The following is a 144179-nucleotide window of genomic DNA, read 5'->3' on the forward strand; positions in this document are numbered from 1 at the left end:
TTTTGCTTGGATTATATATTTCTGCTATTCTATGACTAAATACATTGTTTGAATAATCAATAAATAAATCCACTTAATTCTTCGTGGAATCCTACATGCACATATATCTTGGTCTTGTTCCATGAAACTAACCAATAATAATATTTTCTGCTCTATATAGGCCTGTCAGCTCATTGAACATGTATGGAAGAAGAAACCATCTGCGATATTAAACATCTGTGATGCACAACATATCCTTGATGCTTTAACACTTGTCTTCATAACTATAATCTTGCCCACATTTATTGTCACTGTGCTTTTTTTTTCCAGGAAGAAAAGACAAAATTATAATTATATAGGAATAATTGTGTGACTAAAAGTGCTGAGCATTGAAGCAGGCCTTGCTGTGATGCTAGGCAGACATGGGTTTTAACTGTCTAGGAAGAAGATTACGCAAGAGTTCTATTTGAATTAAAGAATTTCATATTCTTAATGTTATCCTCACTAACTGACCTTTCTCCAGAAGGCTCATCAATTAAGTCTTTTGTATAGCCAGGTACATAGAGCTGTTTCCATGACAACAGACTATAGATAGGAAGCTTTTAAAAAGTTCAGGGAACCTGGACAGATCTTAATGATAATGTATGGAAATTTTGAAGTAGCTTTCTTTTAATTGTGTAAACTTACTTATATGCTAATTGTAAAACTGGTTTTCCTAGAGCTGCCAATTTTAAGGATAATGCATTTGTTTTTGAGATCTCCAAGTGTCTCTATTATGAGATATCAAGAGGAGTTTAGTAATCCCTTCCTGGTTTGTTTCAGGAGCTGGATATAGGAAGGGACAGCTTATTAAGTAACCCTTGTATATCCTCAACTGCCTGTGGAACACGCAGAATCGGTGAGGACAGTGGGCACACGTTTCATCCTCATTCCCTTCTGAAGTGACAATATGAATTCAATGTTATGGAAAAGAAAGAATTAATCTATTTCTAGACTTCTGACCTATGCTACTCCATAGGGGATGGTAAAAAATGGTTGGAGGCTTATCAGAGTTGGGGTTGCATGCTGTAGGGAAAAGGTTCTATTCTAGAAATCCCTTTATCTTCAAAGAAACTCAAGTGGAAGCACATAATGATGGAACATTCTACACCCAAGTAATGCAGCTTGGTTAAAAGAACCTATTTCCTGTAGACAAAGCCATGGCTTTTGTATCAAAATGATCTTGTTACTATTTGAGAGGATCAGCCATCGATCCCGACACCTTTTGTACTTGTCCTCAACCTAGTTCCTAGTTTTCAAAGTCACCAAGTAGATATTTTAGTGTCAGCAACTTCCAGGCACATGTTTCTGTTTCTTGAGCAGCCTGTTTGCGCTTCTCATTGGTACCCTGACTGCGTGTGATGCGTACAAGTCTGAGTCACATGGTTTAATACCAAAGCGGACACTATATACCCGTGGCATGTCTTAGGACCATTGTGAGTCTCACTAATGTGTCTTTCCACTCTTAACATTCCATTAAGAAACCAAAACATTATGAGTCAAATAAAAATAGATACTCACAAGAAAAAAAATAAAAGCCCAACTCAGCACAAAGATGAAAACAACTGAACAGTATATGATGATACGAACTCAAAATCTCGTGCCATTGCTTTCGATGTGCATGTGGACTTGGTGGGAGAGGTATTAGTATTGTGCTTTAAGAAAATCTTCTTGTTCAAAGTCATGGCAAGGATTGAGTCCCAGTCACTTGTTCCAGCATTCCATGGAAATGATACCAATTCAGAACCAACCAACTCAAATTCTCAGATTGCTTTAATATATGACACACATTCATGGTCATTGTCCTTGCAGTGGTTTCCACTAACAAAAGCTTCACTTAATGTTATTAAACAGAGAATGAACTCCTTTATTCACGAGGGATCCAAACTTTATGTGGCCTTGAGTTTCTTCAACATTAAGTAGGTATTAGCCTCTGAGTTAGTAAGGTATAGGTTGGACCTCCTAAGATAACATATAGGCATAATCTTCATCATTGTGATGCCTTTTCCTTTGACTGTTTTTTCTCTCATCAGATCAGAGAGTCTTATGCAGATGACTGTAGGTTGCTGACATAGTCATCTGGCTATGTTTGTCTTGGAAAGGAACCTAGAGCTACCTACTGTAAGGACTTCATGATCGCTCATGATTTTGCACCAGGAAACTTAGGAAGCAATAAGCCATGCAGATATTTAAAGATTTAGAAACATTGTTTTGATTCTCATGGGAACTATTTACCTTCTAACAGAAGGTATTTAGATACCTGAGGTGGAAGACATTTGGACAATGACTAACAATGCTTAAAGGTATAGCTGTTCTCTATATCTGCCTCCATCACCTGGAGCACTGGTTATAACTCATCAAGAACCTATCACCTGTCTTATTTGAGGATTTTCAAGCCCAATAAAAGTCATAACCCAGAAAAAAAATGGCATGGATTATCTCAGTATTTGGGCTAAAATAAATCATCTGAATAAAAGCCTGGATACTTCTAAGAGACACAGGCATCTTTATAATATTTAACCTAGCCAAATGTAGAATAGCCTACCTGATAAACCAAACTTCTCCTGAATCATGAAAATACTTGAAAGTTATTTTACAAAGAGCAAAACTTTACACCTACTATGGACTGAATTTTGTGTCTCAGAAAGTGACCTTATTGACAGCAGGGTGTTAATGACCAAGTTAAAAGGAGGTCATTGGGGTGATCCCTAAGCCAATATGACCTATATCCTGAGGAAAGAGACAAGTTTATTACAAAGCACATGTATAGATGGAAGTTATGAAGTGAAACAGGGAAAAGTTATCCATCTATAAGCTGCTGACAGGAGCCTACAACAGTTTATAGCCTTGGTCTCAATGCTGCCAGCATCTGGAAATCAGACTTCACGCAATAAATACCTGTGGTTTAAGGACTGCCATCTGTAGCACTTTGCTACAGTAGCCCTAGACAGCTTTTCAGTGCCCAGTTCAACCGGTGAAGACTGGAGCCATCCATTCTAACCAAGGCCTGCGTTTTCTTTGTCAAGACTCTCTGTTGGCATTAGGCTGAGGCTAGGAACACAATGGATGAAAGATCCCAATGTGTCAAACCAAAACCAACTCTTAGTAAGGTGGAACAGAAACACGGACACACTGAAGTCTGGTTACTGTCATGATTTATTAATATTCAGATTGAAAAAGGAGCCTCGGAGCCACACGTTTACGCTAATTGGCACATCTGCTTTATTTATTTATTTATTATTTATTTATTTGTTATTTATTTTTAAAACAAACTGGGTTTTGGAGGTTTTTTTTTCCTTTTTGTTCATTCCATCACATTGAAAATGAGGAAACAAAAATGGTTTTTGAATTCACTCAATATTTTGGACTCCTCAGATGAACGGAACATTGCACACACACACACACTTGGAACAGAGAGAAATAGAGAGGAAAGTGGGACTCCCACAGGGCCACACGCACCAGATCAAAAACTGGGATACAGTGCAAGAATTTCCCAAAATGATTGAATCATCATTACCAAAAACTCGCCATAACAACACCAAGAAACAAAAATGTTTAAGCCACACTGTTTGACTTGGGATCTTTCCTGCTTATTTTTTTTTTAAATGTTTGCCACACAGAGAGAAAGAGGGCTAGTGGGTGGGAGAGGACAGACTCACAGATGTGAGCGGGACAGGAAGGGACACTTCAGAGTGGAGCTGAGGGAGGGTAGGAGAGAGAGGGTCTGGGAGGTGGGGAAACGTGGAAAGCCATTTCGTAAAGCTCAGGCGTGTTCTTGGTCAGCCTCACATTCTCCTTCTTTCCCCTCCTCCTGCCGGGCACTTTCCTTAGGTTTGGTTTCATCTACAGCTTCTGAGAAAGAAAATAAGGGAGGGGAAGGAGAGTTAGTCTTTTGCTGTATCTGTTTGTTCAGTGGTATAATATTACAGGAGCATTAAGATAAAAAGAGATCACTATTAATATGCCAGTAAGACAATTTTCCATTTGGAAGGCTTCACCTCTAGGAAGCCATGTGGGGCCCACATGGAAGAATACAGGAACAAAGATATATGATGGACATTAGGGGCAAGCTGTCCATTCAGCAACACATCACCTTTCAACCTCACAGTCAAGGGATCCACACACAGAACCACCTATGTGTCACCAGGGAATCACCAACAATCTTTGTTTCCTGTTGTGTGACTATCAGGATAGTGCATGCAGATCACTGAACATTCATTCCAATGCCTTACCTTTGAGTTCCAGTAATATAAAGTTTAGAAGGTGAAATACCTTTATTTCTACCTCCTACCAGAGCTGAAGATGGCCACTTAATATTAAGCTTAATTAGGAAGAGAGAGAGAGAACTCCCTGAGGAGGGTACAGTTTGTTTCTCATCCCTTTTGCCCTTCTATTGTCAATGCCTGAGGCATCATGCAGTGCCTGGGAGGATAGCAGCTATACTGTGACCGTAATCTAGAAACGGGGGAGACGGCTCAGTCAACAAAGTGCTCGCCTTGCAAGCATAAAGACCCAAGTTTGATCCCCAGTAAACATGTCAAGCATGATGGTTTTATTACAGTGCTGGGAAGGCAGAGACCAGAAGATCCCTAAGGCTTGCTGGCAAGCCAGATGAGCCTCGTTAGTGAGTTCCAAGCCAATGAAAGGGCCTGTGTCAAAGCACATAGATGACTATTCCTGAGGATAACACCCAACGTTGTTCACTGGCCTCCACGTATACCTTCACACACGTGTGCACCCTCCTGACACACACACACACACACACACACACACACACACACACACATTAACAATTACAAAGTTTGGGCTGGAGAGATGGCTTAGCGGTTAAGTGCTTGCCTGTGAAGCCTAAGGACCCCAGTTCGAGGCTTGGTTCCCCAGGTCCCATGTTAGCCAGATGCACAAGGGGGCACACACATCTGGAGTTCGTTTGCAGAGGCTGGAAGCCCTGGCGTGCCCATTCTCTCTCTCCCCCTCTATCTGTCTTTCTCTCTGTGTCTGTCGCTCTCAAATAAATAAATAAAATTTTTTAAAAAATTACAAAATTTGTTCAGTCAATATGCTGGAACAGAAATCAAATTCATCATAACATGGGTACAGCACTCTAGGACATGTTTCCCTCTCTCACTCTGTGGGGTAATAATCACTTTACAGCTCTGCAGTGGTTCTCAGCTTCGTGCAAGAACATTGCTGCTGAATAATCTGACTTATCCAGCAAGTATTACTTTGCTTAGCAAGAACGTTGAGTCTTTCTGAAGGCTGACTTGTTTCATTTGAAGCTTCCCCAGTCAATATTTTACTAATAGGCCAGCCTGTCTACAGAGAATTCAATAGTCCCAAAATCATCTATCACCAATCCCTACCCCTAGCCAAGACCACCCTTTGGCTCAATGATCTGCTGGGAGGACTTTGGCTCAATGATCTGCAGGAAGTAGTTGTGTTAATGGCCGTCTATTATTACAGTGGGAATACAAAAAGCAAAATCAGCAAGGGGAGGAGATGCATGGGACAAAAATTAGAGGAAAACATATAGAAGCATCCATGGATGTTCTACCTGCAGAGTTACAAACAAGTGCTTAATTCCTCCAGCAATGAACAGTGAGAACACACATATGATACCATCTCATGGGAAGCTCCCTTGAGCCTACAAATCCAGAGTTTGCATTGGGGGCTGACTGTGTAGATGTCCTCTGCACAGCATCAAGAACAAAAAAACACATATTCATCATAATCTACATTATTTGCACAAGGACTTAGGGTTAGTGTTACCACCAATCAAATACGCAAGTGTGAGAACCATCAAGTTCCAAATTCAGGCATGGGTTAACTTTATAGGCAGAACTTCCTAAGGATAACAGTAGCAGGCATGCTACATTAACATTTATTGTTGGCATATTCTTTGTTGTGAAAATATTTGTGCCTTTTTAAAATGAATCTTGGTGGGAGGGAATATGATGGAGAATGGAATTTCAAAGGGGAAAGTGGAGGGAGGGAGGGAGGGCATTACCATGGGATATTTTTTATAATCATGGAAAATGTTAATAAAAAAGTAAGATAAATTAAAAAATGAATCTTGCCTTTTCTTCTCCTACTAACTGATAGTTTTTATTATAAAGATAATCTGGAGGCAAAGAAATCTTATTAAGATAGCAGATTTGTATTTGGGAAGTAATAAGAAGGCTTTGAACATGCTTGTACAAAACTGAGTCAAGGGGATTAAACTAACAATGCTTAATAAGATGGGTTTGGTTTGGGGGAGATACTAAGATTGGAGAAATGGCCCACTTAAGAAGCCTTTAGTAGCATGTGTCGGGCTGAGGAGATGGCTTAGTGGATAAGAGTACCTTGTCACAAAAGCATGAGAGCCTAAGAGGGCCTGAGACTATCTTAGTTCTAGCTCCCAGTACTCACATAAAAAGCTAGGCATGACTACTTACCCATAGAATCCTAGTCCTATGGGAGAGGAGACATGGAAATTTCTGGAGCTCATGAGAATGGCAGCTCCTTGGTGGTTAGAGCTTATAGTCTAGAAAGCACTATGTGAGCTGCTGGGGGATAGAGGTCACCAACGGCATGAACAAACAGTGGATCCTGCAAGCTACAAAATCAACCTACCAGGAAATGTGTACACACCGGTGCAATAGTGGCACACAGGCTATGGGAGCAATTAACTTCTCTCAGACTGAATGTGAGACCCACTCATATCCAGCAGGAGGGAATTCATACATGGTACTAAGTGGGAACCAAGTCAAAAGACTATGGCTTAAAAGGTCATCGATGATAGAGAGAAGCTTCTACTGTACTTTGCCTAAAAATAGAGATTGTGCCCATCAAAAAGTCTAAATGTCTATGCTTATCCCCTCCAATCCATGCTGCCTTCACTCTTGGTTAGAGAATCTGCTTTTTGCTGATGGCAACGAGTACCAGAGAAACTTAAAACCATCAGTATAACAGGAAAAGTTGTCTGCTTAGCAAGAGATGAGTCATCTCACACATTGGTCAGGGCCCAGGAAACGTTATGAAGGTAGTGGTGGATTAAATAGCAATGCTGTGCTCTTAATACTAGCCTGAGAACCTTCTCCAGAGAGAGGGTGGTAGACATGGAGGAGACTCAAGCCTCATCAAAGCAGAAAATCAAAGGCTGCTGAGAACTCAATACACACAAATCTATGTGCCTTTCAAATGACTTAATACATACATACATACAGACAGACAGACAGACAGACAGACACATATATCTCCAAATAATACCACCACGCTCAAATACACTTTTAAAATTTTTTCTTTATATACCTAATCACATTCCTTTAGATACTGTCAGTAGTTAAAAAAAACTTTATTTTTTTTTGAAAATGTTGAGGTTTCTATAATTAACCAGGCTTGTCTGGCAAATAAGATAAGTAACTATTATAGTTGATTTCAGTTTACAATTACTCATCAATACCTAATATTTTAGTTTTCCTCCTTTTTTTTAGGGTTCATGACTCAATGGACACTGCCACAAAAATGCAGCTGTTGTAGTAATACACCCTGCTGCCTCTCATAAAGACTTGTTAAGGGTGGGCGGGAGAGATGGCTCAGGGGTTGAAAGAGCTGTTAAGTGTGCAGCTTTCCAAATGGCAATTATTCAATTGTTGTTTCAGAAATATTTTTATTAATTAATTTATGAGAGAGAAAGAAAGAGGCAGAGAGAAAGAGAGAGAGAGAGAGAGAGAGAGGAAGGGAGAATGGGTACACCAGAGCCTCTAGCTAGTGCAAACAAACACCAGACATATGTGCCACCTTGTTCATCTGGCTTATGTGGGTACTGGGGAATTGAACCTAGTTCCTTATGCTTTGCAGGCAAGTGTCTTAACTTCTACACCATCTCTCTAGCCCCACACGTTAACTTTTGAAAAACATTGTGCCAGTGCAAGTTCTTAGATGAAACGAGCTCAGTTCTGATTACTGTAAGTTCTATGCATGAATATTTGACAAGGAGGAGAATTCTGGTATGCTAATGCATCACTTAAGTTTTCTCCAGAAGAAGGCTTGTAGAATTATTTCAGTGAAGTCCTTTGGTAGCATTCTGGAATTCTTGCAGAGATTTCTTGTAGCGTCCATGCCCCATCCAGACCTTTGTATACCACAAGTCTGCTAAAGGCAGTTTAATATCCTTGTAAGTTCCAAGAAATATCATTTCTAGTGCCCTTTTCAAACTAAAAAGAAGAAAATACTAATTTAAGCTTCCAAAAAGCACATAGAAGGGTCAACTGTAGAAGCAGAAGGCTGCAAGTTTTTCCCACTAAAATAAAAACTCTGAAACTATTATTCATGCATCGAGAAAAATTATGAAACTCAAGACAAAGTGGAGAGTAGGCTGGGTATGATGAGAAGAACTTTATGCTTGTGGAATATAAGGAAAAAACACTCAAAGTGAATCAATAGGAGAACAAAAGTTCAGATGATTCTGAGAGGCAGCTTCACATTTTGTATGTTGTTGGAATGGGATTAAATCCTCCCAATTCCACTTCTTTCTCCTGTCACCCTTTGTCTGGACCTAGGAAAAGGTAAAAATTGGCATAAATCTGTTCATTACGACATAACATCATTGTTTCCTGTTTCCCTATTAAGAAAGCTTTAAGAGTTGTACATTCTTTCCCTTAAATACTCCAGATTCTTTTACATGGATTCACTATCTCTTCCTTTACTATTTCAGTTAGTTGCTACGCACACAACGTGGCAAGCATTCTTCTAGGTACAGAGGTAGTGCATAGTGAAAAACTGAAAATGGTAAACATACTATTCTAACTGAAATCTTATATAACATATCTTTAACAGTAAAATTCATAGCCACAGAGTACTCTCAGTGAAGGGGACTTTTAAGATCATCTAGACACTTACACAAACTCCTTAGGGATAGCAATACCTATTTTTATTAAGCCCTGGATCCCTAAGGTCTAGCCCAGACTTAATACAGGGAAATCCCTTAATGGATATTTGCTGAATGAAAAAATAAAATAAAACAGGTATCTTCATTTAATAGATGAGGCAATTGAACTATGTAAGAGATGTTCCCTTAAATCATATCTTTTGCTGATGGCCAAGCCAAGATTGAAACTCAGGTCATCTACTTATCCTGGTCGTTGCAGTAGAGCAGGGGAATAGACCAGCACTTAGAGCTCAAGAACATGTCTGTTTGACCTTTCAGCCCTAGACCAAATATAAAAATCATAGAATTACAACCAGTGATGTTCAATTTGATAATTACAAAAGGAAATGTCAAGCATTTAGCTGAAACAATTCAGATTAACACTTATAATTAATTGTACATACATTTTATTTTGCATGATACATGAGTGACTTTTCTATTTGACATGATGAGTACTGAGCAAAGGGGTTGTCTTTTCTTTAACAGGATGAAGGGCTGACTAGGTCATAGAAATACAATGGATCAGATCAGTGGGTTCAGTAAAGTTGTTATAGGCTACTTGAGAAATTATGGAAAAAATAGAAGGAAGAAAGAATATAAAGTAGCAATATTTCACAGTTACAAAATGAGTTCAGCTAAAACTACATCATTTTTTATAAAGACCCTACATGAAAACAAATGAAATAGTCAGGTGTGGGTTTATGCGTACTCTAGCTAGACCCACTTTGATGAGACACATGAGTTTGTGAAAGATTTTAACCTCAGACAAGGATGCATGTGTTCAAAACAGAACCCTGGTTATTTAGAAAAAGATCCATATTGCTAACTTACTTCTTCTCCATTCATGGTCACCCTAAACAAGATACTGGAGATAATAAGTCATGATGGCTATGTAGGTATAAACCTACTTTTTCTAACTGCTTTTATTCAGCAGCCTGGATTTCTGGAAGTAACTGAAAATTATGATATTCCTGGTCCTTTGTATAACACATTAAAAGTTAATATTTCTAAGCTCTTAATAAGTGTCCACAACAGGTCTATATGGACTTGTATCACTTCATTTCATCCTCACTGATGCCTTTATCACATCATTTTACAGCTCTGGAAGCTGTGGTGAAGGCTGGTCAATTATTTACCTGAAATCTGACACACTGATAGTAAGTAGTAACAAATTCCAGCCTAGGGAAGAGCCCATTCAAGTAACTTCTAGTTGCCTGATCTCATCTGAGCACAGGCAGGATGGATGGATTCAGTAAGAATCAGGATAAGAATTCACAGATAGGCAGTCATGGAGATTAAGAAACTAAAGGTTGATCTTGTTAAACCAGCTCAAAATGGTGGAAAGAAACATGATTAGTCATTCATAATCTGAAATCTGGTCTTGGCACATTCTACTACTAATTACATAATTTGTAAGTACTAGAGATGGGTTAGTATGTAATCTTCAGTATTTTATGAGAGGGAAAACAACACTCTGATCATCATGGTGTGTGTCAGACAGATGAATGGCTGAGAACAGCTGGTCACTCTAATAAGCACAGTCCAATTAGGGTAAATAACCACGTATTCCTCATCAAATATCAGCCTCCCTCTGTGACAGTTGTCACTCAGAAGGCTGAAGAAGCCACAGGACTGAAGTGAGATATTCAATGCCAAGTGGCATTAAACAAGGGCACAAAGGAACCAGGCCTGGAGCCGGCAAGTGAGCCTGATGTAGAGACGCTGACACAAGGCAGAAGTCCCACGTGGTGAAATGGTTTTACTTTGTGAGCTCTTAGCAGTGCTTTTACTTATATCAAGCGTGAAGGCCCAATATCACAACACTGCCATCTTGACTAAAGCATTATAGGAGAGAAAAGGTTGAATAAATCACTATGCTAGGGCCCAAATAAATTATGCTTCCCAGATCCATATGTTGAATTCTTAACTCCAAAGTGTTGGTATAAAAAGGTGGGATGCTGATTAGACTGTACGAGTGGAGCACCCATGATTAAAATTAGTGTTCTCTAAGGGCTAGGGATATGGCTTAGCAGTTAAGACACTTGCCTGCAAAGCCAGAGGACCCAGGTTTGGTTCCCTAGGAATCACGTAAAGCCAGATGTATGTTTGTGGAGGCTGGAGGCCCTGGTGTACCAATTCTCTCTCTCTCTCTCCCTCCCTCCCTCTTTCTATGTCTCTCTATTTCAAATGAATAAAAATAAAATATTTATAAAAGTATTAATGTTCTCCAAAATAGTTCCTTCCACCCTGTGCAAATGCTATCAGAAGGGCTCATCTTTGAGACATCAAGTTCTCACGTGAAAAACTGAATCAGTTGTTAGCCTGAGTTTGGATTTATCAGCTACTAGAACTCTGAGAAGTAATTCTCAATTATTTAACAGTTACTCGCTTTATAGTATCTTGTTTTATTAACCAGGCTCAAACACACATATGACATATACATATGTACATGTGTATACATGTATATATGAGTGTGCACGTGTGTGGGAGGGATGTGGGTGTGTGTATAATGTGGCCAGTGAACTTAATCTTCACTAGGATGAAATCAACTCAGCATACAAACTCTTATGAATGTACAACACACAAAATATGTCTTTTAGTGGTTTGCACTAAGAGGAAGAAATATTTATTTGGGCGTATGAAATTGTAAAAAAGCTACATATGAAACATGGTAATGTTTTCAGGAGTCAACAACTTTATTCATAGGAGAAGCTTAAACTAGGAGCTCAAAACATTGTTTTGTCGATTTTCTCCTTACATCATAATTTAAACATTAACACGGTTTTGTTTTCAAAGGTATATTGGAGCAATGTGAACAGATGATTTCAGTATTTGACAAACTGTGACCTGCTTTTACTATGACATTTTAGCCCTGGCTTTTCTAAGCGGGTTCACTGAGAGCTTCCATGAATTTTATCATTTATATGTTAATTTTAAAAGAGAAAGTCAATACCATAGACAATAAAGTCATATATTCTGTAATGCTTCAAAGCTGAAGGGTGTTTCAGAATGGGAGGGAATGTGTTCGTTTATTCATTCATTCGTCCAGTGAGCCACATACTCTCCAATGAACAGCAAACAGAGTGGTAAAACACAAAGCGAAAACACCTGCACGCTCGGACCTCATGTGCTGGTACTGGTCACTAGGATGATGTGCCGTGCGATAAAGACTAGTAATATGAACAGCAGCTAGGTGAGAAGAGTTCAGCCTAACAGAGCACAACGTCTCTTGTGTCACTTTTGAATTTGTGAAACTGAGTACCTTTTTAGTTTTTTAGTTGAGAACTTAATATATGAACACACAGTAATTTGACTGCGGAGTATTCTTAATATATCTCATATATTTCAACAAGTGGGAAACCCCTTAGCAGTAGTTTTCACATTCTGGACCCGCGACGACTATACTGTACCATTCCTCGTTTTATTTTATCTATTTTATTTCCATTATTTTCCGTGCTTGGGATAGAACCCAGAGCCCTGCGCAGGCTAGGCACGTTCAGCAAGTGCTCTAGCCTAGTACCGTTCTTAGCAAACGATCAAGAGAGCAAATAAAGATGCAAGCTGTTCCTCTAACCTCGTGAAAGAGTGTGATGGTCGTCTTAAAGGGCAAAGGGGATTTGGATGGGCAATTTCACAGCAGTCCTTGCGCCTGGCTGTCTGATCCTTGCGGTAAGAGATTCTGGGGGCAGCCGTTCTCCGCGCTCTCCATTCACTGCCTCTTGTGCCGCTGAGCAGACAGGGGAGCATATGCAGCCCCGGCTGCTTGAGGTTCAGCCAGACTGCCTGGTTGCAATGCTGCTGGAGGGATGGCGGGGTTCCCAGCTGCCATCGCCCACACCGAGCTCTAATGGCCCCGTTCCTTGGCTCCCATCCAGGCCCCTCCACAGCCCTACATTACTGAAATTAGGTTGAGTGGATTTCCGAGTAGAACATTACCTCTTGGGACCTGCCCAGATCTCCCCAGCCTTGTCAACATTGATTAAATAGAAGCTGCTATCATCCTGGGGCCATGCCCACAATTACTCCACCAGTCACCACTGGGCTGAGGCACACTTCCTTCCCCTTCTTATTATCCTCCTTCTTGAATAGTAAGCGTCGTCACTTTGCAAGCTCAAAGGAAAGCCATAAAGGGCGATAAAATAGTCACTAGCTCACACATGGTCCTTTTGTTCCTTGCATGCTCTTTCCCCTAAGCTGGGTGTCACATGCCAATCTGGAGCTTACAGGGTGGCTTTGCCCATCGCTGGGTTCCACATTTTACTCTTGTCATCACAATGTCTCATATTTTAAGTTATATTCAAAACATGGAGGTGGTTTATGTAAGTTTTGATGTCAGGATACTGGTTCAATTAACCCTCATCCCCTTGCCTTCTTGGCCTCTGTAAGAAAGAATAATCTTTTGTTTTCAACACTAAGTGTTAAAGAATAGCACATGAGAATTTAATCAAGAAGAAAAGTGTGAGGGAGGTGTAGTAGGGTCCGATCCAGTTTCCCAGTCTAGATATGACATGCACAGCAATGCCTGCTCTATCTCATTGTGGGCTATGTGGAAGCTGTGGAAAGGAAATATTTTATAAAATTTAAAAAGTACAATGTAGCATGTTGAATATTTAGTCCAACCTAGGGACTTGGGATTTGACTTTGGTTCAAGTTATGAGTTTGAGACATTCACGTTCTTATTTCAACTGGGGGAAAAAGAGGAATTTTCCAAAGAAAACATTAAAAACAAAAAAATCTTCTTTCTTGGATAAAATAGCTGAGACCCCTTGAAATACTCCTATAAAGTATCTGACTGGAAATAAAGATATGACTGCACTTATGAATCAGAGCTTCTAAGGAAAGAAATATGACTGACTATTAATTAAGAAAAGCTACTGTGATCGAAGCTAGGACAAAATCCAGGGCTTCTAGTCAATAAAAGGGAGTATTTTCATTTGAAAGCAAAAAATACCCAGAGATTAAAAATATCAAAATAAAAACCAAAGAAAGCATATGTTGACTTGCCTTGGAAACTTCTTAAACTATCTAAACAGCGTGTCTACAAAACCATCATTAATGTTCTGTCTTCTTCTCCCATTACAGATAATAGACAGGCATGCAGAAAGATCAGCAAGGGCGTGCATTTCTGGAATCATTTCTGCAATACGGTGAAGTACATTATATAAATTACATGATTCCCTCTCTCTCTCTCTCTCTCTCTCTCTCTCTCTCTCTCTCTCTCTCTCTCTCTCTGTGTGTGTGTGTGTGTGTGTGTGTGTGTGTGTGTGTGTGTGTGTGTGTTGCTGAGGGATCAAACCTAGGGCACTGAACTCCATTTTCTGTTAACTTAATTTTTTAAAATCATGATCATGATGAAAAAGCCAACTTCTAAAAGTTAAAATGCAAACCAAAAACCTGGAAATATTTTTACAGCAGCATAACAACCAAGAAGACTTTTTCCTTCATCTGTCCTCCCCGCTACATTACCCAGGGAGCTGGCAGGTGGAGCTGGTTCTGTGGGACATTAATTCTGTTAGCATGTGAGAGGAAGCAACTATGTGAGTCAGCAGCAAGATTAGCAATTATGGCTCCTGTGACGGGAATTTTGAGAAATGAATGTTAGGGGTTGAAAAGTAACATTTTGATATTGTCATTCATAGTGGTGATCAAATAGAGCTCATCTTAAAAATTTTTGGCTTTCTCTTTTCCATAAACTTATCTATATTTTTAAAATTTAAAATCCTAGTTGGCTGGGAAGGAGTGCAGGATTAACCTTCATCATTTGTGGTTCTACAGGATCTGTTTTCTCAGCAGGTGCAAATTGTCATAAGCTTGCTATAAGTTGATTTCAATGTTAACCTACATAGCATTTTGCTTTCCAACAATCTTAAAATTTATTTTTTTCAATAGTAGGAGATGGCTGAAGAGATTGCTCAGTGGTTAAAAGGGTGTGCTTGCAAAGCCTGAGGAACCAGGTCTAATTGCCCAGTACCCATGTAAGGCCAAATGCACAAAGTGGTTCATGTGTCTCTCTGGAGTTCATTTCTAGCAGCAGGAGGCCCTGGCACATCCGTTCCCTCTCACTCTCTCAAATGAATGAATGAATAAATAAATAAATAATACAATCATTTAACATACCAGAAGAACTTAGAACACATGCATACACACACACACGTACAGGATTATGGAATATTTTGTAGATTTACTTAAGAGCTTTGAGATATGGTAGGATCACAGAATTCTAGAGCAGGAAATGAAGTAGGCGCTCTCTTCCCTGTCTCCACATCCACTAAGGAAGCAGAAGCTGTGAGAGCTTGTGTAATTTGGTTGTGCTCACAGGACTGAAAAGGGGAGTGTTGTTCCCAGGACTCCTGATGCCCACCGACCCGCCCTTTCCTCCACCTTACTACGCGGCCACTCTAGGAGCCAGGTGCGGTTGGCATTGGTAAAAAAACTGAAGGGAGCTTCATCTTCATGCCCTGACAAGCTGGACTGACTGGGAAAGTGGAGCTTTACAATTTGGCTTCATTATCTTAATGAACATTAAAATAAAAAATAAAAAGTCAGAAAGCAAACTGTGATGTGAAGTCTGGAATGAGCAGAACCATTACACTGAAACTCAACTTCCAGATTTGGCAGTTTTTGTTGTTGTTGTTTTGTTTTTTGGTTTTTTGGTTTTTGAGGTAGGGTCTCGCTCTAGTCCAGGCTGATCAGGAATTCACTATGTAGCCTCAGGGTGACCTCTTGATTTATTTGTCAGAAAAAAAAAAAAAATTGTTGTTTTCTTTCTAAATACTTCACCAAGTAGACTTCAGCAAGTTTAGATCAATAAACCTATGTCAAGTATTATTAAATATTATCTCTAAATAGAATTGGAACTGAGGATACATTTGAGTCAGTTCAACCCTCTCGATTTTCACAGAAAGCATTAGGTCTAGCCAATCATAAACACAGTAACAAAGACTAGATGGATAACATTTTTTCTAGTTTGGTTAGAATTTGAACCACTTAGCAACTAAACTTCCAGAGGACTTGTATTTTACATAGTAAAAATAAGATCTATTCATTCTTTTCATAGTATAGTAAATTGGCATTTTAAGTCATGGCTACCAAATGAGTAGCTAATATATCTTTGGGTACCATAATGAATTCACATGGGTGCCCAATAATATATACACATATTTTCCCAAGTAATATTTAAAAATTTTAAGGTAACAACATTGAATACTACACGATCTACATTATTAAGTTCCTTGGGACTTATTACCTAATAAAGAGTACTGTTGATTATTTCTTTTAACTTAAGGTTGTGATAAAAAAAAAATTGCTTAGCCATAAACTAAGAAAATCTGGGAACTTCTATTCAAAAGTAATATATAATTCAATTGCTGATAGGTACAAGTTTATACAGACACATTAAATACAGTAAAATTGAGATTCTGCTTGGGATTTTAGTTCATTAAGAAAAATATTTGCAGTATATCTGGATATCCAGCAACATCTTTTTCATATTAACAATATAAAATGTAAATTTCTGAGAGCCAGGTATGGTGGCACATGACTTTAATCCCAGCACTTGGGAGGCAGAGTAGGAGGATTGCTGTGAGTTCTAGACTACCCCAAGACTACATAGTGACTTCCAGGTCAGCTTGAGCTAGAGAAAGACCCTACCTCATAAAAACAACAAAAAAAAATAGTAAATTTATGAATGCTATTCACTTGAAACATGAAAAAATTGCTTTTCAATTGGGTTCATTACTATGTATTTTTTGACAAAGAATTAGGGTGAAGTAGTCAAATTATGTAGGAAGTTTATGTTGCTCATTTAGAACATGATCATTTACCAATATTTAATTCTAGTTCAATGTCAACTTCAAATACTTAAATATGTTGAACATTCAGAAAACAAATTTATAGCAAACACTCTAGCCAACCATAACTGACAGAAAGATCTTAAATATATCTTTCTTCCAGTCTTACAAATTCACTTGTCTAAGAGACCAGGTAGAAAACAATGTAAAAATCTGGCCATGGGTAAAATTAATGGTGGGGTCTATGAAGAACTTGACACCCATCTCCCTAATTGCTGGAGGCTTGACTGCCAGCAACCCATACCTGCTCCTTGAGCAAGAGATGCAGATTGGGAGTCACCTCAATCTTATATCACACAGGGTAACATGTCCCCTTACTTTTGGACAAACACACTGTGTTCTGTTATGTGCTTTGGGGCTCTCAAAATAAGACCCATACTTCTGATGCTCAGCACTGCCTGACTTCTTCCTCAGAGACCTTCTTCTTTCCCTACTCCCTTGAAGAGAGTTACCCTGATACTAGAGAACTAGACCAAAGATATCATTTCCATCAAAAATAAAGGACTACAGTGGGAAGGTAGAGCAGCCAGCTACTTTAGTCACAGTAAATCTTAGTGAATCTTCAAAGTTGAGTCATTTGTATTGATGCTTACCACTCCTCATGACCTGGTTCAGATGATGTTTCCAGACTTCCAAACTGGCCCTGGGCAGAATTAATCTTTCTTTACATACAGAAACTCTCTCTTGAGTTATACGCTAGTTTGTGGTCTTCTTAGTCATCAGTTGACCATGAACTGATGAATTATAAGAAAAGGGTATATTTGCTAGGATTTCTGCTCTATAAAGGCACACTTTTTTTTTTTTACTTGATTCGCTGATGAATCCCAAGCATCTAAAAAATATGCCTGAAGACAAAAATGCCAATGTATCTGCATTACCTCCAACACCTACCATGTTGCTTATCCTAAGATGACATTTACTATTTATACCCATAAAATAAAGAAAATAATAAAAATGTGGAAAGCTCAAGAATGTTTTTGACATGTAAATGCTAAGAAGTTTGTTTACTTCCCCTGCTTTTCCATTTTCTTTCAGAAATAAAATAGAAAGAATAAATTCATAATGAACAAAATCATGAAGGGAAAACCTAAAACACTGCTACATCATGGCCCACATAGCTGCCTAATAAATAAATGACTTGTTTCTCCCTGTGCCCCACTCCCACTAGTTTGTGCTCATCCAACCTTAGCCCACAGAAACTTCCTTCAAATGTTTGAGCAAAAGGAGAGGAAAGTCCATGATATAGGAAGCTTCTGTTTGCAGAGTGAAGAAAACTGCATAAAGTCCTTTGAAAAAGGCTTTGAACTTAGGGGCCAAAGTCCAGAAATTATTTCAAAGGCAAAAGTGGATTGGTAGCCAAACTTAAAGGACAGTTAAAAAAAAAAAAAAAGTAGAATGCTGGTAGAACAAGAGTCAAGGTCCTGAATGGTGTATTGTACAAAAGGTAAGAATGTCTCTATTGTCACCTACACTTGGAGACAGAACAATCTCTATTTTACACCCAAATAACAGCAGCCAGTTGATTCAAATGAAATAACCTCATCCTTGGGCTCAGCTCCAGTTTGTAGGAAACAGCATGGTCACCATACTGAATGAGCAGGAGCCAAACCACCACCTACCCACAGCAGAGTAGTAAATTTGCATCTCACAGCCAATAGGCAAGTTGCACAGAGAATGACTGACAGTCTCCAGGCTTAAGATACCATAGCCAATTTTAAGAAAAATTCCTTTATTTGATCATAATTATAGAGCTCTATACTTTAAAAAAAGGAAGTAAGACTGCTTGCTAATCTTGCAAACAACTAATTTCTTAAGCTTAAAAAAATCCTGCACAATGAGATTTTCTAGTTTTCTTTTGAGGGAGAGTCTTTTCACTTCTAGGAAGTCATCAGAGGACAAGCATAGGCTAAGGAAGGGCTTCCAGAGGAAGACTACTCTAACAGGTTAATTCCTTCTACTGGGGCACAATACTGCCTCATTTCAGGACCTTCTCAAACAAAGAATCCCAAGAGAGTTTGAAGAATAGACAACCAGGCCAGAGTAGGAAGTGGCGTCCTCTCAGAAGATCATCAGGTGGAATAAAATTACTCTTCCTTATGAACTTTTCTCAAACATGACTGAATTAGTGCTTCACTCCCTGCACCTCAGCACCCAGCATACTTTCTTTAATTCTTTCTGATGCATAAAATTTTACAAAAGACAATTAGACCTCATATATTTGATATTATTAAGTTTCATACATAGGAGAAGAGGAAGAATTCAATAGGCGAGCAGGTTTGTTGATCAATTTCATTGTTCTACTCTCTTGGCTTTTCTTTCTCATAATGATATGTTAAAATATACTTAAGTCAACCCAGACCTTATTTAGTGACCAATTACAACTGTGTTAGTGTAGTAATGTATGTCTATTAGACTTTTAGAAAATGAATAGGCTATCTTCCAAGTTATCCCAATTTCTATTAAAAATTAATCATCTGTATTATTCTAATATACCTTGAGTTGATGTACTTCATTACAAAGCTGAGAGCTCTTAAATTTATCTTTATTCTTTTTTCCATTTTTTAAAAGATATTTCATTTATTTATTTATTTGACAGAGAAAGAGGGAGAGAGAGAGGGGAAGTAAACCAGGGCCTCCAGCCACTACAAATGACCTCCAGACACATGTTCCCCCTTGTACATCTGGCTAATGTGGGTCCTAGAAACAAACCTGGGTCCTTTGGCTTTGTAGGCAAATGCCTTAACTGCTAAGCCATCCCTCCGGGCCTATCTTTAACCTTTATTATTATTATTATTATTATTATTATTATTATTATTATTATTGCTTTTTAAATTTATTTTTCTTTGTGTATGTTCCGGTGTGTGCATACTCAGACTCAGAGGTCTGTGGACAACATCAGGTGTCAGTTCTGGTCTTCCCCTTATTTAACCAGGGTCACTTGTCTGCTGCATCCTATGCCACTCTAGCTTGCTGGCAAGATTCTGGAGAGCCTCCTGTTTCCATATTCATTTCACTGCAGGAGGGATTGGTGTGTCCTAGTGCATCTGGTCTTATGTGGGTTCTGGGGCTCTGAATTCAGGTTATCATAGTTACATGGCACATGCTTTCACCCACTGAGCCCACTGCTTATTTTGTAATGTGTGTGTGTGTGTGTGTGTGTGTGTGTGTGTGTGTTTGTGTTATATTAGCATGCATGTAGTGGAGCAGAAAACAAGCTTGTGTGTTGTTCCTCAAGAATGATATCCACCTGTCTCAAGATAGCCTGGGGCTCACCAATTAGCATGGTGAGAATGGCTGGGTAGTGAGCCCCAGGGATCTTCTTATCCCCACCTCCACAGGACTAAGATTACAGGCACCTATCACTTGTCATTTTTGCATGGGTTTGGGGGATCAAATTCAGGTATTCTTGCTTGTGAGGAAGTGCTTTGCCAGCAGAGCTATTTTTCCAACCCCCTGACAACCGACTTTAAAAGCAAAAACAACTCTGGGTTTGCTAAATTCTCATGTCCAATATTGGATTTGAATATCTGACTCCAAGGCAAAAGTTTAGAAACTAAAACTAAACATAACTTTAACTTTCTAAAAAATGATACCAATTGCAGCTAGGGCTGCCTAAAAATATTTCCTGCTCTTGAATATCTATTATCTGGGCAAGCTTTAATCTTTCAAGTGACAGTAGTGCATTCCTGAGTTACATTGCGTTTTGCTGTGGCTCGTCACGACCATGGTGTGTTTGGGTAGAACTAGAGATTAGGCAATTATTTATCTTTGCTGTTTAATTTGTTCTTAGGGCTGTGTCTACTCAGCACAAAGAAAACCAGAGAGTTGGCAGTTGTCTTGCTAATTTTATTAATGCAAATGGCTAAGCTACATAATTCAGGACAAAAAAAAAAAGGTCCTAAATCTATACAGACTGTCACAGGTTTGGCTTGGAATTGTCCATGAAATTATATGTGTAATTAATGGAAGCTGGAGGGACCCTTTCAGATGATCTGATGTCAGTCCTCATTCCCTATGAGAATGGCTAAAGACAGAGTTCCTATGACTCACCCAACGTCACAAAGCAAGTAAGAATTTAATATTCCTTTCAGAAGATCATAGTGCCTTTCACTATCCGCAGGGATGAGTGCATTCTAACCTTGATTTCAATTGTGCTTATCCCTATTAGTTTTAAATATACTGCACCACTATCCCCCCATTTTCCCCTTGCACCCTCCCTTCACTCCTACTCTCCTTTGTGGAATACAAGGCAATTCAATATGATTTTGCTTTAAGAGCCATCAAAAGTAATATGCAAGCTTACAGAAACAGTACAGAAGATGAACAGAGTTCAACATTATATTCAGAGTGTGGGAGGTGAGGTAGAAATTCTACACAGAAAGGGGAAAATATAGGGACCTCTAATGAGGTTATGCAGCAAAAGCTTTCAGTTAATTAGGTTGAATGGTAACCTTTGATTATGGCAGGTTTTATTAATGAAATAATGAGTCGCTGAACAAAGTCCAGAAGTAGGTAAAATTACCACAAATGCTGTCATATGTATGGATCCATAAAAGATCATTTTGTTTCCTGAAAAATAGGAATTAAGAGTGACTGTCATTCCCTGATCAACTACTGTCCTCCCATGTCACAGCTAGGAGAAGGTTAAATAAAAACAACCATGAGGATTTAACTCATTTTTTTAAAATTTTTTATTTATTTATTTGAGAGCGACAGACACAGAGAGAAAGACAGATAGAGGGAGAGGGAGAGAATGGGTGCGCCAGGGCTTCCAGCCTCTACAAACGAACTCCAGACGTGTGCGCCCCCTTGTGCATCTGGCTAACGTGGGACCTGGGGAACCGAGCCTCAAACCGGGGTCCTTAGGCTTCAAAGGCAAGCGCTTAACTGCTAAGCCATCTCTCCAGCCCTTAACTCATTTTTAAGTTAACTTCCAAACATTATTGTAACAAGTGAGCCCTATGGAAGGTGCTTGTATTATAGGCTAGCACATGGGAAAGTACATGTAATCCCTACCTCTTACTGGGACAATTCATTTTTACTCATGTGTGCATGGGCTTCCTGGGGCCTGTCAAATTATGGTGCCAGCTTTGAGTTAACAAGAAGTGCTGTAGGAATCAAATGCACTGCCTGGAACTCAACCATAAAATAATATTAGTATTTATACCACTTTTCCCCTTTAGTCAAGATCTCTAAGGTTTTGGATAAATGCAATGACCAAGAACATTGCAGCTTTGCCTACTTGTGGACATTGGGACAATAATCGCTGGGAGAGTAAGGTGTCCTGGTTAATCTGCATCTTATCTCGGGTAGCATCACAGAATCATTGTTTAAGTACCATTTGAAAAGTCATCCCTAAACCTGGGCATGGTGACTACATTTGTAGTCACCACACTTGGGAGGCTGATGTGGGATTACCATGAGCCCAAGTATACCCTGGGTACCTCCCACTATCTCCCTTCTTTCAAATTCTAATTTATTTGAAAGCAATCAGAATATATGCAGAAATCTTAGAGTTAATGGAAGCCTTGGGGACTTTCCTGAAATCCCATCCTAGTGCAGGAGCCCTCGTCAATGCCTCTAACACATGAGTAGCCTGTGCTTCAGGGGCCATTCCAGACCTCCAAATTATCCCCGATATCCAGCAGAAACCTAAGCCTTATGCATGCCCACCTTCTAAAATAACAAGAAACAAATCAATAGGTACTCTCACAAACAAGACAGCTTTTGTATATTCTCTTTCCTCATAATGTTTACAAACTTCCTTTTCCTCTTCAGTCAACAAGCTTTATGTAAGAAAAGAACAAACCTTACCTTCCTTATTTCTCTATCAATGCTCTCATTTTATTCATCAAAACCAATATATATATATATGTATATATTCCCAACATTCCTTCTTTAGCATTATTACCATCATTCTAGATCTTTCTTTGGCAGCTCCATATTCCAGAAAAGAGGAGGTTAAGAAATTCACCCATTCTTTTGCTCCCAGATCCCCTCCCTCTATCCTTTTGTGCTTCAGGCTGTGGCTTGCCACAAAGAGCTTTTCATATAATTTGCTTTCAGTTCTTTCTCAAGGGCTCTCCTAAGACTCAGGGGTGAAACCTTGTTTGCTGTAACAAAGCCAAGCCTTGACCTTTTCCTTTTGTCTGAACTGCTGACAAAACCAGACAGAGCCTCCAAATTCCCATTCTTTTTCTCTAGCATGTTTAGCTGAGATTAGAATTGTTTGCCCTTTGAAATGAGCTAAAGACATGGAAAAAAAATTCTGTTCAATTAATTGGACTTCCCTTGATTTCAAAACAGCCTCAGCTCTAAGTCACCCCACCAAATAACTTGTGACATCCTCTCTATAAAATTTGTGCAGAAAAAAAAACCCTACTCTGCCAAGATACTATAATGTTGGGGGATGGGGACTTGGAGTTCCTATTGCAATCGCTGATATTTCTTATACTTGTTGGCACAAGAATGGTTTGTAACTTGTTATAGTATTCCTTTCTTTAGTAATAACTGTTATGGGTTTATTTCTGCACCTTCTCAGATTTCTTTTGCCATTCTGGAGACAGTTTTCCTTTCCTTGTTCCCTAACATGACTAATCCCCAAGACTCAATCCAATATTTTCTTTGTAAGACTATTTAAAAAAAAAAAAAAACCATTCTCTCTAATGACCTCAATTGTAAATCATTAATTTTTTAAAATTCTTAAATACCCCTATATACATATTAGCTTATCACAAAGCATTAATGCCTTCTTAAATTATATCCACCACATTCCAAATTCCACTGCCAAACATCTCATATCCCTCTATCTCTCTATCTCTCTCTCTCTCTATCTATCTATCCACACACACACGTCTCCTTAAACCCACTACTTACAGCAGTTTTCTATTTTAGACTATACTGAATATCACCTGACCACTGTCACTATAAATATGACCAGTTTGGCCTTACTATGTTCCCAGTGACTGTGGTTTAAAATGTAATGTCCTTTCTGGTACATACCTATGTCTAGCCACTCTTTAAGGGATAATCTCTCTAACTGAGGCCATAAAATGGAAAGAAGAAAGCATAAGAACTGCTTTGGTAGTTGGTGCAGAAATATGGCAAATTTGAATAGAATAGAGATTAGTCACATAATTATTGCTTGGGCATAGATCCAGAAGTAGGAGGTGTGGCCTTGCTGGAGGAGTGTTGTTGGGGGCAGACTTAGGAGATGTTACAGCCAGCTCCCTCTTGCCCGAGTTCAGCTCACTCTCTTGCTGCAGTTTTCCACCTGCCGTGGCAGTGGTGACGTCCAGCCTCTGCTCATGCCATGTGCCTTTTTGTGATGTGGACAATATTCACACTTGGTCTCTGTTCAGAGATGAGGTGTTTGTATTGTTCTGTCAGGAGATGTCATGATGGTGCTAATCTCTGCTTACCTAATAAAGCTGTTGATATCCACAAGAGAGCTCTAAAGAAAACTTTGAAGCACAGCCCAGATCCTGGTTGTTAGGGACTGTTTTTTTCTTGCTCATGAGCAATAGGAAAGATTTTAAACTTAACTCTCATAGATCTGAAGTGTCACTTAAAGCCCTTTATGAGACCAAAGATATGCAAGTCCCCTGAGAAACACAGGAAGAGAAATTTATATTGATTGCCTGGAGACAGTTAGAAAAAAAAATAAAGAATTCTATCTTGTCCTAGTGCCATCAGCTGGAGCCTTATCCTGGAAATGCTTTTACTGGCTCCTAAAGATGTTTATGACTCCCAGTGGACTAGTGGCACTGTTTTCTACTTTAAAATATTTTAATTAAATAAAATCCCTCGTAAGAAAGAAAGAACAAGCCAGATCAGTCTGTCACCTCAGTTATCTTCTTATCTACTGCACTGATATGACAAGATAGTAAGTTTGGATTTCTCTCTCTCTCTCTCTCTCTCTCTCTCTCTCTCTCTCTCTCTCTCTCCTCCCCCATCTTCCTTCAATGGTCTGTCAAGAGGAAACTCCATCCAGTGTTGGTGTTAATGCCTGCTGTAAACAAAAAGGAAATGGGAGGAAAGAGGAGGATGGAAGAGAAGGGTGGGTGTGTTAGAATCTAGATTTGCAGCTCAATTGCAAGGCATCTCTCAGGGTGTCTAGACACCAGATGCCTGGTTACCATGGGAACCCACTAACTTTGGCTGATGGGCCCAGTAGTAACAACTCTCAGGAGATCTGGGTAGGAGTAGAGCGGTGGTGGGGAGGGGGGAGGGGAAGAGGTTAGGATAGATGGCACAGAGGACGTTAGAATAATTCAGGAAACAATATGAGCAAGCAAAGAAGATCTCTTTGTCAGAGAGTGGCATTAACCCGGGTACTGTGTCTCTCAAGCACATTAGGTTACACATGGTGACAAGGTACCAATCTGCCAGACCCAGCAGGTGTCAGGACACAGGTTGCTGAAGAGGAATAGCTGAGCTGCAATGATTACATTCCCATCAACCTCCTGCCGGTGCCCAGATACTTCCTCAGCAAGCCAAAGCTTTCCACAAAAAACAGAGAGGGTGGAGAATCACCAACCCACGTCTTGGGAGCAAGAAATTCTAGTAGCCCGGAACAGCCATCACACTTGCAAGCACACAGCAACCATAACCCCTTCCTTCTTTTTCCGCTCCTCCCATTTTGCCATGTCCTGCGTAAGGGTTGGGAAAGACGTTCCAATGAAGGAGGACGGCAAAGCTGATTGCATCAGTAGGAAACGATGGCTGGGTTGAGACTAACTGGAACTAACAGCTGTGTTTTGTTATCCGATTGGTGCACAGACTCCCGCGGTCAGAAGTTGACCACCTGTAGATTCTGAAGCGTCACGGTACTTGTGGTCCTTCTGATCTGTCCTGAGCACACCTTTGACTCGGACAGGGATTTTTCAGGTAGCACCGAAACCCTCACCGTTTGCTTCTCTCATCACACAACTCTCTTCCTATTCTAGCCACTAACTACGGTGCCTCCACTCCACTTCTTAAGTACCACCACACGTAAACGTGCCCCTACGTGACCTAGTCCTTTCTCACCGAATTTCCTGCACAGCCTTGCAGACACGAGTCACTGTTTGTCTCCGAGCATTTTGTCTTTATCCGGGCAACTTTAATGATCACAGTCAGACTCCAAGAGAAGACCCAGTAAGATGGAGGGGAGTTCCTGGCTCCCCAGACTGTTTGCCGATTGGGCCAAGCTAACAGATGGCATGAAACCCATTCTTATGTTTTGAATTGGAAACATCCCTCGATTTTTGTCCACCAGATCGTGGCGCTGCTTAGGAAGTGGGGCCCAACTGGACGAAGTAGATCACTGAGAACAGGGTTGTGAAGGCCCCAGCCCTGTCCCTGCTTCCTGACCCACTCTCTCTCTGCTTCCTGGCTCATGTAAGATCAACAGCCTAGGCCTGCATTTATGAACTGAGCTATCCTGCCATACCTTCCTAGCCATTGTGGGCTGGAGACTTCAGAAACTGTGAAACAAAACAAATCTTTTCTTCCTTGAGTTGTTTCTGTCTGGTATTGTGGTTACAGTGGTGGGAAAATAACTAATCCACTGACCATCACAAACGCAGTTCCCTGAGTAAGTAGGTATGTTCATTCTTCCATATTTATACTTGTGCTTGCATGTTGATTTTAGCACAGTATAGTATATCACAGACTCTAACAACTTTGAAGAAATGCTCCCTTATAAAAAAAAATGTGCAAATCACACTGAGCTATAATTAGCATGTAAGCAAAATCAACATACTAAAAAAAGGACTACTGTTGGGTAAATGCTGAGTTAACCATAATTTACGATACATGGAAATTTTTAATCCATAGAGACTCCATAGACATGAAAGCTTGTATGCCTTTGATTTGATGACTCAACACGAGAGAAAGATAGCTCATGCCTAAGCAAATTCAAGATTTTGCCATCAATTTTCAGCCAGGACAGAATCCCCAGTGGTTTGGGATTTGGCTAAAATGGTTCTCTGTATATTATTTCTTTTTCTTGTGGTGTGACTAAATACCTCACAAGAAATAACCAGAGGGAGAAAGTGCTTACAGTTTGAGGAGAAACAGGCCATCAGGTCGCAGAAGGCATGATGGAAGTAGTGTGAGGCAGCTGGTCACATTATGCAAAGCAGCAGATAAGAAACAGGGACGGTCTATGAAAACTCAGGTCCCATTCCTAGTGACCCACTTCCTCCAGCAAGGCTCCAGCTCCTAACCCGTTCCAAAACAGTCCCAGCAGCTTGGGAAAAACTGTGTAAACACATGAGCCCGTGGTGGTGGTGGGGGGGGGGGACCTACTACATTCAAACCACAACATTTGGATTGGGTAAAATACTTCTTTGTCTTCAGAGATCCTTTGCATAGGAAGAGGGAGCAATTTCCTCCCCATGGCTAATCTTCCACATAGGGAGTGACTGTGGAGCAGGGAAGCTAGGTCCTTGAGGACTAGGGACCCTCATGCTATGGGCTGTCAGCATTCCCCAGTCATTGGGAGAGGACACAATCGTATTTGAGAAAGATATGAGTCACCAGAGAGGGGGAGCATCTGTTTGGGTGGAAAGGAGTTACTACTGAGCAGTCGATACGTTGTGAATCCGAACCATTCCTCGTGTTTTGAGTGTTTGTTCCCCAGGCACTGGCAAGATCTTGAAAGGAGATTGAATCTCCAGGAAGTGGGGCCTGGCTAGAGGAAGTAGATTGCTGAGGGCAGGCAGGACTTGGGAGGTAATAAAGAGTGAACCAACTGAGTGTGAGGATGACTCACTTGGCTAGTGTCTGAGCACAACCAACGTAGCTGTCTGTCATATCCGTATGCAGGGAAATTGACTCCCAGCCTAAAGCCAATGGTTACTGTAAGTTCACGACCTCAAGATACAGCAGTGTACAAAAACTAACAAGATGGAGAAGCTGGGCGTGGTGGCGCACGCCTTTAATCCCAGCACTCAGGAGGCAGAGGAAGGAGAACTGCCATGAGTTCGAGGCCACCCTGAGACTTCATAGTGAATTCCAGGTCAGCCTGAGCTAGAGTGAGACCCTACACTGAACCCCCCCAAAAAAAAGTACTAACAAAATGGAAAACACATTATCTTCACGAAATGTATAATATATTGCAAATAAATAATTTAAATGCATAGTATCTTAGTGAAAGAAGTTGGGGAGGGGAACAGCGATTGCCAGGATGAGGGTAGGGAAAGTTTCCTTGAGAAACTTTTTGGCAGAGTGCTGGAAGAGTGGCCGAGTACAGGAGAGAGGCTCTGAGGGGAGGGAACACCACGTGCACGTACCCTAGAATGGCCCAGACTCTGCTGGCAAGGAAGTCGGGATGGCTGCATTGAACTGGACGAGAAAGGTCCCAGTGCATGAGCTAAGAGTGTTGAGCTGGGGTGTGTGTGTGTGGGGGGGGTGTTGAGCATAGAGATTTGAGGACTGAGCCTTTATCGAAGTGAGATAGGTGCCGTGGGGACTGTCATGCGCCAAGACCACAGACGGATTCTGAAGGAGGAGAAGGGAATTTTTTCAAATAGATTTAATATTTGTCAAAGAATTTACAGAGTGAACCTAAGACATGGGGCTGACACATCAGGAAAAAGTGACCTTGCCCTTTTCCTGAGACGAGGAAGACTGGGGGGAACAGTGTGTACAGGGAGAAGTGTGACCCCTTAAATGTATACTTGGAGATGTCTGTTAAATATACAACCGGAAGTGGATAGTAAATAGCTGTCTGGAGTTGGAGGAAAGAGAGAGGCTACAGATGGGACAGTGGGGGTGATCACATTGTAGACAACCCATGATCTGGGATGATCTGACAGTTAATTATGATTGTCAACTGCATGGAATTTGAAATTCTCATATAAGAGAATAGTAAGCTATATATCTGGGTGTATCTGTGAATGCCTTTCCAGAGACAATTAGATAATGGAGGCTCTGATGTCATGAATGGATTTATCCATGGAGAGACTCGAAAACCTGAGCGCCACTTTGGGAGGCGGTGGAGCTGTAGAAGACGGGGCCTTGTTGGAGAAAGCGTGTCAATGGGCAATGTCCTTGGCGGCTATATCTCGTGTTGATCCTTCCTTGCTGAGCTTTCTGCTTCTCGTCCACCAGAAAGACGCTCCTTCATCACATGTCCCATTGCCCAAATGTCGTATTCGAGCACACGCAGCCACCCAACTACAGAGGTTGGCACCTCTGAAACCATAAGCCAAATCAAATGTTCTTTCCTTTAGGACTTTGTTTTTGTGTGTAAGTGTGCGAAAGTAACTAATTCACAACTGAGGCAGAGAGAAGAAATCAGAGAACTGAGCTTTGGAGTGGCCCAAGATTTGGGAAGCAGGGAGATAAGAAGGAAAGGCAAGGGAAATGAGATGAGCCAGTGGACTAGAGGGGGAAGAACAAGGGGAGCTCACGCTTCAGAAGAGAAAAAAACTATTTTAAAGAGTAGGAAGTGGTCGATGGTCAAATGTTGGGTAAAGAAAAGGAGACCCAGGCTAGGGAAGATAGCTCCAACAGCACAATATCTCCCTGACAAGCAGACGGAGGGCAAGCTTCTGGGCGGGCTCACCAGAAGCCAGGTACAAAACAGGTGGGCATGGGGGTGGGCGCTTATTAATCCTGGCACTGGGCGATGTGGAGACGGGTGGATTTTGGGACTCAGCGGCCGGCTAGGTTAGCATTCTTGATGAGTTCTAGACTAACGAGAGACCCAGGGTCCAAAACAATGATGGCAACTGAGGAATGACAGCTGAAGTTGTCCTCTGGGCTCTACATAAACATGCATCCACGTGTGTAGGTGTACCTACCTAGGTACCCTCCAACACACACACAGCCACACACACACACACACACACATATACACATGAAATAAAATTTATATATATATATATATATGTATATATATATATATATATATATACACACAAATACACACACATACATACATATCCCTAGAATTAACCACTGGAGTATACCAATATGAAAGCCATTTGGGACGTGCTAGAGTTGTTTGAGTTGAAGGTGTGAGAACAGATGTGGTTGTGATGAGCTCAAATCAGAACACGAAAAACAAACCGGAGACCAAATTCAGAGACTCACTCACACTTGAGAACACACACTCTAGAGTTACTTGGCGCACAGGTGAGTTTGGAATCAGCCACTTCCCAAATGTGACACCCAAGATTCTCCACATCCTTCTGTGCAGCTTAACTTAATCTGTTTGTAACACAGAGATACAGTCCCTAGCTCGCAGTGCTGCTGGAAGGCATGACTCCCATGGAATAGCCAATGATAGTCTAGGTAGTAAGCTTAGACGGTCCTCCTTGTCACTTATCCTAGTCCTTGAAAAGAGGAAGTCCTGGGCTGGAGAGATGGCTTAGCGGTTAAGCGCTTGCCTGTGAAGCCTAAGGACCCCGGTTCGAGGCTCGGTTCCCCAGGTCCCACGTTAGCCAGATGCACAAGGGGGCGCACGCATCTGGAGTTCGTTTGCAGAGGCTGGAAGCCCTGGCGCGCCCATTCTCTCTCTCTCCCTCTATCTGTCTTTCTCTCTGTGTCTGTCGCTCTCAAATAAATAAATAAATAAATTTAAAAAAAATTAAAAAAAAATAGTTAAAAAAAAAAAAGAAAAGAGGAAGTCCTTGTGAATCTGTTATCAGTTCGAGACACCAGAACCGTAAATATCGCCATCCGAGCAACCCTGATGGAAGTCCCGTCATGCTGGGCTGCCCTCATGGCATTCTGTGACAGATCTGGACTTTGTCACCTCAAGGGAATGTCCTATTTCATTTGCTCCTATAATAGAATGCTCAAGATGTGTTTTGTTTGTTTGTTTTTTTAAAGTACCGTCTAGTGTCTCAGAGTATTTAATGAACCTGAGGTTTTCCCTCAAATTTTTTTTATTTCAGAAAGATCCCAAAAGATGCCTTGCCTGATTCTGAGGCAATAGTAGTTTATATAAAGACTATCCAAAATGCTAAGGCAGACACTTCTGTTCGATGAAAGCAGTTCATCTGGCATTCTGTCAAGCAGAAGTCTTTATCAACCTACACGTCTGCATTCCAATAAGAATTGACATCTGTATAATGTCCTGGAGCATTTATGACTGCGATTACTCTCTTAATGTTGGGCCTGTTTGATTACATTCCAAACCTCCCCCAGTTGGAAATCCAAATAGGTGGCATACATAGTAGATATTACATAAACATTAGGCTACCAGGATGTTCTATTTCTTCAATCACATTGGGTAACACAGATTCACTGGATGTTGCTTTTCTGTTCTGAGGGCATCTGTGCTAATGTTTTAGGAAAACAAATTTAACACCATGAGAAATATACAGCCAGGCAGGATGGAGAGCCTGACGTTTTCATACTCACTACCCACGAGTCCCAGATAAGTCCAGTAAGTTCTCTTGCTCCCATTCCCCTGCTTATGCAATAGAGACAGTGCTGCCATTTACTAACAGGCTCAAGGCAAGACCTCAACAGGAACGGCCATGCACAGTCCTTAGCAGGGTCTGGAGCACACAAACACTGTGTATTTCCATCATCAGTGTTATCATTGCTCCAGCCATGACTATATGTAAGCGCCTAGTCGTTGAAAACCAGGCCAAAGACTTGAGTCACTCAAAGCTTATCAAATATGCATTGGGTTGGGTTCACATTTTAATTAAGGCATAAGTTCATGCTAGAAATCTGGAGTCAGTATTGTTTTTGGTGAGGGAGCCTCAGTTAGTTACAGAAGCTCAATAAACATGCGGAGTAGGTACTATGTTCATGTGGATTTCTTCTGGACAGTGGCTTTGAGATGGAGCAGGAAAAAGCAATCTCTCCCTGTACATCTGAGCTTTCCCCGGGGGGGGGGGGGGGGCGTTCAGGAGAAGATTTCAGGCCACTGGAGTGACCACACCTCCCCCAAAGTGACAGAGACAAATGGCTACTCAGTTGCCACCCAGCTCCTCTTCCCACAGCCTCTACCTTCCTGCCAGCCCACCCGGCACGTGCCAACAATGAGCAGCCTGCCTCGCTGGGATTCTCGGCTCCATTAATAAGCCCTGGAAGGCTGATAATTGGGGATGTGCGGAGCCTGCGGTCTTTCCATCAGCCCCGTTGTCGTGGAAACCAGAGGCTGACCTTCATGTCGACATTATTGAACCTTTCCAAAACTAAAATAAAAGTGGAGAGATGGATCATTCCAGTCTATCCTCTGTGCTGGCTCAGCTAGCTTCGTTCAGGTTATTTTTTGAAGTTTGTCACCTGCTTGCACACTTGAGAATTCACAACTCTTCTCTTAGTTTCTTTTTCCCTACGCCCTCCACACCCGTCTTTTAATTTCAACTGAATGTTTTTTTTTATTTTTCACTTCTAGCAGAAAAAATCAGCTGAGCGGGGAACTAAAAGAACACCAGAGCAGACACTCTAAATCTAATTTAACATCGTGGCAGTAATTCTGATTATTTGCGCCAAGAAAATCAGCCATGAATATCAATGTGCTTTCCTCACCATTAAAAAAATAATAATGATTGCGTAGAATTTTTTTAAAAAAGGATCACAGCCCTCCCCGCTTACCCACACACATATCTTGGTGGCAAGATGGTTGCCACACACGACGAGTCACACACTGTTCAGTAAAAGGGGTGTCCAACGATTAAACAGTCAGCATAAAGGGTGGTGGCATTTTCTAAACTACTTAAAATTAGCTGACAACCTCTTTGCAGCATAAATCCAATTATTCCTTTTAGTTAATGAATTCGGGCATAATGCCAGAGCATACCTGACTGGGAGACTTGTCAATAGCAGTAAATGAATTCTGCCTGGAGGCTGCCCGCATCATCCACTCAAGGCCCTACATTGAAAAGGTCCAGGCAAATATTATAGTTTCTTGGTGAACTACCGAATCCTGCCAGCAGAGGGCACCAGCGTAATACTGTTCCCCAGCTGTGAAGCTTGCAGACCAGCTGGGAGCTGCTCTCCAGGAAGTGAGCGACTCAAGGCAAAGGATGTAGCTATGGGATGGGACTTCACTGCGTCTCAGTCTTAATTTTAAGTCACTTAAAGGGACTGAGTCTTGCTTTTAAGCTGTTCTAAAATTAGTTGTATACTCAGTCCTTTGAAAATTGGTCCGAAACTTATTCTAGATACGCTGTTTATGACACTTAACTGGAATAAACTAAAACTATTCAACCTTAACCTGTGGCCAGTAGTGTGCGTGTGTCCCAGAATAGCTGAGAATTCAGGGCGACACATTTAGATTATGACAGCATCGTGTCTCATTGTCAAAAGGTTGATCTGCTAGACCTGGAGAGCAAAAATAGCCTAGCAAAAATTTCCACCACTCTTGTTTTGATATCTCCACTCACTGCAGAGCTGTAAACACTGAAAGGTCGCATGCACACTCCGCCTTCCCTCACGGGTACCGGCTTCCCTGAGGACGTCCATCTCTTTCCTTCCCACCCCACTCACCACCTCGGTTTCTGAATTCATTTTAAGCTAGTGCACTGCACTGACTGGCTGGGATTCGGTTGTTTTTTTTTCTTTTCTTTTTCTCTTAGAGGTCTTTTTTTTTTTTTTATTTTTCCTCCAACCAGATTGTAACTTCCATTGACAGCAGACATTCACCTCTATATATCTGCGTCCTTCATAATGGGCATTGTACACACTAGGAAATGGAAATTATCTGAGTGACCTTGGGACATTTTCACTTGTCCCCTCTCTTCTAACCCTAAGCCTCTGAAAGACGACATGGCTTGCATCCGAGAATGTGTGTCAACTTCTGTTATCACGCACACACGCACAACCTGTCCTGGGTATTGTTCAAGGACAGTGGATTGAACATTTTTGAGAACTGGTCCCAGCTGACAATCTGATGAAAGACAAGTCACTCTCCCAAGACCATCACCCATGTGCACACAGGGGATAACATGCTGCAAATCATTTCAGGAGAATAAAGGGCTCTCCCGAAACCCTCCAATTCCCTGGTCGAGGTGATTTCTAACTTTCCCTTTACATGTAAGATTGAAATCCAAGATGCAACTGTTTATACTGCTCTCCCTAGAAAGAGTATATTAGCCATTTCCCTTAAGGATTCTCCATCTTTCTATCGAATCCCTAGATTTCAGTTTCTGAGGGACCAATTACATCAAGCCTAAATTAATCCTAACATCACTACCTGGTGGCCTTGGCTGGCGTCCAAGTTCAATCATTACTGATAATGTAAGGACTTGGTAATGTTACTGAGCTACAAAGTAGGCCAAATAGAAGAGTCTCGGACTCCCAGAAGAGACTGCAAATCATTATGTGCTTCTCCCACTGACTGTAAATCGAGTCATATTTGAACATTAATTTCCTTTATAAAAATCAGAGGATTGGTACCATTGAAGAAAAAAAAGTTTCCCAATAGCTTCAACTGAAAAGAACAGGAAAAAAAAAAAAAATGACTTTCTGTAGGCGCTTACTATGTGTTTAATAAAATGTCCTTGCAAGCACCTTACATGTAGTCTATTCACTTTCACGTCAACAACCACAAGATTGAGCAAGGAGAATACTATGTGACTTCACAATGATGAAACTGCTGTTGACATGACACAGAGTTGGTTGGGGACCACGTCTCTGCTTCAAATACACACAGGTCCAACTCCAAGACCTGTGGCACAGCCTAACGAGAGATGTGGAACCACTGATCACTTTATGTAGCAGATGGAAGAGGTCAGATGGGCCTGGGGAGATAGCTTGGTGGACAAAGTGCTTGCCATGCAAACATGAGAACCTCGGGTCGGACCTCCAGAACCTACACAAAGCCGCGCTCAGCAGTACGGAACCTGGAATCCCAGTCCAGCTGCAGCAAGGCCGGGGGTGGAGACAGGAGTATTCCCCGGAAGCTTGCAGGCGGGCTAAGCCAAGAGAACACAGCAGCAACCAGGGAGACACCCCGCATCAAGCCAAGTGGAAGGCGAGGCCTGAAACCCAAGGTCATCCAGTGACCTCCACAGGCACACCATGGCATGCGTGGACACACACAAAAGAAAAAAAAGAAAAAAAAGATGACAATATTTGCTTTTATCTTCTCCAGCTGGAAGATTTGCTCAGTGGACCACCTGCCCAATATGGGAAGTGAGAAATAATTATCAGAAGAGAAGGGGAAGAGCGCTTACTCAGCATGCAGTTCTCTAAGTATACTGCCTTACTAAGTGCTCACAGGAAGTTCATGGTGGGGGAGGAGACGTGTACTTCCATTTTATAGATGAAAAGACTGGGGTTCGAACCAATCATTAAAGCTATGCAGTGAGAAGGTTGACATAGGTCCCAAAACTGTTCAATTCCTAGATTGCTCCTCCATGAGGTATTCTAGGCAAAATCTGTCTCTAAAACTTGGAATCTGGGCTGGAGAGATGGGTTAGCGGTTAAAGCACTTGCCTGTGAACCCTAAGGACCCATGTTCTACTCTCCAGGTCCCCCATAAGCCAGACACGCAAGGTGACACAAGCACAAGGAGGCGCACGTGTCTGGAGTTTGATTGCAGTGGCTGGAGGCCCTGGTGTGTCAATTCTCTCTCTCCCTCCCTCTTTCTCTCTCTCTCTAAAAAAAATAAAAATGAAAAAGCCAGGCATGGTGGGGCATGCCTTTAATCTCTGCACTTGGGAGGCAGAGGTAGGAGGATTACTGTGAGTTCAAGGCTACCCTGAGACTACATAGTGAATTCTGGGTCAACCAGAACTAGAGTGAAACCGTACCTCAAAAAACAAAACAACAACAACAAAAAAAAAAAAACACCCACCAACTTGGAATCTGCAGTGTCTTAGTATGGAAGTGTCCCTCATTAAAACTTGAGACATAAAAGAGCTCACTTCTCTCTCCCTGCCTGGGAGCAGCAGAGTGACAGAGCTCTTAGTTGGAGGTGAGGCAGGTTGAGCCGACCTACTCCAGAAGATCTCAGACAATCCTGGTTAGGAGTCAGGTGAGGATCTCCCCTTGGGAAGACCTGCCAGTCTGACCTGCTCAAAGAAAATCCACTTGCCAAGGAGCCCTTTAAGGCCTGCTGTTTGTGAAACCAGACACAGAAAGTGCTAGACAGGGAAGGTATCTTGAAACCAGCTCCTCTTACCAGCAAGCTACTCTGTCCACGGCGGGGCATCTCCAGGAGAACCCACGACTACACCCTGGCACCTGGCTCATGCATTTTTCTGCTTCCCTGGTCTCCTGTTTCTTCCATACCACATGATTTCTTCTCTGTTGTTCCTGCTTTCTGTTTTCTACCTCTTTTCTTTCTCTCCTTCATCCTTTCTTACCATTACTGCTTCCTTTTCTTATACTCTTTCTTTTATTTCTCTTTTCTCTTCTCTTCCTCTCTCTCTCTTTCTTTCGCGCATGTTGTGCTTCATTATTCTCTTATCCTGTTTCCCATTTGCTCTGTATTAAGTAGAGCCACCCTCATGTGATTTATTCTGGGGATCCACACTTTCTTCTACATTCTGGTCAGTTTTCCTCAGATTCAAATTCCTTCCTCCACGCTCAAAGTGTTTGGTGCCTGGGAGCTATTCAAAAATAGGTCAATGAAAGGGAGTTGCTGATTTGTAAAATTTTAAGGAGATGATGGGCTTCAAGCAATAGAGATGGACACTTGCCTGAAAAATTCTTAGCTTTATTTATTTATTTATTTATTTATTTATTTATTTATTTATTTTGGTGGAAGAGGCCTTTCAAATTTAAAAAAAAAATGAAATAGTCCTTTTGCTTTCAAGCTATTTATGAAGAGAACAGGTAAGAGTCATGTTATTAGTCAACCAGCAGAGATGTCTGCTGGGAGCCTTCTATTTGTTGTGATATTGAGTATTGTGCTGACAGATGCCAGTCACCACCTTCAAGGCCTGAAAGATCTAGTAACAGAGAGAGAAAGCAAATATATCACAGGGAGAGAATCGTAGTCTGTTTCAGGCACTATTACCACACCAGAGACATGGTGATCAGGTCAACTCTTAGAACTGACAAGGCTGGTGGGGCTGGTGGTGTTCTGACCTGGTCAGGGAAGACTTCTCGGAGCAAGCGACATTCAAGGAGACACCTAAGTGTCCAAAGGCAACGAGGCTTAAGAGAGAAGGAAGTGTAAAGATCCTAGAATAGAAACAAGCTTAATTCAGTAGAGATATCAAGAAAGCCTGGTGAGGCTGGGGAAATGGCTCAATGGGTATGTGCACCTGGTGCACAAGCATGCAGACCTGAACTTGACCCTTAGCACCCACGTGAGAAGCTGGCCATGGCCATCTACACCTACAACCCCAGTGCTGAAGGGCTGTGGAGACAGGAGGATCACTGGGATTGACGCCATGGTCACCCGGTACCAAAACAAAAGTGCACTCCATGTTCAGGAACCTGTCTCTGGGAAATAAGGCCTAAGAGTGACATGGGAGGACACCCAGAATCCTGCTCATGCGTGTCTTCAGGGCACACATATCTGTACACACAGATTCATACAGCACACACACACACACATACACACACACACACACACAGCAAAAAGGAAGGAGTATAAAATATTATGGCTAGACGAGAAGGAAGAAAGTAGGTAGAGGGACGTAGAAGCAGAGAGACAAAGAGAAGTCAGATCACAGAGGTAAAAGCTAACAATTACGAATTCACTGAGGGGCTGGAGAGATGGCTTAGCAGGTAAGGTGTTTGACTGTAAAGCCAAAGGACCCAGGTTTGATTCCCTTGGACCCACGTAAGCCAGATGCACAGGTGGCACACACATCTGGAATTCTTTTACAGTGCCTGAAGGCCCTGGCGTGTCCATTCTCTCTCTTTCTTTATCGCACAAAAATAAATAATTTTTTTTAAAAAAAGTATTCACTGAGGTTGCCCAAGCAAGCCTATCAAAACCATATCAAAGAAGGTTTTCCATAGCATAGGGATAGACACTCACAGGAGAGAGACTTGTAGCTTTGGATGAGTGGTCCTCAGAACTGTCTATTAGAAATTATAAGTAGCTTGCCCTCAAACCCTATGCCTATAATTAACAGGAGCTTCTCCTTGTCTCAAGCTGGGCTGTGTCACGTTGTGATGTGAACCACTGGAGTAACATTTAGGACACCAATCCCTGGAGTAAAATGGAAAGTGGTGCCACAGCCCATGAACATTTCCCTTGGGTACCTTCATTTAGAGACAAACAGCCACTGTCCCCTGGGGCTGAAAGACAAAGGTAATGACTTTTTTTTTTTTTTTTTTAAGTTTTGAGACATTTAAGTTTTGAGCTTTATGTTTCTAGAAATTCTATTTTTGTGAATTTTTAAAATTACATAGAATTCCTTAAATAGTGTCTTTAAAAAAAAGAAAGAATGCTTTGTGTATGCAATTATGTTGCAATGTAGAATAAAACTAAAACATAGTATTATACCATTAGTCTGTTTGCTTTTCTTAAACCCCAGAAGCTGGGGATAGAGTAATTTTACATAACTTTGATTACTAACCCTGAGTGAGTCAACTAAATTTCAGTTGCTTGGGATTTTTCAGTGTAAGCAGATTCTTGGAATCTAAGCCATTTCTATAATGCATGTAAATAGATTATCTTTCTGGAAAACAAACAATCCAACCTAAGTAAACAGTGGATGACTATAAGAAAAAGGAAGATTCTAAATTTTTGGTTTGAGTTCAATCATTCTAAGATTCAAAGTCTTTTGAAAATGGCCTTGGGTTAAGAATAGTTGCTACTGGTTAAAATTTTAATGTTTTAACGGGATCCAGAAATCATTTAATGTGGGCACAAGATGGTGAAGACTCTGACTTCTGCCTTTACAAAACTAGCTTGAGGTGTTACTCCACATAAGTCTAGGATTCCAGCAATGCAATTCAAAATGCACTGGTTTACAACTCTAACAAAAAATTTTAGAAAGTAAATTGTCCTTTGCCATATTATTTGTAACATATCATTTAGAGAATAAATTTGGCAGGACTTTAATACCATTGGAACTAAAATAGAACATCATCTTACTACCTAATCCATTATTTAGGGGGTAACTGAAAACAATCCTATCTGGAACCAAACAATAGGATGTTAAGGGTCGAAAAGATGGCTTAGTGATTAAGGCACTTGATTGCAAAGCCAAAGGATCCAGGTTTGACTCCTCAGGACTCACATAAGCCAGAGGCACAAGGTGGTGCATACATCTAGAGTTTGTTTATATTAGCTAGAGGTTCTGGTGCTCCCATTCTCTCTCTCTCTCTCTCTCCTTCTTTCTCTCTCTCAAATAAATTAATATTTTCTAAATAAGGTGTTAAGGCTGGGCGTGGTGGTGTATGCCTTTAATCCCGACACTCAGAAGGCAGAGGTAGGATCGCCGAGAGTTCAAGGCCACCCTGAGACTACATAGTGAATTCCAGGTCAGCCTGAGCCAGAGTGAGACCCTACCTCAAATTAAAATAAAAAAAAATGGGGTGTTAATATGATTGATTTTCTGTCATCCTGGAGATCATGGATCAGCACAACTATACTTATCCATACTGACTGGAAGGATCCATTGACGTGACCATTTTTCTGGACACATGTGAGCAGAGAGCAGCAGAGAATTTTCTCACATTTTTTTTTTCCTAAATGTACTTCAGAGCTCAGAAAAGAGTCACTGAGAATGGAGGGACAGAGCATCAACAAAGAGGATCCAGAGAGCTCCAAGTCCCCTACTGTCTTCAGCCACAGGAACTCTGCTTGGTGCCCAGGCTAGCAATTTGAAAACGGTCTGCCTTCAGTAAATCCTCACTAATCTTGTTCTGTCCTCTGTGAGTACATTATTTCACAGTGTTCTTTCCAGCACTAAAATTAGTATGAGGAAAGGCGTGACTCTTCCTTGCTATTAGAGGTGAGGAAAGCCAGCAATGGTTGCAGTCAATCTGAAGCCTGAATTCATCTCTGAAAAATAAGAAACCTCTCAGTTCATTCAATAGATGTGACCCGGAGAACCCTTCAGAGAACAATGTACCATCTACTCAATTAAGGGCCAGTGTAGTGCTCAAGAGAAGTGCCTGATGAAACATTATTTGTGACATGGTAGTTGCCATTTTTTAATTTAATTTTTTAATTTTTTAACTTTTTAATCATTTTAAAATAATATGATAAAAGGTAACTTAAACTGTTTAAATATATTTACTTGAACATATACTGGAGCTCACTAACATTTGCTACTCAGAGAAAGTTGAGCACTCTTCTAGGTGCTTTTCATTGTAGCCTGAAATCAGCCAGGATGGGGGAATTTATACCACTGAAATGGACAAACTACAAATTAGGGCAGCCTTTGGAGTTGAGTTTGTGTTTTAGAGAGCCAGTTTACCATTATGTCAGTGTAGATATGGGATAAAAATCACCATGAATGGTATCCCAGTGAATAATTTATGTTGTGATTGGATTTCTTTTCTTTCTTTCTTTCTTTTTTTGTGTTTTCTTTTATACATTGTAGCATATATTCATGTGTGGACATCATGCACTTTGGAGCAACTGGTCAACCTCACCTAGAATGACTTTACAGAAGATCACAAGGTTCTGCTTCACATTTTACCTCCTATACTTTCCTTTTACCAAAGGGGAAAAAAATTAACAGAGTGAAAGAACTTAAACCTTCCAAAGTGGCAATGTTCTCCTATAAACCTTCTGTAGTTAAACCATCGATATTAAAAGAGAAGGAAGGGAAACAGAAACCTCCCACGGTGCTTTTCCTTATAAAAGGATATAACTGGGCTCAGTAGGAAAAAGAATTTGCTTATAACACATTCTAGTCCAGGTTCAACTCCCCAGTACTCAAAGCCAGATGCACAATTGAGTGGCACATGCGTCTGGAGTTTGTTTACATGGCAAGAGGCCCTGGTGGGCATATTCTCTCTCTCCCCTTCTCTCTTTCTGTCTGCTTGCAAATAAATAATAAAACTATTTTTAAAATAGTAAAACAATGAAGTCATACCAGTGGGGAGAATGGTGCAAGCATACTGCTAAACTCTGGGCTTTCTTAACCCTCTAAGTTAGAAGAGAGTTTTAGGAAACGAGACTATGTTTTTGCCAAATGTGTCAGAGTTATTTCAAGTTGTGGTTTATGTGTGGAGAGGAATCTGCTTGATCTTCCCCTCTTCCATGATCTTCAGCCTGAATGGTTCACGGGCTGTCCACAGCAACGTTTGTGATGCTGTGGGAAAGGAGAGCAGGCAGCAGGAGTGGGAAAAACCTTGTCTCCTGGTCTGTCCTAACCCTGTTGTTTGAGGAAGCATGAATAATTCCTCCTAAACTGGGGCAGCAGCCGGTTTCCTGGACTCTTCCACACCTTGCAGAGATTGCTCAGATGTGTCAGAGGAGGGAACAGAGCCAAGGAACCTGGCAGACCCTTCCTTCCTTGGGTGTCCTGTCACACACTGGTTAAGAGTCACCCACAGGTGACTCATGGAGCTGGAATAAAATTAATCACCTGCTTGAGAAAGGAGCAGCCCTACTTTTCCTCCAGTTCTCAATATGCTTCTAAATGTAATGCAAAATGCTCCCCATGGTCTTGGAAGCTCTAAATGGTTTGAATCATGGCAACCACGGAGAAAACTTCTGGCCGCGAGGAGCAAGGCTACCACCCAGGGAGCCTCTGCGCTCACCTTCCAAATTGACGGAAAGGTTGATGGGACCACAGATATTTTGTCTAAGCAAGACCCAGCCTCCCTTTGGTACTTAAAATGTAGGAACATGTAAGAATGTGGCACTGCCAAGCTCTTTTAGGAATGAATTTTTGTGATTCTCTGTCCAACACATTTGTTTTATGAAAGGAAAACCTAGAAAAGCAGAGGTAACAATCGTGTCTTCTAGGCCAGGTTAGGCTGTCCCCCACTGCGTATTGTGGTAAAATTATCTTTTATTTATTTATTTATTTGTTTGTTTGTTTGTTTGTTTGTTTATTTATTTTCAAGGTAGGGTCTCACTCTAGCCCAGGCTGACGTGGAATGCACTGCGTAGACCCAGGCTGGCCTCAAACTCAAAGCAATGAGTTCACCTACTATTTCAGCCTCCAGAGTGCTGTGTTAAAGGTGTGTGCCTTCATTCATTAAATCCTTATCAACTGCCTCCTCTCTCCAAACCCTTTCATAGATGCGAGAGATTGGGCATCAGCACCATGAGCCATGCAGCTGTTTTCTCACTGAGGGCCACTTCTACTTAGCCACTGCTGAATGACAACTTGAATTTAAATGTTTGCATATTTGTAATAATTTGAATGACTGGCAGGGCTCCTCAGGTTGTTTTAAAAATATAAATGATGTCCCTTTTCATCAGATACATGTTGTCCTTTGAGATCCAGGCGAACCTTTACACAAAGATGGCTTCCTGGACAATCTTCTTCTAATATTCCTAAACAGATTTTCAATTTTAAACACGACATATTTCATAAATAATCTTAGTCCCAACTTCCCTTCCCACTGTAAAGGTAAGTGGCCAAAAAAAAAAAAAAATTACTATTACTCTCCACATACACCCTCAAAGAAAAAGAAGGGTGTTCTTGGAACTGTTGTCAGTCCTTATTAGATAAAGTGTAAACAAAATATGTAGTTCATTGTTATTCAAGATTTTCTGATTGCCTAAATTCTTAGGCATATCTAGTGTGTGTCTCTGTGTGTGTGTGTGTGCCTATGAATTGGGAAAAGTGTATATCATAGGCATAGGCATAGAGCATAAGTGTATGTAAATTATATTCTTCATATTTTCTTACCCCTAGGGTAAGAAGAACATCCTGGAGGACTATAATTGATCTCTACCCTCTCTGGAGCACACATCTTCCCTATATGCCAGCAAGAAGGTCCCATTTTAAGAGTACACTTTCTGGTTTCTATTCTTAAGTTCTAAAAGATTCTACAAACTTTTACTCAGAGGTGGGGTAAGAAAAACGAACCTTTAGACATGATGTCCCTGTGTGTACACCACCTGGCACGAGCCTTATATAGAGCATGACTCATAGGAAAGGCAAACAGCTTTTCTTGTGTACTTTTTTCCTCCTTGAACATATCTTAAGAAATGAAGTTTTTCACCTAACAGAATCATGTGAGATGGCCAGAGTAAAAAGAATTTCTCTTCCATAAGCCCTGAAGTTATTATTTGAAGATTGCAAAAAAGTAAGAGAATTTTAATAATCTTATTCAACATATATACTATTGCCATCATCTTTTCTCCAGATGATTGGTCTAGTCCAATTCCAAACACTTAGGGTTGATAGCCAGGTTCATCACAGTCAAATGGCCCAGTACTATAAAATATATATATATATATTAAAAATTACAACACAGTTGGGCTGGGGAAATGGCTCAGAGGTTAAAGATATTTGCTTGCAAAGCCTGATGTCCTGGGTTCCATTCCCTAGTACTCACATAAAAGCCAGATGTACCAAGGGGCACAATTCATCTGGAGTTTGTTTGTGGTGACAAGAATCACTGGCAACCCATACTGTCTCTTTCTTACAAATAAAAAATAAATGTTTTTTAAAAAGAAAGTTACATCATACATTCCCATTGTTTGTATTTTAACACCAGTCTGCTGACAACATTGTAGAAAGCCCATTAGATGTCTGTTCAATGCATCCTTTACTCTACACAATGCAAGGTGTCATGAACTCTTCAAGCTATTGCAATGATTAACATTGGACTCACTACTCTTCAGTACTTTGATCTTCACTGTGAGCAAAATGCTCCATGGAAACAACTTCAGGGTTGACTGACTTCAGCTTATGGTTTCATAGGTTCGTTCCATGGTCATTGTGGCCACAGACAGTTGTGCAAATCATAAAGATGGAAGCCTGGGGAGGAGGAGGGATTTCTTCAAGGTGGCCAAAAAGCAGAGGGTTCTTTCTGTTTTGCCCCTTTCTTCCTTCCAGGCCCCCAGTCCATGGGATGGCACTGCTCACATTTGGGGTGGATCCTCCTTTACAGACCCTCCCTCATAGATACACCTAAACCAGTGACACCCTAATCTCCTAGTAATTATACAAGCAATCAAGGTGACAGTCAAAACCAATCATTACAATGAAGTAAGGTGGATAATAAAGGTAAATTACTAATGAATTAAACCTAGTAGGAAAGGGAAATGGTTGACAGAAAAAATTCGTGCATGTCCCACATAGTTATAGGGTTTCAGTAATGTTAAGAAGAGCTGTGATGCAGGAATTCATTGATATTACAAAGGGGAGGGGCTGGAGAGATACCTTAGTGGTTAAGCACTTGCCTGTGAAGCCTAAGGACCCTGGTTCGAGGCTCAATTCCCCAGTATCCACATAAGCTAGATGTACAAGGGAGCCCACGCATCTGGAGTTCATTTGCAGTGGCTGGAGGCCCTGGTGTGCCCCTTATTTCTCTCTCTCCTCCTCTTTCTCTGTCGCTCTCAAATAAGTAAATAAAAATAAACAAAATTTTTTTTAAAAATCATGATTATAAATTCTATTTACAATCTCAAATGTAATATGGAATTACACAACTCCATTTTTGTCTGTTTGGCTTCCAGTATAATCATAAAGTTTCTTAAAACTGGCTTCTCATAAAATTTTTTTTCTTCCATTCAAACTTCTCTATTATCTGCTTCTCCCCCATACCCACTATCAGGTTGATAAGGAGAGTAGGAATTACAGGAAAGTGAAGATGTTTGTGTAAAAGGTCATTTGCCTCACACTTCAAAGATGTGTTTTTGGACTACTGCATTATCTTCTAGTATTTTTTTTTTTTTTTGTACTTGGAAATCAAAGAAGATATAGTCAGGCCTTCTTTATAGATATAAAAACTAAAACAAAAGTATAGAAAAGCTGGTTTGATGTCATCAGCAAAACTTGATCAAGAACCTCAGTTTCTTCAAATTCTAAATCAGTCCCTGTTTTAAAATAAAAACCATTCTTTCCCTCTCAGTTCCAACCACTGGTTAAATGAGCTCCCATTTAACGATGAAGACCAGCCATCTGGCTACTTATTGAAAGACTTTTAGAATCCACATCAATCTAAAGCAAACATTTCAAACTTCTTTCTCCACCACTTCGGTTTTCCATGACAGAAAAAAATGAATAATTCATGATTAATATCACCAAAGGAAAGAACCTAGTCTCTTAAGTTTAGGTCATGTAAAATCTCTTACATTAAAAATACAGAGGGAGCTTAATATATATATATGTATGTATCTTTAAGACATTGGCTCTATTGAGGATATGATACTATTCACCATCCTTATGAAAATAATTCATGAATTCCAGTTTAAAGAAATCCCCAAATAAGTGTCTGCTTAGACGGCCAGGATTTATTTCTGTGAAATCAATATCTGGTTGAAGCTTTTTTAATACAATAAAAGTTCAAAGCTGTTTGATTAGATGAGTTAGGATAAGGTTTTATTGTGTGATTTAGCCAGTGTCTTTCCATAGAACAGTTAAAGAGGCTTAAGTAGCATAGCAAAAATTTCATGTCCTTTTCAGCCTTCCCCACTTATTTACTTATGCTTTAAACCATATGATATGGAGAAATCTTCAAGAGTGCTGTTCTTCAGGCTTTAAGTAGCTTTTTTTCATCCCTTCTTCCCTTCCATGCACTCCTGGTTCTGGGAGTATTCAGGACCTAGTAGAGCTGTGATTCTGAGAGCAAATGAGTGAGTGATGGCCACTCAGTGCTTTCCGTCCATGGACTGAGTGTTCTGCTCTCTCCTTCAAATGGTTTAGCCATTTCGGCTCACTGTGCAGTGTTTGCTTTTCTCGTTTATTCTTCTTCCTCTTTCTAATAGTTCTGGGTTTTGAGTTTGTAGGCATATGTGTGTTAAAAAAAAAAGTACTTTATGAGTGTCTATTAATATCCAGACAATTTTGTCCTGCTTACTAGCTTCTTGTATTATATGATAGTATTCATTTAGCAGGACTAATGAAAGAACGGACGAGGCCTCAACAGCATGTTTCTTGAGTCTGAGCCTTATTTCCTCACATTATCTTTCACCTCAATGTAATTTATCTTTTCCATAGGTTTGGCATTTTAGTCACTGGCACTGTAAAGGTAGCATATCCTCTGGAAACATACTTGCTAAGGGAGAGGAGGACAATCTAAACAAGAACATAAAAAGATACCAAATGTGGATACGACTACTTTAGGTTGGAGATCGCTTACAATGTAGAAAGTGACTTCTATCCAACTGAGATCTAAGACTTTTGATTTGTAGTTTCCAGCTCCTCCTGGCATATTTGATAGCAATAGTACTCTTATGAAGAATAATCAGTTTCAACTGACCTGTCTAGCTTCCTAACAAAGGGACACTGGAAAAACTTCTGGGTTGGGATTTGTTTAATATTCCTCACAACTCTAGGGTGCTGGAGCTGTGAGAGTTATGATCAGGCTTATGTTAGCAACGGGGAGCCCCACCCCTCTGTAACTCGTATCATGCATAACTCCCAGCCTGGAGCACCAGATGAAAATAAGGGATGTATGCTTAAATTAAACATGGCGTTTAGATCCTTAGGCACTGTTCTTCTGTTTCTTCCAAAACAGTACTGGCCTGAGTGTCAGGGGTCAGCACGAGACCTCTGCCATCGGACTTTATCACGGGTGGGCATCTGGGTTGACATTTGTTAGCTGTTGGCAATATTTAAGCAGCTCACTTAATCCCTGAACCTCAGGTTCCTAATCTGCGAAGGGGCAAGGAAAAGTGGTACTATTTAAACCTCAGAGTGGTCATGATGATTCAGTGGGATAATGCCATTGGCATCGGGCCTAGCGCTTGATAAATGCCACCGAAGTGCCACCTGTTGTTGGACTTTTGTGTCTTCACTCTTCCGAAGAACTCTGAAAATCAACAGCCTTAGCTTGTCCTCTTAGGATGCAGTGTGAAGATGAAGAGCCACCTAGATCAGGTACCCTGAGGACAGTCACTGAACAAAGCTGGGGTAGAATGCCAGGAGCCTTCTCCTGGGGAAAGCCTATAGGGTTCCCTGGAGGAAGGGAGGCGATGTCGAGACCTCAGAAGCAAAACCTTGTCTGCCAGGGATGCTTGGAAGAACTATGAAGACTAGAACTCTGGTCTGTTTACTCCAGCCTTCTTTTCCCTGCATACCTTACAGAGCACGTGGGACAGAGAGCAGAAATGTCCAAGCCAGTGATTCCCAAAGTCAGTCAGAGATGGTCACAACTGCTAAGATAAAGGGCTGTGTGTGTGTGGGGGGGGGTAATAAAGGAATTAAAATCAAATACACCACCTGAAAAGATAAGTAAATAAACACAAAAACCAAAGGGACTAGTTAAAATAAGGAGGGCTTAGCGATCTACCAATTAGACCACTGTTTTGTCAGAGGCTGTCTGTGATAGAAAAGCCATGTAGTTTGCCTTCAGAATGTAAAAACAGAAAGGAAAAAAATTACCAAATGCCAGTGGATTGTTGTCAAGTAAAGCCAATAAAAATGATTGCTCTAGCAATACAAAAGTGGCCCATAAAAGCTCAATAATCAACGGTATTTAGGCGGCATACCACTGAGTATCTGACGGTGCCCATGTTTTATACACAGCATTTATGGACTTTCACAACTCAAAATTGCACTCTTGATGAGTTGTGTATAAATTTGGGGAGAGGCTGAAACCACATTTCCAATCTGAACTGCTTATAGGGCGCCCTGCCCTGCCGTGCAAACACCCCCAGGAAATCTCCCGTCTAACACAGCTAAAGAGAGGACATTCTCTGTCTTTGGGAGAGCCAAGGAGTGGATGGGACTCAGGAAGATCGGGCTTGGGAAGCATAAAGAATCTCTCTGGATCCAGAAATGTGGGCTGGGTGTTGCATTTTCTTACATAAAATTCCTTGGGAAACTATGCATTTCACATCTATTCTTTTTGGTAATACCTTGGCCTGCAAGATACACATCATTAAGAGATACACACACACACACACACACACACACACACACACACACACACACATATATGGCACAGATAAAACTGCATTTTGGCCACTGAACTACTGTCTCATTCATATTTTGTCCTAAAGCACACTAACATATAGATATATTCATATCTGTTTGGTAAATTTAATTGTGACCATTAGTGTGATCATTTTAAATGTTACTCTTTGAACTGAATCACACTCTAACAAATGAGAACTCTTCAATATCAAAGGAGCATATCTTATTCATCTTGGTGACCCCAAACCCACCAGAGCAAAAAAGCCACTCTCAAGAGGAGGGAATAAAAGAATTAAGAATGGAAGGGATAAAGGAAGACAGAGAAAGAAAACATAAAAGAGAAGGAAAAAGGTAACAATATGGTAAATTAATTTTTCTTTCAATCAGATAATGATAATGATCATTCATTGATCATTATGGCTGACCTCACTGTGAAAGGTGCAATGAGACAGTGAAAGTAAAATACAGGGGCTGGGGAGGTGGCTTAGCAGGTAAGGCATTTGCCTGCAAAGCCTAAGGACCCAGGTTCGATTCGCCAGGACCCACTTATGCCGATGCACAAGGTGGCACATGCATCTGGAGTTCATTTGCAGTGGCTGGAGGCCCTGGCACACCCATTCTCTCTCTCTCTCTCCCTCTCTCTCTGTCTCAAACAAAAACACATTTTAAAAAAATTTTTTAAAAAGAAAGTAAAATGTAGCCAAATTAACAATGAGAACACCTAAGGTTACTTAGAGTTACATTTTCTCCTAGACCTGCCAAGCACCTTGTGCAATCCACCCAGTCACCTAGATGGGTTACCTTGATGATATTGCATCACTGGATAAAGCTGCAACCAAACTTTTGAAGTCCTCTGTTGGGAAAGTCCATGTGGTACAGTGCGGGGAGGAGATGGAGCTGAGAGCTCCTTCCATGGGAGCAGCGAGCAAGCTGCCTGCTCAGCAGGACACTCCAAAGGCGTAATCACTAAAGGAGCCTTGAAGGTGCGAAGAAGGTGGTGTTCTCATAGGAGCTTCTACGCACCTCATCTGAGAAAGGGCTCATCAGGGCTGGGGAGATATCTCAGCAGTTAAGGCGCTTGCCTGCAAAGACGAAGAACCCAAGCTTGATTCCCCAATACCCACGTAAAGCCAGATGCACAAGGTGGCGCATGTGTATGGAGTTTTTTTGCAGTAGTTAGAGGCCCTGGTTGCACCCATTCTCACCGTCTCTCTGCCCTCCCCCTCTCTCTCGCAAATAAGTAAAATATTGTTTTAAAACAGAAAGGGATCATTAGAACCTCAATGTAATCTTTTGATCAGAGGCATATAGATGTGGAAAAGAGAGAGAGATGTAATTGGAGGGTTGTAAAAATATATTTTATGTATGTATTTATTTATTTGAGAGAGAAAAGGTGAGAGAGAGAATGGACACACCAGGGCCTCAAGCCACTGCAAACAAACTCCAGATGCATGCACCACCTTGTTCATTTGGCTTACATGGGGACTGGAGAGTTGAACTGGGATCCTTTGGCTTTGCAGGCAACCGTCTTAACTGCTAAGCCATCTCTCCAGCCCCTAATTGGAGTATGTTTTAAAAAGGGGAAATGAGTTAACATCAAAGGTCCTAATGTAAATTACAATAAATAGTAGCAGACATAAATAAATAAGTTATTTATAATTCGCAAACAATTTTCACATGTAGTAAAACAATGACTAGATTAAATTCTTGGTTTTTTCACTGACAGATTTCCTTAGGTTCTCTCCTTTGACTTGCCTGCACCCCCACTGTGTCTAGTTAGCTTGCCTTTCTATGCCCCTCCAGGCACTCATGGAATCTTAAATTGACCCATGGAAGCTATCCATTTCAAAACAGTTCAGCCCAGTTGAAAATGTTTTATTTTAATGGGACCCTGGAAGATGATGGAATAAAACTCAGTAGGAGATGGAAGAAATGTCACATAGAGCCTCTGGGGATTTGGGTCCAATATGGTGTGATAGCTCATTTCCTTGTCACCTTTAGCTTCTGTGATTCTATGAGATTCACCACAACTAAATAATTTGTGCCGGTCACTCTCAGTAGGTAAAGCTTATGATAACTCAGTGCAGGAAGAAACTACAGCCAGCACTTCAGAAGCTGGGCGTCACCCCAAAGCTGAAAAACCAACAGGAAAAAACCCCACCTGCTCCAGGTGATTTCTTTCCACCTTCAAATTGAATTTTACATACAGTTCCAATCACCTTTTGCTTTTTTTTTTTTTTTTTTTTTTTTTTTTAATGAGAGAGAGTGGAGAGGAAAAAAAAAAAAAAAGAGAGAATTGGCATGCCAGGGACTCCAGCCACTGCAAACTCCAGACGTGTGTGCCACCTTGTGTGACCCTGCATGCTTGAGAAACTTTGTGTGTCTGACTTGTGTAGGATCTGCAGAGTCAAACATGGGTCCTTAGGCTTTACAGGCAAGCTCCTTAACCACTAAGCAATCTCTGCAGCCCTCCAATCACCTCTTAATACATACTATGCAGTCTCATTAGTTGAAATATTTTTCACCTGGATTTTGCAAAATTTATGGTAGATTATGATTTCTGTTTACTTTTAGTGACCAGACACATTTTCAGTCATACAAAAGATTAGAATTACCAAAACTATAAGAGCACTATATGGGTGGGTGGAGAAACTATCAGCTATAAATTAAATCTAGCCCATTTTGTTTCACCATTTGACATGTTTTGAGCATTTATGTGATGTTTTAATCAGTCACTTAGAAGGATTATAACTTAAAAACCAACAAATGGAAATTCCTTAAAAATATCTACTAGATCTTTAGTTGATTGAGCCAATCCTTCTTTCTATTAATCCTAATCACAAGTACATACCCAAAATTGCATCATATCTTTGTGTATATACTCAGAACATTAAAAACTATAGTTTGAGCAATCTCAAATGTTATGTACTTAATTGTTAGTTTCTGGATAGAATATTGCAATACAAATCCACAAAGTGATTTCCAGAAATCACATATGAGGCTTGAACATTAAGCTTAAAGAAAAGAAATTAATACAATTTGCTATGCAGAGCAACTTCAAACCAATACTCCATTTACATACCTTATTCCTACTGGGAATAGAACAAAAATAATCTCATCCTCTTGGGATGGAGAGATGGCTTAGTGGTTAGGCGTTTGCCTGTGAAGCTTAAGAACCCCAGCTCGAGGCTTGATTCCCCAGAACCCACATATGCCAGGTGTACAAGGTGGCACACACATCTGGACTTCATTTGCAGTAGCTGGAGGCCCTGGCATGCCCATTCTCACTCTATCTATCTGCCTCTTTCTCTCTGTGTCTGTCTGTCTCTCTCAAATACATAAATAAAAATAAACAAAAAAAAAATCTCATCTTCTTAACCTCAATGCGAGACCCCTAGAGCAGGCATTTGCTTTTAACAAGGATTTAAAGTGAGTCATTGACAGGTGGAAAGAAGCATGTGATTGATTTGGAACTAGAGCATGAGAGTATACTGATAAAAGTAATAGTTGTTATAATCTAGACTCTTACTCTCAGCTCTCAGAACTTGGTGGTTAAGATAAAAAAAAAAATGACCTGTAAAAATGTAATCACTTGCAGTCCTATTGTATGGAATACATAGGCAAATGTCTAACAATTGCTTTCTCAGTCTGATGGCCAGATGTCAAAACATTTCCTTGGGGCTGGAGGGATGGTTCCATGTTTAAGGTGTTTGCTTGCAAAACCAAAGGACCAGGTTCGATTCTCCAGGACCCATGTTAGTTAGCCAGATGCACAAGGTGGTGCATGTGTCTGGAGTTCATTTGCAGTGGCTGGAGGCCCTGACACACCCATTTTGTCTTTCTCTCTCTCCCTCTTTCTCTGTCAAATAAATAATAAAAACATTTATTTTTTTTTAAAAAAAGGCATTTCCTGAATCATTCTCATAGTCTTTCCCAAAGACGCTTTGCAGTCCAGTCTCTATTGGTCTGTGGGTTAAGTCTTCAAAATTCTACAGGGGAAAACTCAACCTGTTAACTTGGCCACAGACGCAACTTTATCTCTAAGGGTCTTTGGAATTGTGAAGGCCAATTTAGACTGTCATCTTGACTCAGCTGAGAGCTGCCAAGGAGATCAGCAAAGCACTGGCTGCCTGTGTCTGTGAGGCAGGTTCCATAGAGGGCAGGACCATGAGCATACTCTATGAATCAGTGACTCGCTGACTTAACCCACTAATGAGCTCAACATAGGAATAGACTTTGGGATGTGGCTGAGCAGTGGAAGGCAGGGTCTAGTTGAAGAAGACGTGTGTGTACCTCAGAGGGAGATAACTGAGCCCTTACTTCGCTCTGCCATGCACTCCTGTGGCCACAGCGATCTCCCTTACCTCAGGCAGAAACAATGAACAAGCCTGGCATGTACTAAAATGCCTTGTCAGTGTTTTTCTCTGGTACTTGACACGGTGACACAAAATGTACTCATACCACACCCAGGATTCCAGTGGTGAGAGTCTATTCGATTTATCTTGCTCTGGGGATACTCTTTTCCAATTCAGCGCAGGCTCTTTGGGCGATGGTAGTAAAAATAAATAAATAAATAAATAAATAAATAAATAAATAAAAAACACTCCAACTTCCAAGTGAAAGCTCCAAACTGAAGAGGATCCAATGCCTCTCACAGTCTTCGTCAACTCTCAGTTATTTATGCATGTGAGAAACCGCCCTCAATACGAAAACGATAATTTATGTATTTGGAGATTTTCTTTTGTTTCTGGCAAGATGAACAGATTTATTTTCCTAATTATATGATTGACCCCCAATTAGTGTCACAATTAACATCCTCCCGAGAGCACGCGTGCATGTGCGCGCGCGCACACACACACACACACACACGCCACAAACACAACACTACTCACCAATCGCTGGTGGGTGGAATGCCCAGACACGGTATTGTGAGATAGGCAAAGGAAATCTGAGATTACACTCCCCTCCCCGCACCCCCCCCCATAACTTGGCCATTCACACACTTTGATAATGGAGCTCAATAAACAGTTGGCTATATTTATACGAGGCTCTCCCCTAAAGCCAAATAATCATATTAGCTAATTCCCATCCGTGAAATAAACATAGTCTCCCATAATTACTAGAGTCTTACCGACACAGAGAATATTCTCTTTTCAGTGGGATTATTATCTAGCTTGACTGTCGCCATCAATTCAATTAAGATAATTGTCAGTGCTCTCCAGAACTGACTGCTATGGGCAGATCTGAGTTTTCTCTTGGGCTTGCCAGAAGACATTGTCTAGACCACCTCTGCGGTGGTTTGATTCTGGTGTCCCCCAAAAACTTAGGTGTTCTGAATGCTAGGTTCCCAGCTGATAGAGATTTGGGAATTAACGCCTCCTGGAGGGATTGTATTGTTGGGGGAGGGCTTATGGGTGTTATAGCCAGTTTCCCTTTGCAAGTGTTTGGCACACCCTCCCCTTGCTGTTGTCCACCTTCTGTTGGCCGGTAGGTGATGTCCACCCTCTGCTCATGCCATCGTTTTCCCTGCCATGGTGGAGCTTCCCCCTCAAGCCTGGAAGCCAAAATAAGTCTCTTTTTCCCAGAAGCTGCTCTTGGTTGGGTGATTTCTACCAGCAATGCGAACCGGACTGCAACATCCCCCTCGGGCTCTCTTGATGGCTCCACCCACCCTCCCCCCAGGCTGGCTGGCAGTGCCCACCCTGCCCACGGCTCCCTCCCGCCCCCCCCCCCCCCATTCATGCCCTGGGTGGCGGCTCACCTGTCTTCTCTTCGGCTTGGCTGCTGTCGGCAGCAGCCGGGGTCTCCGTGGGAGGCTGGGCCGCCTGGGTGGCATCCTCTGCGGCAGGGCTGGTGGCAGCAGGCACGTCGGCTGGTTGAGGCTCCTCCTTGGCGGGCGCATCTTCGGCGGCCTTGGAGGACGGCGAGTTGTCGGTGGTGGGCGCTTTCGTGGCACTTTCTGGGTCAGCAGAGCCGCTCTTCTCCTCGGAGGGCGCGGGGGCCTCCTGGCCCTGGGCAGCGTCCGGGGTGCCCTCGCCGCCCTTCTCCTCCGGGGCGGCGTCCCCCCCGGCCATGCCGGCATCCTCGGCCTTGCCGTCGGCGGCCGCGGGGCCGTCTCCATCCTTCTTCTTCTTCTTCATCTCCAGCGCGTCGGCCGCGGGCCCTGCGTCCTTGTCGGCGGCCTCGGCCTCGGCGGCGGCGGGCGCGTCGTCCTTCTTCTCGCCTTTGAGCTTTTTCCTCGTTATGTGTCCGCGGAAGCTAGCCTGGATTTTGGTCGCAGCCTTGTGAGCCTTGTCTTCCGGCTTGACACCATCCTGTTCAATCTTTTGGTCCTCATCGTTCTTTTCAACCTTGGTGGTGGGGTAGGGAGGAGGAGAAGGGACCAAAAAAAAAAAAAAGAAAGAAAGAAAGAATAAGAAAGCTCAGGTGATGTCTTGTTCTTCAAATCACAGCTTTGAGTGGACTACTAAGTGATTTCACTAACTTGGAGGGAAGTTCAAAGCAAGCCTCTGAGATAGTATCTTCAGCTACCCTTCCTCTTTTTTGTTTTTGTTTCTCAAGGTAGGGTCTCATTCTCGCCCAGGCTGACCTATGGAGTCTCAGGGTGGCCTCGAACCCACAGCCACCCTCCTACCTCTGCCTCCCCAGTTCTGGGATTAAAGGCCCTTGTGCATCACCAAGTCCGGCTTGACCCTTCCTCTTTTTAAGATCGGGTGTTACTATGTAACCCAGGCTGGCTTTGAACTTGAGATCCTCTTACCACAGTGCAGGGATCACAGACATAGACTACCCCTCCCCCAGCTGTTAATGTCTTTCTGTGCCTCAAGAATCACCGGCATTCACAGACTGCGGTGCCACTCCCCTGGAATTTCTAGCCATTCAGACAACTGAGGCAAGAGGGTTGCTGCAAGTTCAAAGCAAGCCTGGCCTACAAAGTGAGTGCCAGGTCAACATGGGCTACAGAGAGACAGTCACAGACAAAAACAAAACAAAACCCAAAATTAATGACACAATTTTATATTCATCCAAATCACTTCCCCCTTGGTTTTCACCAAGGAATTCTGAAAAATACTGGGCATTCAAGGTTTCTGAGGACTCTAAAACTTAATAATTTAAGAAACATTATGCAAGAGTCTATTCATCTAATTTTCAGGCATGATCAGGAAATTAATATACCCAAGGAAAAGAACATGGTAAAATGTTTCAACAATACATTCCAACAGGATTTTATGCAAAACACAACTGAATTCCAAGGCATTGAGAAATGCAGAATGTGACAATTCAGAGAGCTGGCCACACGATGATGTCCAATGTGTCATACGTGTGGTCCACCGTCAATAATAAGCATGCCAGTTCCTCAAGTTTTTGGATACAGAAAGTAGTCATTATTGTCAACTTCTGAAAGGTAAGAAATACCATTTTGATTTTTCCAGAAAATGGTCAATACCAAGCCACAACTGCATATTCTCCAAGTCATTTAAACCTAAAATGAGTTTTCTGTTGCCATCAACAAAGCCACTCTAGCACTGAATAGATGAGACTAGAATACGAACATGTGTCTCTCTTGATGATAACATTTACAGCTTCCGTGTGTCACAAATTACTTATTTGTTTTTCCACTTGGAAATTAAGTCAGAAGAGGCTGGAAAGAAAAGCACAAGCAGGTCCTCAAAATTCCCTCTCACTCCACTATTCCCCCAGGATAGCTGCTGCTCAGCATGCTGGTTCCTGTCTGGAATGTCCAAGCACTTTCACAGGCACTGAAAGCTAACAGTGATGAGCAGAACCACACCTCTCCTTCAAAAGGCCGTTAAGAAAAGAGTGTTTGTCATGTACCATGCGCTACGTTGGTCCCGATGTGGCCTTGGCCTTGACCTTGCCTCTGCTCCACTTTAGGAAGTCAGCACAGCAGCCAACATGCAGTAAGCTTTCCACCTGTCAACCCAGCTCTGCCCCACTGACCCAGATCCCGCTAATCATGATGTAGCCCTGCTTGACATTCTTTGGACAAGCACACCGAGCTGTCATTGCTCAGGTCCATCCGCAGAGTTTAAAGGACCCTGTTTTAAACAAGATCCACGTGAGACTCCAGGGAGCGCTGACAAATTTCTTGGCGAAATTCAAGACAAGGTTTTCATCTCTCCTAGCTGACCGTGCATACGAAGCTGCAGACCAGGAGGGAGAAAGCACTGTGCATCGTGAAGGGGCCGCAGTGTCCTCCACCTCCAAGGGCCATGCTGCTTGTCTCATGGAGGCACTGCCACCTAAATGCCATCCTGCTGCTCTTCATGACTCCTACTGGGACACACACAGCACAATCTGGGGCATGGCAGCAGCTGTCCCTGTCAGGAGCTCTCTCCTCAGAGATGGAATCATAACCCTGTAAAATCACCAGTTGTGAGTGGAGCATGGAGCCGAGCCAAGATGTTATTCATTTTACTCATCTATCGGGAGTTTTCTGAATGAGACATTATCTTATAGGATAGGACATCTGCATGTGGGCACAGATGCCAAGTGGTCCTTTCATATAAATACTGCTCCTTGTGAAAGGTAATAAACTAATATTTCGGAGTAGGACAGTGTGCAAAACAAGACCCTCTAGGGACTAAAGAAAGCTGCCATTTTAGAGCCCTGTTTTCCTTTTAAGAACACTTAGCTAGAATTCTTAAAAAGTTGGAAACCACAAAATAAGAAAGCTGAGGCTATGTAATGAAAAACACCAACGGCGTAAAAGAAGGGTTTCTCTCAGTTATATAACCTTCCCCACAAGAGCTGCCAATTTGACTTTCCTAAAGACTAGATTTCAGTTTCTATATGCAATACTTGCATTACAATGATGTGAAATGTTCTGACTAGACTCTTGTTTCTAAAGATTTAAGACTCATCTCAACAATCCAGGCGTATGAACGATGCAAGGGAGGAAAAGATGGGCAGGAGAGAGAGGACTAAGGAAGACCAGAGTCAGAGCAGGGGAGTGAAGTCAAGGACACAGCACTAGGTCCTCACACTGGTGAATGCATTCAAGGGGCTTCACAGACATTCAGCTTGTCCCCAAGGACCTGCTTGGCCTCCTGGTAGCATTAGAGGTTTTTTAAGATTTTAGAAATACTAGAGGTTGATTAGAAAGAGAAAAACAATTTATATTCTAAATGATTTTTTTTTTAGATAAAGGGAAAATAGAAGGAAAAGAAAGGGGTTAAAGTAAAGGGAGAAAGAATAGAGAATGAAGAGAGGGGAGGAAAAGAGGGTAAAAAATTGGGCTTTAAGCAAGGCCATGCTGGATCAGGTATGACTGTTTTTTTACATAACTACAAAAGTATTTGTAAATGGTTCTACTAATATGGCTTTAACCACAGTTATTTTCTGGTAAAATTCCTTTTACATTTAAAAAAAAATTATTTATTTGCTTGAGAGGGAGAGAGAAAGAGGCAGAAAGAAGAGAGAGAGAGTGAAAGAGAGAGAGAGAGAAAGAGAGAGAGAGAGAGAGAGAGAGAATAGGTGTGTCAGGGCCTCCAGCCACTGCAAATGAACTCCAGGTACATGTGCCCCCTTGTGCATCTGGCTTACATGGGTTCTGGGGAATCAAACTGGGTCATCTGGCTTTGCAAGAAAATGCCTTAACCACTAAGCAATCCCTCCTTTTACAACTTTTAAAGCAGTTTCATTTAAGAGTATATTTTGTTGAGGAAGAAGACAAGGAGGAAAAATAAAGCATTGCCTATTGTTAGTTGCTTGGGTAGGTTTAAGGTATCAGATCACTTTGAATTTTCCCAACTAGAAATAGACAGGATTACCTAACCAAAGGCCACTTTCACACTTGCACCCAGGAAAACTCCAGAAAGACCACAGCTCTAAAATGTTAAATGAAATGCCTAAATCCACAGTGAGTCTGTGAACATTTGTATTTGAAATTAGAACCTTTGTCTAAGTGCATTCATTCTGTCCCCACATCCAGTTTTATTACCTCACTGCCCCAGGCTTGTGGTTTCTTGCAGGAGATAATTTAGAAAGCATCAGATCATTATTGTGGTTTGCAAATTCACTACTGAGTATCTGTGCTAAGCATGCACACTAGTGGTGATGGACCACTGTGTTCCATGAATACCTAACTTTCAGAACTGAAAATAACATTATCCGATTTTTTAGGACACCCCAATACATTCAACATCTATGCACTTATCATGGGTATACCTCAACCTTCCAAGAGAAGAAAAACGGCCCTGTCTCTGCTCCTATCAGCTATAAATAGCACTATTATGATTTTTCAAATTTTCTATGAAACAGAATTGATTTTTAAATGCTTTAAAAATCATTAATGTATGCCAATTCTTTCTTTCGTAAAATTTTATTTATTTATTTATTTGCAAGCACAGAGAAAAGCAAGGCAGGGAAAGGGGAGGGAATGGGCATGCTAGGGCCTCTAACCACTGCAAATGATCTCCAGATTCGTGCACCATTTTGAGAATCTGGCTTTATGTGAACACTAAGGAATCAAGGCTTTGCAGGCAAGAAAGCACCTGATCCACTCAGTCATCTCTCCAGCCCCCCCAGTTCTTCTTTCTTTAGTAAACTAAAATAAGTTCAATTTGTTTAAGCAAAAATTAGTTTGGGGGCTGGAGAGATTGCTTAGCGGTTGGGCGCTTGCCTGTGAAACCTCAGGACCCTGGTTCGAGGCCCGATTCCCCAGGACCCACGTTAGCCAGATCTACAAGGGGGCACATGCATCTGGAGTTCGCTTGCAGTGGCTAGAGGCCCTGGTGTGCCCATTCTCTCTGTCTCTCTGCCTCTTTCTCTCTGTCTGTCGCTCTCAAATAAATAAATAAATAAAAACTTAAAAAAAAATTTTTAATTAGTTTTGAAAAGAAAAATTGAAGGCCCAGAGACATTCTTAAATGCAGCATAATATTCAGACTTACCAAAATCTATCATGGCCTCGAGAATAACCAGAATAAAGTGATATAGCAAGGATGTGTAAAATCTGTCTAGTGGCCAATTTTTGTAAAAAAAGAACATGTTTTAGTTATTTGAGAGACACACAGGGAGAAGATGGGTGGTCAAGGGCCATCTTCCACTGCAAACAAACTCCAGACACAGGCGTCACCTTGTGTGCTTGGTTTTATGTGGAGACTAGAACCTAGGTGGTTAGGGATTGTGAGCAAGTGCTTCTAATCACTGAGCCATCTCCGCAGCCCCATGAATCTGTTTTTATTAATAACTGGTTGCAGTGAAAATTCACATAGAAAAATATTATTCTTATTTGTGAATATATTGTTACCCTGTCAGCATACTTTACAGAAAAGATCTAATTATTATATTATTTTCCAATAGTAGTAATATACTTTCTTCATAGTAAGATCATAAATATATAGAAATATCCCCTATATGTTAGAGAAAGAAGTATATATTTAGCATAGTGTAAAACATTTTTGGGTAAATATAAACATTATGTTTAGCAAAATAAAGCAGAGGCAGATAGACAAATACCTCATTTTCTCTCATATGCAGAACCTTATTTATATTTGCTGTGGGATTCCAAGATTCTAGAACAAGACCTGGCATGCAGCAGGTGCTCAATTACTATATGTTTGAAGAATCCAAAATTTGAGAATCTCACTTCATAAAGATGATGACAAAGAGATCAGTATGTTGGCAGCCTTTGTGCAAACCCTTCACTTCCCAGTGATGGATTCAATAGCATTTCCAGTTACAGAAATAAATAGGAGGAGTGTGGCAAAGAGAAAAGTTATGAAACTATAGGCATGTCATTTCTAATATTGCTAATAACAATAAACCAACACTGAGAACTGGCAAAGTAATAGACAACTATTATAAAAGCAGAGGACTTACGTTCATCTCATCTATGGATTGGCCAGAGTCATAATAATTGAGTTATGTTTCCAGAATCTACCCTTGCTTTATAAGTGAGACTGTTGAAGATCTTTCTAGATACATTTGCAGATGAATCTCTGTCTCCCTCAGTTAGCACTCTACCGACATATTGCTCCTCAAGGTCTGAGGCTTGGGAGGATTGCATGCTTATTCAAAGAAGGAAGATGTCCTTCTTTATTATTTATTTATTTGACAGAGAAAGAGGGAGAGAGAGAGAGAGAGAGAGAGAGAGAGAGAGAGAGAATGGGTGCCCCAGGGCCACCAGCCACTGCAAACGAACTCCAGACACGTGCGCCCCCTTGTGCACCTGGCTTACGTGGGTCCTGGGGAATGGAACCTGGGTCCTTTGGCTTTGCAGGCAAATGCCTTAACCACTAAGCCATCCCTCCAGCCCAGGAATATGTTCTTCTTTAAACTGGGGTTGGAAAGAATCTAGAGTTAAGGCAAAGACAGATAGTTATGCTTACCATCTGCCAAAGTACATGCTGGGCAGGATTGGACCAAACTCTTGTAGAAAACATTTGGATGTGGCCAACATGGGCGTAGATAGCCCAAGTCGAGAATCCTGTCACTGAAAGGGGCTCCCCTTTTGAGCAGGGGGGAGCAGCCCCCTCTGGTGAACACTGCCTCTGAAGACCTGCGAGAGTGATACTCTCAAAGGAGAGAAGGCAGGAAAGACGAGGGAGACATTAGCTTCCGCTCGCATGGTTGTCACTGTGACTATGCTGGTCACTGAGCTAGAACAAAAGGACAGGGACTCCCCAGCAGGCCACTGAAACAGCTGAGCTCCAGTCCACAGGGATTGTATGGCCTTTTTTTTTTTTTTTTTTTTGGTTTTTCGAAGTAGGGTCAAGCGCAGTGGGAGGGAGAAAGGCAGGAAGTCAATACACATGGGAAAAGATCGACACCTAGCCTGCCAGCAGACAGGACCCCCCGGGGCACCCCCACAGGTGAGCCGTTCCCAGTGGAGGGGTCCAAGAACAAACCACATCCCACGTGGCTAGAGAAAACCAGCAGTCCTAACCAGCAGCAAGGGAATGGCTCCTAATCCTGCAGAAGTTAACGCGAAGCAAGTTTCTTCCCTGCAAAATACATTTGTTTTAATTAATCATTCCGTTGTCTTATAAAGCACAGTGACTTGATTCACTTCCTTGTGAATTAAATCTTTCGTAAGTTTATATTCTTTTTAAAATGTTTTATTTATGTATTTATTTGAGAGAGAGAGAGAAAGAGAGGGTGTGCCAGGGCCTCTAACCTTTGCAAATGAACTCCAGACATATGTGCCACTCTGCACATCTGGCTTTACGTGGGTACTGGGCAAACAAATCTAGGTCCTTTGCTGGCAAGTGCTTTAACCACCAAGCCATCTCTCCAGCCCCATAAATTATATCCTGAGTCCGCAGGTTCTTGACACATTTTGCTCAAAGAAGAAATAAGTGAGAGGGTTTTCCCCACATATTCTCATGCACCCTTTCCCCAAGTATTGGCACATTCTTCCAGCTGTGTCTCCTTCTTAGTACTTGCAATCAACTACGTGTGCTATGTACTTATTATTTATTTATTTTTGCTAACTAAATCTTCCCTGGTACTTTAAACTCTCAGAGCAGAGCTTTCTCTGCTTTATAAATCATCAAGGCTTTAATGGCTAAAATAATGTCAGCACCTTCTTGATTGTTGGAAAATATGTACTGAGGGCTGTTTAGTGGCTACATGCCACTCACGGGGCATGTAAATTTGCAGCATTCAGCCAACTGACTGGGCATCCTTGCTGTACCCAGGAGAAGCTTTTGGACACACACACACACACACATTGGAGACACTCATCAAACCATTCTCTGGCAATCATTTACTTTCTCCTCTTACAGTTGTGATTTAATTTAATCCACATAAAAAATACAGCCCTCTGCCTGATTCAGTCCTGTGTGGTCCAGCTTCTAAATGACATAGCCCAGCCTCGGTCCTGCTTCTTGTCCAGTGTTTTTTTTTTTTTTTTTTTAATAGAAGGCAAAAAGTCAATATCCTCGGTGTTTCAGACATGGGTAGTGGAGCTAGACAGGCACAGGTTTGGAACTTGGTCTTCCCCGTTCTTGTCCCCTCTCAACCTTATGCAAATTGCCTCAGGTTCTTTACCTGTGAGGTGGAGGAAGAACAGGACTATACCATTGTGCTGCTGGGAAGGTAGAATGAGTTCATGACAGGTAGTACTTAACACAGCCCCGAACACACTGCATATGTTCAAAAATCAGAAACATATGACTTTTCTTAGGATAATCACTGTCATTAGCTGGGCATGACAGCAAGTGCCTGTAACTCCAGCACTTCCAAGGTGAGGCAAGAGGCTCAGGGGTTCAAGGCGCATTTCAACTACATAGTGAGTCTGTGGTTAGCCTGGGCTACATGAGACCTTGTTTCAAAGAAAGCAAAACAAGGGGCTGGAGAGATGGCTTAGCGGTTAAGGCGTATGCCTGAAAAGCCAAAGGATCCCAGTGCGATTTTCAAGTACACACTTAAGTCAGATGCACAAGGGGGCGCAGGCCTCTGGAGTTTGTTTGCAGCGGCTAGAGGCCCTGGCACACCCATCCCCTCCCCTTTCCCCTCAGTCTGCCTTTTTTTCTCTCAAATAAATAATATATTTTTTAAAACAAACAAAATAATAATAATAATAATAATAATAATAATAATAATAATAATTACAGACATTATTATCCTCTCACAGATAGTTTTGCCTCATAAAGAGACTATGTTAATATCCATCAAAGGAGATTTTGTCATAAGCATTATTCAGCTCTGTGGTTGGTGGCATTTATTTATTTATTTATTTTTAGAGAGAAAGAAGCAGATAGCATTTTTATCCAGGGATAGGAGCTAGTGCTCCTTAACTCTCCAGTACTACTGAGCTGTCTATCTACAAAGAGAAAACAGTAAAGTCTAATACCGCCACAATATGAAATTCAGTTCTTTCCTGTCCTTGGGAGGAGGGTATATGTTTATACTGTTAAGGTTAAATCAGAGTCTGACCCACCCCAGCTGATGGTCTCTCAGTCTTCTCTAACTTTATCCATCCCACAAACCTCCCACAAGCCTCTACCAGGTCCGGCAGGAAATGATAACATCTGTATCTTCAAGTTATGACCTTCAGCTGACACGCCTCCATCACGCATACACACACACATACGCACATGCACACACGCACACTCTCACACACGCACACACACATGCACATGCATGCACACACACGCACACTCACCTCATTTAGGCACTGCTTCATTTATCTGTCCAACTTGTCCAGTTGGGTCCCTTACACGATCAAACAAGTGCCTGTGTGGATTCTGAGAGCTAATATGTGCGTTTATGTCTACCAATGCTCAGATCTGATTTTTAAAAAGCTATGAATGCAAATGCTGGGTGTTTTGTGGGAGAATAGCTTGTGAATGTCTATTCTTGAGGATAAAGGGTCATTATAATTTCAGATTTTCTAATGCATCCAACACCTTCATGGCTAATTTATGATACCTGAATGTCATGTGCCTTCTGTCTAGTAAGGGTGCATATTATCTAGTAGCAGAGTGCATGTTATCACACACTCTATTTGGTGGGAGATGGAAAAAAAACTCAAAATACCATTTTAAGAAAGAAGACCCCCCCCCCCGCCCTTTGGCTTGAATCTGCATGACTCATTTTGAAGGACTTTCAACTTAATAAAATCATTCCTCAAGGAATTATAATGAAGTAGACTGAGCAAATGTGCCATACACCTTACAAAATAAGGTAATAAATTGATGGAAAGCCCCATAGCTAGTAGAATAGACTTTAAGTATATGTATGCCTATTTGTACATACATACATATATATGTCTAAGACGGGGTTGCATGCATGCCAGGCTGACCTCAAATTCACTATGCACTTGAGAATGACTTTGAACTCTTGCCTCTCCTCCTTCCAGCTTTCCTTATGGAACTTTGGGGCTGGCTTGGCAGGCTTTCTGGGACCTGTATAGGACTAGATGTAAAATGTCTGAAACAAAATAACACAAATAAACTGAAAATGGTTTCCTGGTGGACACTAGGAATGAGTGAATTGTCTGTTAAATATTTTGCTTTTGTTTTCCCCCACAGTTCCATAAAGATGATTCAAGGCTATGCATGCATAAAAGCAATAATATGTGCCCACATGAAGATACTGAAGGTAAAGGGCTGGAGAGATGGCTTAGTGGTTAAGGCACTTGCCTGTGAAGCCTAAGGACCCAGGTTTGGTTCCCCAGTACCCACGTAAGCCAGATGCATATGGCGGTATATGCATAGAGGCCTTGGCATGCCCATTCTCTCCCTCCCCCCTCTCTCTCTCTCTCTCTCTCTCTCTCTCTCTCTCTCTCTCTTATCAATAAACAAATCACAAAGATGTTGAAGATCAAGATTACAAAATATCCTTGTGTCACTGAGAATAAACACAAATAGCAAATTGAAAATTATATAGCACTACACATTAAGCATTCTTCCAAATTCTTTATCATATCCTTACCTTGATGTACATATATTTTCCAAATATATTCATGAATTCTATTTCTCATAGTATTTTACAGAGGAACGGACTGGTGCATGGGAGCCCTGAGGACCTTGCTCAAAATCAAGCAGCTGGTAAGTTGCAGAGCTAGGATTTCAAGAGAAATACCTGTGTGGGCTACGTGGAAGGCAGAGTCAGACTAACCCTAGGAAGCCGGACATCAAGGTGCCAGGTGAGGGTGTATTCACCTCATCCCAGCAGCTCTCCCTCCAGGCTCCCAAGCAAGGTGAAGAGGAGAACAGAGGTGCAACGGTTCAGAGCAGGACTCCGTCACAGCCAGTGCCTCATAATGCTGAACAGTGTCTAAAGGAGCAGGCCTCAGAGACTGCACCCCAATTTCATCTTCCTTTGTTCAAAATATCTTTCTGATAGGAGAAAATTTCAATGGAGGGGCTGCGGCAGCATGATCTCATCACCCCAGTGACGCTGTGACTCACTTCCTTCTGAGGGTTTTGAGGAGGAAGGGTCACACTTGAGACGCTGGCAACAGAGACTAGCTTTCCTACTGATTCTGAAAGCAGCCGAGAGGAATGACCAGAGAACCCCAGAAGCAAGGGGGGGGGCAGTCTGGGGTCAGGAATTACGGCTGCTTAATTAAATGAGAAAAGCAAATGGATGAACTAGAGTCACCCTTGTGAATTATTATAAGAATAAGGGTTGTAGAGAGCAAACTGATTTCTTCCCTAGTGTGAGGATTTAAATCCAGCCCACATTCTAGATTAAAAGTGCCTATTCCTTGACCAACTGTTTCTGTGTTCACAGCAAGGCAGATGTAGCGAAGTCCACCTGGAACAGGACCGACTACATCTCCCAAAGGCGCTTACCCATCCATGGCCCTCAGCTGCTTGAAGGAATGTGATCGTTGTTTTTAGCAACTGCTCACTGTGGTACACACCACCACCCCTGCCTCCGCCTCCCCAGCCCCACTGACCTTGTGTTCTACAGGGAGAGAAAAAGTGCATTGGATCTATCAAGGAGAGGAAAAATCCCCTTTTATTTGTTTTAGAAACTATGTAAGTCTGAATTAATTCCTGTGAACCTTCCAGAGATTTTTGTAATGATTGGGCAGAACCAAGAGGATGAATTGTGTGAAACAGGAAGACGTTGTCTGACTCTGGGGTTCCGAAGCTGAGAAAAGTTATTTTCCTTTCAACTTAAGGTGTAGACAATTGTGAGAGGCATCCTAACCCCCTATGCAATGTCGCATTGGTGCAAAGAGACGCATAGTGTCCGAAGCCCGTGCCTAGCATAGTGAAACTCAAACAATAGTGACAAAAAAAAAAAAAAATGAAAAACCTGGGATGTGGGCTGGAGAGATGGCTTAGTGATGAAGGAGTTTGCCTGCAATACCAAAGGATCCTGGTTCGACTGTCCAGGGCCCACATAAACCAGATGCACAAGGGGGCACATGCGTCTGGAATTTGTCTGCAGCAGCTGGAGGTCCTGGCAAGCTCATTCTCTCCCCACCCCCACACACATAAATAAATACAATATATTCCTTAAAAAATTGGGATGAGAGCTTTACAGATGTCTTGCACATGGAAACCTGGAGTCTCTGCAGAGTTCCGGAAGGTAGGCTGATGCTGCTACCACTTTCCCCACATTTCTGTTTTGTGAACAACTAATGATTCCTCCTATTGTTCTGTCACCGCAACAGGAAACCCTAGAGTAGGGATAAAAGATTCCCCAGTGTATGTGGGGGGGGCACCAATCCCTCTCCCTCTCTGCAGTGGAGACAACATGATGGCTCCCTGCTAGAGTAATTCTCTGTCTAGCTTCTCCCCTGAGCAAACCCACGTGGCCTGATGGCTGTGCAGCCTGTATGACAGTGAGAAACGGTGACATCACACCAAAGCAGCCCGGAAACCGATGGCACTGAGGACCACTGAGGCACTCATGGAGGTGGCTCGTAGCCATCCCGGGGCAAAAGATTCTTCGTTTATCAGCTGTCTGAAATTCTACTTCGGAAGAGCACTTCCGTATTTTGTACCTGAAAGCTCACAGCGTCAATTGTCCCTATGAGAGTAAGTTTAGGAAGTCCTCTTACTTGGTCTTCCATGCATGTAGACTAAGGTAAAACAGAGTAATGGCTTCCTCATGTCACACTTCTTCCTTTAGCTGTTTCAGAAAGAAAGAATGAACGGGGAGAGAGAGAGAGAGAGAGAGAGAGAGAGAGAGAGAGAGAGAGAGAGAGAGAAAGGGAAGGAAGAGAAAGAGGAAAAGAAAAGAGACAGTAACTATTCCCATTATTTATGAAGCCAAGGAGACGTGCACTGCTTACTGACTGGGCATTTGAGAAGCTACGGGGAGCATGCAGTCTTCTGAGTGTGCCCTGAACGTCAGCCGCATCAGACCTTGGACGGCTCCCATGTGTCCCACTAGCCAGGTTCTGCATCCTCCATGATGGCATGCTTGCTGAGGACTCATGCCTACCTCAAAATGCACCCCATTTCCCAGCTCCCTGGTTGGAGAGGTTTCTTGCTTTACCTCAGTTGGATAAGCAGACATTAGCAAGTTTTTGTTGTTGTTGTTTTGTTTTCCTGCAAAAGGCCAAATTCCAACCATTTTTGGTTTTCTGCGCCATGTGGTCTGTCACAACTACTCGGCTCTGTCACAGTCGTGTGCAGTATCCTGTGGACAGCAGCTAATAAATGAGCGTGCCTGGGTTCTAATGAAACTTTTCGTTCTTAATGGAGAAATTTGAATTTGATCATTTCAAGGGGCCACAGATTATTCCCCCCCCCATTTGCTTTTTCTTTCAACTAGTTAAAAATGTGAAAGGCAGAAATATCCAGAGACGTAGCCCTTCCCACAATGACAGGCTGCTGCTCTTACAACTCATAACCTGGGACTCCATGGTGAACCCCACAGCCCCACAAGGCAGGGCCCTCACAAGGAGGAGGGGAACGACGGTGGTGGGTGGTACCAACCCATGATATGTCCACGTGGTTTCTACTTAATAATAAAAACAATGTGCAAGGCTTCCTTTGCAAGCCAGAGTTTACCAACCTCTGTGATAGTGCACACTTTCACATTAAATCCCCAATGCAGTGTATGTGTTACCGTTACTGAACACCGCTGTGCTCCAACAGTCTGCTATTCTCTGAGTTCTTTGAGGGGAGGGGAGCTGTCACCCTATTAGCAATGACCACAGGGCTCAGCATTTATTGAACAGTTTGCGGCCAGGTACTGAGCACAAGGGATTTGCATGGAAATTCTCATAACAAATGTATGAAGTAGGTATTACTACAATTAAAATGCAGGAGTTAGGTAATACTACTTGTACAGGTGAGAAAAGGAACGCTTAGGGGCTTCTGTACTTGTTAAGTGGTAGACCTAGGCCTCCAGAGCCCTACCTCTTGCACTATTTCACAAAATAAAGCCTTAGTCAATGCCTGGGGACTGCGCCTTCTGCTTTGGATTGAATTCTTCTCTCTCTCTCTTTTTTTTAATGAATAGGTTATAATAAAGTCGCTGGAAAATGAGCAAGTTACAGAGCCCCGGCAGAGGCAGGCAAGCTTCAGAGAACTGAGAATGGGGGACACTGAAGTTCGCCTGCCTCAGAGGTGCCTTTGCCCTGTTATCTGTAGCGTCAGATCACACACTACGGCTCTTGGACCTGAACCCAGAAGTGGCCCGCAGAAGCGCTGAAAGAAGGGGCGATGAGAAGGTATACAAAACACTGGCTGAGCCCCAGCGGAAGGGAGGGGTCTGTGGGCGAGCAGTGAGCCAGCTGCGCTCCCAGAAAGCAAGACGTGAGCTACAGCTGGAAGATTAGGTTAAAAAAAAAAAAAAAAAAAAAAAAAAGACTTTTAAAAAATCAGAATTGAGCAAATGGCTCATGTGTGAAAGGTCTGTGGAGCCGAGCTAAATGGTGGTAAATCACTACACTAAAGGTCACACTGCAAGCTCAAGACACCTGCCTCCAAAGACAATTTCTTTTTAAATTTATTTTTATTTATTTATTTGGCAAAGAGAAAGAAGGAGGGAGAGGGAGAGAGAGAATGGGCGCACCAGGGCCTCTAGTCACTGCAAAGCAATTTCAGATGCATGTGCAGCTGGCTAACACGGGTCCTGGGGGAATCGAACCTCGGTCCTTTGGCTTTGCGGACAAGCGCCTTAACTGCTAAGCCATCCCTCCAGTCCTGCAGAGACAATTTCTAATGATTTCAAGGCTAGTTGAAGACAAGGCAGCAAAAAGCATCCAGATTAGCAAAGGGTATACTTGGCCTGGCAACAGAAACATTAAAAAAAAAAAAAAAAGGCGCGGAGATTCTTAAATCCCAGGGCTGTTGTATCAGTGAGAAGGGAAAGCAAGCAGGAAGGACGGTTGCTGCCCACAGGTGAGCTGTGGTGTGTGAGGACCGGTGGGTGCCATCGATAACCACCACAGGGCAGGGCAGGGCAGCTTGCATCTCTCAGGGCAGATTCCTCCACAGCCACTGGCACGATGGACAGTATGTGCCCGTTAACAACCTGGCCCCATCACGCTCACTAAACATACATCCATTCTGGGAGTCCAGAGTTCTTGAAGTGGAAAGATGTTTTCAGAGGTGTCTTCTTTATGTCTTATTGATCTACTAGCAGTGTCGTATTTATGTCTTATTTATTTATTTATGTCTTACTTATTGTGAAATCCAGAGATGGGAGGAGGAAGTAAGAAGTAAAAGTGCCGAGTCAGCAAACAGGAAGCCAGGGTCATAGACTTGGTTTCTCTGAACCTGTTGGCAACCCCCGGTGAAAGTCTCTTCACTAGTCAGTGCCTCAGTCTGTCCGCACTTTACAAGAGCTGATAAGATTCAAGGTTCAAACATTCAAAGCATCGAAACTCTAATTGTGTGCAAATGCATATATATATATATACACATGTATGTATGTATTCCAATTTCCCAAGCCCCTACAAAAGAAAGCTTCTGAGAAGTTATCAGTAGCCTAATCTTAGAATCTGGAGTGGACAGTCTCTTCCCTATATCTTGGGGTCTACTTTCACCTTCTAACATCAATTTTATATCCATATATATATATATGGATCACCCCTATGATTCCTTAGTGAGCAGAAAGCTACACCTCCGAGCTGGAGAGATGGTTTAGCGGTTAAGCGCTTGCCCGTGAAGTCTAAGGACCTCAGTCGGAGGCTTCATTCCCCAGGGCCCACGTAAGCCAGATACACAAGGGTGCGCACCCATCTGGCGTTCGTTTTCCTTTGCAGTGGCTGGAGGCCCATTCTCTATCTGCCTCTTTGTGTGTCTGTGGCTCTTTGTGTGTCTGTGGCTCTCCAATAAATAAACGAGGGTTGGGGGAATTCTCAAAAGCCTCTCTGATGGAAGAGTGAAGGATTCTAAAGGAATGCCTTACTTGACCATTCTTAAAATCACATTGCCATTCTGTGTAGAAAACATGAATGAAATCTCCAATTCTACTTGGGGGGGGGGGGTGGAGACTGCTAAAAAAAATAATAAATCAATCAAATGCACAAACCCTTGCTATTCTCTGGCACAGCTGGTTCCAACCTATTCCTACAAGGCTCACAGGTCAGGAAGTTCTAACTTGGATCAGCACCCTCCCTCCTCACTGATCCCGAGGAGCGGGTTCATCTCCAAAGGATTCCGCAGTATCCCAAGCCCCTTCCCAGTCACCACCTTCCAGGGCTGGGGAGCCAAGGAAGCTGCTTGGCATCTTCACACTTTCCCCCCCTTTGCTTCCCCTCTCATGCAGACAGGAAGCCATTCACTGCTGGTGACAAAACCCACCTACATTGTGAAGAGCGAGCGTTCAGGGTTCATTCATGTTATTAAATGAATGAATGAATGAATGAATGAACGAACCACTGCTGGCGCTGGGCATTTCCACACTAAGAAAATCTCACAGCTGACTCAATTTGGCTACATCCACCTGCTTCATTTACTGAACTCCCAGTTGAAAGAAAGAGAGAGAGAGAGAGAGAGAGAGAGGGAGGGAAGGAGGGAGAGAGAAAGGTGTTTGCCATCGCCTGTGGAGCGCGCATTTCACAGGGACAAATGGGGCGCTCAAATAAAGAATCCTGGAAAACTTAAAAACGATGGTGATGATGAAGGGTCCGTCTTTCCCAATGCAGTGTCATCTCTAATCCCCTTAGCTGGCCTTCTCTCCTATGCTACCCTGTAGGACAAGGGATTCACGTTTAGTTTTCAAAGGTCTGCTCCTGCTGAGGACTCCTCTGGCACTGATGAGTGTGCCCTTTGCAGCCTCCAAGGCAAGAACAGAGAGAGAAAAAGAAAAAAAAAAAAAGAGTTCCAATTGACCCAGCTTTCTTTCTTCCCCACCCGCTGAGGAACCTTGACAGGACCCAGGTGTCAGTCCTGGAAGCAAGGTTGCTACTGCTTCAGGCCCTAAGGTGCGGACATTGACTAATGAATGGCTAAGGAGGCAGCCCCGCGCCTCGCCCCTCACTGCTCTCCAGCCACCGAGAGGCCTGGGGCACAGGCGGAGGCTTTTGTTCTGCAAGCCATCGAAGAAGCAATTACCTTCCAAACAAGAACTCCCCGGTGCTCGGGGACAGCCAGGGCCCTGGGCGGAGGGCTGGAGCTCACTGGAGGTAGCGGATGGGGCGCCGCCCGCCGCGCACTCCGCGCGCGCGCCACGCCCGGCGGTCCCCAAGTCCCCGAGGCCCAGGCCACGCCCGCAGCCCGCGAGGTGGGGGCGCAGAGAGAGGCTGAGGGATGCAGTCGTGGAGGAGAAACAAAAGGATGAGATCACTGGGAGAGGAGGCTGGAGATGAAACTCAAAGTAGAAAGAGGAGAGGGAGCCCAGAAGCAGGATGCGGGGGCACCCTGGGAACCCTAAGCCTGGCTTGGAGAAAGCACAGTGTTGCAGTCAGGTTCGCCTTGCTGACAGAAATCACCCTACCAAGAGCAGCTTTTTTTTTGGGGGGGGGAGCTTATTTTGGTTTACAGACTCTAGGGGAAGCCCCACGGTGGCAGAGAAAACGATAGCATGTGTAGAGGGTGGACATCACCCCATGGCCAACATAAAGTGGACAACAGGAACAGGGGAGAGTGCCAAACACTGGCAAGGGGAAACTGTCTCTAACACCCATAAGCCCACCCCCAACAACACACTGCCTCCAGGAGGCGTTAATTCCCTAATCTCCATCAACTGGGTATCTTGCATTCCGGACACCTGAGTTTATGGGGGACACCTGAGTCAAACCACCGAGCAAGAAGTCAGGTAGTACTTGCCAGGGTGGAGACTGAGAGAGACCCGTCAAAATCAGCTGTGCTTATGACAAAAGAGCCATTCTTTGCTCCTCCAAAGCCCTGGGTTTGCATCAGCCCTTTTAGGATTTTGTAAGGAGTAAAAGGATGGTTTCGGACTGTTCCTGAATCCAAAATGACTTGCAAAGTGCTTACTTTTCTGATAATCCATGGCTTTTCTTTTCTTTTCTCTTTTTTCCTTCCTTCCCTCCCTCCCTCCCTCCCTCCCTCCCTCCCTCCTTCCTTCCTTCCTTCCTTCCTTTCTTTCTCTCTTTCCTTCTTTTTTCAAGGCAAGGTCTCTCTTCAGCCCAGGCTGACCTGGAATTCTCTAGGTAGTCTCATGGTATTCTCCAACTCGACAATCCTCCTACTTCTCTACCTCTACTGAGATTAAAGGCATGCGCATGCGCCATCATCCCTGGCGTCCAAAGCTTTTCTAAAGCCACTGTGTCCATTAACTCTCCCCACCCCCCCATACACACCCCACCCCAGAAACAGTTAAATGATACGCAGTGGCATTCTGGGAAAGAAAAAAAATACATATGAACGAAACACCTAAAATGCAAATAAGAGGATGAGGAATTTAGTAAAACCTTTGATTTTGGTTTATCATATTTGGTTAAGTCACTTTGTCTCTCGCAAGAGACAAAGGGAAGCGCATTTTCATATGAGGAAAGACCCAAGACTGGACCATGGAAGACCACGGTAGGGTGGAGGAAAAGGCTTTGAGGAACGACCCTGTGGTACGCCACCAAAGGCCTCGGCTAGTGGCGTGCTGAAGGAAAATACGTTAGAGCTACCTACCCTCAGTTTTCTCCTGGGCTGGCCTCGAAGCAAGCAAAGAACTAGTCTTCCGAACACACAGGAAGACTTAAGTGACTAATTACAGACCAACTTGAATTTGTATCCAGAGTCACTCTCATAAATATGAGCCTCTCTCTTGGCTGTAAATTGACAGAGGGCTGGGACTTTGTTGGGTTTGCTGTTTTATTTTTATTTATTTTATTTTATTTTATTTTATTTATTGCAAGGGGAAAAAGAAAAAAAGAGAGAGAGAACCAGAGACTGGGCATGTCAAGAGTTCTAGATGCATGCACCTCTTTGTGCATCTAGCTTTCTATGGGTACTGGGGAATTGAACCCAGGTCCTTAGGCTTTGCAGGAAAGTGCCTTAACTGCTAAGCCATCTCTCCAGCCCTGGTTTGCCATTTTAACATCAGTAAATACTGGTGGAGGTAATGAATAGATTACCAAGAAATTCACATATTCTTTTCTCTTCCTCCCCACAAACTGGCCAATAATCTTAAGGCTCTGGATCAGTTCCACCATTTGGCAGTAACCATAAGTACCTGAATAAACTCTCTCTCTCTCTCTCTCTCTCTCTCTCTCTCTCTCTCTCTCTATCTCTATCTCTATCTAATCTCCTAAGAATGGCTATATACCCAATGTCTTTTTCAGTAGACCTTTTACCTCACCTCTCCAATACTTAAACTTCAACTCCTCATCTGCTACAAACACGATATTAGCATGCTTTTACCCTCATTTTCCTGTTTTCTTTTCACCCTCTCTCCACACCCAAGTTGCTTCTAACTTCTGCCCAGTCAGCAAGGGCCATTTTCTTTGAATTCCCTTTTTACTTGCCTTCCTTTGTCTCATCTTCTTGAGCCTCATTATGGCCCACAGGTACAAAATCAGCAAGAGTTTTGTTGCCATTCTCATCCTCACCAGTCATGAACAGGTCAGCCTGTTGTAGTCAGCCCCACATTGTGGGGATGAACATCCAACCAGGCACATTATGAGAGGAAGGGTTTATTTCAGCCCATAGAGCCAGGGGAAACTCCATCAATGGTGGAAGAGGTTTCTGACCTCCAGAGATCCCAGCAGAGAGCAACAATGGCGGCCCGCAGACACCCGCACTAGCAGCATGCACAAACCACCCGAGCCCAAACTTCTCTCTCCACACTTTTGGGGTGGAGTAAAGATTTGCCCCTAAGCACGCCTTAGGGCTGGACCCCAGGATCTGCCTCCAGTGACACCTCCTTCAGCCAGCCTGCTGGAGATCCACGTTAAAGCTTACATTTTAATAGAACATCCGAGTCTACTGGGCCATGCATTTACGCTATCACATTTGAACTACCACACACTGACGGGCATGGTGGCATATACCTTTAATCCCAGCACTCTGGAGGCACAGGTGGGAGGATCAGATTATGGTGAGTTGGAAGCCAGCCTGAGACTACACAGTGAATTCCAGGTTATCCTGGGCTACAGTGAGATCATACATAGAAAAATTTAAAAAAAAAGAAGCTGGGCGTGGTGGCACACACCTTTAACCCCAGCACTAGGGAGACAGAGGTAGGAGGATTGCAGTGAGATCGAGGCCACCTTGAGACTACACAGTGAATTCCAGGTCAGCCTGGGCTAAAACAAGACCCTACCTCCAAAAACCAAAAAAAAGAAAAAAGGAGGCTTAAATTACCACACAGCATGACACCTATTGGTCAGAAATGGGAGGTGTGCATGTGTGGTTTTATACATACATCTTTTTCAAAATAAAATTATATATAAGGAAATGGCTTTATCTCTACAATGTATAAATGTCATTTTCTCCTGTTTTCATAGTGAGTTTACATATTTTTCAGCTACAGTTTAGATAATTGTGAATTTTTATAGAAAGATCTAGAAATTACATCATTGTTTTATATTATTCCTATGGGGAAGTTGTTGTAAGTGTCAAGTTAACAATATTTATTTTATTTATTTTGTTCTTTTAGGTAGGGTTTCACTGTAGTCCAGGCTGACCTGGAATTCACTATGTAATGTCAGTCAGGGTGGCCTGGAACTCACAGCCATCCTCCTACCTCTGCCTCTCGAGTGCTGGGGTTAAAGACGTTGCCATCACCCCGGACTTCAATTTATTTTTTAATTACAGCCCATTTATAACTAGGAAATGGTTTGCTTTCCTAAGGGGCTGTTTCCTAAAAGGTATTTGCACTAGGATACTAACTTCTGCTGTTTTGCAAGACAGAGAAAAACCAATAATGTTTCCATTGTTACAAAACTGAATTTGAGTAGATTAAATCATTTTTTCTCCCAACCAGATTTCAGATTAGCAGAAAACAAAACAAAAAACCCTTCTCTTTGATCTCAATTAAGGGTTTTCAACTTTCATTGTTTCTGTGTGTGTGTGTGTGTGTGTGTGTGTGTGTGTGTGTGTATATATATATATGTATATATGTTTTTGTTTTTGTTTTTTTTTTCAGACTCGTGGGCCTCACCACCACCCTTGCTGACTGAGGGAATCTGGTGGGATATATGTAAGTGCATCTTTAAAATTTTTGTCCTAGAGGATTGTCCTAAAATATCCTCTGACTACAATGAAGTCCATTATCTGGGGTACTTTCTTGATTTTTACTGACAATATCTTGGTTAAACAAGTCAGAATTTTCTACTGCTCCCCATTGTCTCTTGGCTGTAGACTCGATGGATACCTAGTGGCAGCCACCCCACAAAGTGACCAAGAAAATTCATTCTAAGTTCCAGCATGCGTAGCAGTCACTGAGAGTAAGACAAGAGTCCAGGAAGAGACTTCCTGCCATATCATCTCAGTAGCCATGGAAAAAGACCTAGAGAGGGGTCAAGGGTGAGAGCTCTCACCCCTTGTGGGTTCCCTCCAGTGCCCTGGGCCACAGAGAATGAGAAGGCGGAGTGTGGGACAAAGTAGATAACTGCCAAAAAGGCATGCTTTAGCCCAAGGCTTTTGGTAGGTCTCAATTTATTATCCTTCCATTCTGAGCCTGAAAGATACAGATTAGCGGACTAGACCGTTCCTGTTACATTTCAATCATAGAGACGTGGTGTGGTGCTTCTGTGTAGTGAATGTGGGTTCATAAGAGCTCAACACAGTAAAGCAGGGGAGAGGCAGATTATGCTTTTCTGCCCCAGGAGCAAAGCTCCTGAGTTTTGCATAATTTCACTGAATAGTATAATATGCAATATAAATGCAAATGAACGTTCATTGTCTTATCACAGCTACGAAGTTACAGGATACATAGTGGTGCCGCTTCTGCAAAGTTTTAATATGTGCGAAGACACATATTGCTGCTGGCCAGGAAAACAACCATTCTTCCAGGCACACACTAGATCACAGTGGAACGTTCTACACACACGGTTTACCATAGTCTAAGAGCCAACGAGAACTTAAACAGAGAGATGCACAAAGATATATGGTGATGTGTGTGTGTGTGTGTGTGTGTGTGTGTAATAGATCTCTTCAATGAACTATTCTAACATGGTAAGCTGGTGGTTATTCTTTCATTTGGCTTTTCAAGGATAACACCTATAACCATATAAACATATAACATATAACCATATAAACATGCATCCTGGGGAAAGTCCCTATCAGACTGTAGTCTGATCCCTGCCAGACCCCTCAGTGATAAATTTAGGACTATTCTGGGGTTCATAAGTCAAAAGTACAAGGCGGCCTCATTGAAGTCTTATTTTACATCTGGGATGCACCAGCTGCAGTGGTGTATGGGAAATCAGAGGTTCCAGATTCTGCTCTGCACCCAATACTTGCACCTCCCGCGTAGAAAGCTTCAGAATCAAAGTTTCATTGTTGTTGTTGAGATTTGTCCAGTATCACCACAAATTTTTTTAAACTCATAAACCATCCAAGTCATTTTCCAGGTGCCCAGATCTTCCCTGATAAAGGTCCCACTACATTTCCATATTCTTGAAACGTAGGAACGTGCCAACAGTGGAGAGACCCCCACGCAGCAGAACGTCACAGCTGCGCTGTGTGCATTTCGGTAACACGGACTTGGCATTATTTTCCTCCAAGAAACCACCAATTTACACATCTGTTCTTTGCAGCTACGGATATAATTACCACGAAGCTGTTTGTAGTCACATGACCCTGTGAAGGGGGCACTAGTTAAACATCTGTAAACATGGATAAACATCAGATTGTGTCTCTTTCTCAAGCAATTTGAACAATTTCTTTTTTTTTTGCTGGTGGGGGGAAAAATGTCTTTTGTCTGGTCAGTGCTAAGCAGTGTGTGCCTCTGTGAGAATGGTTTTGCCCCCAGAAAAGCTGATTTTGCTGAAGCACTCTTTTGACTCAGGAACACAGTATTCAAGTAAAAATAGTGGGCTTTTTTTTTTTTCTTTCTTTTTTTTCAGAACTAAGCTGGAGGAGAAGTGTGTTGCAGCAGTATTGGGTTTGTTTATCATTGCCAAGGATCAGCCTTGGAAGAGCTGGGCTCTTCAGTAAGGATAGTTTGTTTCTTAAGTGTCTCTCTCCAGTGGAGAACTTTTCAAATAAGCTGATGGACATTGTTGTTTCATCTTCAGGAGCAGATAAGTGGACGTGTGTGTGATTTGCTTAAAGTCATGCTGAAAATGAATGCGCTAGTCAATATGTGAATCACCAAGTAATTCTGCCATATATATATGCATATATATGTATATATATGACATAACATTATATATATATTATATATAGTAGTTAATGGGCAATTCAAATGAACACAATCTAATTTGTGAAATATGGAGGATTTTACACCAAAACAGAAATTGTAAGCATACATTAAAGTGAGTTTTCTAGATTTAACAAAAGGCAGACTTAGAACCAAAGGGATGCATAGATAGTGTAGATACCTATATATGGTAAATTCAGTATAAGGAGAGGGGACAGGGAGAGGAGGTAGCTGATACTCCATCCCTTCTGTTCCATTGAACATGTTCTTCAGGGCTGGGGGAGTGGCTTAGCAGTTAAGGCATTTGCCTGTGAAGCCTAGGGACCCTGGTTCAATTTCCCAGGACCCATGTAAGCCTAAAGGGGCACATGTGTCTGGAGTTTGTTTACAGTGACTAGAAGCCCTGGTGTGCCCATTTTCTCTCTCTCTCTCTGCCCTCCCCTCTCAAATAAATAAATACTTTTTAAAAAGAAAATGTTCTTCAGCACTAATTTGTAAAATTTAAAATACCACTTGGTAAGTTAGTAATGGGTCACTTTTCCATGGGAAAATCCATCAAACATGAACAAAGCAAGCATAATTATCTTTAATAATACAATAGTAATCTTTACATTTGGATGCAATTACCCAGATTCCAGGGCCAGCACAGGAGCAGCGGCTTCAAAGACAAGGCCCAGAGCAAGGTTGGGAAACCAGATGTAGGAAGAAGTAGCAGCTCTCTAAACAAGAGGTTCTAAGGAGATAAGTCATTCTCATTCTCAGTGCTAAGACTCTGTGCACAGGCCTGGAAAAAGCAGCTGTTTAAGAGGCAAGAGTTGTGGTCGGTGAACACATGACATAAACACAGAGCGGGAACAGAAGCCAGCTCTCAAACCCTTCTCCAGCTACCTTTGACCCTGAACAACTACCCCATATTTAGACTTGTGTTTTGACAAAACAAAAATAATATAATGCATGTTGTCTGGTGTTCCATATTATCCCATATGAGTGAGGAAGTCAGATGTTTAGTTGAGCCTTATCTCTCTATGGATATCTGGATAACCTAACCAGATCTTTCAAGTTACCTCAGTGTTTTAAAAAATATTTTATTTCTTTATTCATTTGAAAGAGGGAGTGAGAGAGTGAAAGAAGCAAAGAGAAATAGAAAATGGGCACGCCAGGGCTTCCAGCCACTGTGAATGATCCCCACACGCATGTGCTCCCTTGGGCATCTGGCTTACGTGGGTCCTGGGGAATCGAACTGGGTTCCTTAGGCTTCACAGGCAAATGTGTTAACTGCTAAGCCATTTCCCCAGCCCCTACCTCATAAGGGTTTTTTTTTTTTTTTTTTTTTTTTTCTTTGCTGGTAGTTGCCTATTGTGGAGATTTTGGATGACAGCATCTATTCAGTATAAATGTGTATAAAATTTCAGAGACCACCATTCATAATAAGTTGGAGAAATTCGCTTATCAGACAATTTACTAGATGCTGTTTGGCCTCAATATGGTGGTCTGAACCCAAATTCAGCCTTCATATCTACTAATTGTCAATATTCTAAAAAATGAATAAGATGAGAGAGATAATTTGCAAAACATGACCAGCTTAATTGAAACTAATTGTGTCACAGCACAGGAAAGAAAGACTTGAGAGTATTAATGGGACTGTGATTGCTGAAGCTATCAAAGTGGATGGGATTTTGAGTGTGGACAATTAGAAACGAAAGGTTGAGAAAACCTCTGTTCTGGGAAATAGTAGCATTCAGAAGCTAATTTTAGAAATAGACCCAGTGAGGGCTGGAGAGATGGTTTAGCGGTTAAGCGCTTGCCTGTGAAGCCTAAGGACCCTGGTTCGAGGCTGGATTCCCCAGGACCCACGTTATCCAGATGCACAAGGGGGCGCACACGTCTGGAGGTTGTTTGCAGTGGCTAGAGGCCGTGGCACAACCATTTTCTCTCTCTCTCTCTCTCTCTCTCTCTCTCTTTTTCTCTCTCTCTCTCTCTGTCTCTTCCTCTCTCTCTCTCTGCCACTCTCAAATAAATAAATAAAAACAAAACAAAGCAAAAATGAAATAGACCCAGTGAAAGTCAAACTGGAGAAAGAGGAATACCTGGGCAGGTCAGAGCTACAAGCAGCACTAGAGGAAAGAAGTGGGAAGGTTAAGTGATGACCGAACCAGCTTCTTTGGAAAAGGACCTGAAAAAGCTTCAGAGGAAACACTTCTAGACTGCCTGTGTATAAGGAAAGCACAAGCCAGAGAAAACTGGAAGGAGTTATGATACTGTTGTCAGTTGTTTTTTGTGTGTGTGGGGGGGGGGGTTGAGAAAAAAAATAAGTAAAAACTAAAGTTACTTGTTTTAGTGTTGGTAAAAAAAAAAAGAACAGAATGGAAAGAAAAGCAAAGAAATAGAAAATGAACTTAGGAAACACTCAGAATGACAAGATTCAACTCAACATTGGGGCTTCAAGCCTTTCTTCTTTGCCACCCTTCACTGGTAGTAAAACAAACAAACAAAAATAATCACCAGCCTCATAACAAAGCCACTAATCAAGCTAAACATTAATCTAACTTTTTTTTTTTTTTTAATTTTCCGAGGTAGGGTCTCACAGTAGCTCAGGCTGACCTGGAATTTGTAGTCTCGGGGTGGCCTTGAACTCTTGATGATCCTCCTACCTCCTACCTTCCTGAGTGCTGGTATTACTAGCATACACCATCATGCTTGGCTATAGTCTAGCTTTTCAAACAAGACGATAATTTTTTGGCTCCTTATTGATGTGTGATTCTATGTAAAGAAGGAAAGAGTGAGAGAAAGAAAAGAGACATGCCGTAAGTCTCAGGACCCCATCACTGATGTCTATGCAGCCATTATTGGGTGAGGGCCTTCCGTGTAAGTGCCAAAGTAAACGTGTCAAGATGTGATGAAACTGAATTACATTTTTCTACCCATCTTTTCTTCCCCTTAATTCTTTATAAGGAGTAAGAGTAGAATAAGACTAGTGACTTTTTTCTTTTTGAAAGATAGCAATATATCCATGTTATGCTGTGAATAATGGTCACCTTAGCAAGCGAGGGTCTGGGGATTTTCTATATATAAGGTTTGAAAACTCTAAAACCTAAAATACCTGAAATTTCTAATGTAGACTATGGGATAGAGCTTAGGCAATGCATAGAACAAGAAAAACCCACCATCCAATCTCGAGCCAAGAGGGGCAATAAAGTTGGGGATGAGCAGGGACAGAGGGATACAAAACAGAGATGGAGGGATGGAGAGATGGCTTAGTGGTTAAGGCACTTGCCTGGGAAGTCTAAGAAGTCATGTTCGAATCTCCGGATGCACAGTGGCCAAGGCATGCAACGTCACATGAGCGCACAAAGGGGCGCACTCATCAGGAGTTCGTTTGCAGTGGCTGAAGGCCCAGGCTTGCCCATTCTCTCTTTCTCTCTGTCTGTCTGCTTCTTTCTCTCAAATAAATAAATAAATAAGTAAATAAATAAATAAAAAGAAAATAGAGATGGAAAAGAAGGAGAAAATAAATGAAGCCTATGATTAGAATTACATCCTATCATTATCTGTAATTGAGTAGGACAAAACTGTGTTCTATCTCATCCTATGAACTTTGCATGTGTGCACGGTCAGTACCAAGGAGGTCATTTTGGGTACAGGTGTATGTGAATGATGTCTCGGGTATGATGGACCTAGCCAAGCTTTCATATGTCAGCACATAGTGTGACGAGGGTTTTTTTTTTTTTCTAAACAAACAGTTTTATCTGAGAATAGAATTGAAAGAATAAAAGAGGAGCACAAGGGAGGAAGGGGGAAGAAACAAAGCACTGCTACGGAAACAAACAAAAAGCACTTAAGCTTCCTTGTCCTTTTTGACCATAGATATAGAACAGAAACCCAGAACCCAACATGCAAGTCTCCAGAGAACCTGCGATGAGTTTTGCTCCTCACTTTGGCAGTCCACCTAGCGCAGGGGATGTTGGCAGGGATGTGAAGCTGAAAACAACCGCAGGGTCAGAGGACGTGGAGCCTCCTGTTAGGATTCCACCTTACTCAAGGCTTTCAGAATGGCTCCGCGTCCCAGCAAGGTCCACTGTTGGATTTTTGCATGTGTAAGAACCATCTGAGGAATGTGTAAATGAAGTATGTCCTGCTCAAGTCACATCTAAAATCTCTAGTCGGTTGTTAAAAGTCATCCAAAGGGGCTGGAGAGATGGCTTAGCGGTTAAACGGTTGCCTGTGAAGCCTTAGGACTCTGGTTCGAGGCTCGATTCCCAGGACCCACGTAAGCCAGATGCACAAGGGGGTGCACGCATCTAGAGTTCGTTTGTAGTGGCTGGAGGCCCTGGTGCACCCACTAATTCTCTCTTTCTCTCTCTCTCTCATTCTCTGTCTCTCCTCATTCTCTCTCTGTCACTCTCAAATAAATAAATAAATATAAACAAAAAAAATTTTAAGTCATCCACAAAAGACACTGGAAAGCACTAGATGAACTCCATTCTTATCACTCAGTAAACTCTCCTGAAGGTTTTTGTTTCCTCATTTTCACTTTAACCTGATGAAAGTTTTTCATATAATAAAATGAACATCAGGATTCTTATGGGATCCCAGAATAAGGACCACTGCAATTCAACACTTTTCTTATTCTTGTCTTTTTCCTCTCTGTCTGAAGCTTGTGCCATTTGATGTCAAGGAACCCTCTTGAAATCTAAGCATTTGAAGCTATCTCTTTGATGCCAGACTGTCTTCCCCTTTAGCCTTTCAGCTTCTCCTTCTCTGTTCTCCTTCCTCTTTAACGTGTCTTTCCCTAACTTGACAAAAGCACTCTTCTAGGGATTCACCTTGCCTTGCCTACAACCATATTGAATCCTACCATTATTGCTCCATGACATCCTAATCCATCCCTGACCCATGTATACAAAGTTCCCCCAACAAACTATAAACAAATTGTTTAGAATGACATGTGGAATGTTACATTCTGGACCACAGTGCTATCAATGTAAAGAATGTGCCTAAAATCCTTGATATTAATTTAAGATAAATCAAATGCATTCTAGCATGGACGAGGTCACTTTTTCTCTGACCACTTTGTAGTTTCCTACTTCTGACACACATCATTTTGATCTACCTGTTCTAGCTGCCTCCTAAAGCCATTTAAATAATGTACATCTCCATGGGCTGGAGAGATGGCTTAGCGGTTAAGCGCTTGCCTGTGAAGCCTAAGGACCCCGGTTTGAGGCTCGGTTCCCCAGGTCCCACGTTAGCCAGATGCACAAGGGGGCGCATGCGTCTGGAGTTTGTTTGCAGTGGCTGGAAGCCCTGGTGCACCCGTTCTCTCTCTCTCCCTCTGTCTTTCTCTCTGTGTCTGTCGCTCTCAAATAAATAAATAAAAAATTAAAAAAAAAGAATTTAAATAATGTACATCTCCAATAAGTTACATCTATGCAATCCTGGATCTGTCTCTCTCTCTTTCTTTTGTCTCTTGGCACCTGGGTTTGTTTTTCACACATTGAGATCAGATTATTGGGAGCAAACCTTTTACGACAAACCATCTCACTGGTCTTCCTCCATTAACATGGCTGTGGCTTAAGTGTTTGTGTCTCTCCAAATTTCATGTTGATACTTAATCTTCAGTGTCATAGTTTAAGGGATGGGAATTCTAAGTGTAGCCAAGTGATGAGGGGTCATCCCTCATAAATGGGACTTGTCCCCTTGTAAGAAGGGTTGGAGGAATGAATCTGTTCTTTTCTATTCTCTATCAGGTGAGAACACAGCAGCAAGGTGCCTGCTTAGAAGCAGAGAGCAAGTCCTCACCAGATACTAAATCTACCAGGGTCAAGATGTGGGAATTCCCCAAAGACAGAACTATGAGAAAAATATTTATAATGTACAAAAGCTATTCAATCTGTGGATTTTTAATAACTGCAGTCACTGGACAAGCACAAAATTCAAAATTCAACCTGTGTGATCTCTGCTGTTTTCCTGCATTTCGTCCATCTCCACCTCCTAATGACCCCTGAAATCCAGCTTTCAACCTCACCACTCTTCTGAATCTCTGGCTCTGAGGCCGTCAATGGCATCTTTAGTCCTAAATTGAATGGCCTTGTCTTCATTCCATCCTTCTTTTTTAAACAAATTTATTTATTTATTTGAGAGAGAGAAGAGGCAGATAGGGAGAAAGAGAGAGAGAAAGAATGGGTGCACAAATGAACTCCAGACGCATGTGCCATCATGTACATCTGGCTTACATGGGTCCTGGCGAATCAAATCTGGGTCCTTTGGCTTTTCAGGAAAGCACCTTAACCACTAAGCCATCTCTCTAGCTCCAGCCTATCCCCCCCCCCTTTTTTTTTTTTGGTAGGGTCTCACTCTAGTCCAGGCTGACCTGGAATTCACTATCTAGTCTCAGGGTGGCCTCAAACTCACAGTGATCCTCCTACCTCTGCCTCCTAAGTGCTGCGATTAAAGGTGTGAGCCACCACCCCTGGCTCTCATCCCACCCTTCTTGATCACACTTGTGAAATTTCCCCCTTAGTAGTTTCTTTGTTTCTACCGTTACTTCTTTTCTCGACTATCCCTTCTGTTTCTTGCAGTGAAAGATTTTCTGTCACTAAACTGAGAGTAAGACTTTCTCAGCCCCTCTCCAGGTCTCCCTCAACTGCAGCTGTGATTCTATTATCAATCACCCTTGAAGTCACTCCCTTATCCTACCTTTGTTTGCGATTCTTCAAATAAAAGTATTCATTCACATTGACCATGCCAGAAACAATAATGACAACAAAAATGTCTTCTTTGCCAAATAACCAGTTCTGCCAATAGTATTCTAATCTACAAAAATCTAAGATAGAAATCATACTGATTTTTCTCTCCATCACAGAGCAAGTTAGAATGATTGGTCTGACCTAAATATTACACGTGTTTTTTGCAGTGAACAAGTTACCTCACCACACAACGTCAGTGATCATTGCCTGCCACACCTCAGCTCAAACCCAAGATGAGGTTTAAACTGCAGTGTTTTTAACTCTACATAGTTCTCATAATTTTTGAATTACAAAAAAAAGACACAATATTTTTTCTACTACCCTACCATTCCACATCATGTTGGTATCCAATTGGTACATCTTAGCTGGGTATTGTGGCACAGACCTTTACTGCCAGTTATTATGAGGCAGAGGCAGAGGATTTCTGAGTTCAAGATCAGCCTGGGACTACAGAGTAAGTTCCAGTTCAGCCTGGACTAGAGTAGGACCCTACTTTGAAACAAACAAACAAAAAACAAATTAGAGCCTGGCATAGTTGCACACGCCTTTAATCCCAGCACTGAGGAGGCAGATGTAGGAGGATCACTGTGAGTTCGAGGCCACCCTGAGACAACACAGTGCATTCCAGGTCAGCCTACCTTGAAAACCCTACCTTGAAAAACAAAATTTGCATATCTTTGGATTGTATTCTGTTTAAATGTTTAGCTAAAAAAATTTTGTTAGAGTTGCTAACTCTCATAAAAATCATTAACTAAATTTTGGCTTAAGATTAAGACAGAATTTCTACCAATTTTTGAAATGACCCTAAACAAACTTTTTATACTATATATTTATACACAGTGGCATTCTAGCACTGATGATTATAAAATCAAAATATTGATCAACTCTGAAAAGTGTTAAAGATGCTTTAGGTCCTGCAGTATCAAATGTTCAGCCAAGATCTTATTGTTTTTGGAAATATAAACAAGCACATCTGCCTTAACAGACAAATTCACTTTCATTTTAATAAATGGCATACCAAAGAATCATTTTAAAAATAAATTTCCTGTGATTTATTATTAGCAAATGTTTAGTTTGTATACCTAGTTTATATCTATTTTGCACATCTATATACCAAAGGTCCTACAAAAATAATTTCAAGTGAAAAGTGGCCATTAGCAGAAAGAAATTCATGTAGTCTTGCTCTATAAGCCTTTTCTTTTCCTTGAAGATATTTTTCAGTTTGCATATCTTATTAAATATCAGCCTTTTCCTCCCTCTGTTTTAGTCAGTTTGTACTGCTATAACAAAATAACATAGATGGAATTGCTTATAAAGAACAGAAGTTGACGTCCCTCGGTTCTGCAGGCTGGAGTACCCAAGATTTGGGGTGCTGGCAGATTTGGGGAAGGTCTGCTTTCAGGCTTATAAGCAGGCTTTCTCACTGAATTCTCCATGGGGGGAAGAGTGGAGCACCTGTAGGCAACCTTCTAATAAGGGCTAATCCTGTTCTTGTGGGTTCCTCTCTCATGACAAAATCACCTCCTCAACGCCTCACCTGCAAGTATCAGGCGTTAGGATTTTAGCAGGTGAAGTTTAAGGGGTGGCATGATCATTATGAACACAACACCATCTTTGGTAGTGAGGATTTTATCCAAGCCCCTCCCCATTAGAGTATGTCTCATAGTATCTAATGGACTTTGGTCCAGCATAGAGGTTCAGGAAATACAAACCAGTTGTTTACTTTCTTGGGAAAAATTAGTTAATATGTGAAAGAGGGTGAGAAGAAGGTTTCTGACACATGACAACAAATTGCAAGTTGAGTCTCAATGGAGAAGGACCTATTTGAGTTGTGTCTTCTATATAAGAGATGGAAACGTACTAAGGGCCTTGCAGGTATTTCTGAGGGATTTGGTTTAATTGTGTATACTATATGGCTTCATAACAACCACCCCTGAGTCCTTGCTCCTTGACAAAAACACAGAGCTGAGACCTAAAATGTCGAGGTCTTCTTTAGCTGTTGTCATTGACTCTTCACTAAAAAGCACTGGCTCATTAAGCTTGGATTGGGTCCAGTGAAAAATAAAAAGAAAAAAAAAACAGAAGAGAAGGAACGGGAGAAAGAAAAAGGAAGAAAGGAAAGAAGGAATGAAGGAAGGAAGGGAGGGGGGAGGGAGGAAGGAAGGAAGGAAGAGAGGGAGGGAGGGAGGGAGGAAGGAAGGAGGAAGGAAGGAAGGAAGGAAGGAAGGAAGGAAGGAAGGAAGGAAGGAAGGAAGGAAGGAAGGAAGGAAAAGAGGTAGGTAAGAAGAGAGTAGTAATAATTGGCTATATAAAAAAAACAGACCAGAGAGTGATCATTTGGAAGTTTCCACTGTGCATATACACAGTTGCAACAAGCAGAGTGGCTTATACAAAAAATCTTTATAGGTCACAACTGTTGGACAGATTGGTGGCCTAGGCCAGACAATCTGTTTATCTAAGGCTGACTTACCCTTGGCACTGAATTCCTGGATCCTGACAGTGAGAAAATAATAGGAGACTCTTACATAATGCTTTAAGAATAATCCCATTGGGAGGTATAAATCCAAGACATTTTAGGTTTCAGTGGTATATTTAAAAAATTTAAAGTTATTCTTTCTTTTGTATCAATTATTATTTTTAAAAGTTCTGATAAATGACAATCCTTATCTTATTTATACCCCAATTAGAAGACCTGAAATCTCTAAAATGCCCCAGTGTGCATTCTGCACGTACTTATTGTTTTCATGCCATTTAATTTTCTATTTTACGGGACTTGGGGATGCCTAAAGTCTTGATAAGGCCTGTGCTAAAAAGCTCAAAAAGTATCATCCTTGAGATACTTCTAAGCATTGTTTCAAGTATAATTTCATTTTATTTTTATCTTAATTTTGTAAACTTTTATTTACTTTTGAGCAGAAGACAAGAAAGAAAGAAGATAGAGAGTGACAGAGAGGGGGCATGGGCACTCTGTGGTCTCTTGTCACTCCAGATGAACTGCAGACGCAGAGGCCACGTTGTGCATCTGACTTTATGCAGATACTGGGCGGTGAACCCAGTCAGGCAGGTCTTTCAGGCCATTGCCTTTAACTGCTGAGCCATCTCTTTAGCCCGAGTATTTCATTTAAATTCTTCAGGTTTATTCTAAAGATTGTTTCATACAACAACAATAGAAAAGAAGACCAAAAAGTCACTGAGTGGCTGGAGAGATGGCTTAGCGATTAAGGCGTTTGCCTTCCAAGCCAAAGGATCCCAGTTTGGTGCTCAGGACCCACTCAAGCTAGATGCACAAGTGGGTGCACGCATCTGGAGTTTGATCGCAGTGGCTGGAGGCTCTGGGGCACCCATGCTCTCTCTCTCTCTCTGCCTCTTTCTCAAGTAAATAAATAAAATATATTTTTTAAAAGTTATCGAGACTTCATTTAAAAACAAGGGCTCTAAAATACACGAAGAAACTCTGGGGGAGTGTTTGTGGCCGTAATTGACTGGTACTTTAATCAGTTACTTTCTCGTTGAGGAAGGAAAGGGTTTATTGTTGGCTTACGGTTCTGAGGGGGAGTCTGGCTTGGGGAAGCATGGCAGGGTAGAGACTAGTTTACGCCAGCAGTGCGGAGGAAGTAGAAACACAGCCCCAGCCAGCAGGGTGGGGCTATAACACCTTAAAGGAACATACTTCCTCCAGCAGGGCTCCAGCACCTAGGCTTCCACAATCTTCCCCACTCACTGGGGATCGAGTATTTGGACACGTGAGTCTGTCGGAGGCATTTTAACTTCAAACCACCACAGGGCTCATTGTGTTACAAATATCTAAAAGCACCTGTCCCTGGATGAATGTGGAGAATGGCCAGTTAGAGTGTAGTAAAGAGACAAAGATGGGAAGGCCAAGGGGGAAAGAGTTCATCGTTAACTGCTTAGTATGCTAGCTCTAGGATGGTAGAAGCAGGAGAATTTTGAGTTCAAAGCCAGCCTGGGCTACCTAGTGAGCCCTGTCTCAGAAATCAATAATGAGTACAATGATAATGAGCTGTGTAGCTCTTCTATTTAGAATGCTATGTTGATCCTCGTAACTAAATTTTTGAAATAGTGAGGGGCAAAATAAATTGGGTTGTTTTTAGTTGATGTCCATTATACTAGTCAATCAAATGAATGATTTATAGTTGACTCCTAAAATCCTTTCTAAATTAAAGATCCCCTGAACGTGATAGGTGATATATTAATAAATCAAGGTAACATTGGAGCCAACTCTATATATACTTTAAATATCTCTCCTCTCTCTCCCTTTATCTCCCTCTCTCTCTCTCTCTCTCTCTCTCTCTCTCTCTCACTGAGTAGCTTCTTTAGTCTTCCTGCTGCAACAGACTGCTGGATGGGCTCAGACATGCTGCAGACACCCTACATTGCTGGAGACCCCTGGCCTGATTAAAGCCTGTGGTAGAGATGGGGCTTTGAGAATGCCAGTGGGACTGGGTTTTGATGTGAGTTCAAGTTCAAGCGAAGTAGCTGCTGTCTGGCACTGAACCAGTTGCCACCACAGATCTTTTAAGATTATTTATTTATTTATTTATTTAAGAGAGAGGAAGAAAGAGAGAGAGAGAATGGGCACACCAGGGCTTTCAGCCACTGCAAATGAACTCCAGATGCATGTGCCACCTTGTGCATGTGGCTTATGTGGGTCCTGGGGAATTGAACCTGGGTCCTTTGGCTTTGCAGGCAAGTGCCTTAACCACTAAGCCATCTCTCCAGCCCATTTCTTTCTTTTTCTTTTTTCTTTTCTTTTTGTCACCATACATTTTATCCTTAGATTTTTTGCAAATCACATTGCACCTTAGAACGCTGAAAGGGCCATTTGAAATAATCTGCATTGGTTAGTCACGGGTACTAAGAAGGGAGTAGAATTTTGGTGGCAATAACAACTGGCTAGAACCACAGCATACTCAGTAACTGGAAAGGATTTTTCTTTTTGCTTTGAAACCTAAATCTGTACTAGAAGATCTTGCTAGGTTTATCATGGAGTGTTTTTTTGCCATGTTAAAACTAACTCTTGGAAGATTAACCTGGAATGCAAATGGAACACGGCATGAATGTTCTTCTGCCTTAGAGCTCCCAATGCCTCCGAGTGCCTGGCTCATTGCGACAGGCTTGTTGTCCTTTCTCTGCCAGTGTTTGAACTCCTCCTACTGTTACCCATTCTTCACCCTGATAGTCCTGTCCAAAGACGATCAGGTAAAACACAGTAATCAGTCAAAGCCAGATGGTGCCAGTGGCAAAAGCAAGCATTTCCCAGCAGTGTCTGCAATAAATAAATAAATAAACAACACAGTCACATTTGACAATTTAATGAGTATAAATTTATCACAGCAGGAAAATCCTCCCTAAATATTTAAACAATTAAGATGCAAAAGGAGAAACAAGTAAGCATTTGTTAAACAGGACCAAATTTCTCTCTCATTACTCTTTGGAAATCTACCCAATCATGTATCTCATACAGACAGCTCTACTGAGAGAAATATGGGAGATGCCACTGGTCAAGATGAAAGTACAGAAATCAGGAACGACATAGTGGAAATGGAATGGATTTATTAGGTGCTACATAATTTAAGCATACTTTTAATCAATGATTATATTTATCAAGCATCTGTTATGTGACCGGCACTATACTAAACTCCAGGAACTATAATCACCACTAGAATCTTGGGGCTCTAGTATTTATATCCCACTGGTATGAGACAGATATCTTAAATTAGTACCTAAAGTTTAAGGGTTAGAGATAAAATGAAAGAGAATAAAAAAGGGCCAGATAGGGACTGTAGGGGATGGGTAGGTGCTCTTATACAGAGAGCAGTGAGAAAAAAGTTTCCTTGATGAGATTTGAGCAGGTGCGATGTGAATAGATCCCTAAGGAAGTAAGGGACCCAGTCATGATGATATGCTGCAAACAAAACATTTCAGGCAAAGGGAACACAGAGTACCAAAGTTTTATGACTATTGCAATTATCCAGGTGCCTCAGGTCTGACTTCTGAGCACTGGGTTGGGTTAGCAAGATTCTCAAGCACAGGTAACAGAACGTGGTTTGGATTAGGATAATACTCGAGTTCACATTATTAATGGAAAAGTGAGAGAAACATGTACAAAAACCAGGTAGGAAGCAAGGAATGGTAGTTCCACACAACCCAGTCAAGGAGAGACCATTACTGAACGTTCAGGGAGAATGGGTGTCCATCACACTGGCATTGTGGCTCCCTACAAGTGCTGGGCCTCTGCAGCTCTAAGCTGGAGCATGCTCAGCTTTCAACTTTCCCTCACACAGGCCGCACCTGTGTGATGTGCTAATTATATCACTGATTTCCAGATGTCCACAGCCAACGCACTTAGCCCTAAAGTGTGTTAAAGCAGAGTGTGTAAAGTTTAAGTTGGTGGCATTAATATCTCATTTCTTTTCAAAAATTATTTATTTATTTATTTATTTATTTATTTATTTATTTATTTGAGAGAGTGAGAGACAGAGAGAGAGAGAGAGGGACAGAGAGGGAGAGAGTGAGAATGGGTGCCGGGGCCTCCAGCCACTGCAAGCGAACTCCAGGTGCATGTGCCGCCTTGTGCATCTGCTTTACGTGGGTCCCGGGGAATAGAACAGGGGTCATTTGGCTTCGCAGGCAAGTACCTTAACCACTAAGCCATCTCTCCAGCCCTGTGTCTCATTTTTTAACCAATTATATGTTCAATGAACTTCAGACATGTATGTCTACACTAACCCAAATCCCTATAAGAGCACACAATTCCTTCAGTATGGATTAATCATCACCATCAGCAGCACCAACAATAATCAGCAAAGGTTAACCATCGCCACCTGCTGAGTACAGCTCTCAAGTATTATTTATGCAACAACTCACTTAATCCTTAAGATTTTTTGGAGTTGTGGCATTTAGATCGTAACAACCACAAATGCCTTTTTACTTATACAACTTACTTTCCAAATCCCCAAGGCCATATGTTATGGAAAAATCCACCTATATAAGAAGAAACACTAGCCTATTATTTCTATGCCAAATAATTAGGAAACTCATACTAAAGATTAATAAAAATAACCTAGTGCACATTCTAGAATTCAAACTTTTAAATCTGTACAGTCTACCATATTTATATTATGATCATCTCTAGGGTAAAAAAGCTGTTTGTTTGTTTGTTTTTAATTTCTAAATGTTAGTACTTGCTATAGTTCCAGACTATGATTAATAAAGGCTTTTTTGAATGAATAAAATATTCTTTGTAAGGTCTTATGAAAATATTGTTGCCAGAAATTCCTCCTGATGAAAAAGATAACAATAAAAGCCAAAAGTAAGTTCTGGCCTCCAATTATAATGGAACAATTCTCACTAATGAGCCACATAAATGCTGGTCTGAATTTTAAAAAAATGTGAAGGTATGTACATCCCAAAGTTTTGAGTTTGGCTTCCACTGCCGCAAAGAAAACTGATATAGGAACGGATGTCACTTTGACCCTTTCTAAGATATAGGACCTTGAACCCTGGGCTTCACAACATGGACAATTGTCCAAATGTCAGGTTTCCAAAACTGTATTCTATGGACTTCATCAGAGGACCTCTGGAGAGGGAAGACAGGGATAATTTGACAGATTCCTGGACCACCTGACTACTTTCACCAAAATAGCACGCTTGATTTCTCTAAAATGTTTAGCTTCTGAGAAATATTTCTTCGAAGTCAAAAAGGTTTTGTGCCCAAAAATGAAATGAAAAGAACTAAGTAATCAATAAGATCTGTTTCACTCTATTCCTAAAGACAGTAATTACAAAAGAGGATGATAATATATTTGTGAAAGATTTAATTAAAAGGTCAAGAATAGCTCTAAGAATAGACCCAGTATATGCAAGTTTTATACAGGTCCTGGGCAATACAAAAGAGGAAAACTCAGGAACCAGGCTTAAGAAGCCTCAGAGGCAGCAAGAATGAAAACTACATATAAAGTATGTACACAAAGATATGTACATGAGTTTTACATATGTGACTGTAATAAACCTGTGTGGAAAGAGAGAGAGAGAGAGAGAGAGAGAGAAAAGGTAAATTATTGGGGAAGTTACTATAGATAATTAAAGAATACAGTGTGTAAAATAGGGAATGATAAATATCTGAAATAATTTGAAGAAAGAAGTGATATTTCAATAGAATGGAAGCAGAGACGTGGTTAGGTAGAAATGGGAAATAAGCATTCCTGAAAGTGCCATATTTTGTCGAAGGCCTCCTCTGCATCTATTAAAGTGATCATGTGATTCTTGTGTTTACTTATGCAGTGCATTATGTTAATTGAGAAATCAGCATTCTTGGCAGAGTAAAACAGCACCAGTTTAGTAGTGTTATCAAGTAGTAGCAGCCCATATATAAGGAGGGCACCTAGAAAATCATGACATGTCCTAGTGTAGACACTGACCTTCGTATGCCAACATGGGCCTGACGTGTTGAAATACCACTGTAATCTGAGCAAAATCCCCTCCTAACTCCAGAGAATTTGGCATGCATATGGCTTAATCAAAATAACCTAGATTTGTTGGCCTAGATTTGTTGAAGATCTTGTGACTTCAGGTAATCAAACACCTTCAGTGGCTGGACACTACGGTATACTGATGTGTGCATCAATTGCAGAGTCCTGGGTCTTGGTTTGAAATAGCTTTCCACTCTATCAAAAGGTGCTATTGTGAAAAGTATCTAAGGAAAAACAACCAGTGAAATATGGAAGCAGAGTTGCGTATGATAGGTCTGCAGAATGGAAAAGATGAACTTTCTTCTACAATTGGTTTTACCTGGTTTTACCCCTGACTGCTTAGTCTCTTAGAGTTCTACTATATTTCACCAAATTAATTTTTCCAGTATTGGTACCTCTCTAATCTATTTTCTTAGTCCAAACTACTCATGCATCTTCTCTACCTCCCACATAATTACCAAAATAAAAAAAATATATACAACTGAGAAAAGTGACTCATATTTTTTGAAGGCAAAGTCTGCTTCATCTTTCTTTAAACAGGAAAATTCCATTCTCTTGGTCCCTCCCAAATTTGATTTTGGAAAGAGTACTGTCTCAGCCTATAAGTGAAATAAATTCAGTTTTTTAAAATAGTTACTGGTTTGAAATTTACACTGCCATTTCCTAAAGAAATAAATCTTAGCTGGACATGGCGGCACATGCCTTTAACCCCAGCACTTGAGATGCTGAGATATGAGGATTATTGTGAGTTTGAGGCCAGCCTGTGCTACAGAGTAAGTTGTAGGTCAGCCTAGACTAAAGTGAGCCCTGCCTTAAAAAAACAAAAGAAAGAAAGAGGGGGGGGGGGCGAAAAGGAAGGTCTCAGAAAATCAAAAGAAATAAATCTTAAGTAGTGTTAATTTTCCATCTAGATCAAACAAAGACCATCTGATTTATATATAAGTTAGATTTTAGTTCAAAGGTGCCTAGCTACCTAATGATCATAAGATACGTCATCCTCTTTGTGATTCTCATAATTATTCTTACAAAACAAACAAACAAAAAACCCCAACGAATTGGAATATTTCTTCCTCAGTAGAATTCCAATGTGGAGCCCAGTTCCTTCTCAGGTATACCACCCAGAAATGCTCTGCAGCTAAGAGATGTTAGATGTTTCCAAGTCATGGATTCCTGGCCATTGGCATTTTTATTTCCCTCTAGGATAATCTATGAGTGTTTTTAATTTTATGAGTTTGAGGAACAGGTATAACAGAAGAAGGATGTTTCTGCAGCAGAAAGGAGCCAGAAAAAGCACCAGCAACTAAGCTTTATAGTACGTACATTTTGTAGCTAGAAATTAAAGACCGAAGCTAGGAAGGAATGAACATCCATGCAACTGTAAGTCAACTTATTAACAAACAGGAAACTGAACCTTTCCCTACAGGACCAGTACTGAAATCCCAGCAGTTTTAGATGTGGAAAAGGACAGAATATTCCGCACCTATCTTAGAAGGCAAAACCTTGGCTGAAATGACAAAGCTGTACATTTTAAAGTAACTATTTGCCCTCAGCCAAATAGTATCAGTATTTCTGTTTCTTGTCACCATAAAGAATATCTCTATGAAATGGTGGCTGTGGTTCGTTGAAGCAGGCAGCTGGTACTCCTTGGGTAAAAGCCAAGATTGTGTGGTCTCGGCTCCATGAGGTGTCTAATAGGTGCTCAATTAGGGCCTATTCAAAAGCGTTCACTTTCCAAGACTGATCAACATGGGTAGGGTGGCCTTAATCCTATGGCTTAATACTACTCTCACTGAACACTGATATTTGTTCATTTGTATGGGTTCTGTTTATTCAAGTTCTATTTAATGGTAGCCGACCATGTGCCAGTCATTGAATTAAAGTTGCAAATAGGCAATAAATGAAGCATGACTCCTACCCGGAAGGAGTTCCTAATATAGCAAAAGAGAGTCATACGAGTATTTAAAATAAATTCAGTAGTTGTAATAATGCACCAGACACAATGGTGGCACATAGTGGAGGTCAACCCGGCTCGCATGGAGGATCAGGAAGCCTTGCTACAGAAGCAAATGGCACCAGCCACACTGCGAAAGCAGCTGGAACTCTGTTAGACAGTGAAGGCATGCAGGAGAACTGGGTGATCAGGCACTACAGTGCTTGGAAAGGAAGAAAGGATGAAATGATGTAGTCATCCCTTGAGGCCACAGAACTGCAATAGAGTTACAGGATATAAGTTGAGAGTGTGGGGGAGGGGATAAAGAGATAGATAGAGACAAGAAGATTAATAAATATTTTTTAGCCTCACTGTGAGCAATCTCACAAATACAAAAAATTGAAAAGCAATGTGATATGTCAAAAGTAACTATGGATAACAAGAAAAGTAACTCTGAGATGGTTCAAGTGGGAAGGACCTCTCAAGAGCCAGGGGAAGAGGATTCAAGGCTCAGGGAATAATATGTGTAAGGAACTTGGAGAGAATCCATGTTGGGCATGTTTTACAAACCACAAAGGAGGCCAGAAGACTCAGAGACCAGCAGGGGTATGGTTCTAAGAAGAGTTAGAGGAAGGAGGAATGGCCTGATTATGGAAGACTTCATAGGCCTTTGCTGCTATGAGTTTGGTTTGGATTGTAGGGAGAATGGAAAATTGTCAGTTTTAAAAAAAGGAGACATACAATTTGAGAGAGACTATTAAAAAGACCATGCCCTCTCCCAAGAAAAGAGTGGTTTTCAAGACTAAAAGACAGCCTATCGCATTGCTTTCCATGAGAAATGTCCACAAGAAATGATTAGAGTAGAGATGGCCACAGCAGAAGGGTGGACAGAGAGAAGACATAGTAGTGTTTTGTTTTTGACATGTGGTCCAAACCACGAGTATCTTCCACTCTTCTGAGGAGATACGTAACCATTCCTCATCTGCATGCAGTGCAAAGGGATTTCTTCATTACAGACTGCTGTGGGCTTGAGGTCCCCAGCCATCTCGAGCTCGGCTGTCTTCTGGATACCAAAGATAGGAAGGGGCAGGTATGAAAGACACTGCGAACAGCATTTAGCAACTGATGCCATGGCCTGCTTCAGGGAAGGAAACTAGCCAGTTATTTTGCTGTTAAGAATTGGGAAACTGAGAATATACAGATGTATCTAAGAGATATTGTAAAGACTAGAAGGATTGGCACTCTCATCTAGGAAAAAGGTAATGAGTATAGCATCTCTAAAGATTCAGATATAGTGACATTAAAGGAGAAATATGTTTTTAATTTTTTTTTGTTTGTTTGTGGTCTCAGTGTGGCCTTGAACTCATGTTGATTCTCCTACCTCTGCCTCCTGAATGCTGATAGTAAAGATATGTGCCACCAGGTTTGGCTTTCTATTTGTTCTTAATGATGAATTTTACTATATATCCAAGTTAATTAAAAATAATTTTGGAAAGAAATATTTAATAAAGTAAACTGTGGAATGTAAACTAGGTCACTTTCCAGCCATATTAGACTGCTGATGCAGGGAAATGGTGGATTGTAGGGAAACTCTTAAGTTACTGAAAGATATGGCTTAGTATAATAGAATGACTTAACTTTGATAAGATTGGCATGTTTTCCTATAAGCCAGGAATCAATAGTTTCGTACTTCTGAATGAGGATGATAAGTGAATTTAGCCCTAAGTATGTATAAGTATACCAGCGATCAAATTTATTGATTCTTTTCTAATTATTATTTCTCATGAGCATATTCTGCTTTCCCAACGATATCCTGCAGTGAGGTTTGAACCAACTGTGGTCACTAGTGTCCCCATGGCTATTTTCACTAGAGGGGTCATAGCCTAACTCCAAACTCACTGTAGCCTTCTTGACCCACTTCACTTATGCAAATTTCCCAGTTCTCCTCTCTCCTGGTTTTAAGTAAGAAGTGGAGGTGTGAAAGTCAAAATGGAGGAAAGAATGTTTAAAATATTATGCTTTATCCTTAGTTATTTCATTACAACACTTCACTGCCTGTCAATACGGGGACACAAATCTGGCTGAGTTCGCAAAAGGTCATCACCTGCTTTTTTAAATCAAGGTTAATTAAAACCCTGAGGACCACTGAATTAAAATTAGCCATGGACGACTACTCAAATGAACACATAATACCAACCTGAGTTCTCCAGAGTAGATTTTCCAGATGATGGAGAAACAATCTCCTTTATTCCATTGAGGTTTCACAAAGCCTCGAGAGTTAGCAAATATTACAAACATGCTCCTCAGATAATTTAAAAAGAATACTTGAATAAATCAGAAACTCAATTCCAATTTTATTTTTAAAAAATTTTGGTACTCTTAGAGTGAAAAACTGTCCTTTTCTACTCTATTTTTTGAAAATTTTAGAAACTTTTTGGAACATGTGTCGAGTAAACTTTGTATTTGAAAAAAAAATCTTCTATAAATGTCTAGATAAAATAGGGAGTTTACAATGGATCACTGTTTATTTCCCCCTCTCAAGTATAATGTTAACTTTTTCATTGATTTAAAAAGAAAGAATTTTGACATGTAATGTCTACCCAAAACATATTTAATATCTACTGTTTTTTATTCATTATAACCCAAAGTGAGTTGCGCTGAAGAACAATTAGTGGGAATATATGACAACTGGAATTCATCTTAGAGACAATACATGACTCTAAAGATAATTTTATGTGCGGTCGGAGATATGGCTCACAGTTAAGGTGCTTGACTAACAAAAGCCTGATGACCTGGGTTTGATTCCCTGGTACCCACATAAAACCAGATGTACAGAGGGGTGCCTGTGTCTGGAGTTGCTTTGCAGTGGCTAAAAGCCCTGGTGTACTCATTCTATCTATCCCTCTCTTCTCTCTCTCTCTCTCTCTCTCTCTCTCTCTCTCTCTCTCTCTGCTTGAAAATAAGATAACTTTATGATAACTACTTAGAAACTGAGAACTTTTTTTAAAGAGAAATTCCCTTCCCTTTCTTCTGTGTTTCCTTATTATATATGATAGAAGAATTTGAGTGGAACTGCAGAATGCATCCTTTGGAAATAGCTAATGGACAAAAAGGTCTAGTTTGTCCATGTAGCGTGCCCAAATTTACATAATTGGTTTGTGAACCAAGACAAAGCAAGGATGGCAGAGGATTCTGACAGCTGACAGTCATGTCCAGCTCCGGGACTACTTGGGATAACTAAGAAGTTCTCAAGCCACTTGAAAAAGCAGCCAATCCCTATGTTTGCTTAACCTTCAAAGACCATTCCATCTATTTTAATTTTTGCCTCCTCTAGTTCTTTGTGTAGTCCTTAATGGGACGATTTTAGGGTGTTTCCAATTTCTATCTAAAAACATTTTGAATAGTTATCAAAATAAGAATTACAAATAATGGATGTAAGGCTAATTATCAACATTTTATATTTAGAGTGAACTAGTGCATGTGGAGACAGCAGCTCAATATTTTAGAAAGTGCCAATTTGCTAAAAATAGATCAATATGGTGATGATTGCTGGAATTAATTCAAGAACCTTTGAAATGGGATGACGAGTGTCAAGGAGTAGCATTTCCTGGATACAGATTAAGTATGTGTTTTATGCCCATTATTACCCAGCCCTGTCGCAGAAACTGACTCTACAAAGCAAAAAAGAGAAAGCAGAAAAACATAAAATCATGATAAAATAACAAGAGCACATGAGAGTTACTGCTCCTTTTAGAACTTTGGGACTTGCCTGAGGTAAACTTCTGGAAGGTAGGAAGGAAAGTCAAGGGCTCACCCACTCAGATGTAGAGATTTGTCCTGACCTTTAAGTTTCGGGTATGTAAGCTCAGTGATCTAAAATGGCTGCTTCCTCTTAGAACACTAACCGGTGATAAGAATATGCAATGCCACTGCAAACAATGAGGGAAACCTTAGTGGTTTGAGGTAAGTTTCTCCTTTCACTGGTTTTTATCTGTCATTTACTTGTAATGTCTGATCTAGGGACTGCCCTTTTATGGCTATATATATATATATATATATATATATATATATATATATATATATATATATATATAATAAATGCAAGGGACTCTTTCTTAGCCAATTTACCGTCTCATTAGATTTATAGATGTGGGTTTCCAAAAACTATGTGAACTAACCTTTTTGAATAGAGAGGAATTATCTGAGTGGTTCTGGTTTATTCAAGCATTTTCTCCCTCTCTCTCTCTCTCTCTCTCTCTCTCTCTCTCTCTCTCTCTCTTTTTCCCTTTGTCTTTGTGTGTGTCTGTGTGTGTGTGTGTGTGTCTGTTTCTCTGACCCTCTCTAGCATTCATTATTTTGAATAGAGAGACACAGTCAGAGTAGTTGGAGTTTCTTTTTTAAATTGAATCTTTCAAGTGGAAAGTTAAAGAGAAAATTTATGAATTTCTGTTGTTAGGTGCCCCAAGTCGACCCTGGTTGACATAAGCTTGGATGGTGGTTCAAATTTTTACCTATAGTGTCTCTAGTTTCCATTCAATTGATTATTTTTATAATGGACACTTAATGTCAGCTTCTATTCCTTTTCCCTTATCAAAGGCTACTAACAGAACTCTGTGGAGAGACAGATATTAAAGGTGATAGTTACCATTAACAAACTACAAATCTAAATAAGTAATTTATTAATAGCAGCTTATTCCTAGATAACTAGCTAGTATATTTTTTTATTACAAGACTACAGAATCCCCAAGTAAAAGAAGGTCTTCCAAACAAACAAAAATCTATGCACTAAGGTTGCTTATGCTTTCAAATAGATCCAAATATTATCCATACATTGAAAACTTGGTTTCTTTGAGCTGAGAATTGCTCTGTACAAAAAGTTGATAAATTTTGTTGTTTCTAATCACCACTAGGGACCCAAGAGAACAGAAAAGGCCTCTGTAGAGACACCCCCCCACCCCTCCCCACCCCCCGCCACCAACCGTAGCCTGGAGGACTTAGAAGGCTGTGTGATGTATAGAGTTGAGGTTAAAAAGGCCCAGGGTTGTGCCCTCTTCTGCTCAATGTTTTATTAGTGCTGCACTGAGCAGCCCTGGGGCTGAGGGAAACAGTGCCAGGTGATAATCTGCTGATGCCTTCAGCCAGGCTGCATCTCCATTGTCAATCTTCAGAGCATCCCTCCCTTCCCTGTCCACTCTTCTGCCTGACTGGGCCCTCCTGTGATGGATGTGAGCACAGCATGCTTGGTGATGCCCAGACCCGGTTTAGGGGTGAGGTGGGCGTGGGCGTGGGTGTGGGGATGAACAGCGGACTCAGCAAATGGATAAAGAGATTGGAATGCGAGGGCAAAATAGAAAAGGGCAAGCAGGGAAAGGGGGATATTTCTAAATGCTCCTGACATGTGGGGTTCTGGAGTATTTGCTCATCTGAATTCTGTCACTGAAATCTGCAAGGGAAATGATTTAAAAACAAAATACACTGTTGCTCCCATTCGTTAACATGGTGAAGACTCGTTTAGTAGAAAATAGGAGGTGATTTGGAGGATGTGCATTAGCTGTTCAGAGAGCAATGTTACTTCTCCTTTGTATCCTCATGAATACTTGAGGGGTCAAGTGGTAAAATTCCTCAAAAAGATATGGTTTTGCAAAATACTTAAAAAAAACACTTAAAAAAAAAACTCACTTTATTTGAGCCTCACACCAACCTAATAAAGCAGGCAAGTCAGGATTTGAAGGATTTTTATTGTGTGCACTACACAGATGAATAAGGCTCACAAAGATTCAGTTACTTACCCGGGATCACACGACAAGCAATTGGCAGAGCCAGGTCTAGAACCCAGGGGAAGGGTTTATTCCACTATAAAGACATGAAACAGGACATTAAACAAACAACATCTAAGGAAACAAGGTCTGTAAAATAGTGAAGGGTAGGAAATGTTGGAGTTCACACTCCCATATAACCCTGAAATGACTGCATCAACTCCACTCTGGTTGAAGACAGGGAAGGAAATGGTAACTTTGAAAACTGCCTTGTGAGAATGTTCAATAGCACTGAGCGTGCATGTATACAGAGCTTGTTTTGAGCAGATACACAGCTGTCTTCCTGATATAACATGATGATCCTTTCTTTCCTACATTCACGTCCTCAAGCACATATTTATTGAGAGTTCACTAAGTGCTACACATTGCTTAAAGTAGCTGTTATTGCCTAAAACACATGTTTGTGAAGTTAGGCAGAACGCTTTTTTTTTTTTTTTTTTTCCTTGAAGTCCTCTTTCTATGACTTCAAATACCAAGCCCTATCAGGAACTGATTTACTTATTCAGAAAAAAAAATGTCACAATTTGGGGGGAGAAAGGATAAGAGCACCAAAGCCAAAGAGACTGGGAGCACTGAGTAAGAAACGGGAAATGGACACTGTGGTGGAGAAACCACTCAGCGTTGCAGTGCAAAATGAATTTCATCTACAGTCATTTTCTCTTGCTGCTCTTCTCAAAGGCATGCCAGTTGGGTCAAAGGGAGCACACTACTTTAAAAGTCTGGCCAAAGGAATTTTCATGGAAAGCTGTGGTTACAGCTTGCCCCCTACGAGACACCAAAGGCCTGCTGAAGAACCCATATCCCTTCAACCTACTCAGGCCTAGGAAGCACATATGAGATCTAATTGTCATGTAGTTTTGTAATTTTTAAAAATTTATTATATGTTTGTAAGAGGAGAGGAGAGAGAGAGAGAGAGAGAGGAGAGAGCACATACTGAAAGCAAACTCCAGATACATGTGCCATTTTGTGCATCTGGCTTTATGTGGGTACTGAGGAATCAAACCTGAGCCATCCGGCTTTGCAAACAAGCACCTTTAACCACTGAGCAATCTCTCTAGCCCCTAATTCTCCTACTTAACACACATTTAAGAGATGACTTATGGGCTGGAGAGATGGCTTAGCGGTTAAGCGCTTGCCTGTGAAGCCTAAGGACCCCGGTTCGAGGCTCGGTTCCCCAGGTCCCACGTTAGCCAGATGCACAAGGGGGCGCACATGTCTGGAGTTCGTTTGCAGAGGCTGGAGGCCCTGGCATGCCCATTCTCTCTCTCTCCCTCTATCTGTCTTTCTCTCTGTGTCTGTCGCTCTCAAATAAATAAATTAATTAATTAAAAAAAAAAGAGATGACTTATGATTCACCCCGCCTTCACCTCCTTGCAAGAAACGTGTTCATGGATATAATTATTCAGATACTTCAGTGAGAAGGAAGGAAATTCAAATGAAGATGAAATGAATTCTTGAGCACATGTTCCTCATTATAGGCTAATATTAATACTAAGTGCATTTGGGGGTAGATTTGTATAAATAAATCAACTATGGACGGCAAAAGATGGTTTCAGGGTCTGTTTTTTTCCCCAAGGTAGTGTCTCACTTTAGCCCAGGCTGACCTGGAATTCACTATGTAGGCTCAGGGTGGCCTTGAACTCTTGGCAATCCTCCTACCTCTGCTTCCCAAGTGCTGGGATTAAAGGTGTGTGCCACCACACCCGGCTTCTGTTTATAAATAGTTGTAGAACAAAGCAAGAAGCTCTTTAGGGCTCCCAAGAAAGATTAGATGAAAACCCAAGGATTTTGTAGCCATGAGTCTTAACCCCACAGGACTCAGCTGACCTCTGAGGACTGGTTTGGCATGTTGGCTTTTGGAGGTGATGGATGTGGAAAGACGGTTTCCAGATAGTTCCAGCTAAGGTAGTTTGGAGTAATGCCAGCTATAAACTTTTTGTATATGCCTTCATTGGAAAGAGATGGTTGGGCTGGATGGATGGCTTAGCGGTTAAGGCAATTGCCTGTGAAGCTTAACGACCCAGGTTCAATTCTCCAGTACACACGTAAGCCAAATACACGAGTGGCGCATGCTTCTGGAGTCTGTTTGCAGTGGGTAGAGACTCTGGTGCACCCACTCTCTCTGTCTGTCTTCTCTCCTCTCTCTCTCTCTCTCTCTCTGTGATTACAAATATATATATATATATATATATATGAAAAAGATGGTTTTCATGTCTGTAAGTTGATATCGATTCTGATAATAATGAGTCCCACTTTAAACTGTCATGCCAATTAATATTTTTAATCTAATAGCAATTCTAATTCATTTAAGTATGAGACAACATGTGGGACCACCATTCTTGTTCACCTAGCAGAGACTGCATTGTTAAAACCCATTTATCTTATGTACCAAGCAGGCACTAGAACTAGAAAGAGAATTAAGATTCTGTGTTTTTTTTTTTCTCCTCCGAGCATATGGCAATGTAGCCATATGTGTGTGGGGGGGGGGGAGGAATGTTACATAGCACAATAAGCAGTAATGGAAATAATACCTGATATAACATGGGCACAGACAAGGCAGAAGAAAACTCAGTTATGGAGGCCTAGGAATGGATTTGGTGAGACAATTTTTACAGAGGAAATGAAAATCAAAATTTTCCAGTCTGAGAGAGAAGCCGTGTGAGAAGTAGGTGTTTGAGGATGGCCTGGGAAGGTAGGCCCAAATAGATCATGCTGAGAAGTGTATCTTGCATTTCACAGTTGTCGCAAGATTTTAATGAGGAAAACAACGTGACTAGATTTCATTTAGAAAAGCTAACTTCGGTGTTATTTGCAAGAAGAATGGAAAGACTAAACAATGTGGATCCAGGAAGCCCAAATATAATAATAATCACAATAATAAAAAATATCTGAACCAGATTACTTATATAAACAGGTAAGGTTGAAAGGCAGAGAATACATTCAAACTCATTTTAGCTAGTGTCTAAAGATTTTTTTTTTTTTGTAACCAGATGTAAGAATCAAAAGAAAAGACCATATTTGGATTCTTCCAAAGGTTTCTAGAGCTCTGGGGTTAGAAGAGGCTGTTTCAGCAGTACAGTGGGAAGGAAGACGCAGGGGGTGCAGAAGAGAGGTTGCCTAGTCAGCTGAGCACAGGAGGGACTCGCATGTCTTCGAACTACTTCAAGATGTCTGTGGATCAGGAGCTCAAGACTGGCGACTGAAACTCTCACAGGTGACTGAAGCTGTAGGTACACATGAGGTGGTCTGGGATTAGTGAATAGAAAGAGGTGGAATGAACCCAGACTACGCATGGCGACTTGACTGATATGGACTTGGGGGGGGAGGGTGAAAAGAGCTGGCAGAGAAGCAATGAAAAAGGTCTGTTCTGAGAGGGAGGGGGATGCGGGGCACTCTCAAGCAGGCAATAAGGAAGGATAGCAACTGACAACAACAGAACATGTCCAAAAAAAAAAAAAATCAACCTCCCAGGTAAGATGTAGACTGAAGGTTCGCTGGGGTGGGAGGGACATACTGTTAAGCATAGATTTCAGTGGAATTATGGGAAGAGTTCTCTTCAAGTAGGTAGCAGAGTGAATGAGGAGTGATGGAGAAGAGAACACACCTGCGGGACACTTTCAGGAGTTCGGATCTAAAAGGAAGGTGAGGCAGAGCAGTAGAGATGAGGATGTCGAGTCAAGAGACGCCTGCCTCTTTAACACAGACGGGACAAGGGCTTAGTTACAGATTTCAGGAAAAAAGAGCTCATGCAGAGATCTCAAGAGGGTGGGGCAGGAGGAGGGAGGCTCTGAAGGAAATAAGGAAAGAACCAGAGCCCACACAGAGCCTCCGTGTGATCGTCATGATTGGAAAAACGCACGCGTAGCAAGCACCTGCCAATTCTGAAACCCTGCTCTTCTGTCAAGGCCCAACTTTTTATTTTCCCCCATCAATTACCTGCGATTCCTATAACAAGTCTTTAAGACAAGTGGGATGGTGGCGTTCGGTTTTGTTCTTTAGTTCTGTTTCTTGTTTGTCAGTCCCTACTTGACAGGCAGACACTGAAGCCCAAGATGGTGTGATCCAGTCAAGGTCACAGAATCTGTGAGTGACGTGGACTAAGGACTCATTGCACATTGCTCTTTCAGCACTTCCGAGAAAGCTATGACGATCTAATCACAATGGCACAGAGACACCCTGACCACACTTGGAAATTGAAATGGGGGAACACTGGTGCAATCAACTCTTTGGTTGACAACAGAAATCCCAAGTCTCCTGAAGGTTTCAATTCAGGGAAATGAAGAGCTACATGCTGAGCTTCCATGGAGATGAACTTCAAGATGGATTCCTTGAACCATCAGGATTTCAGGTGGAGGACTGGAGAGATTTCCCAGTGGTTCGTGGTTCGCCTGCAAAGCCTAGCACCCTGGGTTCAGTTCCCCAGGACCCACATAAAGCCAGTTGCACAAAGCGAGGCATGCATCTGGAGTTCATTTGTAGTGGCTAGAGGCTCTGGTGAGCCCATTCTATTTCTCCCTTCTCTGTCTCTGTATGCAAATAAACAAATAATAAACTATTTTTAGAAAAGATTTCAGGTGTATCTCACTTGTCAATACTACCAAGGGGAACACTGGAATAATGCATATATTCTGTTATTGCTCATAAGGCCTCCACCCTTGCTTTCCCTGTAAGGGCCAGGTAACGCTCTCAAATCTGTGGGCAAATTCCACCCCACGCGCATCACTGACAATTTCACTGTAACAGGGGCGAAGGAGAGATCCCTGGCCTCTCTCATGTTCACTCTGCCCTCTCTCCTCTCCCCTTTAGACTGCAGCATCAAAGGAGGTTTCTGTAGTTTAGCTAGCTCAGCAAGAAGGAAAATTAACCCTGTGTCTTTTTTTTATTCCATTTGCCTCAGCATGGGTGGAATGGGGGCAGGGACCAGAGGGACACACCGTCTTTCTCAGCACAAGAGACCAGAGCACATTGTGAGTATGCCCCAGGGTAATTTCAGATTAGAATTCCCAGAAATGATCACATTTCTAGATTCCACATGAATTGTCTAAGGTTCTCCGCAAATCCAGATATTCTGGCAGGAAAAAAAAAATGCTCTTTAAATAATGTCTTCTGCTGAAATTTGGAAATGTGTGGTGGACATCATGCTTTTAAAAAATAAACAGCTTCAATTACATTAAGTAGAATGCCTTCCCTTGAATTAATTCACGAAGTCCCTGGATGACACTGGGTGTGGCTCACAGAGATCTTGCAGGAATCCAATTTCTTACTAGGAATAATGCCTCATACCCAGCAGCAAGATTGTACCCTCTCACATCTTCCAGTGCTGCAAAACGAAGCTAAGCAAGGCTGGAATTCTAAACCACAGAACACGCTCCAAGATAAGAATCATTTGCTGTTATGGGGTACATGGGGGGGCTGCTGCTGCTGGGGTTTCCAGGATAGGGCTGCATGCTTACTTTGTGCTTCCGTTACAAACTAAACTCATCATTTTCAAACAAAGGAAACATCTCACAGTTTCCTAGCTCTGTAGACACCACACCTTGCAAGTTTTTAATCATCTGCAGTACGCGTGTTAATTGAGCTATTTAAAGTAAAGCCCCAAGATGTTTGAAAATCATGAGCCAATGACATCTCCGGATCCTTTTATTTTTATCCTCCGTTAGCCACTCCGGTAAGATCTTCTGCTCTCCATCGCTCTCCCATTCTCTTCTTCCTGTTGTAATAATCTGCTGTGGTAATTAATGGCTAATACAGAGCATTTAGGCACTCTCTTCCCCCCGCCCCCGTAGCAAGGGATCACAACTTGGAAGTCTGAGGCTGCTTCTGCATGCTGCCCAAGTGGCAGAGGAAGGAAGTGCAGAGCCGGCAGCCCCTCCCTCCCAGGGCTCTGCTGGATTTCATGGGTGTGGCAGAGTTTAGACCTTTGCCGGCTTGCGCCCTTGTTTTATTCCCTGTTAAGGATTAGGACAATAAATATAGGCCACATGAAGGATGGACACCATTGGATTCTGTCATGAACCACAGAGACTCATTTCACTCATGAGAGGGAAACCTGTGTGGGACTTAAGTATTCACACTATATAAATGCCAGTCAGTGTAATGTGAGCCCACGCCCTGAATACACCATTTCCTTCTGTCTGATTTAATGGTGTCTTAAACACTGACAAATGTGAATGATACATGACGTGGTTATATAGGATACAGCCATTTCATACAGAAAGCCACATTTATAAAAACGTGTAAGCAAAAAAAAATATTTCTGTACATTTCTTTTCGACTTACATTTTTTGTTGCTTTGCATATCAATGATGTTGAGACACAGGAAGGCATGTGGAATCCATGCAGGGGACATGCATGACCATTGTATATGAGGTATGCCTACCCGCTACACATGTACATGCAAATTTCTACAACTCCCTAAACACACAATTTCATCCTCATCACTTTGCACACGAGAGTGAGCACTCAGGGCTGTCAGGAAGATAAAACCCACAGAAGGCAGCTGTCCTCATTTCAGACAGGGAATTCCTGCAGCTCCAACTCCTCATCTAAAAGCCCTGCTTAGTCTCCTTTGCCAAAGGAGAAGTGTGTGTACTTACATGTGTATAAATAGGGTGGGAACAAGTTGGTAATTTCCTTTCCATAGCTAAAGCTTATTAAATAAATAAATAAATAACATTAGTTTAGTTTTTTTTTTTTTTTTTTTAAGGGCTCCACCTTTCTAAATTGTATTTCCCCAGCTTACCAGCGGGGTTACCTTAGAACATTTCTTTCAACAGTGTGCTTACCCTAGACACCTGTATCTGTTATTACATTTATATGTTAAAATGAAGGAAGACAAGGAGAGGGGGTGTTGAAAAGAAAAAAGAAAAAAAAAACCGAGGATCCACTGGAAATAGTCTCTGGAACCAAAGGGCAGTCAGAAGAATGGTGCAACAACCACCCCCCCAACTCCTCACACACCCACACCCCACCTTGACTGACTTCTGCAAACACCCCCACACAACCAAGGATGCCATTTATTTATTCATTTATTTATTTATCTTGATCCCTCTTCTCCACCCGCTACACTTGACATTCCCCTGGCTTCTCCCTTCATCCTTCCTCCCCCACCCCTCCTTCCGGGGCGCTGGTTACATGTGCCGGGCTGTTTCCTCTGCAATCCCCCCCCCTTCCACCCCGTTCGGATCCAGGGAATGTATAACAAATTGTCCAGTGTCCAACACCTTCACAGCAATAAATACCCAAAGCCTATCTCTAGTACCCCACCCCTAAGGCAGTTTAGTCTGCAGAAGGCTTCTTTGATTAAGACTGCTTCCCTCCACATACACACCCACCACCACCTTCCTGGCATGGGCACACACGCGCGCACAAGCGCGCACACACTAACTCATATCCCACACCCATTTTTCTTAACCTTCGCAAAAAAAAAAAGAAAAAAATCACTCAAACGTGTTCCAAGAATGTTTGAAAGCTTCTCCTGGAGAGCGTTACCGCACTGTCAGTGACTGCGGAATACTGCGCTCCTCTTTCCTCTCCACCCGCACACACCCCCAGTCAAGTTTCTGAAATGTCTTTCAAGACATAAGTGAGCAATTCGAAATGGAAGAGGGTGGAGGGAAGAAAAGAAAAGAAGAAAAGAAAAGAAAAAAAAAAAATCCAGGCAGTGGGGGAAGGGAGGAGGGGGCTTCAGATTCGGGCTCGTCTTTGGACGTGTCCCTCTTCCCCATGCCTGAGTCACCACGCCGGTGATCCAGGATGCTAACACATCGTCTGGTCACTGATAGTGCGAGGAACCCAAGCCAGAGGGAAGGGGCCAGGAGAAAAGACCTGGTTTCCAACAGGTAACTACACCGGCTCGGCTCTCGCCTTTCCCATCCCACCCGGGCTCCGAGCTCCTAGGGGCGTGGCCCAGCCTCTCCTCTCCGACCAGCTGGCGCACAATCGGCTACTGATTCTAGCGTGGGGATTTCCCCCTGTCTGCACAGCCAATTTCTCCCCCAGCCCCAAATGTCTTTAACAACAACAACAACAAAAAAAAAAATCACAGTTTCATTCATTCATTGAAAAATAAATAAATAAAAGCTCCCCATGTTCTTCCACAAATACCTGCGCCCCGTGGAAGCCCATGCGTGTATATGAAATAAGGCATCTTCCGCAGCACATGCGAGAAAACTGAGCCACAAGGACAGGCAATGCTCAGACCCGCATCTTAATTCCCCTCAACCACGCTTCTTGCAAATAATAGAAAAGATCTCGTCCTTATCTTGTAGGTAGAGCCCACGTCTTCTTCCCCACACCCCTTTCTACATCCACACCCTCAAAACCGGAGAAGTAAACGCTATGCGTTCACTAATAGGCAAAAGGCAATCGTATTTTCTAGCCAAGCCGGCATATTTCTCTCCCCTCACCCTAATTAGTAACAGCATTCCAAAACCAGAGCATGAAAGGCGGAAAAGAATAAAAGCTGGGATGCAACCATCAGTTACCATATGCTAAGGAAACGCCAGCACCATGCCAGGGCAGAAGCAGTTAAAATATAATCCCCCCCCACCCACCACCACCACCCCTGCTTTTACAGAGAAATACTGTACTCTGGAAATTTCACAACAGCAAGAAGTAAAAAAAAAAATCTTTAGCCCTACCTGTTTGGTTCTTCTCATACAGCACAGCATGGTGGTGTCTTTCCTTGCCTTCTTCCTGCCTGCTCTCCTCTCCTCCTCTCTTTCTTATTCCCCCCCCTCCACCTCTTTTCTGCTCGCTTGCTCACTAGCGCGCTCTCCCTCCCTCCTTCCCTCCCTCCCTCCCTCCCTCCCTCCCTCTCTCTCTCTCTCCCCTCTCTCTCTCTCTCTCTCTCTCTCTCTCTCTCTCTCTCTCCCTCACACACACCAGGGCAGTTAGCAGCAACTGTAAGGTCCACAGCTATTGCTCAACGCAGTGCGCTCTCTCTCTCTCTCTCTCTCTCTCTCTCTCTCTCTCTCTTCTTTCCTCTTTTTCTTTCTTCTCCTCCTTCTCTTTTCCCCCCGCCCCTACCTAATCTTTATCTTTTCCTTCCCTCTCCCTAAGTCTGTTTCTCAGAATATTTCACTAGCTCTCAGGGACTAATCACTTCCCGCAGCCCCTACCCCCATTCTAGACAGTCACCCCCTCCCAGCCTCTGCCAGTCTCATGAATATTTAAACACCTCCAATCTGGACCCAATTACCCACCGAGGTTGCACTGCATTGGGAGGGGGGTTGGGTGGGGTGGGGGGTAGAGACGGGTTATTTCAGCCAGTTGGAGAGATTAGATGGACTGTGTTTCAGGCTAGAGGGGCCTGAGGAATACTTGCTTCTTTCCTAACTCTTCTCTTACACACATTATAGCTGCCAATTAGATTGTATGCACAGTTAATAATTGCAGAGCTTCAGTTTCCCCAAAAATATATGTACACATGCATATACTGCTCTCATTGTTCATAAAAATTATATATATATACATACATATATATATATGTATATGCACAAACACATCAGAAATTGCTCCAATACATTGTAGAAACACACGCGTGTGTGTGTGTGCGCGCACACACACACACACACACACACACACATATATATATATATATGAAATGGAAGAAAATAACTATTGTTTATGAATTAGCATCCATATCTAAAATCACATGGCAGTGTCATTTTTCTTTCCCTATGCATATAAGCTTTTTTGGAAATGGTGGTTTCTTCTAATTTTCTTTTAAAAAGCTGAGTTCCTGGGGACAACAGGTATGTGTTATATTGATGTTCTGATTTACAGTTTGAGGGCAATTAAAGGAAAACTCATCCACAAATGAGCATCATGAAACTTACTTCAACTCCTATTGTCTTTCTGAATCTGGGGGGAGGGATATATGGTTTGTAAAGTGCATCTAACACCAGTTTTAGCTATTCAGTTCTGTGTGAGCTCTTGTACCTAAATCCCTCACCTGTAAAATGGAGATGGAATCTTAGCTTTGCCAACATGTTGTAGGATGAGACTGTAACATATACAAGGCGCATCAGAGCCACTTTTGTGGCATAGGAGCCTTGCCACAGACTGAACATTCCTGAACCATTGGTGACATTTCTGAGTCAAACTTTAAAAACAAAAAACTTCTAGAACGATTTGCTGTTCATCAGTGATGACAAGCACCTCTAATTAAATAACAGGTCATCTTGTTCCTCATCCTTCCGAGTCGTGCACTTGTTTCACAGGGGGCATCCCGACATCACATGATCGTGTTTCTTTCAGTGCTTCTCGGAACTGTAGGTACTTAACACAGTTTAACAAAAGCCAAGGTGCACGCCTGTCAGGAAGACACCCAGGGGTGACGATGATACCTGGAGGGTCTAAAGTTATTCCTGGAGGCCTATCTGAGAACAACACTGCTTCAGAATCAAATCACTTGCTCTTCTAAATTTTCTTCCTCAGTTTATAACTTTTCATGTTTGATGGTTTAAAAAACAACTAGGGGCTGGAGAGATGGTTTAGTGTTGAAGGTGCTTTCCTGCAAAAGCCAACGGACCCAGGTTCGATTCCCAAGACCCCCGTAAGCCAGATGCACAAGGTAGAGCATACGTTTGGAGTTCCTTTGCAGCAGCTGGAGGCCTTATCATGCCCATTCTCTCTCTTTCTCTCCCTCCCTCTTTCTCCCTCAAATGAAAATGAAAATAAAGATTTCAAAAAAATCAGAATAAGATTTTGGGTTTAATATTCTCTTAACTTTGCAGCAAACCCTGCCAGAGCTGAACTTTCAAAATGAAGCTTCCATGAATTTACATGATAGAAGACACAAACCACTCATGAGACTCCTTTCAGACACATGCCAGTTGGGGGAGAGGATCACCTTTTTAGGGCCTGGAAAGTGTTGAGGGAAGGAACCAGCAGTGGTAACTGGGGTTGAAAGAGAAACAAACTTGATGCTTCATGATAAGATCATTCTCATCAGAACTTTGAAAACAATCTGGCATAAGGCCGTCATAAAAACTAAGGCTGAGTGAGGGCTGGAGAGATGGCTTAGCAGTTAAAAGCCTGCTTGTGAAGCCTAAGTACTCCGGTTCGAGGTTCAATTCCCCAGGACCCACGTTAGCCAGATGCACAAGGAAGCACATGTATCTGGAGTTCGTTTGCAGTGGCTGGAGGCCCTGGCGTGCCCATTCTCTCTCTGTCTCTCTCTGTCTCTGCCTCTTTCTCCCTCTGTCTGTCACACTCAAATAATTAAAAATAAACAAAATTTAAAAGTAAAAAAACTAGGGCTGAAAACCAGCTGGGCATGGACACGGGTGAACTTTGTGACTGCTTGTATGAAATGCCCATCTTAGCATTGGCATCTTCATCAGCTTGCATGCATTGCATTGCCTAAAGTGAAGTAGGTACAAGTAAAATGTTCTTTATTTTTTATTTGTTTGTCTTTTTGGTTTTTCGAGATAGGGTGTCTCTCTAGCCCAGGCTGACCTGGAATTCACTATGTAGTCTCAGGGTGGCCTCGAATTCACAGTGACCCTCTTACCTCTGCCCCTCCCACCCCCAATGCTGGGGTTGAAGGCGTGCACCACCACGCCCAGCTAAAACGTTCCTTTTTGATGGGGAAAACAACTAAAGCTAAGAGAAGTTACTTTCTCTGACTAAGTTGCAGGGTGAAGAAGAGATCATGCTAGCGAAATGGAGTTGGCTGCTCTAGGCAATAAGGATGAGGGGTCCACTGTGAATTACAAGCTAGACAGTAAGTTCCAGAAAAGGCCAATATATGAGGCAGCTTGATAGCAATCTCTCTTCTCTCTCTCTCTCTCTCTCTCTCTCTCTCTCTTGGGTGTGTGTATGTCACTGTCCATCTACGTGGGAGTCCTTCTAATCATCTCCGTAATAAATCTACTTTCATCTGCTCATCTTTTACCTTCATTCCTTAATTCCTCTTTGGCATGTGACAAGGAACTCTAGAGCTACTGACTTGGGGCATGCTTTGATGGTCATCTATTTTGTGACACCTTGCTCCTCCGAGTTAAGGCTACCATGTCCAAGAGCCAAGAAGGACCTTCTCATTCTTATACTCTGTGTCATTAAGACTCTAAACCCTCTTAACCACTAGATCACCAATCAATTGACCTACACATCTCATTATTTCTGGTCCATAAGTGATTAAAATATGTAGCAGAAGTCTTGTGTTGAAATGAAGTCAGGATTCTTCAAGGTCCATCTACCAGGCCAAGCCTTGCATTAAAAGCCATAAAGAACAAACTGACACTTTCGTCTGACTGATATCTCTTAACACATTTCTGACCAAGTGTCAATTTCCTCAGCCAATTCTCTTGCCTCAGTATGCAGAATCCTCATCGTTTTAGATGCCTTTATGAAAGAGCATCCTACAGTTACTTCCCATGACAGGAAATCAAAATGCCAAGCTGAGTTAGGATGATTTGAAGGTATTTTCCCCTTCTAAGTCATGTGGAATAGTAGAAGAATGAGAAAGAAGAAAGCATGCACACTGGTCTAGTCTTGGACCAAAGCAGTGACACACAACCAACCACAAAAACTCAAAACCAAACAACATTATATATGTGTGTGTGTGTGTGTGTAATAAGAAAATAGGTCTGCCAGGGTTGTCTTTTTCTAGGGAGTTGCCCAATGTTTTCACTAATCTTTATACCCTCATCACCAGTGCCACAAAATGAATTAGCCTTATTACTAAGAATTGTAAGTTTTAGGCCAACAAATTAATTCATAAAACTATCACTTAACTTCTTTACTATAGTCAATTACATTATTCTAAGGAGAAAAGAAAAGATGACTAGGGACGAAAAGCAGATTCTAGTCCCACTCGCAGGTCTTTTCGAACCTCATACTGAAATGGTACAGTTCTCACAGTAAACGCCTCAGTTCATAGGCTTTAGCAAAGGACTCTGCCAAACAAGTTCGAAATCATGGTGGTACTGGAGACAAGCTCATGCCGTCATGCGCAGCATACTCGTCTCTTCTCTTCGCTCCTCTGTTCTTTCCATGTCACTCTCAGCCTTTCCCCTTTGTTAACGTACCTAACTGCCCATGACAAATTATCGCAGACTAGCTGGCTTCCACAAACAGATGCTTAAGTTTCTCACACTTCTGGAGGCTAGAGATCCAAACTCAAGGTATTAACTGACTTGTTTTTTTCTCTGAGAGCCATCAAGGAAGGGGATGGTCCTAGTCTCTCTTCTAGGTTTGCAATGACCACCCTCTTGCTGGCCCTTCCCATTGTGTGGACACTACTTTGTGTGTGAAACTTTCCCTTTAAAGCCTCAGATTAAATTAGAGCCTACCCTTAAAACCTCCTTTTGCCTCCATGATCTTTGAAGGCCTTACCCCAGAATACAGTCACATTCTGAAGTACTAGGAGTCAGAGCTTTATGAATGCGGGAGCAGTGAGGTTTGCGTAACAAAATTTAGTCCTGCATTATGTGTTAGGACCTGCTGACTTCATCAACCTCTTGTAAAAATCACCTTGCACTGAAGGAGCTAGGCTCCTGTGTAGAAGGCAAAACAAATGCTGTTTGAACAAGGCATGATTCAATGTGAACTGTGTGCCATAAAATTTCAGAATAGCGCAGGCGTGGTGGCACACACGTGTAATCCCAATGTTTGGGGGGCAGTGCTAGGAAGATTGCTATGAGTTCAAGGCAAGCCTGAGACCACATAGTGAATTCCAGGTCAGCCTGGGCTAAGCAAGATCCTACCTTGAAACCCAAAACACACCAAAAAAAAAAAAAAAAAAACCCCACCTTCAGAATAAATAAGAAACTGTGTGGCCTAGAATTGGCTTTTAATTTCAGAATTGGAATTTGAACCACTAGGGAAGACACAGTGAGATTCAGAGAAGGGAAGAGAATCCTATTAGAAAAGGCAAACTATGCTAATAGCGTGTGATCGAGGGACTGTCTCAGAAGAGGGCGTGGTGTAAAGATAGTAGTAACAGACAAGTTTAGAAGGGTAGATTAAATCCCAATTCAAAGGTATTTTAAAGATTAGATCAAAAAGGAAAGAATGGGGCTGGAGAGATGGCTTAGCGGTTAAGCGCTTGCCTGTGAAGCCCAAGGACCCCGGTTCAAGGCTCGATTCTCCAGGACCCATGTTAGCCAGATGTGCAAGGGGGTGCACACACGTCTGGAGTTCATTTGCAATGCCTGGAAGCCCTGGCGCGCCCATTCTCTCTCTCCTTCTATCTACCTCTTTCTCTCTCTGTCACTCTCAAATAAATAAATAAAAATGAACAACAACAAAATTTTTTTTAAAAAAAGGAAAGAATAGGGCTGGAGAGATGGCTTAGCGGTTAAGCGCTTGCCTGTGAAGCCTAAGGACCCCGGTTCGAGGCTCGGTTCTCCAGGTCCCACGTTAGCCAGATGCACAAGGGGGCGCACGCGTCTGGAGTTCGTTTGCAGAGGCTGGAAGCCCTGGCGCGCCCATTCTCTCTCTCTCCCTCTATCTGTCTTTCTCTCTGTGTCTGTCGCTCTCAAATAAATAAATAAATAAATAATATTTAAAAAAAAAAAAAAAAAAAAAAAAAAAAAAAAAAAAAAAAAAGGAAAGAATGAAACACTGTTATTTGCTACAGTGTGGATAGAAATGGAGACCCTTAGAGTAAGCCAGGCACTAAAACACAAATACTGCATGATCTTATTCATGTGTGTCATCTAAACAGAGTTGATTTCAGAGATTAAGAGTATAATGTCAGTCAGAGACTGGGGAGAGTAGTGGGGAGGGAGGGACGGGGAAAGAACCAACCCTGGTATTAAGCGAGGAACAAGTTCTGGTGTACTGCTGGAAGGAGAGCTGTAGATAGCAACAATATACTACAAATTACAAAGAGCCAGGAGAGAGTATTTCAACAGTTTACATCATGAAGAAATGATGGATGTTTGAAGAGATAGATACAAGTTTATCCTGATTTGAACATTCCACAATATGTGCATGTATTGAAGCATCACATGGTGCCTCATTAGTATGCACATTTTTATGTATTGAGAAATAAATTCAATTTTAACAGATTAAGCTAAGAAGATGTATTAGTTTCCTAGGCCTGCCATGACAAATTTCCACAAATTTGTGGATTTAAAGCAACAAAATGTATTCTCTCACATTTCCAGAAGCCAGAAGTCTTCAGTCAAAATGCAGGAGAGCTGGAGCCAGGCGTGGTGGCACACACCTTTAATCCCAGCACTCATGAGGCAGAGGTAGGAGGATCGCCGTGAGTTCGAGGCCACCCTGAGACTACATAGTGAACTTCAGGTCAGCCTGGGCTAGAGAGAGACCCTACCTCAAAACAACCAAAACCAAACAAATTAAAAAAAAAAATGAAGGAGGCTTTGTTCCTTCTGGAGGCTTGGAAGGAAAACCTATTATATACCTATCTCAAAGTTCCTAGTGGCTATGGTCAGCCCTAGGTACACAGCAAGGTCTGAAGATGCGTTACTCTTCTCTCTGCCTTCCTTGCCTCATGACATTCCCTTCTGTGCACCCTGAGCCTTCTCTTCGTATGGTACACCTATGTTTGAATTTAGGATTCACTCTCAATCTAGACTCATCTCCTCTTGAGGTCTTCAATTACATGTCCAAAGACATTCCCACATCTACCCCCGCCCCCAACAAGGTCTCATGTATGCATCTTAGAGATCAGGACTTGTGCATTGTCTGTGAGGGGAACAAGCGATCCTCACTGCAGGGGATTGCAGGAAAAGCTGATGAGCGGCAGCGGTGTGAGAAACGCCTGCAGGCTTCCAAGTGGACATTTTATGGAAGGAGTGGGGTGGCAAAGGGGCATACGGGATCAGATAAGAAACACAACTCAGAATTGTCTTCAATGGGTGAGTGAGTGCTGGATCAAATAAAAAGAATTCATTTTCACTTAAAAATATTTATTTATTTGCAAGGAGAGAGATGGGAGGGAGAAGGAGACACACAGAGAGAAACAATGAGATCTATTGTACCTAGACCTCTTGCTGCTGCAAATAAACTCCAGACAAATGCACCAAAGAAGAAACTTTAAAAGATATCTAGGATTCAAGAACCTGAAGAAAAACTCAAGAAAAGGATCAGTTAGAAAGAAGCTAAGAGTTAACAGTAACCTCGAAAATGTTTAAGTTTATCCTCAAAAGATTTTATTCATAATTTAATTGACTTGTTATTATTTAAATACTTGCATAAGTAAATATATCTGGGTGAGGTTTGATACGCATCTATAGAAAAACTATTCATGGAATGGTACAACCCCTTTTCCAGAGGCAGGAAACAGTCTATGTTGTGTCTTCTCCACATGATGTTGTTTGCAAACATCCTGAATGGATATTGAAAGTGAAAATGCTTGTCAATGACTAGAAAACTAGATACCATCAAGACCTCTGTGTTAGAGAAAGACACCATGGAGGGCAACTAGTATCAAACAAACCTCCTCTCCCTCGCACCCCCCCCAAAAAAAGGAGAGAAAACAAAAACAACACAAGAACCGAGTAAGAACCCTTACTTCTCAAGGGTTAAATTTAATATAACATTTGGTGCCAGGTCCCATACCTTCACCATTACGGTGAGGCTCTGTCCACCCATAGATTCCCTGTGGGCTTCTACAAAGCAAAGAAGGCAACAGCAACAGAAATCACAGAATGAGACCTTTTCCCTAATCACACAGACTTGCCATAGTGGTTATGTGTAAGAGTATGTTAGGAAATACACCACTGCCCTATGGCCATGCACATTCCTTTTTCTAGCTATCCAAGGTGCATGTTGCTAGGTTTGTTAGCTCCAAAATACCCCTAAATATGGAGGATCTCTCGTGTGCCTTGGCTTGGTGGTAAGCAGCGAAAACGGTGAGTTTCTTTCAAAGACGACTTTAGGACTCACGTTCACCAACCTGAAGTCAATGAAAGTATTCAGTTGAAATGCACAGAGACCATAATTTCAAACGACGCTCAACATGGCATTTTGACAGATTTTTTTTCTTCTGTGGATCCAGTGTTAGAGAAGTACGCCATCATTTGTCACCGTTTTCTCCTCTGCACCCCCATCAATACCACCACCCCCTACATAGCCGCCCAGTCTTCATCATCTCTGCAACTTTCTGCCCATCTTGAATCCTAAACATTTTTACCCCAAATATTTCTTTTCTCTTTCTTTTCCCCTTCCCCTGGCTTAGACCTTCAGCATTTCCTGTGGACACCAACACAGCTGGCTTTGCTATTTTTATATTTTCCCAGCAAAAATGTTCTGCCTTCCTCCAGGTGGTGCATCTATCTAAAATGGCAATCATATACTATCCCTCCTCTTAAAATCCTTCTGTGTACCCCAATGACACAGTCACTCTCAAACTTTCAGTGCAGATAAGAATCTCTTGCCTCCTTTGGTGGCACACACCTTTAATCCCAGTACTTGGGGAGGCAGATCCTTGAGAGTTCGAGGCCACCCTGAGACTACATAGTGAATTCCAGGACAGCCTCAGCTAGAGGGAGACCCTGCCTTGAAAAACAAAATAAGGGCTGGAGAGATGGCTTAGCAGTTAAGCGCTTGCCTGTGAAGCCTAAGGACCCCGGTTCGAGGCTCGGTTCCCCAGGTCCCACGTTAGCCAGATGCACAAGGGGGCGCACGCGTCTGGAGTTCGTTTGCAGAGGCTGGAAGCCCTGGCACGCCCATTCTCTCTCTCCCTCTATCTGTCTTTCTCTCTGTGACTGTCGCTCTCAAATAAATAAAAAATTAAAAAGAAAAAGAAAAACAAAATAAATAAATAAATAAAATAATTTAAAAAGAAAGAAAGAAACTCTTGAGGATGTCTTTTAAAAGATGGACTTCAGTGGATATGGGATGGACTTTGGAACCTATGGGTACACTCAGATCACTTCAACACAGACCATCCTTGGATTAGGCTTTGAGAAAGAATGGACTGAGAACAAACCATCCAAGGAAGAACTAACTGGCCGTTCAAGCTGTGGCTTCTACTTCGCCTTACGTGTACGGTGCAGAGAAAAATTTATCCAACGATGACACCATTTTGTTTCAACACTTTACTAATTCTGTTCCATATACTTAGAAAAATATTAACCCATATCACATGAAACTTAAGTAAATGAGCATTAGCCAAATAAATAGTAAATTTCTCTGAGCCACCTTCCTTGAACATCAGAAGAGGCTCTCCCTCTCTCCCTTTCTCTCTCTCTCTCTCTCCCTTTCCCTCTCCCTCTCTCTCTTTCTCTCCCTTTCTCTCTCCTCCTCCTCTGGGTCCCAAGATACCCAAGCAAAAGCACAGCATCTTATTGGTAGGTACCACTATCTTTTTTACTCTTCAAACTCAAATGAAAACTCTTTGTTTGCAAGGCCCTCCTCTTACTCATGTTTATATCTTGAGCTCCTGGCTCATGGCTGGCACATGCTAGTGAGTCAGTAAATATTTTTCTGGCCAGATCTGGATAGCTGGCCTGGGGTGATGCTGCCAGAAGGAACCTGCCAAAGGGTTTCAGGAAGACATGGTTGCATCTGTCCCAGGGAGAGGCCTGCCTCTGTGAAATGATGTCACCGTATTAATTAAGCTGATAGCATTTCTGTATGCCTGCAAGCCAGGATGCACTGTGCTTCCTATAGACAGACAAGACTTCTGAAGCCAGAAACTCAATGATCTCTGAGACCCTCTAAATCTTTGTCCACTTATTCAGACTTGTCTCAAGTCTCAGAATTCTCCCTGCCAGGCTATACTCTGAAGGCCATCTGGATCTCTGAGCAGCCAATATTCCAAAAACAAGGAGATCTCAGAAATGAAACTGCCTGGAACTGGAAGAGAAGAGTGAGTAAAAAGGCAGGCGGCCTTAGCCCGTGCTCCAGGATTTAACCTGCCACTGCTCGGGTGATTGTTTGAATGAACAGATCCAACTCCATGGCCTCCTGAGTGACCCAAGCAGCTGATGTGAAACCTCACCAATGAGACCTTACCAAATTTCTACCACCAGCACAACTCAAGCTTGGCATCAGAGCCCTTTGTTTTTCTGTCACTGAGGTATCCGAGGATGGCATCAGAGTCCTTTCACTCACTCTGTCACCGAGGTATCCCAGACTAAAACCAGAGTTCTTCACTCCTTTGTCATGAGCTAAACCAGCCTGGGATCGAAGCCCTTCACTTGACTCTTGTCCCCAAAGTAATCAGGAAACTTCTCCAGGCCTCTGCTCTGTTCTCCACATGGTGTTGTGAGAGTGCGTTTACCCGTTCATGCTTTGTTTGAATTGTGTCTCCAGATAACTAGCACCATGTTAAGTTTGGTTTTAAGTTTGTTCTTGTTATTTCCTGCAGGGACATATTTGGGTTTTATTGGACCTCAAGTTTACATGAGTTGGTAGGCTTAAAGAAAAATATTTATGTGTGTTCATATGTGTGTGTGTATGTGTGTCATATATGTATGTGTGTGTGTGTGTGTGTGTGTGTGCGTGCAGATGTGTACACCCCACACAGACATGTGCAGAAGCCAGAGGAGAACATAGGGCTTTCTCCTCTACTGTGCTTCAGTGATCTTTCCTTGAGAGAAAGCCTCTCACTGAATCTGGAGTCACCATCCTTTTTTTAAAAAAACTATTTTGTTTTTATTTATTTATTAGAGAGAGAGAGGGAATGAGAGAAAGAGAGAGTGGGCACATCAGGGCCTTCTAGCCACTGCAAATGAACTCCAAATGCATGTGCCACCATGTGCATCAGGTTTATGTGTAATCTGGAGAATCGAACCTGGGTCCTTAGGCTTCACTGGCAAGCACCTTAACCACTAAGCCAGCTCTCCAACCCCAGGAGTCACCATTCTATTAGTCAAACTAGATGACCAGTGAGGCCCTGTTTCATCACTGTCAGTCCTGGAGTTGCACGCATGCGTGGCCACACCCTGGTGCGTGTGCGTTGGGGACTGAACTCAGATCTTCATGCTTGCTCAGTAAGCACTCTTATCCATGAGCTGTCTCACAAGGCCCTGGTGGGCCTTCTTTAAAAACAGTACAAGCGAAGTATGAAATGAGTATTTATTTAGAACAAGAAATAAAAAGTTATATATTGAAAAAAATTAATAAGTACAATAAACACCGCATTTGAAAAAGTAATCTCTTGTAACTGCCTGATACTCTTCTATATTGTTTTCCTTCATTTTTGGATGCATGCTTTTTCATGACTTCTTTGTATGACATTGACTATGCAAAATGAATTTTAAAAAGGAATGGAAAGATATATCATATTTCCTCTCACACAGTTGGTTGATTTGTTTTTATTATTGAGAGTGAGGAGGCTTGAAGTATGAGACTCCATGTAGAGATGTATTTTGCTGTGGAGGGCACCAGCAGCCATACAAAAGCACATGAATTATGAGAAATCCAATTTCAAACAGTTGCTATCAAAAAATAAAAATGTGTATGACAGATTTGTAATTTTATGTGTGGCATTATGAAATTTACTCCTGACAAAAATGACTTTGATTTTTGACCGATATTCAGTAAGAACTGACTCTTCCATTTAAAATGTTACACAGCTAGCGATAGGAAGAATTCCCTCCTTGCAGAATAGTTTATGTAGCCATACATTTTAAGCCTTCCTTGTAATCTCAACAATGGTTCAGATGCTACGTGATACAGGACCTATTTATATTGTCACTCAACCTTGGGCCCCGCACGTCTGGCCAAGATGCCAGTGAGTTGGTACACTGCGCTTCCCTCAAGCCACCCCTACTCCAGGAAGGCTGGCAATAACTCAAAGAGACACAGAAGTCCCTAGGAACAACATTAATGCATCCCATTAAGCCCAGTCTCCATGCAACACCAAGATAATCCCCCACCTTCACAGGTACCCAAAATTTGCCTGTAGCCTTTCAATGCAAACTCAAGTGAGAGAAAATGTTACAAAGAGAAAGACTGAGTGAGAGAGAGCAGTTTTAATGGGTTGCTATTAAAATCTTTTACTATTTCAGATTTAGGCAAATGCAAAACAATGTGATCCATGTTCCACCCAAGTGAGGAGACTGAAGCTCAAACTGCATTACTTGCCAGATGATCTGCTCAAGTCATTCTTGCTGTATTATTCTCCTTGTTCCTTTGCTCCACTCCAAAGTGATCTGATCACCTCTAAAACCAGCTTCTTTATCGGAACCACCTCCATCCTTTTATGTTTGAAATCCACACCTACTCTTCTCCTTGACAATCAAATTACTCATAGCAACGACTCCCAAAACACATCCAAAGTTGCCAGTGGACACTTCCACAGAATTTTCTTGAGCAATTTTCTTTCTTTATTATTTTTTGTTTGTTTGTGTTTTAGGCTCTGGGTATAGGTATTCCCATTATTGGCCCTTTTGTTTCTCTTGAAACTACTTCTGGCATCTGCCTGTCAGTTCCTACAAGCTTCCTCGATTAGTTGTCAGTTCCCTGTTACCGAGGTCTTTATTCTTTCCTTTAATCCTCAAAATCACAAACTTCTCTAACATTTGGTGAAAAAGTTCAACAATTGGGGCATCTTAAACTTTGTTGACAAAATCATCCCATTGAATTTCCAAGGCAAAAACTGGCACATGCGAATCCTCCCAAGCCGTCTACATCTGTCTACACTCCATCTACAACAGAGCTTTTCTTATCCACATATAAATGATGACTTACAGAAAATAATATGTTTACATTAGTTTATACTTTTTACCAGTTCTTTGACCTATTGGAAACCTTTGAAGCCTTAAATATCTATTTATTTAATTTTAAATTTAGTTATTTGGGCTGGAGGGATGGCTTAGCAGTTAAGGCACTTGCCTACAAAGCCAAAGGACTCAGAATTGATTCCCCAGGACCCACATTAACCAGATTCACAAGGAGGCACAAGCATCTGGAATTCATTTGCAGTGGCTAGAAGCCCTGGCATGCCCATTCTCTCTCTCCCCACCCCACTTTCTCTGTCAAATAAAAAATAAATAAATAAATAAATAAATAAATAAATAAATAAATAAATAAATAAATAAATAAATTTAGTTATTTGTGTGTGGGGGGGGTATATGTCACACTATATGTGTGGAAGTCAGATAATAACTTCATGGTGTCTGTGCTCTGTTTTCTTTGAGAAAAGGTCTCGTGCAAATGAACTGCCAGACTATAAAACAAATGTCACACTAGCTGGCCTATAACACGGGCTTTAATTCTCCTGGCATTGAGATCACAGATACATGTGCCCCTTTGCCTCCAACTTTATGTAAATGCTGGCAAATTGAACCTAAGCCAACAGGTTTTGCAAGAAAGTGCCTTTAACCTCTGGAGCCATCTCCCCAGCTTCAGCTCAAATATTTTAATTAGCATACAAAAATGTTATCTTGTTTATACCCCTGCTATCCAGTAATCACTCCAAAGTTTTATTTTATTTTTGAATGAGGGGAGCTTTCATTAAAGTTTTATCTAACTCATTCCTGAGACTTGCTATATTAGGAGTCGCTTTTCCTAACATCAGTAAATTATCACCCTCTGGGCTTCCATCAGAGTGGATGTGTTTAATGGTGTGCATGACAATGAGGATGTGGGCTCCTTCTTAATAAGCCTTGAAATAATTAGCTTCATGGAAATTGGTCCCTGCCGCATGCCTCTTCAGTCACTTGTCTTGCATGCGCTGAACTTCAAAAGTTCCAGGGTAGACCACACCTAAACATATGGTCCCGGGTACAGTCCTTTCTCTGATATCCTCAAATGATAAACCATCCGGTTCTCCACAACATGCCTTACTTCTAAAGGTTGGACAACTGTTGAGACCTCCCCCCCCCCCCGCCCCCATAGAAAGGATTTGTCTCCCTGTCAGTTCCATTCACCTGCTAATTCTGCTTGCACGCCTTGGAGCCACCCAGAATAGAATCCCCTTGACGTACTGTTCCACCTTTCAGTGTGTGTATGCTGACGCAGATTTCTCCATGCTAAACCCCTACAGAGCTCATTTGAGAAGATCCTGAGTTCTCTTACTCTGGCACTCTCCTATTGTCTTTCAACACATTGTGCTACTATTTATTTATGCGTCTCAAAATGTAGCAGCCATAATTAACGCTTGAAGTGAGAAAGGATTTGGTTGGAAGAGGGAAATCACTAACACAGTTTTTCATGTTCAAGATCTCATCACAGAACTGCCAGACCTGTTGGGGGCACATTAACTACACGTGTCCCACCAACACACTAGTTAATGGTGAAAACATTCAGTTGTGTGCTTGTTAAGTTTTTAACAACTGGCTCTCAAGAGTGGGAAAATATCAGCGTTCTTCCATTTCAAAGATACAAGTACTCCTATCATGGTGTACTTCAAGATGCAAGTGTGATTTCACACACACACAAAAAGCTGGAAAGAGCTGCGTAGCAAAACAATATTATATAGTATTTCTATCACATCAATGCAATACTCAAAAATAATTCTGAGTATAAATAATAGTATATTAAGATAATTAGAAATGGGTGTATGTTATTACTTATTACCTTTATTTTTATTTATTCATTTATATATTTATTTGGGTTTTTCGAGGTAGGGTCTCACTATAGCCCAAGCTGACCTGAAATTCACTATGTGGTCTCAATGTGGCCTTGAACTCATGGTGATCCTCCTACCTCTGCCTCCCAAGTGCTGGGATTTAAGGCATGTGCCACCACTTCTTAGTGTAGTGGTTTGATTCATTTGTCCCTCATAAGCTTAGGTATTCTGAATACTGGTCTCCCCAGCTGACAGCAATTGGAAATTAAAGCCTCCTGGAAGTGGTGTGTTGTTAGGGGCAGGCTTATGGGTATTACAGCCAGTTTCCCCTTGCCAGTTTTTGGCACGCTCTCCTGTTGCTACTGTCCACCTTATGTGGGGCAGGGGGTGATGTCCACCCTCTGCTCATGCCATCATTTCCCCTGCCATCATGGAGCTTTCCCCTTAAGCCTATAAGCCAAAATAAACCTCTTTTTTTCCCACAAGCTGCTCTTGGTTGGGTGACTTTTTACCAGCAATGCAAACCTGACTGCAATACCCAGCTGATTACCTTTATTTTTAATAATGACTGTAGAACTGGTTTGCAAATTACTGAAAATTTGATAATTGGTTCACAGATGCCCATACCATTATGCTTAACATCCCACTAGTTTACTCCAGTCAGAATTTTGAAACATTTGCTTACATGCAACACCTGACTTACTAAATTAAGTGTCCTTTATACCGCCTTGAAGTTGTCTAGTTATGTTGTTAAGAGTTGTGGGTTTTTTTTTTTTTTACCTGAGTAGAGAACTATATGTACATACACACATACACACACATACCCATATCTATTCTGATTTTCATCTTGTCAGATTCAGCCAATTATTTCCCCTTGTCAATAACTCTTTAGACCCTAGTTCTGTCATCCCATATCTCTGTCATTGCTGTCCCTCTGGCTTAATGTCATCCACATATTTGATGAGGAAGACTTATATTTTCTATTCAAAGCATTCATTTTTTTTTTAATCCTTTTAGGACAGTGCCAAGGACAGAACATTTGGCCATGCAAACAGAATATTCCTTCCATATAAGCATCAAAAATACTAACTGACATTGATTTAATAAGATATTTGCCGAGTTGCTCTGCATCCTGTGAAAATTTCTTTATCTTGTCCACAGTACTGTAGAGGAGAGTTTTGTTGATGAAACACAAAAAAACTAAGTCGAGAAACTCTCACTACTTCCTTCTCATGTCCGAGAAAAGCTCTCTACCGCCTCTATGCACAGCTACTCACCTCCCCCAGGATTCACTCGTTACCTCTTCCTAATTTCAACTTCATCTCTGGTCTACCTCCCCCTCACTACAGACACGTTCCATCAAATACATCTGTGGTCTACCTCCCCCTCGCTACGGACACGTTCTATCAAATAGTGCAGAGAAACTTGGTTTGTCTGCTCTGCTTCTTCTATTTAAGATACTTAAATGGCCATTGCATGCCTGCTCTTCAGGTTTCCTCTGCTCCCACCGGACAAGTTCACTCATCTGAGACTCCATCGATTTGCTGTTTGTCACCTTTGTGTCTAGCAGCAACAGAACCTGGCCGTGTGGCGATGGGTGGAGGTGACTCTGGTGTTTCTGGGACACCATCCTCTCGTTTCGCTGAGTCCTTGGTCTTCCTGTTTCCACCCTCTTGCTCTCCACCAAATTAGCAACCCTGTCTTTCAAAACCACCCCACCTGGCTCTCTTATTGTGCCCCCCACCCACCCTCTGCCCACCATCCTCAGGTTCCTCTTCACTTCCTCTTCTTCCAGCTACACCAACGTGCCTTTTACATTCATGACTTCATTGGCTGCAATTAGGACACTAAGAAGTTCGTATGTGTACACAAACACACACACACACACACACACACACACACACACACACGACTCACACATGCACATTTTGGGGGCTTACCTTACAAGTCTTCTCTGTAGTTTTCTTAACTCACTATGCTTGCCTTATTTCATTTTTTTTTTTTCATTAGTTTTCTGTTGCATCTGCTCGACTGACATCTGACACTCCTGATTTTCCTTCTCCATCTCTGAATGTCTTCGCCTTCCTTGTCAGGTTTCTCTTTCTGTCACCACTTGCCTGGGCACTCTCAGCAGTGCCCACAGCTCCCACCACCACCACAGCTCTGTGCATGACTCTCAATTCTCTATTTTCAGCCCAGACCTCGTTGGAATCCTGCTTCAGATGTAGATCTCCATATGCATGATTCATTCTCCCAAAATGAACATCTTATCTTTGCCCTGAATCCTCTCACCAAAATATGCAACCTCTTCCTGTAATTCCTGTTCTGATACAGGACCACCTCTCCTCAACTTGCCCAGGATGGAAATATTTTGAAGGTCTCTCTGTTACTTTTCATCCACATTTAGTAAGTCACGACACCCTCCAGACGCCAGTACTCCAAGTTCTTTACATTGGATTTTTATTTTTTATTTTTATTTATTTTTGGTTCTACGAGGTAGGGTCTCACTCTAGCCCAAGCTGACCTGGAATTCACTAAGTAGTCCCAGGCTGGCCTCGAACTTATACTGATCATCCTACCTCTGCCTCCCACCCGAGTGCTAGGATTAAAGGCGTGCACCACCACGCCTGGCTCACATTGGATTTCTAGAAAGTAACTTTCTAGTTACTTCCTCTTGTGCAACCTCTGGCTTCTTCTACGGAGAGACAGTCATCTTTCTGTAACAGACCTGAGAGACCACAGACCTCCTCTACTCCAAGCCCCATTGCGACTCCAGCTGGCTGCAGGAGAACTCCAAGGGCTGCATGCATACCAGCTTGCCTACCCACCTCTCCAAAGCAATCCCAAGTATCTACTTTGCTGCATTTTCCAGACACCTTTGCCTTACTTGCTCCCATGCCTTTATACACACCGACTTCAATTCATAGAATGACTCTACCGTTGCTTAGTGATCGAATCTCCTTCTTCCTGGTAACAGCTGAATAAGGTAGGCTCTGCCGTGACGAGACACTTGACCACACTCCTCAGGCCACTGCATCTCAGGTGTTGCTGTCCTTCCTCGCCTAGGCACACAGTGACAGCATTTATTTACCTATCTATTCCCACCACTAGCTACAGGCTGAGAAACCAGCAAATTTTTTTTTCAAATTTTCCAAGTTTATTTATTATTCCTCCTTAAAAATTTCATTTCTAAGAAACAAATAGATTCAGATGTATTTGTACAAGATTACCTTTAAAAACAGTATATATTAAAACTACAGCAATTTTTATAAAGGAGAGAATTCATTGTTGCCTATACTCATATCTGCAGGACCCAGCATATACCTAGGTAACCCGATGAATCTTCACTAAATGAATGACTTCCCCTTGTTTAATAATTTATGGCTAAATGAAATTGTTAAAACTAACCATTTATTCTCTGTGTATAGATGCAGGCTTTTTAGGATTATTACTTTTTAAATCTATTTATAACAGATTTCAATATTGAGTTCTAGATTAACAAAGCAATATTAAACAAATTTCATTTGTGGGAAAAAATTTTTTCCTCCTGATTTTAAATTTGAAAAATATAAATGAAAAATTTCTAAATCCAGCTCCCCTGCCCCAGAAATGATGCTATAAATATTCTTCAAATTATATAAGACTTCTCATTGTTGAAAAAAATTTAATGTGGATATGGACAAGATCAGGTACAAAGAAAATATGTGAGGTTTTTAGTGGCATAACCAGCTAAACTTAATTAAAGATGCCTTAACAATGCATGTTAAACTTTATAATAAAAGTGTGGTAGCGAGTGACTTTGCACTTATTTGTCTCATGAAGTTACAATTAAGGACCCAGGCTTTTTCCTTTTCTCTGTTTGGCTCTCTTTTACTGTTTCTTTGGTTTTTCTTTTCTTCTTTTTTTTTTTTTTTTTGTCTTATATTTTCTGCCCATAACCATGCCCTGTGGACATTGTCTCTGGTGGTTAAATGGCTCCGTGGTTCCATGTATTACCCAGTATTAGGGAAGCTTTCCATGGAGGCCCAAGTACACAAGCCACATCTAATTCTTTTTTTCAAAAAACAAATATTTATTGCAAAGAAAGAGAGAGAGAGAGAGAATGGGCACACCGGGGCCTCCTACCACTGCAAATGAACTTCAGATGCATGTGGCACTTTGTTCATCTGGCTATACGTGGGCGCTGGGGAATTGAACCCAGGCTGTCAGGGTTTGAAAGCAAATGCCTTTAACCACAGAGCCATCTCTCCAGCCCTCTCCAGCTTGTCCAGAATTCTCCCAGAAGACTTTGCCCCGTGTCATGTTCATCAGAACTGAGTTGAATGACCATACCCAGGTAGAAGGGGTGTTAGAAAAGCAAGGTGTTTTATCTGCTTTGTTATCATGTGTGCTCATGGATGAAGAAAAGTAACCATAGGGGAGGTTTCAGAGCAGCTCCTCTGTGACTGCCGGCCTGGGTCAGCTGCCTCTACCCAAGCTCCGCTCTTTACCTCCCAGTCAGTATTGGCCATCAACTTACACTACTCACTGCATCTTAACTCAGTAATTTTACCAAGCTTGTTCCTGATAGTTTGGAGAGAGTTCCTAATGTATTTCTCACCCAAGTAGCATCTTTTTCACTACTTTTCTTCCCGAAATCTTTATCACCAGAATTCAAGTGGTTTCCACTTCTGTTTCTCACCTCATGTCCATATATATCATTTTGCCTTAAGTAACTGAAGATTTAATACAGCTGTGAACTTTGCTAGCAGATTTCTTACCTGCTCTTCAAGATGCTGAAAACTGAACTAAACAGAACCAGTTCAGAGTGTGTAATACTGACCACTGAGCCATCCTTTAGCAAACATTTCTGACCAACTGTTCACATCTTCATTTTACCCTTGCTCCATAACAGCCACTAACTTATTTTATTTGAGGCATAAACACACACACACACACACACACACACACACACACACACACAGAGAGAGAGAGAGAGAGAGAGAGAGAGAGAGAGAGAGAGAGAGAGATTGAGAGAGAGAGAGAACAGGCACACCTCTAGCTACTGCAAACAAATTCCACATGCATGCACCACCTCGTGCATCTGGCTTACGTGAGTACTGGGGAAAATCAAACCTGGGTCCTTAGGCTTTGCAGGCAGGGGCCTTAACCACTAAGCAATCACTCCAGCCCCAGTCACTGGCTTTTTGTGCAGTTGAAAGAGATCAGGAACTAAAAGGAAGTCTGCGGCATCACACTTTACCACCCTTCATTTTATAGTTCAGATGACAGAGATGGAAAATGTCACAGTGATGAGTTAGGACTATAGGACAAAGCTTATGATCTTGTAGCACCATTGAGTGCACCAGTCAGACAATTAGAAAGTCTAGGGCTGGAGAGATGGCTTAGCGGTTAAGCGCTTGCCTGTGAAGCCTAAGGACCCCGGTTTGAGGCTCGATTCCCCAGGACCCACATTAGCCAGATGCACAAGGGGGTGCACGCATCTGGAATTCATCTGCAGTGGCTGGAAGCCCTGGAGTGCCCATTCTCACTCTCTCTCTCTCCCTCTTTCTCTCTGTGTCTGTAGCTCTTAAATAAATAAATAAATAAATAAAAAGAAAGTCTAGTTTTCTGGGCCCCAGTCACATGCTGTCTCCACCACCAGATTGAGGTGTAAGTGGGTTGTACATGGGAAAACATGTCAGCTATTAGAAACACTGGGCTCTTGGAGCAGGAGCCATTGAGAAGGAACTATGGTCAGCCCAGCAAAGGGCATGAACAAAGGCCCGCTGGAAACCATGGAGTCAGCTCAGGCACGATTCAAGCAATCTGAAGCTTTGGGTCCAATGTGGAAGGACAGGGCACAGCAGTGGATGAGCCCTTGGGAGCCAGGCAGGTGGCGGTCATGATTCTAGGGGATGTGGCCATATGTTGCAGAATCCCTGACAGAAGGCTGAGTTTGGGCAAGGCTCCGGTTCCTGGGGTGGAGAGCTGACGGGTGCCAGGTGGGGCCCAGGCCTAGCCAGATGTACTGACAAGAGAGGGAGAGCTCTGGGCATGGGGAAGGGAAACCTGTCTCAGAATGGCTGGTCACAAACCAAGACTGAGGAAGTTAGGCAGAAGTAATATAACATGGGCAGGGAGAAGATCAGTGGTAGAACTATGGCACAGGCCACACGGGCACTAAGGCTTACCCTGTCATTTCAGCGTTTGAGTCTGAATTGCACAAAGGAGGCTCAATAGCCATGGTGAAACTTTAAGGCTTCAGGAAGGAGTTAAAAAAAAAAAAAAAAAAAACAACTCGGTAGTAGAGAACTGAGCATCAACAGAAAAAATGTGAAGGAACTGACAAGCAAGTCCTAGAACAGTGTAAAGGAAAACTAAATGAGCATGAATGATGATTTTTTTTTTTCTGTTACTTTGAGGCCTCAGATCCAGGGCTCCAGATTTCATTCAGGATCTCACCAGCTTCGCTACCTCAGGTCAGGAGACAGGACTGAGCCTGGTGGCTTGAGCGTGATTGGAATCCAGTCTGGAAATCGGTTTCAATACCTTACAGTTGTTAGGTATTGTTAGGTATCCAACTTGCACTTAAAATTTGACCTAAAATTATACTGGGGTTGGCTCATGGGAAAATCATTTCAGGACCTACTTTTTATACTATTTTACTTTCATTTTATAATTCTATAAAACATTTACTTTGCTGCCCTTTATAGAAGCATTTCAGTTTGTAGGAGGTTTCCATGAATTCATTATGCAAAATGGGTGTACAGATGTGTGTGCATTAATGCAGTTACATTGTTGGTTTGTGTTAACTTTAGGTCTCTTTTTAGGAGCAACCTATTTCTCTGAGTTTTTTTAAGGGGGAGATAGTATAAAAAATAGCTATTAAGACAAGGTATTGTTTATAATAGTGTATCAGTGGCAGATGAAGAGACTGCAGGGTGGTCAGGCTTCTCCATCATCAATACATCTCCATTATTAAGGTCACTAAGATCACCAGACCATGAGATACCTGGTCCGATCACTAAATCCATCTTAATGACCAAACCCAGCCAACTGCACATTGATACAATCACTAGCTCCATGGCCATCCATTATGACAGCAGAAAACACAACACAACAAAACCAACTGGCAGTTTTCTGATCAGTTCAGCAAAGCTACAATGTACACCACAGTCAGTAAACACATGACATCCTTAGTTTTTATACATTCTGAGATTAGATACGTTTCCTGCACCCTGGTTTCTGTCCCTAGGCTTGTTTATTGCCATTCGTGAAAACCTGCTTTCCTTCAGTTATGAGTTACAGATTTATAAGGCTTTGGACTCCAGTTTTTACTCACAAATCACTACTTGTATCTGTATTTGGCATTATTAGAAAAATTATTTCCCTCTGTGTTTGTTTTCGATGCTAGATTTGTGTGAACCCTCCAACTTGCCTGACTTCTCCTTACAGCAGACACTGGAGCACACTATACTCTTCATAGAAGCACAGACATAATAAACGCATTTGGCATTTCCACACTTACCTACGTATATGTTTAGCTTAGGTATATGTCTGCCCATGTATTTTTAGATTAGCTGTAATCCACACTCAAATACTCAGACCATCTACATATGCCATGCTCATATCTTGCAAGTGAACATATCTATTTTTTCTCACTTGAATTCCACTTAGATGTACATCCTTTTCATGTCATTTTAAGTAGACACATTCCAATGTTTTAACACTATTTTAAGTTTTTTTTTTGTTCTTGTTTATTTATTTGACAGTGACAGACACAGAAAGAAAGACGGGGGTGGTGGGAGGGGAGAGAGAGAATGGGCGCGCCAGGGCCTCCAGCCACTGCAAACGAACTCCAGATGCGAGCGCCCCCTTGTGCATCTGGCTAACGTGGGTCCTGGGGAATCGAACCTTGAACCGGGATCGTCAGGCTTCACAGGCAAGCGCTTAACCGCTAAGCCATCTCTCCAGCCCTTAACACTATTTTATACTAAATTTTGTAGGCTGAGCCTCTACAATACTTTGCAGTTAGAAGTTAAAGATTTAATAAATGAATCGGGTTGTTTTTTGTGTATGTGTGTGTGAGTGTGCACTTGGAGAAGAGGAGATTTTTTACTGATTTCAATTATTTGGACATGTAGTCATAGGAGCACAATGTTTAAAACCATTGGGCTTTAAAAATATCTTTTGATTAAAAAGAGTGTTTCCTATTAAAAGCATACTTTTAAAAGAAAAGGATCAGAATATCTCTACGTTTTATGGATTAGCCTTACAGAAATCCAGTAATGTTTGAGTGCTGCACTCTATGTATGTGTGTGTGAGCATGCACACACATGCACATGCACACCCCATGTGCATAAATATGGTTGTCTTCTTTTGAGTATTGTGAGACTTTCTGACTCCCTGGAGCACAGATATGGTGTACATTTGTCCTGTACCAGCTGCATGAATTGATGGTAGTTGATGTTAGATGAGGTCATGCACAACCAGTTGAGTCACAGGGCTGTTTATAACGAGTGGTGATGGACAGGCGGGTGAGCAAGAAAGCTGAGGTTCAGCAGCTGTTCTTCAGGGTGCTTGAAGTCAGAAAGACAAAACTCCAGATGAAGCATCCAGAGGGGTGGGTTGCTCTGGGCATGTCAGGGAGCACCTCAGGGAGAATCTATCCACTGCCAGGACAACTTTATGGAAGTCGAATTAAAAATCTTGATTGTCCTGAGCGGTTTTTCACTTTCAAAGTCTCAGACTCTGAGTTGTCTCTTCTAGAAAGTAGAATCCCAGTTAGTTTAGTTGACTCAAACCTTTGTCCCACGTTAAACCTCCTCTGATCCCTATATATTAAACTAGAGGATCATTTCCCATAGCCTGAAAGGGTATCCGTGTTTATGGCCAATGGTCTCGACAGAAAAGCTGCAAGTTCTCCCATGATCTGAAGTATTCAGAGTTGTCAAAGAAGAGAGAGATTGATCGATGAGGGTTCCCTAAGTAGATGATCTGTATATCAAGGAATCTCTCTCAGGGAGCCTGCATCTCTAAAAGATCCACTCGGGTTTAAAGGTTTTTGCACTTCTCTTCATCTAAAATGTTTCCCATCTGCTTGGGAAAAACTTGAATTTTATGAAGAATATGTGATGGAAATATCATTATGGGGCAGAATATATAGCTGTTTTTTGTTGCTGTAGTTGTTTCTGTTTAATTTTTTTGTTGTTGTTGTTTATTTATTTGAGAGTGACAGACAGAGAGAGAAAGAGGGGGAGAGAGAGAGAATGGGCATGGTACACGCCAGGGCCTCCAGCCACTGCAAACGAACTCCAGACGCGTGCACCCCCTTGTTCATCTGTCTAACGTGGGACCTGGGGAATCAAGCCTTGAACCAGGGTCCTTAGGCTTCACAGGCAAGCACTTAACCGCTAAGCCATCTCTCCAGCCTATTATTTTTGGTTTTAGAGATAGACTCTTGCTTTAGCCCAAACTGACCTGGAATTCACCAAGTAGTCTCAGGATGTTCTCAAACTCTTAGATGTGCCTGTACAAGAAGCCACAGTCGCACCTCCCCATGTGTGAGAAGGACGCTGGAAGCTGGGCTATATCGCCCCTAGATCCTGCACCTAGAGACGCTCCTCCTCCCCCAAGGCTCCACCTCCCAAAAGCCCCACAACTTTCCCAAGCTACCACTAGCTGGGGAACCAAGTATTCAAACCATATGAGTCTATGTGGACATTTCATTCAAACCACCACAAGTATAATAAGAAACCCGTGTGGCCTTTATCCTGTCCTACTGACCCAAGATCCCTAAGACCCTTGGTATTTGTTCCTATAGAGAAGGGACCTCTTTGAACACGTGGACTCTATTCTAATGAGATCACATAGGCTGGTGGTCTAGCAAGGAGGGCTCTTCACCAGGTACACCGAGCATGTAAGTGGAGAGCAGGAGCTCTCAGCCCTGCCTCCTGAAGTTTGCAGGGAAGGTCTACAATTAGGGTTTAACAAAGCTCAGGAACAAGGAGATTTGGAGAGCTCCAGCGTACCAAACCCATGCACTTGCTGGAAATCTGGCATGTTCCGTGAGAACCCAACAGCTGTACACCCTCAGGAAGTAGGATGTTGCTTTGACAAAAGTCTGCAGCATGTGATATAAACTTAAAAAATTATATGTGGGAGCTTGAAATATGGCTCAGCAGTTAAGATGCTTGCCTGGAAAGCCTACGGACCCAGGTTTGATTCCCCAGTACCCACGTAAAGCCAGATGCACAGTGGTGAATGCATTTGGAGTTTGTAGTGGCTGGAGGCTCTTGTGCACTCATTCTCCCTCCCTTTCCTTCTCTCTCTCTCTCTCTCTCTCTCTCTCTCTCTCTCTCTGTGTGTGTGTGTGTGTGTGTGTGTGTGTGTGTGCTTCACCTAACTCTAGCCCAATGTGCTTGCAAATAAATAAATAAATAATGTAAGAATATGTGATATTTTTTATTGGGGTTTGGTGAAGCCAGGATATGAGGAAACAGCTGACTTTTTTTGTTGTTTTAAACTTGGAGTCCCCTTGGTAGTCATCACCATCTCAAAAGAAGCTATTCTAACCCAAATTGTGAGTAGCATGAATATGTGGGTACAAACAGACATATTTGGAAAGCAATTTGATGGGCATGATATAATCATTTAGCCAAACAAGAGTTGTAGCTTCTCCACCAAGGCCTATGAACTCTCCATCTTTTGATTAGGTTTTAAGTATAAAACATAACCTTTTAAATTTTTATTTATTTGTTTATTTGAGACAGAGAAAGAGAGAGAGTGAGTAAGGGTGTGCAAGGGCCTCCTGCCACTATAAACAAACTCAGGATGCATGTTCCACTTTGTGCACCTGGCTTTATGTGGGTACTGAAGAATTGAACCCGGCGCCATCAGGCTTTGCAAACAAGTGCCTTTAATCATTGAGCCACCTCTTTTTTTATTATTATTGAGGTAGGGTCTCACTCTAGCTCAGACTGACCTGGAATTCACTATGGAGTCTCAGGGTGGCCTTGAACTCATGGCGATCCTCCTACCTCTGCCTCCCGAGTTCTGGGATTAAAGGTGTGCGCCACCACAGTATCTTAATAGAAGATTAAATGGCGCTGTGCTGTCAGTAGCATTTATTCCAATGCTATCCCCCATTACTGCTCAACAGACCCTCGGTGGCTAACTGCTGAGGTGACAGAGTTTCCTTTCCACTCTCTGTTCATCACTGCCATTGCTCCTGCTCCTTTTTCCTGTGGAGCTTCTTCTGGTTACACTGACATTCTGAGAGGAGCTCGTCCCCAGCAGTTATCCACACGGAACCACGCACCGCATATGACAGTTTGCTTTTGTCTGGTTCCTGTCCTCCTAATTTTGCAAAATTGGTTACTCATGAATAGTTACTTGATTGCAGAAATAAGTTACTTAAGCCTAAAATGGTAGTAAAGACTTAGACAATTAAGGTCACCTATATGGTTGAGAATCATTTAAATGCAAAAAGGCTTCCATCTGGCTATTGAGCATTTAGATATCTGGGGTATCAATTAGCCGAGAGGGTGGGGGGAGGGACAGAGAGACAGACAGAGAGGTACTAATTGAGAGGTTAAGAAAAATTGTGCCATCACTATCAACTCAAGATATATTTTGAGCTTTTAAACCTCCACTTTATATATATATTAATATCTGCTTCACTTTCTATGTAGAATACATTGCCATCTCTGAATACCAGATTCTTACTTTTTTTTTTTTTGGTGTGTGTGTCATAAATTTGAGTGTGGGCAGGCATGTGTCACAACATCTGTTGAGGTCAGAGAAGAGCTTCAGGTGTTAATCCTCACCTTTCACCATTTTCCCCCCAAAGGCAGAGTCTCTGGTTCTCATTGTTCCTCATTGCCTTCCCCAGGCTAGCTGCTAGCTGCAAAAAAAGTATTCTCCGGTGTCCAACCTCCCTTCTCATTGTAGGAGGCATAGTGAGATTGCAGAACCCTGTCATAGCATCTCTATGTGGGTTTTAGACATCCCAAGTCAGGTGCTCCTACTTATGCAGTAAGCACTTTATCCCCTGAGCCATACGCCTGGCCTCCAAGGTTCCTGTCTGTGACATCAGTCGTGAAGTTCTTTGCGAGCTTTTCCAAACAGGACCCAAATATAATGACATGTATAATCATCAGTTCAAGTGCCTTTTTAAAATACCGATCCCCGGCCCTGCCCTCAGATAAGCTGCATCAGTGTCTCTTAGGTTTGAATATAGAAATAGGCACGTTTTCCATGGAAACTTTTAAAACATATTTTATTTATTTACTTGAAGGAGAAAGAGAGAGAGAGAGAAAGGGAGAGAGGGAGAAAATAAGGTGTGCCAGGGGCCTCTTGCTGCTGCAAATGAACTCCAGATGCATGTACCACTTTGAGCATCTGGCTTTATGTGGGTACTGGGGAGTCAAAATCAGGCCATCAGGGCCTTATAGGAAAAAAGCCTTAATCACTGAGCAATCTTTCCAGTCCTCATTTCCTTTTCTTAATGGTCTTTATTATATTTTATTTATTTACTTATTTGAGAGAAAGAGGGAGAGAGAGAGAGAAAGAACGGGTGTGCCAGGGCCGCCAGCCACTACAAAGGTGCAAAGGAATTCCAGATACATGTGCCACCTTGTGCATCTCGCTTATGTGGGTCCTGGATAATTGAACCGGGATCCTTTGGCTTTGCAGGCAAGTGCCTTAACCACTAAGGCATTCCTCAAGCCCCAGCCCTCATTTATTATTAATTAATTAATTAATTTATTTATTTATTTATTTTTAGTTTGAAATAGTTTCAAACTTACTGAGAAGTTGTATGAATAATACAGAAACCTTCTGTGTGTTCTTTATCCAAATTAACCATTTCAGAACACTGAACTTTTAAAATATTTTATTTTATTTATGACAGACAGACAGAAGAGACAGGGAGAGAGAGAGAGAGAAAGAGATAATGGTGCTCCAGGACTGCCTGCCACTGGAAACAAACTCCAGACACATGTGACACCTTGTGCATCTGGTTTACGTGGGCTCTAGGGAGTCGAACCTGGGTTCTTTGGCTTCTTAGGCAAGTGCCTTAACCACTAAGCCATCTCTCCAGCCCTGTACTTTTAAACAAGGGTCTCTATTTGCTAAAGTTCAAGAGCCATTGTCTGAAAGGAAAGAGAAATGGTGTGTGAGATCCAGCTTCAGTTAAGTAAGACGTAGGTTTGGCATCTAAAAAGAAGGTGATGTCTGGCATTCACAAAACTCAGAGCTAAGGCTTCCTTTTGGGGGGCTTCTCACGCCCTTTCTACGACTGCGCTCTCCGTGTCTCAGTAGCTGAACAGCAGCTGTCATCTGTCCAGCTTCGGCTGGCAACCACGGGGCTTGTGGATAGTAGCAACCTTGTCTTTTTAAAAGCTAGGATGGGGCTGGAGGGATGGCTTAGCTGTTGAAGTGCTTGCCTGCAAAGCCAAAGGACCCAGGTTCGATTCCCCAGGACTCATGTTAGCTAGATACACCAGGGGGCGCACACATCTGGAGTTCATTTGCAGTGGCTGGAGGCCCTGGTGTGCCCATTCTCTCTCTCTCTCTCTCTCTTTCTCTCTTCCTATTTCTTTGTCAAGCAAATAAAAAATTATTTTAAAAAAGCTAGGATGTTGAGGTTATAGATTGCCCAACTCAGAAAAGATCGAACCAGGCTTGCAAATTTTAGCTTTTCTCTAGAAACATGCCTCACACTGCAGTGTAACACTTATTGGATTTCTGATCCTTGAATGTCATTTCCTCTTTTCCAGAACTTTAAAGCCAACATCCCTCTGACACACCCATCTCTTTCCTCCTTAAGTCACTCCCTGCTGTTCTTTATGTGCATATGTCTTCCAAGTTCGTTGTAGCGAAGCATAAGTAGCGGACGGCCAGTATTCTTCCCCCTCCAGCCCTCTGCAATGTTAGTTGTTAGGTAGAGTGAAGCCTCTTTGGTTAATGTGGCTAAACATCTTCCAGAGACGGAGCAAAGTTAGTAGAGGAGATATTACCACGGGAGTCCTTCCACCTTGGTAAGTGACTCCGGAATGTAAACTGTTGTACTGTATATGCTTAGAAACCTCTCTGCTTTCAGCACAGTTCCAACTCAAAGTTAAAGGAAAAGAAAGCTGATCTCCAAGGTAGGGCACCCTTATCTTTTGCAGTGTATGACCAAGGAACAGGAATTCAGTTATTTCCTAAGAATATTTGCACAGATACTGATGGGTATCTGTAGATAAATAAAGCTTCCTGCTTTCTGATAAACCTACACATTCATTCTTTTCTTCATTAAAAAAATATATATATTAGGGCTAGTTGATGGCTTAGTGGCTAAGGTGCTTGCCTGCAAAGCCTAAGAACTCGCGTTTGAATCTCCAGGTCCCACGTAGCCAGATGCACAGTGATGCAAGCATGCAATGTCACACATGCACACAAGGGGGTGCATACATCTGGAGTTTGTTTACAGTGGCTGAAGGCCCTGGCACATCCATTCTTACTCTCTCTCTCTCTGCCTCTTTCTCTCTCTCTCTTCTCTCTCAAAATAAATAATAAAAAATATATATTTGCTAAACACCTACCATGTACCAGTCACAATGTGAGGCTCTGAGATAGAGCTATAAGGGGAATAAAAAGATTAAATTCATGTTTCTAATAGTCGATTATGTTCTATTTGGGGGCTGAGGGTGGGGCAGCTATTGGTAAAAAGGAGAGACCCTGACTATAATCTGGTTCACAGAAGAGAGTCATCAAATAAAAATATCAGAAGCCTGAAGTGGAGGAGGAGGAGGGACCACTCCAGTGTGATACAGAAATGGGTTACAAATGCCTGGCCCATTTGGTGCAGGGCTGTTGCTCTAGAAAGGACAGTGTTAGGGATGTCTTCGTCTAGAGAAAAATGATGCCAGCAAGGATGTTGCCATGGTGATGTTCTCCAGCTTACCCCCGTCCTCTCTGCCCATCCCCAACTTCCTTTGCAGTCTGCACTATTTCTACAGTAAAATGTGAGAGGGAAAAGGAGGTTTCTGTTCTCCACACAGCTTACATCACAGGGCCTGCTTCTTCAAACGCTCAGTAGTCCTGAGCTTGTGACTCCCTGGCAGCCTTCATGAACGGGCTGATGTGTGCAGATGGAGGGTATGCCTGAGCTGGAGGTTAACCTTGCAAAGAGGGCCACATGCTTCACCTTGCTGCTTCTCTGGGTGCTAGACCGGCCAGGCCTGGGTCAGAGACACAGGAACTTCCTTATTGCTCAGGGCTCAGGAGGATTTTCCTTTTTGAGTCCTCAAGCAGGCTTATTTGAACAACCTCTCTCAGAACCAGGAGGCTTTCCCTCGCTCCTCCAGCGCATGCTGGTTTAAGTGCATCTTGGTCTCAACGTTTGTAAATTCTTGGGTTCACCGAGCGTGAGACAGGAACTGGAGTCATGGTCCTTGAAATACCTTTCTGTCTTTTAGAAAGCAGAGTGGTCAGCTCTTGCTTGAAAGAGGGATACAATTTTATCGGTGTCGCAAACTTTATTTCCACTTGGAGTGCGATTATTTAGGGGAGAGTTACATTACTAAGTTCCTAAAGACATAGGTGTGAAATAATTTCTCAGAGAGAAGACGAGAGCTAAGAGTCAAAAAAAAAATCGCTAGGGTATACGTAAGATGTGTATGGATGCACAGAGGTGGGGGCTGGGAAAAAGAAACTATAAGAGAACAAAAATGGGCATGCTTTTGTAGAAACAGTACACAAAGAGGGACCCAGAGAGGCTCACACCCTAAGATCAACAAAGCCAAACTTCTCCGCTGTCCTCGCGTGGAACGCGGTCAACATAGGAGGTTCAACTGCGAGCTGCGGGAGCAAGTGGTCAACCTCTGGAATTACATCAAGCGAGTCCCCGACTCCACATCATTGCTGCGAAATCTGTGGGGCCCACTGCAAGTTCTTGAACTCCTCTGAGGCTTCATTGCCTTATCTGTAACAAATAGGGATAATGTAATGACACATATCTCCCCAGTGTTCTGAGAAGTAAATAAGATGACAGATGTTGCGTGACTGGCATGGTGCCTAGCGCGTGGCGCATCAGGTCCACGGGCGCTGAGCTTTAGGGCACGTCTGTGGACTCCAGCATATGGGAGAGCAGTCAGAGTACCTGGGCTCCCTCTCAACACCCCTTTCCTGTGTTATTCCTCCAGAAGAGATTAGGGATGGGGAGATATGGCAAAGGGGAGGTGATTTCTTGTTGCTGTTCCCATTGGCGGGGCCAGAACCGGCCGAGGAGGAGTCTCCCTGAGACTCCTTATTGCAAGTCTACCTTATTGCATAGTGACTTTCATCTCCGATTTTGGCTTCTCCAACCAGCATATAACACAGCAGGTGGCTAGCTTCTGATGGGGCAGAGTGACAGGAGGCAAAGAGGGGCATCGTGTGGGAGCAGCCTTCTTGGCGGGACATGCTGCCACTCCCAAAAGTGCAAAGTCCCCTCCAGCAAAGCCACCCTTTCCTGTCTCTCCTCTCCTTTCTGCTTCAGCAAAATACCCCTGCGGGCTCATATTTTCTCTGGGGTTCCATTTGTAAATCTCATTGTATCTTTTGCTCTTAGCCTCGGGCTTTCAGTCAAGGAATATTGGAGAGTAAGAGCAGCATTCTTATAAACTAAAGCTGTCATCCTTAGTTCAGTTGGAACTTTGTCCTCATGCGGCCTAGTTCATTCACTTGGGAGTGTCCATTCAACCCAGGGCAGTGAGGACAGCCTTCTTGGGCTTCCGAGCAGGAAGAGAGCAGTTGAAGTAATAACTCCTCAGCTTGTTACCCAGGTCAGTTAATAGATTAATCAGTGCCACTGTAGCAAGCTGTGAATATTAGTTTGAAATTAGTTTGGGTAAATATCCAGGCCTCAAGTGTGCGTGCCCATGCATACATGAGGCAAAGAGGCTTAGGGAGTCACCTGAGAAATACTTATTTTATTTCCCCCACCTGAGACTTACCTCCTTGACATATTTCTCCTTCTACCAGCATGATGCTGGGTTTGAACCATGTGCTGACCCCAAATTTAAGCCTGGTGATCATTAGGAAGAGTAGCAGGATTTGCTCCAGCCCAGTTGTAGACACTAGCTATTCACCATTTTTTGAATTTCCAAATAACGCCAGACCTGGTAAGAAGTTAAGTGAGGATGGTAGAATCAGGTTGCTCAAGCCTGAAATCTGTCCGGAGCATTTCTCCTTAGGCACAAAACCACTGCAAACCTCAGCTTCTTCCTCTTTAAAATGTTGATAGCAGCATCTACCCCCACAGATTGCAGAGGGGTGAGCTGAGCTAATGAATGTAAAATGACGCATAATACCTGGCAGACATTCAGGACTTAGTAAACGTCAGATGCTATTAATAATCTTCTACATTTTTATGGCACTTAAGTTTTTTTTTTTTTATTTCCAAAGCACTTTCACACCAGCTCATATGACTCTCCTAACCAATCCTTCAGGTATAAGATGCAAAGCATGCAGTATTATCCTCATTTTTACAATTACAAACATTCAGATAGTAAAGGATTAAGTGGCATAGCTGTAATTAATGAGAACCCATTCTAGAAGCTTGCCCCATTTTTTTTTTCTACCGTTCCACATTTGTTTTAGGAACTCGAACTAGGAGAATTTCCCCACTCACATCAGAAAAATAGATGGCCTGAGTTATAGCAGGGTTTGTGGTCTCGTGAAACAACCTCTGTGAGAATAGCTTTTGCATTGGCAGGATGGGAGTGGCCCCTTCCAGGCCTGAGACACTCTGGTCTTCATGGCTGCTAAAAGATGAGGCTGGGTCCAAAGACACGTAGTGAGGAGAGATGGCGTATAGCCCACTGGCCCTCTTGTCTCCCTCTCCCATGACCTGCAGAATAGATACCTGTGGACTAGCTAACTTCACTGAATCTATTCTCTTTCCTGAAAAACTTGAACGCCAGGAGAATAGGGAACCAATTTTATCCAGCTGAGTTTCTCCTGCAGCAGCTAGCACAATACTTTTCATATCTTCCCTACACAATAATAACTTGCAGGTTGATGATCCTATCAAGTGTCTTGGAATTCTTATGTCAAGATATTCAAGTAAGAAAACCCTAGTTTGGGTTTTTAATTTTTTTTATTATTCATTTATTTGAGAGAGGGAACAAGGCAGAGGAAGAGAGAGAGAGAGAGAGAATGGGCTCGCCAGGGCCTTCAGCCACTGCAAACAAACTCCAGATGCATGCACCACCTTGGCCTCTGGCTTATGTGGGTCCTGGGGAATCAAACCGAGGTCCTTTGGCTTTGCAGGCAAGCATCTTAACCACTAAGCCATCTCTCTAGCCCCCTAGTTTGGTTTTACCAAAAGGGTAAAGGAGGAACACATTTCACTCCTTCACAGCCCCCCCTAGATACATACCAAAACCAATGGTCAGTGAGAAAGAGAAATCTCCCTGTCTATGCCAACATTTGACTAGTGTGGCCCTGAGACATGGACCGAACTGAGCAAGGAGCACCCTGTCCACCACTGGTAGTTGACAGTGAGCTCTTCTCTGTGAGAGAGGCAGGATTGCAAAGAGAACACACACTGACACCCTACATCGAGTCTGTTTCCTGCATGGGTGGCACACAGCCTGACAGTCCCCTGGAATAGTTTTTCTTTGTTCTTGTTTTTCAAGGTAGGGTTTAACTCTAGCTCAGGCTGACCTGGAATTCACTACATACTCTCAGGGTGGCCTCGAACTCACAGCAATCCTCCCACCTCTGCCTCCCGAGTGCAGGGATTAAAGGCATGTGCCCAGCCCCCTCTGGGACAATTTAAAAGATCTCTAGTAAATGGATTGGAATTGTCACCTCTGATCTACAGAGTCACCTTATACAGAAAGGCAATAGGTCAACTGCATTCTTCCTTCCCCCTGTTTTATACATTTGGATTGCAAAGAGCCCCATTTTGTAACTTTCCTACCAGTGTGGTGACTTTCTTGAAGTTAGTGATGATATCTTTACATGACTCTGGACTATGATCATTGAAAACTGAGAGCCAACATGTCAGTGTCACAGTACCTATAAAAACGAATCTTTCTCCTGGGAGTAGAGTCAGGAGGAAGCACACACAACGGATGGGTCCTCGGGAGAAAATGCGGAGGCAGGGCAGAAAGAAGCAGAAATGCGTGCAATGGTAACGTATGAGCGGATGACTCTTAACGGTTGTAAGTGCAGATCTAATTTAAATCTGGCTCTATCCCAGAAGGATTGTTAAATATTCTATCCAGAAAATGTTCTTGGACAAAAGCATCCTAAGGCTCACACTCAGTTTCTGCTTTTCAGTGTGTTGGCTGTCTTCAAAGGCCTTCAAAGGAGCCCGGCTCCCTGAGGCGTGGCTGCCATGCCAGCACCCTTGCTTATTCCTCAAATGCTGTACATTTCAAAATGGTGGATTCTGACTCCTGAGTGTAAGCATTGGCATTACAACAAACATACATGATTCCAAAGGCCTCTGACATTCCCTCCAAATAGATTTGCTTTCCTATAATGTCCCCTGAAGCCTAGGGTTGACCATTGATCTATGTATTAACTTTATTTATCAATTATTTTAAACTACAAGTTTCCAGCTTTCCACTCTCAAAACCAACTGACAAGAACACATTAGAAGCCTCTTTTCCAAGCATATGCAAGAGTGTTTGGAATGTAGCTTACTCATGTGTTTGCCTAGCACACACAGGGTCCTGGGTTCAATGCCCAGCACCACAAGAAAACAAACAAAATCTGCCTTCAAACAGAATGCTAATAATAGGTTCAAAATTCTAAAAAAAAATTTTTTTTTTGAAATAATTTCAAACTAACAGAAAATTATTAATGCTAAAAGTAACTTTTGTGTCCTTGGGCTCAAGAGATGGCATAGCAGTTAAGGTGTTTACCTGCAAACTAAGTTCAATTCCCTAGTGCCCAAGTAAAGCCAGATGAAGTGGCTCATGCATCTGGAGTTCCTTTGCAGTGGCTAGAGGCCCTGGTGTGCCCATTTTCTCCCTCTTTCTCTCCTTCTCTCTCTCTTCTCTGTATTACTCTCTGCTTACAAATAAATAAATAAAAATATTTTTGAAAGTAACTCTTGTGTTTGCTGAGTACAAATTTACCAATAGTAAATATTTTGCCAAATTTGCTTTATCTGTTTCTCTATATGACTTGTATTATCACAGGCCACTTGCAATAAAGTTTTAAAAGCATAGTCTCTTCCTCTTCATTTCTTTAACATTTCCTAATAACAAGGCCCTACTGTTACATAAACAGGGTAATTATTTCATGTGATATTTATTTAATACTGTTATTTACTATAAGATTCATTATCAGATTTTATCACTTGTACTGCATTGTCCATTATAGCAATCTTTAATGTCCCTATCAGTAACTTATAACTCAATAATATATTTCATTTAGTTTTATGTGTTTTGTAGTGTCTTTTGTTTTTAGCTCAGGCTGACCTAGAATTCACTATGTAGTTTCAGGGTGGCCTTGAACTCCTGCCTATCCTCCTACTTCTGTCTTCCAAGTGCTAGGATTAAAGGTGTGCACCACCACGCCCAGCTCTGTTTTAGTCTCTTTTAATCTAGAAGTTTTTTATATTTTATACTTTCTTCTTTTTAGAAGAATGTAAAGGAAATGGTTGGAGTTGGTCTTATATCCTTCAGATTCCCAGGAAGATTGTATATTGGCATACAGAACCATACCTAAGAAATGTGCAACTGCATATATGTAATGTCACAAGGCACCAACCATCAGACAGAACCATGACTGGTGATGTGAACTTTGGTCATATGTGTTTGAGGTGCTGTTTGTCCAATTGTCCATTGTCCAATTACTGTTTTCCCCTTTGTACTCATGAGAAGTCTGTGGAGAGAAATCTGCTTATACTCTCATAAATTATTACAATGTGATTTTTACCTGGTTACTGGGGTTGTTTGTAGAA

General features: G+C 42.0%; 1 protein-coding gene across 1 annotated transcript; it reads right to left on the reverse strand.

The window, feature by feature from the left end:
* Positions 1-3156: 3156 nt before the first annotated feature.
* Positions 3157-108575, reverse strand: Gap43 (growth associated protein 43). Its single transcript, XM_045147695.1, has 3 exons — positions 108438-108575; positions 53413-54001; positions 3157-3870 (listed from the first exon to the last, which is right to left on the reverse strand). Exons 1-3 carry the CDS (start codon positions 108465-108467, stop codon positions 3782-3784), a joined length of 708 nt encoding a protein of 235 aa, XP_045003630.1. The 5' UTR covers positions 108468-108575; the 3' UTR covers positions 3157-3781.
* Between the last annotated feature and the right edge of the window lie 35604 nt (positions 108576-144179).

The sequence above is a fragment of the Jaculus jaculus genome, chromosome 4 (genome assembly GCF_020740685.1).
Source record: "Jaculus jaculus isolate mJacJac1 chromosome 4, mJacJac1.mat.Y.cur, whole genome shotgun sequence".
NCBI lineage: Eukaryota > Metazoa > Chordata > Mammalia > Rodentia > Dipodidae > Jaculus > Jaculus jaculus.

Excerpts from the sequence above, each read along its gene's own strand:
- Gap43 (XM_045147695.1), bottom strand. The coding sequence starts at position 108,467 with ATGCTGTGCTGTATGAGAAGAACCAAACAG. Across the intron at positions 54,002-108,437 it reads GTATGAGAAGAACCAAACAG|GTTGAAAAGAACGATGAGGA; the intron begins GTAGGGCTAAAG and ends CCCACCACCAAG. Across the intron at positions 3,871-53,412 it reads CCAAGCCGAAGAGAAGACAG|AAGCTGTAGATGAAACCAAA; the intron begins GTGAGCCGCCAC and ends TTTCTTTCTCAG.